The sequence below is a fragment of the Vidua macroura genome, chromosome 3 (genome assembly GCF_024509145.1).
Source record: "Vidua macroura isolate BioBank_ID:100142 chromosome 3, ASM2450914v1, whole genome shotgun sequence".
Taxonomy (NCBI): domain Eukaryota; kingdom Metazoa; phylum Chordata; class Aves; order Passeriformes; family Viduidae; genus Vidua; species Vidua macroura.
This window is the reverse complement of record NC_071573.1, coordinates 90,739,073-90,844,873: the sequence shown is the minus strand read 5'-3', so window position 1 is coordinate 90,844,873 and position 105,801 is coordinate 90,739,073. Positions and strand designations below refer to the sequence as shown.

At 36.8% G+C, this 105,801-nt stretch overlaps 2 protein-coding genes across 2 annotated transcripts; one reads left to right on the top strand and one right to left on the bottom strand.

The window, feature by feature from the left end:
- Nucleotides 1-2,266: 2,266 nt before the first annotated feature.
- On the bottom strand, nucleotides 2,267-79,017 carry HMGCLL1 (3-hydroxymethyl-3-methylglutaryl-CoA lyase like 1). Its single transcript, XM_053973995.1, has 9 exons — nucleotides 78,892-79,017; nucleotides 57,573-57,650; nucleotides 56,502-56,609; nucleotides 53,086-53,181; nucleotides 51,203-51,351; nucleotides 36,257-36,320; nucleotides 31,687-31,875; nucleotides 9,208-9,333; nucleotides 2,267-7,102 (listed from the first exon to the last, which is right to left on the bottom strand). Exons 1-9 carry the CDS (start codon nucleotides 78,994-78,996, stop codon nucleotides 6,989-6,991), a joined length of 1,029 nt encoding a protein of 342 aa, XP_053829970.1. The 5' UTR covers nucleotides 78,997-79,017; the 3' UTR covers nucleotides 2,267-6,988.
- Nucleotides 78,995-81,104, top strand: LOC128804958 (uncharacterized). Its single transcript, XM_053973304.1, has 2 exons — nucleotides 78,995-79,621; nucleotides 80,756-81,104. The coding sequence occupies exons 1-2, from the start codon at nucleotides 78,995-78,997 to the stop codon at nucleotides 80,921-80,923; spliced, it is 795 nt and encodes a 264-aa protein (XP_053829279.1). The 3' UTR covers nucleotides 80,924-81,104.
- Nucleotides 81,105-105,801: the final 24,697 nt, after the last annotated feature.

Below are 105,801 nucleotides of genomic sequence, written 5' to 3'. Positions count from 1 at the left end.
TATAACTAAATGAACTCACCTCCAGTTTTGACCATAAGACCCATGATCTGGGGCCACATCTAGTGCTAGATGATGCTTTGGTAGCTTGCAAAATTATTACTGTAGAGCAAAATCTTAAGTATGCAGTTCTGTTGGGGAGAGGCTTAGAAATCTTAAACAATTATTTCAATGTGGGTTTTCTCTGTCTTTATTATCTGCATAAACCAAAGATAGTCCTTTTTGTTTTGCAATCAAATGTTCTGCCATTACTAAATCAGCATTTGGACAAAAATACAGAAACAGAGAAGTGAAGTTTCTTTGTTAATCAAAAAGATCTCCTTCAACAGTCCAGCAAATTGCAGAATCTGGCTTAACTCTCACCAAAGTGCTATATTCAAATTCTTCATTTTAAAACTGTGAAGTGTTAAAACTGAAAATACTGTTGAGAATGTGTTAGGAAAAAAATTCATTATACAGGAAATGCACTTTTGAAATGAAATCTGTGCTGGTTTTCAGTCTGACTTCGAAAACCAGTGAACCCTCTATGTCACAAAATTTGAGGACATCCATTTAAATTCAGATTTTACTAAACCTCAATCAACAACAACAAAAAAATTACATTCTGTCTTAGAAACGTTTTTTTTCTAATTATCTTATATTTAGATACTAGAAACCCAACTCAAATATGTGCTTAGACACACACACACACACACACTCACAAACAAGTGCTTAAAATGTATTTGAAACTGAGGGTATATTACTGTGAGAGACAGCAAGATATTTAATGGGTGTTGTGTTTGCAATTTTACAGGCTCTCTCTCTTAAGAGATGACTTAGATGCTTAATGGGAAAAGTACATTCTCTCCACTCCATGTGTACAAAGTCTACTGTCTGTCAATCTAGGTGTTAGTTATTAAATAAAGGAATTTCTGCTGGGATGATCTGTATTCCTGTGATCCTGATTATACTCTAGCTGCTTCACATTTTTCTAAACAGAGAATCATAGAATCAGTTAGTTTGGAAAAGACCTTCAATATCTTTGAGTCTGACCATGATGGAACAAAAAACAGTATTTTGTAAAAGCTTCATTATTAAAATATTTTGCCCTGAAGTATGACATCTGCATCCAATTCCCAGATGAGGAAAGTTAAGTCTCATTGATAACAGGATTCCCAGGACACATGTAATTTTGGGTAAGGATGTAGCATTCATCCTCTTTCCACTAGAGCTGGGACATCCCAAAGTGGAGAAATGAAGGCTGATTGGGCTAGAGGAAGAAAGCATGGGTTTTTGCCCTACAGCACTCATCTGAAAGGAAGAATGCTGGGTTCCAGTATTTTCTTTGAAGATTGTTTATGCATTTTATCTAACAATTGTTTCAAATTAAATGTGTGAAGATTTTTTGGGACAAGTACACAGGACTAGCTCTTCCTTATGCAGTGCAAAGCTACAAGGCTATAAAGCCGAAGTTTATACTTCTATCATGCCATAGTGAGTCTTGAATTCTTCAAAAGGAACATTTTTCCCTGGCTGTCTCAGCTGCTTGTGTGGTCAAAAGAATGAGTTACTTGGATAGGCATGGGCTCAGCCTTTTGAGGCTGTTATGGGAGTCACATCCCAGTGCTCTGAGCTAGGGACACAGAAGTTGGATGGAAGCAGCACCAACACCAGAGGATGGTGCCATAAAACAGAGAACACCATTCAGTTCTTTTTAAAAATGACTGTGGCTGTCTTTCCACCAAGGAAAATACTAATCCTTATGTTCAAGCTAGTGAAGATAACTAACTGCAAGTCATGTTGAGACACTTCAAGAGTAGCATGGGGTAGGGAATTTTGCTGTTGACTTTGCAAAGAAAGTTCCCTCATCAGCATTTTGATCTTTCAGACCACATGCTGAAGTCATTCAGTCTCCCATGAAGTGTGTAGGGAATCTTAGACATCACTTAGACAGCACAGATTTCTATCCTGCATTGGAACATCTGAAGTTAGATAATGCTTCATTGAATTTTTTGAACTCCTACCTCCATTCCTGCCTGTAGCTTTTAATGTTTAGTTAATGGAAGAAAGAAATGTTTCTCCAGTAACTTAAAAGAGATTTGTCTGCTATAAAAACACACAGGAACACCCGATTAAAAAGTAATCCTAAGAAAAAGCACTCAAAATGGATTACAAGGTAACAAAGTCAACACAGGCATACACGTCAGTGACAGCTTCTATTTGCTAATGCTGTATGCATGAGCTGGTTAGTCAGAGCTGCTGAATCTGGCATAATACATGAGCATATCAGTTTCAGTAAACAGCGAGACAGATTTTATTTCAGCTTTAACACCACATATTGCAAAATCACAAATGCATTTAACCAGGCAGATACATGACAATTCCTTGACAAACATATCATCCCTTTGACATTGGTTTCAAAGGACTAAGTTGACTTTGGCTGTAGTCCTTCTGCCTGCTGTGTTATTGCAGCAATGAAGATCAACACTGCATTACAGCAGGACTGTAGAGAAAAATAATCTTCAAAAATATAATATAACAAAAGAAAAGCATTGATCAGCAAGTCAAAAACTCAAATCCATTTACTTCTTGCCACTCTTATACCTATTTAGCCACTTTTCTAGATACTTCACAATCAGTGAAGAGAACTGAAGGCAGTGTCAGAAATCATAGAAAAAATTCAGTGGCAGAAAGTACTGATTTTCTGATATCACAGTAACTAAACAATATTTTTACCCCTTAAAACAAACTCAGTGAAAAAAAATGGGCAGATCTTATACATTCACACTCTTTGGATAAGTATTATTTAATTTCAACAACACTGATCCCAAACATAAGAATTTTATCTCACAGACTTGTAGGCTTCATTTTGTGACTCCTTAATACAATAATAAAAGTTTTATGAACTCAAATGACACTATTAAGAGAGGAAAATTAGCCAAAGCCTCTCTGGACTTATTCACAACACTAGAATATTTAGTTCTTATTTCATAAGCTCTGGTTATACACAAAAATGAGCCATTAAAGTGCTGGTCCAGAGCCAAGTTGCCCTAATACATAAAAGTTTAAACTACAAAGCTGCTGCTGGAAGACATTAGAACTGTATGGAATCTATGTCATTGCTGTGTTCTGGAAGGCACTGAAGAATGATTATGCTCATACTACTGGAACTGATCAACTTTTCCTCCAACAAAGCACACCAGTCATGCCTTCAACAATGTAATATCTTGACTTATAATTTTTATAATGACACTGTGATAAGAACATCTACTCATGGAAGACAAACACCTGGATGCAAGCCCTCCACAGCCAGGGGACTACTTCAGGGTGAAGTGACAGCAACGTATTCAGCTGGGGACAGTGATAGGGACTAAAAGAGCAGACATCACTAATGATGGGTCACTCTGAATATAAGCATAAAGGTTTAGGAAGTCAGAAGCACTGGAGAGCCTCATCCCATGTCTTGGCATGTTTTTGAAAGGGTCTCAGCTATTTTATTATGTGCTGAATTCAATGCTGCCTATGTGAGTGATGCACGCTCATGGCATAGCTATTGGATTTAATAGCCTTTGCTATTAAAAGCAATAGATGCTTATTTTGTGAAGCCAGAGATTAGGTGTCAAAATGTTTGCAGAGTCAAAATTATGCCAGCCCAGGAAAGCAGAGCAGCATCATTTTACAAACATAAAAAAATGTCAGTAGACAGAGCACAAGATGTCTCAAGATTCTCAGTCATACAAGGATTTTATAGAGACTGCTCACCTGGACCCACAGACCTGAATTCATCCCAGGTGGCAATTTTGGCACACAAACACTGGGTTGGGGTTTTCTTTTTTTTATTCTGGCTCTATGTTTCTTTGTCTCGTAACAATCCTGACAAACAATCTATTTGTCTGTGACCTCTACCCTGGATTAGGATAACTCACGATGTGGTTGAAGCTGAACATGTGGGTAAAGTACAGGCTCCAGATGTGACTGTTCATCTTTTCCAACGCTCACATCATTACAGAATAACAGACCTGCAATTAAGGCTCTCCACAAGTTTACAAGTAGTTTTTAAAACAGACCCAATGAAGAACTGAGACATTTTAGGTTGTTCATCCACATGATTTAATAGGTACCCTGTTTCACTGCATAGGGAGAATCAAGAGCCTTGAATCAAGAGCCAACTGTCTGCAAACCAGACAGGCCAAATGCTGAGAAGTCTAGGATACACTGTGCACAGAGGCATAAAAATGGACACTATCTGTTCAGTTCCTTACCTGGCTGATAACTGAAGGCCTCCACCACCCCCTTCAAGAAAAAGAACCCTGCCACCTGTTGCAGAGGCACTGACATTCATTTCTTGGGATTTTTCTGGGCTTAGGAATTTTTAATTCCATTCTACCCAGTGGCACAAATTCATCCAGATTTACGAGCAAGTGTATTCTTTTTTCAGTTCATAATCACAGGATAAGCTGAGTTGGAAGGGACCCACAAGGATCATCAGGTCCAACTCCTGGACCCTGTACAGCACCATCCCCAGTAGTCACACCATGTTCCCAAGAGCATTGTCCAAACACTTCTTGAACTCTTTTCAGGCTTGGTGCTGTGACCACTGCCCTGGGGAGCTGTTCCAGTGCACGACCACCCTCTGGGTGAAGAACATTTTTCTAATATCCAACCTAAACCTCCCCAATACAACTCAGGCCATTCCCTCATGGTCCTGTCACGGGTGTGTATTTAATCTCCCCAGGCTGAGCAGCAAGCTCAGTCTCAGCTCAGTTGTTTACTCTCACATTCAGGTTTGCATTACAACAGCTTTTTTTTTTTTCAAGGGTTGACTTCACTTTCAGTCTTTGAGAAGCTCAATATTGTTTATGTTAATTAAACATGCTTGCTCAGAGGGCCCTGGCTGGAAGAAAATTCATCAGGATCTACATGAAAACTGCATACTTCAGCTCCAAATGAGCCAATTCTGTGCCTACAGAGAAAATTAAACAGGAAAAATTATTATTAAATAGGAAAGTATTTCAGTAAGGTTAGTCACCTTCAGGGGTAAATTACACATAAATTAGGGAGTTTTTAAGATGTCAATTCTGGCACCACATTTAGGCTTTACTCTAGTGCTGCTGTTTCCTTACTTCTTCATTGGGTCTAATCCATTGCAGAATTTTTAAGTCTGTGAATGGTTCAAGACCTGGTTTTATTTAAGTTCATGTTTTGATATATGAGCTCTAGCGGCTGCTAAATAGCAAAGCCCCAGCTGAAACATGGGGAAAAAAAGGAAAGAGCTTTTTTGTGGTGATCCAACCATGCATCCAGGGCAGGTCAAGAAAACCAGGGTGTTCACACCTTCAGGAGTACTTGAAAATCTCCTTACTAGACTCTGCAGGAAAGATTTAGTATTTTGGAATGATAGGCAAGGTATTTCTTGCCTCACCTGAGCACAATTTTTTATCCTTTGACTTTTACCATGAGAAGAGTGAAACAAAGTAGCTTATATTAATTTTGACTATCATTATGGCATAAACAGAATAGGGGTATTATATTAAATTTATAGCTTTGTGTTGCCTTGAATGCAAAGACTGACTTTCTTAAACGATGCCAATTTGAAACTACACAACTGGCTAAAAGATCTCAGAAAAATTCACTTTGGTATTTCAAAGGCAAACCATGACTCAGCAGTAACTTGGCAGACTTGAGTTCCAGACAAAAAATTATTCAGCCTTTTCCTTTTTTATGTGTTATCTTCCATTTTCTTTCATAATACCTTTTGACAAGATTTCACATTTTTGAGGAATATTGAGAATATGGATGAAGACCGCAGTCCAGGGTTTTAGATTTTCATGTCAACAGGCCATGTTCAGAAAAAATATAGATCAAAGTACACAGAGAAGTACAGACAGATCCTACACAACCAACCAGTAAGAGTAATGAAGTTTCAGGATGAAAAACATGACAGAATTTTCATGGCACACTTGAACATTTATATCTAGGATAAGGTTCTTTGAATTTGTCCATTTGTTCATTATAGATCTAAAAATGACAGTGCAGTTCATTGGCATCTTGTTGAGCTAAGGCATTTAAAGGAACAGTATCATTATCAGTAGAGCACAAAAAATAAATCTAAGTGGTCTCCTTTGTGTAAGCTAGTCCAGCAAAATACTATTATCCTAAACAACCTGTGATTTCTGAATGAGACTATCAATTCATAGCCTACAGAATGAAAAATCTAATTTTTTGATGAAATCTTGGATGAAAATGTAGCCCTTTCTACACCATTATGAACCTGAATGATGTGGAAACCTTGCCAATTTTTATTTGCTTCATATAATTAGGTTTTAATAAGTTGACCAAAAAATGCAACTACAACAAATTTAACATATGTAACTAATAAGGAAATTTGCTGGAGGATTGGAAGGACCTGGCAGAGTGCCATTCACCACAATGTCTTGGAACAAGATAAAGTCATCCATAATTTAGCAGATGTTATACAAAATTTAAAAGAAGTTCTATTGCTAAAAAATTCTTACCATGAATTCAGATTTGGCTCTGTGTTCATAACACAGTGACTTGACAAATGAAAAGCAAGAATTCAGATAAATAAAATACATAATAGAATGGCCACACACAGTGTGAGATCTCATAAACTACTGAAAATATTTTTACTGTTCTGAAAGACATCTTGATTAAAATTTAACTATGTACTCACTGTTTCTACCCAGTTTTCCTGAAAAGAACTAAAAATTCAATTTAAAACATGGAAAAGTGTCCTGGTGTTTATACATTTTTCTCATCTGTAGAAGTATGAAGTACAGGGTTCTGTACTACAGTCATTTATTTCTTACTTACAAATCAGACAATTCCTGACAAGACAGTACAGTACAATAACTGTTCCCATTTAAAAAATTATATATCGGTTCTATTTTGTTTCTTTGATTCAATGGTTTTCTTGTTTCTTTTCCTAAAGCAAATGTTCTTGGTCAAGGTAAATGGAAAATGTAATCAAGCTGCAAAAAGAAAAATCCATTTAATTGATAGTTCCAGTACTGAAGGAAGCTTGTGCAACCTTTGAGTTTGTTTTCTTGTTCAAAGCTGTGCAGATGAAGTTTCCAGCTTCCATCACGGCACAAAGATTTACTCCCTAAAAAAGAGGTGAAAAATGTTAAGAATAATAAATGCACATGTTAAAAATACTTAGACTCCAAGTTTTTTGCACCAGGGTCTAATTTTTGCAAACAAAGGGCCTGATTCATGATATAGGTCAGTAATGGGAATCAGTAAAGTTACAGTGATTTACTGATAGTTACAGCTTCTAGTTGTTTGAAAAGTTCTCCTACTTTGGGACTGATTTCTTGTCCCATCACCAGTGGACCAAATACTGAAGTAATATCTTTCAACCCCAAAAGAATCTGGAATAAAGAGCTGCAATTAGAACTAGAAGTTAGAAGAAAAATATAGAGTCTAAATATGTACTATACTTATTTATCATCCAACAATACAAAATTTCATGCAAAAAGCATGAAAAAGGATTCAAAAAGCAAAGACTTGTGTTTTGCTACTGCATAAGCTAAAATTTAAAATTAACCAAAACCTAAATAAAACCACCATCAAACCAAACAAAAAAAGAAATAGCATTTGGTGGTGAGATTGTCTCCATGGGATTTGGTATCAACCTTTAGGACAAGCTGTATTCTTGCTTGGCCACCAGATTGTTAACAGATTAATCAATCTTATCAAGAAGCCTGGGACATGGTATATTTCATATAATCTGACTATTTTTGCTCAATTGCTTCCTTTTGCTATGAGTCAATTGGAAATGTCAATGAGTATTTTGCCCAAGGAAAGACTATGCTGAAAGCATAAGTCTAAGGTGCACTGCAATGTAAAGTGAAATGCATGATTTCTGCTCCTTATTTCAAAGAATTGTGTTGTTCCAAAAGAATAAACATCTTCATGAAGAGAAGCTACCCCAAAGTGTGTACAAACAGTTCAAAACAGAGTCCACTTGTACAGTGACACTTGTGATTGAATATTTTCTAAACATGTGTCTGATATCCACCCTGAACTCCACTGTAAGCATTTATCTGCAAATGAGAGCAGATAAATGCTTACAGTGAACTCTAAAGCACTGAATATGCTTTAAGAGTGCCCAAGGAATGTGCAATTCAGAAACAAGTTCTGTAATCCTTTCATGTCAAGGAACTCTACTGGCATGTACACCACATGGAACTGCAGCCTCCAAATAAGTTCCAATGAGCTCCTCAATAATTCAAAACTTCCTATTTCAGGTATCAGGCATTTAGATTTCTTTCTGTGGTAGTTTAAATGCAACACACACTTTGTAGTTTTGGCAGTTTTTATATGATCTCCTTTGAACCTGACTCTCCGTGTCCATGGGTAAATTAAACATAAAGTTACGGCAATACCTGAGTTAGCACAAACTCATTATGCCACGTATCCAGATAAATGGGGACTGACAGGAAGACCAAAGAGCACCTTTTTTGAAGAAGGCAGTAAATGAATCCTAGGAATACAGAATAATTAACATCCCAACCAGACAGGGATACTAAATGGGTGCTCTTGAGGTGTGGATGCTCACTGGTAAGGGTCATTAAAGCGCAGCTCAGGACATATAAGCTGCTCCGCCCTCTCCTCCAGGAACAGGACTGGGAATAAAAATGACTGTGAAGCCTCTTAGCCATAACAGGTTTTGTACAATTTTGAAATATATTAAGTGGCTACCTGAGAAATAACAATTCCTGCGCTTGGGTGCCAAACACCACAATTTTTATCAACTTTGAAGTCAGAAAAATTGACAACAAATTAATAAGCACTATGATCCAAATCCAAAACTGTGACAAAAACTGAGCAGAGCTCAATCTTTCCACTGTTGAGATGATCAGCCTTCTGTAGCAATGTCTACAGTACTGAATTTTTTGTGGTTACTGAGGCAGAGCAATGACACAAAACAGTTGCTACTAAGTTCCTCATAGCTCCAGGTAGGAAGAAGTGGATTATTCAAATTATGTTAAATATGCAAACCATTTCTAGTCTAAATTGATAATGAAGACAACATCATTCCTGTTACATGTCAAGCCATAGTAAAGCACTGAGTTTGCAAAAACTACTATGGGCTCTGAATATTTTATTGTACAGCACAAGTTCTTGTGAGGTGCGTATCGTATGTTTCCTAAAAAAATATTTATTTTTCCTTAAAGTCTTAAGTAGAAAGTAAAAATATCTTACTGTGTTGATCCCCAGACCATTCAGCATGTATATCACATCCTCTGTAGCTACATTTCCAGTAGCACCTTTTGCATAGGGACACCCACCAAGTCCTGCAACAGATGAATCCACTACAGCAACTCCCATCTGGAAAATAACAACACAAAAATGAAGCACCAGCACAGAGTATTATTTATAATTTTTCATAAATGGCAGGCCATATGTATTGGTTACTGTGCAGAAAATATGCATTTCTCCACAAATGGGTGTGTTCCTTGGAGAAAATTCCTTATAATGGTTTTAGTCCTGACATCTTTATAAGGTAAGACTTTTCAAACACAGGATATGGAACAAAGAACTAATGGTCCATTACGTGTGATTTTGGCAGATAAGATGATTGCTGTTTTATAGAAATAGATTTAAGTATTTTCTCTCTTTATCTTTCAACTTAGTGCTTTTAAATAACCTGCATCTACTATGGAAGGTTTTAATGCAAAAAAGCTTTTGCACCCATTTCTTTCTATGATATGATTTTAAAATAAAGCTGAAATTGGAAAGCAATCATTTTCTGATAACAATATGTTAGGTATGTAATCCAGGACACTGGGTCTTCCTTGTCAGAGAAGGCTCTACAGTCTTCCCCTTGCCTCTGGAGGCATTCAGGTTCTACAGATAATCAGAAGCGGGCAAGGGAATTAGGCAGAACAATTATTAGGCCTTCAAAGACACAAGCTCCTCTCTGCCTTAAGCGCACTAGAGGGTTCCCTTCCCCACAGGAATAATTTAGACAGACATACACTAAAACTGTAAGACAGGTCAGGGAGACTGAAATTCAGGACAGGATTTCCTGTGCAGAGATACATTTTCAAACCCTGACTTTGGGTACAGAGAGATTGAAAGTCTAAGCCATGCTTGTTACCCACATACACAAGTCAGGAAGTTTGGCTTAGAGGTCTGACTGCACAGATTGCTGATCTCTCTTCTGAAGAACCTACCTGTCCCTGCAGGCTGGTCTGGGAGCCCAAGCTTCTCCTTCCCAGAAGGATACAGATGCATGCACCTAGCTGCCAAGGTAGGCAAATGATACATCCTGCATGTTGCAGTTGCTAAGTCCCCTTTCCAAATATACCTAGTAGTTGGTTTTTTAGTTCCAAAATAAACAACTGTAATACTTGCTTCTAGTTTTAACAGGGTGCTCCATAGTTTTATCAATGGCCTTACAGACTCTTTGAACTTCCAACATCTCTGGAGAGCAATAATAAAGCGTTGTCTCAGGTCCTGTTCTTGGACAGAGAATATTGATCCATGTTGTGGTGTGGTTTTTGCTTTAAGTTTGTGTTTGCCCACTATTCTCCTCCCTAATCTCCTCCCCTCCTGAGTTACCCATGCCCCAAGCCCTTCCCTAACTTCCTCCTCTTAAGTTGTCAATCCTCCCTATCCCTACCCCTTTTTCCAGAGTGTTCCTTGTCTATCTTGTAGTATTCGATACCCCATTTGTTACTTTGTATTATCCCCCTCCCCTGCTCTCCCTGACAGGTTTATAGAAAGTTAGTCCTGCCCTGGATTCCTCCCCTGCCATGCCCTCACATGCCCTCCCCTATACCACTTCCCCTATAAAAACCTCTGCAGAGTCCCTAAGTTTCGTCTTGGGGTCCCAGGTCTTGGACCTAATAAATCCACCCAGTTTTACCCCAAGTCCCGTGTCACCGTTATCTGTTCCTGTGCTGGACCAAGGGATAACTGGGAATAGCAGAGCTCACGGGGGGAAGGTCGCGCCCCTGCTGTCGCCGCCCAGCACAATACGACAGCGCACTGTGACAGATCTAGGTATCTGCTCAAAGCCTGTAATAAAGACCTCAAAGGAGTCGAGGTGCATAACTGTGACAGGCAGGAGAGTGCTATTTAATATTGCTCACATAATAAGAGTCTCTAAAAAGCGATACTGTACTACTAAAGTACACTAATTTGTGACTTATGGAGTGAATCACCAAAGTGCATGTTTCACATTTCAGTCACTTGTCACACTCTTTCTTTGTGTAAGCCACCAGTCAGAAAATGTGTTATATGACACATCTGTGTCCAGGACTCAGAGAATATTGATTCATGACGGCTGGAAATTGTTATTTATAAAAAATAATTGTTTGTTGAAAGTGTTGGTGACTGTGGGCAGATATGGGATATCACAGTGACTTGAAGGTAACATGAACCTATGTTTTTGTCTAACCACACCCTTGTATTCTCAGGCAGCCTTGTCTGAGTTATTCAAAGTACCCTCACTGGAAGCTGGAGTGAGCTCAGACAATTTATCTTACTGTAGATGCAAGAGCATATAAAACCCTGATGCCTTCCGCTGACTAAGCAGTGGGAGCAGTAATTTCCACATGATGGACAGTGATAATTGCTCTGTCTTTTAAATCATTGACTATTTTGGCTAAATATAAAAAAGAAGAAGGTCTAATAACACCTTTACATTGGTGACATCCTTGGGGGGATGGCTTTAACCTAGTACAGGGCACTTAATCCATTACTTCCCAGAAACAGTGCATAAACACAAAGTCTCTAAAATTGCATCTCTATCAGGATGTATTTGCTATTTGAACATTAAACCACTGGAAGGCAAGGTCTAAACATGGCATATATAATACAGCAACCCTGACTGACCTCCAAATCTGACAGTCTTCAAATCAGGTCTTAATATGCAGTGAGCAGGTGCCTCTCCTTTAAGTTAATGTCTTTTAAATTTCTCTTCAGAATGCTTTTGAAAGGATATCTACCGCAATGTACTACTATTTCATCAACAGGGTCAGCTGCATCTGTCTGCTCTTGCATGTTGCACAGACAGTTATAATGTGTTTGCTGACTCAAGTGCAGAATAACCCCAGTTCATCTTCAGTGTGGCCCAATTCAAAAAAATCCTGAAAAAATCCATACTCTAAGCTCCAATCTAACAGTGCTAAAAACAGATGTTAGAAAACATCCCTCAGCAGTGCTACTAACTAATTTGGAGTTTGATATTACAGCCCAGCCTGTCCAAGCACAGAGTCTGAAATAGCACCTAATAAATAACTCCTCTGCACGTCTGAGCAGCTATGAAGCTGTTTTGGTTTTGCAGCCATTCAAAGCCCAAGGAGCTCTAAAGTAAAACCTAAAAATTGACAAAATATGTAAAACAAGGTGTTTTCCTTTGTGACATCTTCTATATTTGTCTAGACTTTTACAGGAGATAATGAGTTTCAATCCTTTTAGCAATCCAAGCTTGCAAAAAATTCACTGTCAATATGATGTTTAAAAAATCCACAGTCTCGCTGTCACTTCCTGACAGGCACTAAATTGTGCTGACATTCATGAGAAGTTGTACTGCAGCTATTTCATAGCATATGTCCTAAATCAGCACTCGCTGAGCTGCTTCCACATGGACATGTGTGGGGGTGAACAATGGCTTGGCTTCCAGGACAACTACAGTACTTCAATATTTTTTGACACTTTTTGATAATCACAAAATTCCTGACAGTGGTTCCTGAACACCTTCCAAACTTTAGCTTTGGCTAGCATTAGCTTACTCTCTAGAGGAGGCAGAGGACTTTTTACTCCTGTCCCATGCTAACTTCCTAATTCCCCAATGAGAAAGAAAAGAATTAAATTCATCACCTTTGTCAAACAGCCAATTTTAACAGGAAACCATTATTGCCAGTGAATAATAAATGCTTCATGTTTCTCAGTTTGCTTTACTAGCTCCCCATAACTTCTTGTTGGGACAGTCAGTCTCCTTCCTTACTGATCTTTAAACCTGGTTTGTCTGGCAGAAGTTTAACTTTGTTTTTCTCTTAAAAATGGCAAGGTCAGCATCAGTAACTCCAGGAAAGTATGTGGTATAAATCAGAAGCTATAAATCAAGTCTTTCATAAATTAGGCTTCTTCTCAACAATGAGATTTTGAAAGCATAATATCAAGGATACAAGATACGCATTAAAGAGGAAAAGATTTGTGCCACAAAGGGGCCACAGCACTGTGAGGTTCAGTGCCCAATGTCTTAAAGATGGGTGCACGTAGATACTGCAAAGAATGGCTGCATTAGTTCAGCTTCTGTTCAAGGAAAGGTGAAGGCAGGGAGAAGGCAGGGAGGAAGAAGTAAGATATGTCAGGTCAAAGGCTGCCCACACAAAAGGCAGTACAAGACTAATGCTATTTAATGCTGCAGCCTGGTCAGTGCCTAGCTGGCACTCTTGGAATGGTGTGGTTCTGCCATATTACTGTGTCTCTCTGGCATCAGTCTGCTACCCACAGCTACATGGTATGCCACTGGCAGAAACACCCTGTCCTGGAGAGAGACAGAGAATTAACCAGACACAGAAATGACTATGCCAGCAATGCTTTGTAAGGTTCAGTGGCAACAAAGACCCTTCCCTGATTTACCTTGTCAAGTTGTCTAAAATCAAAGCTTGCTATTCTCCTGTATTTCATATAATAAATGTATGCAAATAAATATTATTTTGGTATTAAAGAATTTAGAAGCATAATTTTCTATGTATAAGGCAATAAAATGGGATGAGATCTCTCTGTGGTAACCTGTGAAAGTTATCTGCATTTCCTTCCTGCTTCTTTTTTTCTCTGCTTTTGCTAAAGGTTAACACATCACAAAACTGCTTTTCTGAGTTAACACCATCCATACTGACCACAGGGTGTCACTGTTACATTAAAATAGCAAATTTCCCAGTTCACGTCGTTTGAAAATTAATACATTCATCGGGGGGGAAAAAATCCTTTTCTTCCAAAACATATTGAGATGCAAGCAATTTGTGGGCAGACGTGCCACATAAAATAGGTCAATACTGCATTCCTTTAACTCATTGTACACATCTCTTCATATTGCTACTGACACATTTATTATAAGCAAAGCTGGCAGTGACATCTAGAGTTAAAGTTCCCTAACACTTTCCGTCATAAGGCCCCACTTTCAGTTGTTTATTACTTTGTCAGCCTTTAACTGCTGGAACTTATATTTTCCATACCTTGTCTCTGCCTCAGACTGGATTGTTTTGAAAGTTTCAGTGAAAAATGGACTTGGCCACTTCCGGGAACAAGTTTTGGGGAAGAAAAACACTCTGTTACATTAATATTCAATAAGTTTTACATGAGTTTCTTGGAGATATTTTTGTAGCTTTGCACTCTCAAGTTTGGCACAGAAGGGATACTGATCTTAAGAGATCACAGTCTGGGCTTAGTTACAAGCTTAGGGAAGCTCCACCTTATTTCCACCTTATTTCCACCTTATTTCCACCTTATTGTCAGGAACTAGTCGGTCTGGGAGTTAAAATGTCCAAGGAGAGAAGCAGCTGACTGTGATTTTTTTCTTACCCCAAGAAAGAATTGTAAAGCAATTTCTCTGAGTTGGAAAATCAGTGTCCCTGACTGACAATGCATCACCTGCACAAAAAGCCTGAGCAGTGAGGTCTGTGTTGCAGATCTGGCTCTTCAAAAAAACATTCATGGATGTTTATGGGGAATCAACTCCATTCAACATGAGACTGGTTTTGAGATTTTGGAATGCTAATAAAAATCCTATGCCATAACACAATTAATGAAGCAGATGTTCACAAATCATTATTTTTATTGCCTATGCAGGCTTATTGCGCTCCTTTTATGAATATGTGCACTCTTATATTTAAAAACACCGGGTTTGCTTGTGTGGGGCTGTGCTCAACTTGAGGTCTCCCTTGCTAAGGATCACAAAGCTGCAGGGGGAGCAGGAGGCACGCCAAGGTCTTGTTGGAACCCATGAAGATGCAATGATCATCCAAACAGTAAGTGACTTTCCAGTCTCCTTTCCTTCCCTCCCCAGGCAAGCCAGGGCATTGCCAGATGCTGCTGCTGACTCAAAGTAAGTAGTTACTGCTCCGGATGCTCTTCAGCAGAAGTTGCTGCTCTCAAGCCAACCTGTGATGGTTTAACAATTTATCTGCTTACTGTGTCTTGAAATAACCTGATCTATAAACACAAGGTATTTGTTCTATAGACAAAAGTATGAACACAGTCAGGAGACCAATGAAATAGGTAGGGAAAAGAAGATAATAATCCTGGGGACTGGAGGGAAAGGGAGAACTAGACCAAACAGGCAAAGGGGAGCTTTGGGGTAGGCTGCGATAGAACAGTCTAGTCCAGAGATGCAAAAGCTGTGCTAGGTTGCCTGTGCCCTACATATCATCAGGTAACAACAAGGTCTTTCTCATATGCTACATGCCACTGTAAATGAATAAAAATAAACTGGAAAATAAATAGAGGGCTTTGAATGGACAGGGGAGATAAATGATTACTTAACTCCATGGTAAAGTTACTGAGGGTAGCTTTGGGAGAGGCAAATTAAGCTGGGACTGAACAAAGAATGCTTGGAGCTGCTGACTGTTATGGTCCAATGACAAAAGAAAAATAATCCACTTCCATGGGTGGCTCGCAGAGGATAAGCTGAGTAGACACATACCCACTAAAATTAAATGGCTGAATTATCATAATATGAGGCATCAGCTGAGAATGAGTTGAATGAAGGACAGAACAGGTAAAAATCAATGTCTGAGATGCAGGCTGCAGGCAGTGCACTTCTCTGTGAGCCACAATACTGAAAAGGGCAGAGGACTACTATGAAGAATCAGGGAAAGGCACTGATTTGAAAGGTCTAGTGTTTGAAGTACATGTGGCAAATGTGGAACATGTGAATCTATCAATGAAAATGGCAAATCTGATCCAAGCATGACAGCATTTGAAAAGGCCCCTTTTTTCCTACATTCAGGGAGCATATAATGAAATTAATCTATCTTATGTAGCCCTCTTACTGTATCTGTACCTTAGAAAGAAACTACAAATTCTTTCAATTTTTTTTTTTTTCTTTGTCATTGCTGGCTTCTACCAACTCCCAATCCTTCCAGTTACTGCAAGACCAATTTGTGTTGAGTCACCCTTCAGCTTAAGCTGGGTGGCCAAATTGTTCCTGGAGGCATAATTTCTCTTACTTCTTATAACCAGAATACTTGCAGCATTATGCACTAAGTGGCAGTGGACACTACCTTGTACCAATATGAGCAAATGAAGTAGACTGATGACAAAAAATATCTATTGTTTTAAAATAAATTTGCAGCAATGACAGCATTTATAAAAACAGGGAAAGTAAAGCAGAACAACTTTCATTTCAGAGTACCACCATCATATATAAGCATCAGGGTATCTAAAGGAACAAAATAACAGCATTTAAAATGCCATATGACTTCAATTCAGCCTGAGCCTTCATGCATTGTTACAATTTTTCATATTATTTTAGAATGTACTACAAGGATATGTAGAATTTTGAATCCGAGTTTGGTCTTTACATAATCCATAGAATCTTTTGCATTTTATATTAATGCAAAAGATGCTTTTGCATATTTGTTCTTAATGCATAATAGATGCTTTGTAGTTGGAATACATAATATATTTTTATATCAGTTATTTTCTAATGCATGAGATTCCTTTCTTCATTTCTGGAGATAAATCTCAGAACAGAAAAGAACAATTGTGCATCCTACTCAAGCTGAACAGATATGTATCTCCATCATTCACCATCACTCCATATTAGATTTAGAGTCAAACAAAAATAATTGGTACAGTTAATGCTGTTAAATAAAACCTGCACTTTTTATTCAGACTTAACTACTATTTCAAATCTCTCTTAATTCTATTTTCAACATCCCCTGAGTGAAACAATTCTTTATTCTACTTTAGTATGTAGGATGTACGGACATTCAGAGACTCTGCTCACCAATATTCATTGACAAACCACACTCAGCATAAAGAAAGGTGGATTTCCAAGATGTATGGTAAACTAACCTTAGAAAAAACTCCTGGCATTCGTTACATCTTCTGGATTGCACAGGTGCACATCCATCTTCTCCCATATATGGAAAATAAGAACTGCATCCTCCATTCAAATGCTTTTAACTTATTTACAGCTAGACTGGAGACAATATTTATCATCACAAAGTACAAAGCCAAATGTCCCTTTTCTTCAGGAGCACCAAAGATTAACAGATTAGAATGTTTTCCACATGTCCACTTTACTGTCAAGAGAATATTAAAGAAGTTTTCCAGCTTCCGCAGCTCAGCCAGATGTCAATGGATCCCACAGTGAAGCAAAATTGGCAGAGTAGCCTTCTCATGACCCCAGCATTGTTTTATCAAGGATCAGTTTAAAAGTATAAAGGGCCCATTTCTTGCTGAGATCTGTAATGTTTTTCAGCCCTTTCCCCCTGCAATTACACAAAAGTGCTGACTTTGTTGAACTACTGATATGCAGTAGTATTTCTTATGACTTCTCTCACACTGTGCTGTAATTGCTGTTTATGTTGGCACAAGAAAAGTACCACGTCTTGTTTCCACTGTACATTTCCGGACTCTGGTTTCAGTAACATCAGTGTAGGATATTGTACTGGGCATATGTTTTGTTGTGTAAACATTAACTGGTAATTTACTCTGTCAATCTCCACAGTATGGCTTCTAATTACCAGGGGTTGAGGGGCTTCAGATGGACATTTTACAAAATATTTACAGCAGCTATCCTGCTTCTTTTTTTTCTTCACTGCTATTTGTGTTTTGAAAAGCATTGCAAGAGTAAAAAGCTCTATCAAATGAAGTAAACAACTCCATCAAATGCCATAAAAAAAACCTGAAACCAAATGTATTCATTCTTTTGCACCTCATTCTCTAGAGTAACTAAAGACCACTTTCCCAACTAGTTAAGCAAAAATCTTGGCAATATTACAGTAAACATGATAGTATAGTAAAGTACCAGATATTTCTGTTTGCTTGCAATTTGATTATTCCCTTTATATTTTTTAACAAGAAAAAAAAAAAAAACCTTCTATTGGCTTTTTTTTCTTAAAATTCACTCTTGCTAAATAGCCTGTGAACTTGCAAATGGCTGTGCACATCCTTATTTGATTCAAGACTCAGACAAATGTACTTAACAAATGGGACCACTAAGGTCTTGTTAGAAAATCTACTGCAAAAATTCAGGACCAAGGAACAATCTCCCTTTAAGAGCGATGGAATATATGTTTTAGTCATTCATCTGTATAATTTCAAGGAAGTAGCACTTTATATTTTGTGCAAAAAATACAGTGTCATGAGTCGGATTCCAGGATGGGAATAATTCCAGTAACAATAATTACAGTAACATGGGCAAAGAAGATGCCATCAAATAAGGAATTTTTTGGCCACCCTAGGCAGAGAGAATTTTTATTTCAAATAAAATTTCATCACAATTTTCATTATAATGCAAGAAACTTTTTTTTTTAGTGTGATAGTTTCTCATCATCTACTGTTCCATTACAATTGGATCAACTTTATAATGTACATCACATTACAGTACCTTAGCATGTTACACTACCTCCCCTTCAAATATATTGACTAATTAAGTGTTAGCATTAAGGTGGGGAGCCACAAAATGTAAAACGCCTTGAAAATACTTTTCTCTTATTCTGAGGGAAGTTCCTTTTTATAAAAAGAAAAACAATCTGTAATTGTCTATCCAATGTATCTGCCAGCAGTAAAGACAAAACACTTCTTTTGTTTAAAAAGGCATTAAACTTAGCACCTTGTATTTTGCTACAGATACATACATTTTATTGCTCTGCTAAATCTTTTATTTTGTTTACTTGGTTTATTCTTTAGAGGAAAAAATGCTCCATCATGTTTAAAATTATCTCCTATTGTTGCAGCTCTTAGTGCAAGCAAAATTTAACTTCTACGAACATTGGAGAAAAAAATTTTCTTTCTGTAAGTGTTTACTTTATGCATTTGAATGGACTCCATTTATCAAATCACATCATTTGCCTCTGGCAATCTTACCACATATCATTTGCACTAAGCAACAAAGAAGAAAAAAGTAAACAGGCAAACATGCAAGCTGGAGTGTATAACACTACCATTCCTTTATGTTTAAAAAAAAAAAAAAAAAAAAAAAAAGTTTTCATTTCTGAATGCCTGGCTGTTGCAATTCATAGTGCAATATTTCAAAAGAAAAAAAATAGATAAGTGACAAATTATTTGACTCGGGAGACTGTTTCTGTGTTGCTTCAGCACAGCACAGAATGAAAAAAATGATTGTCATACTTTAGGTACTACATCAGCTTTGGTTTCTGTCTTAGCTGAAGAGTCATCTTCAACTAATTCCACTTATGCAAATCCTCCCTTGTTCTCCCAAGCTACAAAGATCCACCCAGCACTCATTTGGAGTGAGTTCAGAACTCCAGCCTTCTGGTCACAGTTATCTAGAGATTTTCTGCAGTTTAATTTACCTTAGAAAACACACTAAGATCTTGTTTAATGCCACTTGATACATCTCAAAAAAGGAAATAATTCTCCCTCCTTCATTGTTTGCTAGATAATAATAAAATTCCTTCTGAGGAGCTGTAAATATGCAAGAATGGCCAGAGTTTAATTCCACCCCCTCAGCACAGCTGTCTGTAGAGCTGCCCAAAAAGGAAGGAAGCATCATCCTGTAAACACTACACTTCCCTACTGGAGACCCTGGGATTTGTCATTTCCCAAGTCCAGCCATGGCAAACTCCTCTGACCCTTGCTTAGGTCTGAAATTCAGGTTCCATGTGATGTCCTCTTTTTCAGGCAAAAACTAGAATACACACAGTCACAAATAATGAAAAGTCATAAAAGCAATAATTTCCAAGAGGGAAAGCATTGTAGTGATTCTGTCCTTTTTTTTACAGTTACTATTAAACTTTAAGAAAAACTACTTTAGGGTAAAAAGGGAGAGGGAGTAAGTAATTCCCATCAAGTAGAAAAATAAACATGTCTAAAAGCCATTTATCTTCTTCCAGCTGATGTGTACAGATTAAAGTTCCATATGATTATAGGAAGAACTTCTAAAAACAAGTCAAGCAACACTTACAGAAAAAAATTATTTTCCAAAAAGAATGCAAATTAAATAAGGAATTAAATTCTGGGGGAAAAATGGTCTTAAAGGTACTTAATAGTATCTTGACAAAATTTTTGAAAATTTTCTTTCACAATTCTTTTTTAAATTATGTTTAAATATTGTATTTTATTTCTGTTACTGCTCCACATACCTTTTAGTGTCCAGCATATAAACTCAAATCCCCAGAGACAGCAGCAGCACACAGAGCTGACCAGAACCTCTGAAATCTCATCTCCAGAGACAGCCTTGGATGTCATTATGGAATGCCATTTGTGGAATGCCACAAATGCTACCAGGAATGACAGCAAAAACCTCTCTTTTGTGTGGCTAATGCACAGAAGTTGTGCTCTTTTGTGGCAATATATATGACCAAAAACCTAAATGGCATCAGGGCTGGGATTCAACTGTCCACTGTGTGTAACTCTTGCATAGTCCTGGACACAGCTTTGCCCTGGGGCAGACAGAGCTCCACCAAGCAATTTCTGGCACAGTCTGGGAACTTACATCCTTTAGGGACCATCCATAGTTGTCAGTCTGGACTTTTGGAGAGTTTGGTTTTTGGGATGCAAGTTTTACATAGCAATTGGCCACAGTACCAGAGAGGCCAGGATGTGCTGAGCATGGCAACCCTTTGAAGGAGTGATACAGCCACTGTGGGAATGCAAACCCTATTGAGACATTAAAATGACCATGGCAGCTGATGAGACAGCAACTGAGGAAGAAATGCATGTTGTGGCAGGAGTGCTGAGAAGGGAGAATGGGATGGGCCTGCAATGATGGATTCTGAGATGAGCCAGTTGTGTAGGATTGTATTTGTGGAAATCCCATTTCATTTGTTGTGGAAGTTGGAAGGTGTGGGTGAGACAAGCAAAACACTATAAAACTAGAAGGGAGAAGTAACAATTGCAGAGAACGAGCTTGTCTTTCTGTGGATGAGAGAGTGCTTATGTAATGCTGAATAAGGCAAAAGAAACAATCTTCAGACCAATTAAAATTCTTTATTTTCCAGTCATCTAGATAATCAAGACTTTCATTTTTAGGAATTGAATCAAACACTGTTGTAAAATAACAGTTATCAGTTCAATTCCTGATTGCTACAGGCAGTCATATCATTAAACCTACAGCTAGTCACTATCAATCATGCAAAAAACACCCCAAACTAGTACCTTTTAAGCATGCAATCCAATGCACAATAGAAATATGCATGGGGAATTTGACACCAGTGTGCCCCCACCATACATTTTATGTATGCTAAAGATCAGTGATTTCAGGTTTTTAGTGCTGTATTTTCACAGCTTCTAAAAGTACTAAATATTTATTTTAAATGTGGCTTAGCATTTTGAAAACTATTTTATACTAATTTGTTCTATAAACACCTGAACCCTTTTTTTTTTTTTAAGCCTTCTTACATTTCCAGCATTTGGAAGTAATTTGTTTCTAGTCCAAAAAAATGAATGTCTGTCTCTAACAAAAAGAGCTGGATTGCTGCCCAATCCACTTCAGAACTGGATGATGCTGACTTTTACCCATTTAAACAGTCAAGTTAAACAAGACACTGTTGGGATGATAAAAGGGGGTCTGTAAAGAGACTGCTGCTCTGGCTATGTGGACTTAAAATTATCAAACAATGACTAGGAAAACAGTGAAAGAGAGAAAAAAAATTAACATAAGTACCAGGGAAAACATTCAGTTTAGGTGAATGCAGGAGCACAGTATCTGTTCACATCATTCTTTCCTCTTGCCAGTGAACTGCCAGCAGGATATTTACTCTACTTAAGCACTGACAGAGGCCAAGGATGGCCAAAAGGAATTATAAAGGACAAGAAAGTGAAGGGGACAATGACTCTAATAGGCTGTGTGGAGTATTACCCTAAAAAGTAACTGTAATCTGCTAATTTTGCATCTAAATTATATTCTCTGCAATTTTGGGTGAGCCTTGTTTGCAAACTCTACTGTGCAAGATTCTTATAATCTGGAAAAAGGTGAAAAAACAGAATTGTCTTCTCATATCTTATTAATACCAGTTCCTTTCCCTTTTTCAAACTATTCAACAGTTCCAGATATGACAACTAAAGGTGGAGCAGAACAGAATCTGATGAAGACCAGAAAACCACCTAAAGTAAATTCTTTGAATCTGCTTATTTTTGCATAAAGTGCATTCACAAGAGGACAAAAATGCACAGAAATGAAAGCAATATTAGAAATGTATTTTAGGCACCGATCAACCAAGTCAGTATGGCCTTAATGTATCTAGATTTAATGAATCAGAAAATGATCATGAAGCTTAAATTGGAATGTACCACTGACACTGCAGAATGAAATGTGCAAAGGAATGCCACTTACAGGGTGGGGAACTCAGAAATTAAAGCACTTAAGACGTGATAAGGCAAGATACAATAAAGCAGCATTCCAAGAAAAAGAAGTGTGCAAGGAGGACACAAGCAAAGAAAAAGAATATTTGGGGCAAATTAATTTTTTTAAGAAATACACAGCTTCAATACTATTTGTATAGAAATGATCTTTGCTTTTAAGACAAATAACTAAAACCACTTCAGATTTTATTTGTATAGTTGCCGCAATGATTTTCCATTCATATTCCAGTTAGACATAGAGTGGTATGTATGAATTTGCAGAGATCCAAAGAAAGATGCATAGATTTGCATGTACAAATCAAATGTTTAAAAATACTTTAAAGATAGTTGAGGTTTGATTATAAGCCAAAGGAAAGTCATGTCTACTGTTGCAAGTCAGCTCTAGTGAGTAATTTGAAGATGAGAATAATCTATATCTGATGAAGGATCTCTTTTCTTAGTGTCCTGAAACAGACTTAGACTTGAGGTTTGTTGGTTCAGTAACTAGGCCTGAAAGCTTCTGAAATCCAATATTACAGCATATTACAGCCAGCTAAACAATGTACATTTCTATTATTCATTAATCCTTTATAGTAAGCTAAGTTTAATTTCAAATAAAAATCAAAACCCACAAAACCATACATACAGGCTACCTATTGGTATATGCATGTAAACAAATCTGCCTCAGGAACTCTCACTGCTATTTCAATACAAATATAACAACACAATATCAAATATATTCCCCTTCCTATCCTAAAATGTTCAAACAATAAGAACCTTGAAGCAAAGTCTACTATTTAGGTTTTTCCCCAATTATACTGTAACAGTCATAATAATAGTAATGATTAATTTATTTGTAGACTCTCACACTATCAAGGTTTTCTGAAGCATAAGGATAGGGGTCAAAAACTTACAGTTCCTCAAAAATTGCACACTGTGCACATTCTGCAAAAAGCAGCAGAAAGCAATAAAAATACAGTTGCTAATTCTTTTGTACTGATCTAAGAGAAGAGTAAAACTAGGGTTGCTAATTCTTTTGTACTGATTTGGGAAAAGAGCAGGAGTGGTGCTGCCTGTTCATTTGCTTAACTCCTTATTTTGCTGACATTACAGGCAAAACCATAAAATCAGTACCAAAAAAAAAAAATCAAAAAGACAAAATACTGGAAAACATCTGTCAGATTTTGAGCATGAACACCTATGTTTTATTTTCTTCCCATGTGTAGGTCTGATTTATCCATTTGTGCAGTATGTTTTTTCATTTACAATAATAACTAGCTGACTGCTCACAGTAGCAATACTGTTTGATCGAATGCAAGCTTTTTTTCCTACTTTCTCAAAGTAGACACCCTCTTTTTAAGTTTTCTTCAGAGGAAGAAAATGAATATTTAGTAGCCTACTACCTTTGCATAATTCACCTGCCATTTCCCCCCTAACTTATGTGCTTTCAAATAGAGTATTATTCACCTGTCTTGTTAGTTTTCAATCTCAAACAATTCTACCCACATGCTTTCCTACTGTCACATACTTCTTTGTCTCCAACAACTGCTTTTTTAATTGCTAGTTTTAGCTAAGTGCTATGTCATTTCCACAGGGAAGGGGGAATAAAAGGAAACAGAAACAAAAAGGCAAAATGATGTTTTCTAAATAATTTTATTTTACTGACAACATTTTGCCTAGCTTGTTAACAATTCAAAAGTACTGTTTATACTTTCAGACCCAGAAAAAACACAATAAGTGCCCTGGATAATTTAATTCTTATAAAAATCCAAAAGTAGAAATCTGGGAATACCCTTATTTAAAAGAACAGGCATGTTGCAGTAAAGTTTCTTGCTTTACCTAATATTTTGGTTTAAAGTCTCTTGCTTTACCTATAATTTTCTCTTATGTTTGATCTCAAACATTTTCTTTTGCATGCTTTAGAATATAACACAGATTTCCACTTAAAAATTGTGCTAGCTATCCTGTTTCTCACAATTGAAATCTAAAATTTGAAAAAAATTAATTTCTACAAGTTAAAACAATTACCCTTAACATGAGCATTACAGTATTGCAAATCATTCATTTAAGCAGGAAAACCTAGGATCCACGAGCCAATATATCCACAACTCTGCTGATGGATGCTTTCCAGCTTAAAGAAGTTCCATTTCATAATTCCATTTGTTTCCTGCCATTTAGCCAACTTTCCACTTATTAAATGCCTCCACACCTTAATATGAACTTTCAGTGCAGAACACTGTAAATTGTTTTCTAAAAAATCAAAGCATATGATGGCCTTTGTACATCCTTTGTCTTCTTTGGCAATGATTGCCTTGAAGAATTCCAGCAAAATACTGAAGCATGACCAGCCCATCCTGAATTCTGTACAGCTACCCTCAGTCAAGCTGAATTTTTTTGTAATGTTTCCATATCTGAACCTTGAAATTAGTTTCTGGAGATCTCTGTTAAATCTTCTGCAGTTTCCTGGCATATATTTGTAAACAGCAGAGGAAAGCAAACTTGTGAGGTCTGCTGAAGCCTTTCCATTTCTATGCTTTCCCCAAAATAGAAATGCAAGCATATTAAATTTTTTCAGTATCCCCTAATATGTGCATACTTCATATGGCAATTCTCTCCTACGCTCACATTGTGCTTCATAATGTCTTCAGAGTGCCAGGTTGTGCAGGATCAAAGAAATGGAAGGTTACAGGGCTCAGATAATTTATTAGGCACATAAGTAATTTGATCATTTGCTCACTCATATACCGTAGCTTTTTTAATCTAAAAAGTACATTCTACACAAAACTTGAAATCTATTCTGTTTTTAAATTTCAAATTTAAAAATTAAGTTTTAAATCTTCATAAAAAATATCTGTACTTGTCTGATGAACTTCCTCTGTTTTTTTCCTAGCACTTTGCAAAGTAAAAGACAAGCTTTATTTCAGTTTTACAAATTAAAAAAAATAAGAAAAAACCATGGGTACAGTGACATGTCAAATTAGGAAAAGACAAGCCAAGATGTATGTTATGGTTCCTGCCTCCTGTACCTCCTTAATTCCATACAGTACCTCCCTATTAGCTTAGAAAAACAGTCTGTAAGACAGTATTGAAATTTTAACAGAACTGTCATGATTATTTTTCGCTCTGTTAAAATTTAGTTCAGATATCAATAATTAAATTGCCAGGTAGTGAGTGCCCCAGCACACTGCTGAAAAAAACCCAAAATACGAGTATCATTTAATGCATTATTGAAGCAAGAATTTTGGCAGGTCAATACAAATTCAATTTGTCAGTTACCATAGAACTCCCCAAAACCAGTATTTTTTGATGTTTGTAGCAACAGACAAATCTGGCTGGACCAGCTTCCTCAGCTAAAAAGTGCATATTCACTGATAGAGGAGAAATTCTTAGCACAGTGAGTACATGCAAGGCTTCACACTTTTTCATAGTGTGGCTTCACATTTTTTCATAGATAAGCCTTAGTTATCTATCTTTGCCTTAAAACAGAAGTGTCAATTCATTGTACTGCACTATAGCTCTGGATGATTGTGCTTTTCAGGAAAATAAAAAGACAATGTTGCTTACAAATGAAGAATGATAGGGTATTAATTTGTGGGTTTTTTTTTTTTTTCTTTCTTGATCACTACATAAAACCCGTGAAAACGGAAGATATTGTGCTTATAACTTTTTACAACATAGTTTCATAAAACTGTACTGAAGAAAATTATCCTGTTGCTTCTTTTTAAATCAAGAGATTAACTGGTGTAAGTTTTTATGTATAATTCAGTAAAAAGGTAATAAATAATGAAAAGAAACCCTGAAACAATTTATCTGGAAGTAATACACACATGCATTTGCCTTTTTCTCATTCAGCCTTCCACCACTTCTATCCATATTTTCATGCCATTTTACCATTATTTTATTTTATCACTCCTCTATTCTATTCAGCTACCTAACTTGCTTGGTTTCTAGCTGTAACTGCTAGTCATTCACTGGGATAAGCTAGGATGAGCCATCAATCTTGTAGATAGCTACTAAAATATGCCAGACAAATGCAAGGTGATAGAACTGAGTGCAGGATACAAATGTTAAGTGAATCTTCTAGTAGAGAAGTGTTCTTACAAATGATGCATTTATTTGGAAATTCATCACTATGGGCATTACAGATATATTATCTTATGTCAGAAGAGAATGACAGAAATTCAGATCTGAAAACTTAAGAGGAAAATGTCAGTGAACATAATCTGGCACCTGAGAGAGACATTTAAGTTCTGTCAGACACCAAGACCAATTTCTCAGGCTTTCTTGAGGTTTTTATTTTTACCAACAGAGCTGCAAGTGGAGATCTGTTAGGGCTTTGTGTATGCCCAGACACCAGGAAATGCTTTCTGAATATAACAGACTATCTTGCCTCTGCAAGACAAAGGTGCCAGCTGAGCTCCAAGATCAAAGCACATGAGACCTGCCAACTCTCAGCACCCACTCCACTACCTGCCATTAAAAGCCATCCTTAAAGCTCAAGTTATTGGTTGCCAGTCCCTTCTCTAAAGACTCAACTGCCCTAAAAAGCAGCAAGGACAGACTACGCGTAAAAGAAGGCAAGTAAGGAGTCCAGAGTCATAGCCAGGCAGGCAGTGGCAGCAACATGACCAGAAAAACACAGCCAAGAAGTTGAGTCAGAGATTCAAGATTGGAATCAGGTCTGGACACAATAACCAGGATCAGACAAGATCAGCCAGGTCTGAGGGTAAGCCAGTAAGTCAAGCCGGCAGGTGAGGATGAGAATGAGAATCAGGGAGGCACCAGATGGCACAAGTGCAATTGCAATGCTGCTGCAGAGTAGCTCAGGCAAGGGCCAAGCACTAGAGCTTCAGGTTTAAAGCCACTGCCAGGTGAAGGAGAGAGAGCCTGCACTGAGGATCCTTAGCAGCAAGCAGCTCCTGGACAAGAGGTCTCTGCAGCAAGCTGGCCTCTAACTTGCACCTGAAAGGGGCCATGACAGCTTGTGACTTCAAGCAAGCTCAACAGCTATAAAACCAAATCCTGTATTTAAAAATAAGAAAGGGACAAGATGGACAGCTACAACCAGGAGATGGTTTTGGGTGGAAAATTCATCTCACCCAAAGTTCTGTATGGAAGTTCATGTAAATCACGGAGGAGGGAATTTTAAACGCAGGGTTTTTTAGTCGCTTAACTTAGGCTCTACCATTTCATGCTGCTGGCTCATGTTATAAGCTCTATTCCTGTAAAAAATCATTCTTGCAAATTAATAAACCATGAACTTCAGCACCTTTATTCAGATTCCTCTCCTGCTTCTGGCCAGCCAGGCCAATACTGAGTGCCTTTGAGTGAACCTAGATTTTACTACATAAGTAAACTGGATGCACAAAAATACGCAGTTTAGATAGGGTCTCCAGCATAGACCAAGAGACTTGAATCAATTCAGTTAAGTGATGCAGGGAAAAGGTCAGCAGTCAGCCATTCTAATTTGGATTTACTTTTCTCTTAAGTTTATTTCATCTTTAAAATTCAAGGATCTTAAAGAAATTAATAAAATGTTATTAAATATTTCAAGCTCTATAAAAGGGGGTATATTATAATGTTTGTAATAAAAACCTGTACTCTCAAATCTGGATTTTGCAGTCTGAACCTTGAAAGTTTAATTATAGGCTTGATAAATTCTGGTTTTGGTACTAAAGTGGGGATTTTATATAAAAATTCCTGTTTTCTGGAAAAAGAACTCATAAAATGAAGTTTCATTTGGCATGTAATCAATCTCATTCATCTTTCGGTGTCCAACAGAGTGAATATGATCACACAAGGTGGTAAAAATACTTGGTCTTTCTAAGCCATTAGAGTTTTATTATTGTTTTCTTTAAGTTAGAATTTGATCCTCATAGTGTGGGGATCAGTTCATTTTAATGAATTAGGATAGCAATTTGTGTTTGATAAAATTCTATGGGACAATCATGTGGTTGTTTCCTTTATTCAGGTATCACAGCCAGACAAATGTCCTCTTTGCCTCTTAGCATAGTCTTTCTCTTGTTTGAATATATGTTATAAAGACAGACAAATCAATTTCTGGCAACTACACATGCTTTACAGGAAAAGAGTTCTTTGACACTTCCATTAAATACTTTTCTTTCCACACCCATTCTGTACACACAACAGGAATCAATTGTCAATGAAACACAAATCTCCTTAGATCGTAGATAAGGTAAGGCCTACCTTACCGGAGCCTCTCCATAAAGAAATTTCCTGACCTATCTTTTTACCCTTCCTTGGAGGTCTGTAACAATTTCCTATAAATATTTTACTATTTCTGTTAGCTACACTATGTGTTTGTCACATTAGCTAATGCACACATGTAATTTTACTCAAAATACCATAACCTCTAACTAGATCTCCACATCATTTCCCATCTTCTGAATCGTCTTTTCAGTAAATTATATACTCTGGTAGTTTTATATTAAGCCATATAACCAAGAGCCAGTCATGTTTCTACTATAAATGCTTACTGGTATCTTTTGAAGCATCACTTCATGTTCCTCGCATTTTTACACAGATTATTTTAATAAAATGAAGTGCATTTCCTTTCTATCTGTATTATTTGCTTCAGCAATTCAAAAAATTACTTATGCTTTAAAAGTTGGCTAATCTCTCTCCCATCTTTCACTACCTATCTTTATGCTAAAACAACACATACAAAACTGAATACTAAAATTGCAAGACTACTAGCCCTCCTAATTTCTTATACAGATACGGCCTGTCAGTTCTAGATGACTTTGGATCAGTCCCAAATGAAAGAAAATATTCTGGGTAGTATAATCCTGCATGAAACAATGTGATCTGTATAAAAAATCACTTTCTGAATTACCAGCAACTCTTTCTACTCCTAGGAGATTTCCCATCGAAGCAATGCCTGAATTAGTGCAGAGTGATTTGTGGCTTTCCAGCTGTCATTCATTAATTCTTAGGAAATACAATATACAATACAACAGTACTCAGCCTGGGGCTGTTTAGCAATGTCTTAGGAAGAGTGTAATTTGTCTGCTGAATGTTCTTTAAACTTGTTTTCAAACAATAACTGTAGTCTATTATTTCTATGAGCCCCCAAACACATTTCACTCTTGCTGAAATATTGTGTCAGTTACGCAGACCCATAAAGGGGGATGGGAAAGGAATTGTGTCTGAGAAGAGTTTGGTTTAGGAAACAGCAGCTGAGTTGAAGACAAGGGGTTTTATTCCAGTGCTCTGCTATTCCTGTATCTTTGGCAGAAAGGAAAGCACAGGCAAGGCTGACAGCAGGGACTAGAAGTGACCTGGGCACTCTGATCAACTGGCTTTAGCACTTCACCACACAGCCGACCGGCAGCTTAGGAGTCCCTGTTTTAGAAGGAGTATTGCTTTAGAAGGAGTTATAATTCATTGCTAGCTGCCTTGGGTTTTTGACCAGAGACAAGAGAGGACGCTGTGAGGTTCAGGATCTGTTTGAGGATCCAAAAGCCTGGGGACCTTCTTCTACGTGAGCCAAGGAGCTGCTTGCACAAAGCCAGTCAGTGAGACTGTGTAATGCCTGCTTCATCAAGGACTTTTGGCAAACTCTATGACAAGTTCAGCTCAGCCAAAACCACTTCACCTTTAGACATGTACTGTAGGAGACCCTGACAACAGAGGGAAGTTTTCTGGTGGGTCTCAGGCACCCCTGCCTTCCCAGAAATCTGAGAAGGTTGCATAGGAAATTCTTTTTAAGTCTTTTGCTCCCTTGAATTTGCATTTTAATTACCTTAAACTGCACATTAGGTACCTACGAGATTTTTTTGACCTTCAGCTCTTACGCAGTTGGTTTAAGAATGAAATAAAAAGATACAGAGGTAAACATGAGACAAGAATCACTTACAACAAATACTGGAGTTAACCAAGCACAGCCATTGTTCAGTGTTTAGTAGGCACCATGACGGCAATTATTTTAAGGAAGGATTTGAAAAACAATGCTTCAAGTATTTTTATGGCCAACTCCTCCCATGCTCAGGGGTTTACATACTTTTAGCTATTGCATCTGCAACTGAAGCTAACTGTGAAATTAGCAATTTATTTATCCCATGGTACGTTCACACACATTTGTAACAGTAAAAGTGAGTAAGGGTGAATAGTGAATGCTGTGAGTAAAAGTAGAACCTTTCTTACCAGATTTTCTCATTCCCTATTTAATTGAATACCTGTGGGTTCCCATATTGAAGCCTTCCTTGTTCCTCTTGTAGTGTATACCACTAATACTGTTAACACAATTGTATCTAAATAACATCATATGAGCTCTGCCAAAATACAAACAAAAGAAACTTGGACCTTCAAAGTGACTGCCTGAATTGCATGGAAACAGAAGACACCATTAAATATAAAATAAAGGCCTATGCTTTGTAAATAGCTAATGACTCTGTAAGGCTTAGTAAAAGTAGGTCTCCTTAGCAAAGCACATGCATATTAAGATATTTCTCAGGATTATATGTTTACAAAAACTACATAAGAACTTGCAGTCTGTCTTCTGCATTGTGTTCTATTCTGAAAAATATATCAACATAAGGGGAAAAAATCTCTTACAGAAATTAACTCTGATTACTTAGGCATAGATTTGAATGCTGATTAAATAAAATATAAAGCTGTTGCTAATCTTACTTGGAAGGCATAACTGATGAACAAAAAAGAATAATGAAGGCATATGAATAGTGATAAAATTACCTAGACTATTCTGTGTACATAACTACCAATATTTTAGATTTATCCATCTGAAATCAACATGTAATTATGCATTAATCCATTTTATTTTTAGACACATCTTCAAAGTAGAAATTTTAATTTAGTGGAAAACAAACATACGGCTGTTCCTAAGAAAACTGGAATCTGAGATATCAGAAAAAAAGTATTTAATGTCCTTCCTTCATCTAATGTCAATGAAATGTAATAATCATAACTGTTTCTTAATGATTTTGTATGGAATTGAAGGTAATTAATAAATAAATTTTGACATTTCCTGGTAAAAACAACAACAATAATACCAGTAGACGATCTGATGCGTGAGGAATACTTTCCTAAAGTTTAGTGAGTGCCTTTTTGCTCTTGTAATGATTTCTTTAATGGCAGGATTGTTTAAAATTGCACATTGAATTAAAATAAGAATACCATTATTGTATATTATAAAGCAAGAAACCAAGTCACCTGCATGGCTGTGAGGATATTGGCTAACGCCTGGCCATACGTGTCATGACAGTGAACAGCAAGAGCACTCAAAGGAATTTCCTTCATAACAGCTTCCAGCATTTTCTTCATACTTCCAGGCGTCCCCACACCAATTGTATCTCCCAGAGAGATTTCATAACAGCCCATACTGTACAGCCGCTTAGATACCTGATTGGAAACAGAAAAACACCAAGAGGTGAAGATGAAAGAGTATAAAATAGGGGCAAGAACATACACTATAAAGGACATACTTCTGTACAGGTTTTAGGTTTTGACCTACTGAGGTGGATCTATTTATCAGACAACCTATATTCATTCTTGAAAACTGCCATAGGAGAAGAACATCCCATGGATCCTCTTTATTTCAAAATTATAGTTCTGCTACATTCTGTACATGGAATAGCTAACCAAGTCAAATCCATCAGAAACTTGCTTTCTGACTTTCCCACAGAATCCAAATGAGCAAAATTTTAACATTATGAATTAAGTTTCTGTCAAGCCCTTTCCTAACATTTTCTCCTCTCTGGGGACTTCCCAGCTGTTTGGTTTTCTCCATGTACTTTTCAGCTTACAAGATGTGCAGGGTAAAGACCTGTCCTTTTGTTTGCACATTATATGAAGCCAACAAAGATAATAAATAATTAATAAAAAGCCTGATTTTTCTTTCTCTTGGCACTTAAAAAATCAATGAAAACTGAAATTTTAACGTGCTGCAGTCAACACTAATTTTGCAATATTTATTTTTCTTGCTTTTCATGAAATCAAACATTCAAATACTAACAAAGCAAAACTGCAACTTAATTAACATTCTAGTCCTTAAGTTTTAAAAATGTTCTTAATATCAAACAAAACCATATACAAATAGGTCTTACTTATGTAGGCAGAGCCCTAAATATTTCTGGAATTTCGTCTTCAAGGAGTTCTTTGCATGAGTGAAAACTGAGGTCTGGCTCCATAATTTTTGCATGGAGAGAAACACATTCAGAAGCACAAAATCATATTTTCACTGAAAATATTGCTTCAGGAATCGAATGCAGGAGCTTTCCATCTTATTTTTGTTGGAATCATTTGGAAAGATTCCACTTTATTTTCAGCTGCTCAATATGTTTGTCCCCTTTAGGATTCCCCACTGTGTATGAAAGATCCCAAAAGACCACTCCACTGGAACAGAATCCTGGTTTAGAAACTAACTGTTTAGAGATGAAAAAATACAACTCTCTTCCAAAAAGACATCTTAAGTCACACTGCAGTCTGCTGTTAAAACAATTCCAGGGCTTCATCAGTAGGATTGCTGTGAGCATGTCTGAGGAAGCGGACAAAGTGCTGCACCAGCAGTCTCGGAAGCGCTGGATTAATATTGCTGTTCACTTAATTCAAAGAACAGCTGAAAAAAAGAAATCATCTAAATCATCCTGCTTAAGGCTTGGAAGTGCTATGACTATTGCAAATGTGGTAAAACTGTGCTTTAAAGTCAGATTCCTTGGTTCATATACACATAAATTCAACATACATTTTAAGAAAGGGACATTCACCAGAATGCAAAAGGGATTTATCTCACAGCATATTTTTATATCATCAACACATGGCAGGCATTTTAACTAGACTACTGTTGTAAGAAAGAAAAAGGATTATCTGCAGTTAGGGGTGGATTATATTCAGTTAAACCCCAAACCTTAGTGTTTCTTTAAGATCAGGGCAAAGAAACGTACTGCATTTTCCCCCCTCTTCTTTTTAATGCACGATTCGAAGTTTTTCTAGCTGAGTATTTTAGTCATAAATTGGACTATATAAACTGCTAGAAATATTGCATTCACTTCTTTTTCATGCTCAGTCCTTAGGTCTTTCAGCTTCCTAAATGCAGAGTTCTGAAAGATGTAAGAAGAGAGGGTGAAACTTAACATCAATGCATCACTCGTCATGATCTAAACTTAAAGTGATCCTTAAAAAGAGATCTCTATTTAATTTAAAGCTTGGAAGCTGAATGGGAGTTTTTGTACTGAATTTTCTATTCTGCCATAGTTGAAGGCAGTTTGTTAGTTACAGTTTTGTAAGTTTTCAATGTGGATTTTTGGGAGGAGAATGTGGGAGAAGAGAAAGCACTGTTTTTATATGTAATCAGGATGTGATTATGAGCTTTCAGCTTTGTTGATTGAACAGGGTTGTGTTCTGCACCACTGAGCAGTTTTGCTATGCATATGAGTCTTGTGCTTTGGAAACATTGTCATGACACCAAGCATTGATCAAAATGGGAATTGGGGAACCAGTGCTGCAACCTCTTAGGTATGTGAATAGTCCTACTCCTAGAAATAATATCTAAAACTATACTCCTATATGGAATACAAAAACCAGTTATAGATTATTTTAATCAACTAACAATCTAAAAAAACTGCAGTTCTTGTGCTGTAAAGGAAACTTTAATGATCCAATAATATTCAAACAAGAGTAAGTACATTTTCTGTAGATCACAATGTGTCCTGGATAATATTTAATTTAATGAATTCACTGCTTTAGGTTAAAAGGAAGCTAAAGAAATAAATAAGCAGGCAGAAAGTCAAAAACAGCCAAGCATATGATAATGGATTCTACAACTGGCTTCAAGTATATTATACAGTATTTCCGAAAACTTTAAAGCTTTATCTGCCTAAAGTTGAAATATCCAAACCACAAAATGATAAATGGTTAAGCAGTGACTTCCTTTCAAGAATCAGCAGAGTAATAGGATAAGACTAGGCAACTGATTTTAGGATATGAAAACTGTTTGTTTGTTTGTCTGTTTTAAATAAAGAACCATACAAATACACCTGATAGATTCCAGAAGTCTAAAGGCATCTGAATTTTGCACTCACTCGATAACTATGTGTAAAACAGTTACATATCTAGCATGACAGAAATTAATCTAGTCTGCTACAATCTGTAATAATGCATGTAGTCTGAAATAATCCACCTCTTCTAATTGCTTTTGCTTCAGTTAAAAAATATTTTGCTTAAAAAAAACCTAAAATGGTCACTGTTACTGACTGCAGGAGAAACTGCCTAAACCTCTCAATCACAGCTGCTGATTGCAATACACACTCAAGGGAGTCAAAAGGCTCCCATCCCAAAAAGATGATGACCAGAGCAGCAGCTTTCTGAAAGAGCTTAGCAACTCAGCCAGTAATTTTGGTAATGCTGATTCTGTGCATGCATTTATATAAAATCCATCAGATACTTCTATATATACGGCAGTGCTTGCTGAATCAGGGATGGAATTAATAAATTTAATGTGGTAGCTTTTATTCATGAACACATACACAGTGGTAGACAGGTACGCAAGATGACACTTATTAAGATGAAGATAGAGATTAAAATAGCTCTGTGAGCAAAAGTTTGCAGGTCTGGAACATTAAATAGCAATCCCACTGGCAAACTGAGAAGGAGCTCTTCTCAGTAAAAGGAGCTTTTCTCAGTAAAAACAAGCAACACATGAAAAGAAGCCAGTTGGGGAACATGGTAAACAGTATGTGATCACTGCTCTAACTAAAGCTGTGTCATTTCTAACCTTCACTTCATATTAAAACAAATAAATTTAGAAATACTGAGTACCTCCCAAATTAGCTTTTTTTTTTTTTTTTTTTTCCAAAGAGTCTGAGTATGTGTGGATGCTGTGGGAGAAGTATTGTCACAAATTCCATCTGGAGTGTATACTAGAAGAAGATGCAGGAGAACAGGACCTGAAAACCGCACACACAGACAAATGTTGACTAGTTGCTAGTGCTACAAATTAAAATATAATGGTTTGGATATTCTGCCAGATCAACAAAAATAGGTGATTAAGTCTCCTAGAGAAGACAAGGCTGTCCCTAGGTGGAAGGCCAGCATGTTCTGTCTTAAGCCTTTTGGAATTTTTACTCCACTTTCTTTTTTTCCAGTCCACTTAAACTTTGATGCCTGCTTTGCCTTCCTGCAAAATTTTACACTTCTGTTTCACTCATCTCTCTTCTGGAAAAAGGGCTGGACTAATATCTTCTTCCTTATCCTATATTCTAAATGAGAAAAAGGAGCAGGGAGGGAAGGTGCAACTTATTTCGTCATGGCACTAGAGCAATTTAAGAAAACATATTGGGGGTGAGTTTTGGTTCATGTGTCAATCACATGACCCTCACCAGAAGCACAATGACAACACAGTGTGCTTACTCCAGCATAAAATGGATTTAAAAAGCAAAAAGCTGTGCAGAAAACCCTCCTGTACAACATAGTCCACTAACACACATGCGTGAGTCTATTTCCTTAAGTAATTTCTTACCTTCTTGCTAGACAAAGTAGTACATAATATTTTTTTCCATGACTGATAGCAATCAAAATATGCTATTTTTCTCACATTTGACTGTATGGGGTTAAGTGAGGTTATGTACCAAGTTTTAGCATTAGCAAGTTTTTTTTCTTGTTTTCCTTAAATTTTATCCATTAAAGACCTTTTTATGATTAAGTAGAGAGAATTGCTTTCAGACATTTTTAAATGTATTTTTGATTAATTAAAAAGACAAGCCATTAAAAAGAAATTCTCTCTTACTTCAGCCACTTTGTCTGGTACAACGGTTCCTTCATATGGGCATCCCAAGGCACAGGACACATACCTATAACAAAAAGAAAACACAATGTTCTGGTTTATATAATTATTTATTTATTTAATTTTTATATAGATATATATATATATTTGTTTGTTTGTTTGTTTATATATATATGCATTTGTCCATGCTACATTACAAATAGATTAAATATAATTCTGAACACATAAACCAATCAATGTAGAATAAAGATTTGAATGAAAAGTTAAAATTACATCAGATGACAACAGGTTTATCAGTTTTCCTTTCAGATCACAGAACAGCAATGCAAAGCTTTAGTTATGCTCAATATATGTCATGAGTTGTAAAGGACTGGCAATGTGGCCAAGTTTACAATGTTGTAGGAGACTTGGTTTTTCTTGGTATTCCTGTCTGAAGTTGCAAGTCAGCTCAAACTCTGCCTTGCCTTTCCCTCACAGGGTATTCAGAGAAAGATAACACTTTCTTTCTTGTACTACCTAGCCAGATCATAGTGAGCAAACATGGACACAGACTCCTTCTGACAACCCCACCATCTCATCAGAACTACAGTGAATGAGGAAGTTTTCACACTCTCTCTGTACTGGCATTTCTGTCCCAGTGCCCCAGAAGAATTATAGCTCCATTGCAAGCTGCAATTTAGGCATGCCTTGGGACAAGAAGAAACTGAGAAGCCAAACTGTGTCCCTCAGCAGCTATTGGCTCCACAAAGAAGAAAAACTGAAAGCCACAACCAAACTTCAGCCCTTAATGCTCTATTAGCACAGAATCCAGTTTAAATTTCCTCTTTTTAATGATAATTAAGACCCATGAAATTCTAATTAAACTACTAATTGTTTATCTTAAATTGATCAGGAATATGATTAAACTAATCAGAAACATCCAGTCAAAATCAAAAGTGTGACTGTAAAAGGATTTACAACAGATTCAGAGGCCTGGAGAGCCCCAGTCCCAGCGGGAGGTTGCTCAACTGCTTAACAGGAGAACAAGAGCCTTCATCGATCTTCCATCATTCCCTTTCGCTCAACACTGAAGGATATAATGTAAAATTATACACTGCATAATGCAAAAGGGATTGAACAGATGCCAGTTTGTATGTAGTCCAGGTCCATGGGGTAAAGGATGTATTGTTTCTTTGCAGTTGAAGGAGAAACTGATTGATAGAATGTGAAATTAGGATCAGTAACAGGCAAAAACAAATTGTGAAAAAAAAAGTCCCTATTTTAATGCATAGAATATATTCCACCCTTATATGAAGGCATGCTGCTGGCTCACTAGAAGTAACAGTAAGAATTAAGCCAACCTTAAATGTAAAAAGAGTTTGATTAGCTCTGACAAAGAAATGGAAATTAATTTTGTTTCCAGAAAAGTGGTTGGGTCCATTATGTCCTGCTCATAATTTTAATCCAGATGCCTACTAGGCATGATTTCAATTATCTATATGTCATTATGAAAACCAGGTTTTTGAAACCTGGCCACAGAATTCATTAACTATCAGCCTCAATTTAGATGTCACTGTTTAAATTCCAAAATTCTGAATTTTCATATCTACATTAAAGATAATGTAGCTACTGTTAACAGTTAAACACTGTCCTGATTTTCAGTGACATGTAACTGAAAAGCAATTTAGGATAATTTCCTTAATTTTTTTTTATGCATACAGTTTTTCAAATGAAACTAAGTGTGAAGAATTTCAGACCCAAAGGATTGCTTTTTACATAATACTACAGTGCCTAAAGCTAGTGACTGCATAGACCTACTGAAATTATTTTCATTATCAGCCACAGCACTTTTTATGAAGTGATTAAGAACAGCACTAAATACTAAGTAAATGCAAAACATACAGTACATATGTGCACATGTTCCCTTTACTTACATATCTTTACAGGTTCCTAATGCCTGCATATGTCAGATCAAGAAGACATGCATTTGGTAGTGATAATGTGGCATGAACGACATCTGGGATGAAGTAGGGCAAACAAAAGTAAAAGCAGGCCAAAAGGTATCCAGAGAACAACAGAATACTCCCTGTGGTTCACACCAGACAGCAGAAACTTGCCTGAGCTCACATAATTCAGCTGGGCCTGCTGGGGTATGAAAGTATGTGGTGACCTGAGGAATCTGCCTGCTACAATACACAAATCTGTTTGAGATTATGAACTCTCTGCATACTTGCACCATTGCGACTCGACTGACATTTTAAACAAGGAAAATATGGTAGATATAATCTATCTGGGCATCTGATATTCAATATTAAACTGGAGAAAATAGGGATTACTGAAAGAATTTGACAGGAAAATAACTTCCTACCAGAGAGACAACAAAGTCCTGTGAAGAATGAAAAGACAAATTTTCAGTAGAGTTCATCAAGAATGAGCTTGGCAGAATTTTATCTAATATTTTCATTTAATGAGTTGGAAAAAAAAGTAGAGATGTGGTGATAACATTAAATTTGAAAGCGAAGTACTTAAAATGCAGCTGTAAAAGAGCAAAGTGCACTCCAGACATACATCAGGATAAGCATTTTTAATAGAAGACATAAAATATCAGACAGAATCACAAAATAAGCTGAGCTGGAAGGATGTCACAAGGATCACTGAGTCCAGCTCCTGGACCCTGCACAGCACCATCCCCAAGAGTCAAGCCATGTGCCTGAGAGCATTGTTGAAATTCTTCTCAAACTCTGTCAGGTTTGGTGCTGTAACCACTGCTGGGGAGCTGTTCCAGTGTCCAACCATCCTCTGGGTGAAGAATCTATTTCTAATATCCAACCTATCCTCCCCTGGCACATCTTCAGACCATTCCCTCAGGTCCTGCCATGGATCACCACAGAGAAGAGATCAGTGTCTGCCCCTCTTCCACTTACAAGAAGCTGTAACTGCAGTGAGGTCTCCCCTCAGTCTCTTCCAGGCTGAACAGACCAAGTGACCTCAGCTGCTCCCCATACAGCTTCCCCTAAAGGCCCTTCACCATCTTTGTTTCCCTTCTTTGAATATCTATCTTGTATTGTGGCACCCAAAACCGCACCCAATATTCCAACTGAGGCCACCCCAGTGCAGAGCAGAGTGGGACAATCCCCTCCCTTGCCCACTGGCCATGCTGGGCCTGATGCCCCCCAGGACAGGGCTGGCCCTCCTGGCTGCCAGGGCACTGCTAACTCAGACTCAACTTGTCATTGACCATGACCCCCAGGTCCCTTTTGGGGGCACTGCTTTCCAGCATCTCATTCCCCAGATTGTCTGTACATCCAAGCTTGCCCCATCCCAGGTGCAGAATCTGGCCCATTCCCTTCATAGGGTTGGTGATTGCCCAGACCTCTAATTTGTCATTGTCTCTCTGCAGGGCCTCCCTGCTTTCAAGGAAGTTGACAGCTCCTCACAGTTTTGTATCATTTTCAAGCTTGCTTAGTATCCCTTCCAGTCCTGTGTCCAAGTCATTTATGAAAATGGTCAAGAACACAGGGCCTAAGATGAAGCTCTGCAGAATTCTTTTTGAAAAGGTCTTGCTGTATTCTTATAGGAAATGAAATACAATTTGAGTCAGTTGCAGAAAACTACATGCAAGCTGGAACATAGGCAGGCAAGCACTGAATACTGCTAGTGGGGGTACAGAGTCCTAGCATGTGAAAACACACATGTCTGTGTGAAAGAGCGAAGATAATCATGTGTCTGGTCTGAGTATTTGCCAGGAAATTTAGAATTAAGGCAGTGCTGTGTGGGATGCTTTGTAATTGCATTTGTGTGCTTCCAAACTACTAAGTGGATGTGTGAGGAATTATGTTTCAATACAAAGGTAGATCTGTTATCTACAGATAAATTTGGCTGTTACATTTTTCTTTTATTTTTGGGTATGAAAGAACCCAAAGGGCATTAAAATCACAAGAGAATACAACCAAATCAGGGCCCCAAAACCTCCACCCACATGACTCCAACATCGGAAACAACTTTGAAGGATATTCTGCAGAACTGCTGGAAAGAAGAAAATTACCAAAACAGAGCCACAGAGAGCAGAAGAAGACACAATTTAAAGGAATAGTCTGGTCAACTGCAGCAAACACTACTGACAAATCAAGAAGAATGAAGAGACTACTGTTTCCGAGATCTTGTCAACAGGGAGTTTGGTGAGAGTTGTTGCAGTTGCAAGCAAGGAACAGAAGCCAAAGTGTAGGAGTTATAGGAGAGAATCACAGAAGAGGGTCTCTAGACAGTAATTATAAACAGCGCCTTCAATGAGCTTAGGAATGAAGAAGAGATAGGAGATGAGATATGATATGAAGAACCAAGTAGGGTCAAAGGTGCAAGTTTTAAGAGGCAAATGCTTGCTTATATTGCAAGTGGAAAAGAGCCAGAGGACAGTGAGAGGTTAAGAAAGAGAATAAGGGAGGGAAGAAATAAGAGGAAGAACAGAACATGGGGTCACTGGGGCAAGTGGAGGGGGTACAGTTAGAAAGTAGACAAGAAACTTCTGCTGCTCTGACAGTAGAGGAGAAAGGACAGAAAGAAGAGGATATGGTATCTATTTTTCTTAGGAGAAAAAGCAAGATCCTATGTGAAGAAAAGCAGCAGAGGAAAGAGAAGAGTTTGAGCAATAAATTACAGATGTAACTGGGATTTAATTTGTGAATTCAATTAAGTTGGAGAATACAGCTGCTTTCTAAAAAGATAGCAGGACTGAAACTAAAAAATATACCATAATGAAAGAGACTGTTCCGGTCTCAGAATATTCACAAGATACTCCACAGTATGAGAGCAGAAGCAAATATCTGGGAGTTCACAAAGTGGAACCTGCAATGGAAGTGTTTAATTCTAAGTATGTGCTTAAATCTTTGCTGAATCAAGGCCAGATGTAGCTTAACTAAGTCTTCAGCACACAAAAAAAGACAACAGCCCATGAAGCCAGAGATGGAAAGAAGGACTTGCAAGTGAACACATTGATACATGATGCTTTAGCAACACGTAAGTATATGCTGTTTCGCTCACTCAGGTTTTGAGAAATCAGAATCCTTCCCTTTAAGTGATAAAAAGAAGTTTTCTACTAGTTTCACCTGGCAGAGTTTACCCAGTCTCTCGTCTGTCTGCAGATTTCACTGCAGATGAGTATCATTCAGTCTTCTACTAAATTGTTTCCTATGCATATAAAACAAAAACAAAACCTAAAAAAACACACAACAAACCTGACTGTAATATTTTGCACAAAAATGCTGAACAGCCTCTGGGGATGGGGAGGGAGAAGGAAGAGGAAGAGAGTTTTCAATTTCTTCCAGTATGCCAAAACCAAATTTCAGTGTTCCACGAATGGTATAGACAGTACAAGGTCCCCATGATCAAGGTCACTAGGAATGGTGATAATCACATCAGCCCAGTGCCTGTGAAGTGAAGGATATAAAACCACAAACAGGGTAAATGAGCAAACATTTCTTAACCAAAGTGTGTTAAAAGGAAAATGAATCCAAGCAAAAACTGAACTCCATGTTGTAATCAGCCCTTTGTCAACTTGTTTCAGCACGAGTCCCACAGCCAGATCCACAGCTGCTACCACAGCTGGAAGCATGAAGCCTCCTGAGAAGCCAGTTGCAGACTCAGATGCTGCTGTTTCCTGTTTATTATTACAGTGTAAGTTTGCATATAATTTACCATGTTCACTGCAGATGTATTTATTTTTATTGGATGTTTGTGCTCAAATGTACATGCCTATCATTTGATGGATTCATAATATTAAGGTTGATCTATTCTGTCTCTTTCCAAAGAAAACCATTTATTAAAAACAGGGAGTCTTTACTGTAGGGAGAGAGAAAACACAAAGAAGTGAAGAGAGAGAGAAAGGAGATTCTTCCAGAAATAGATTTTCCAAGCCAAGTCCAAAATGTGTAAATAAGGCCAGGATCTTTTTTTCACATTTGATTTTAAAAACAATCAAAAAACCCCCCAAACACCCTCTCTCTCTCACCTAAAAAAAAAAAAAAAAGAAAAAATGAAACAATCTCTCCATGTATTTAGTGCCCAGTTACAAGTAATAGTATCCTTATCCTTTCCACAGTGAATACAACAGAAAAAAATATTTGTTAATATTTTAAATGCAAAAAAATCACCATTAAATTGTGAACTATGACAAGATAAAATACTGAACTATGTTCTACAAAATAGTTACTCCTCTAAAATGTAACCAAACTGTTACAGTAACTCAACCATTTAACTTTCAATAACTCTAGCTACATATGGAGCTATCAGTAACACAGTAGCAAACACATCACATTGTTACCTTATAATTTCATACTAACATTTTACACTGATTTACGCTAAAAAAATAATGGGTAAAAGTTGATATAAATTTATTCCTCAGGAAACCTTCACAAAGTGCAATCATCCAGTATGGTAGAGCCAGTTCCAAGATCCAGTTCTTAACCTGTTGCCAGTACAGAGAAATTCGCTAAGTCCCCACATCCCAGCAATCTCTGGCTTCTCAAACTTCTCCAGGGCACTGATTCCAGCTGCTTTAATACTGCGTAACCCTGTAGATTTGTTTACCATTCACATACAAAACTGTGTTCCTTCCAAGTCTATTAAATGCTCATCTACATTTTGTTGTTTCCATAACCCCAACTATAGGCTCATTTATAGTGACACGAAGATGTTACACTGGTTTTACTATCTAGAAAAGTGATACTAGTATAAATCACAATATTCTCAAAATAATTGTGACTATGTTTAACTACAGAGTGTAGTCTTTAAAATGGGCAGTCTAAAGCAATGTAAAAAACATATTTGAGCCCTAAGTATTCTAGAAAACCAGAAAATATGAGTTCTGAGTTTCTCTCTATATTTGTAAGACATACACAGCTTTGAACTGTATGCATTTGTGTGAAACTGAATTGCTGAGTTTAGCTTATGGAGTTCTAATTACATCTAAAAGTTTTGCTACTGTATGGCCATCCAAATATCTCAACTTAAGTTACTTTGGATGGACTGTAATAAAAGAAGAAAAAAAGAACATTGTTGAACTGAATTATAAAGATCTGATTATCCTGATAATCAGGAGTTTTAGATAATCAGGCTGTGTCTTTATAAACAAAACAGGCTTCACTATTAGTTTCTAAAACTAATTGTTGCAAGTACATTTAAATAAAAATAATTTACTCTTCCACATATTTTTCCAAAAGAAATCTCGATATCATTAGCACAAGACAGAGATAACTAGAATCAATTATTTAAGTCTTTATTGTATTTTGTTTAATATATATTAGCACCAAAGTGAACCAATAATTATTTCCTATAATCAACAAAGAATAAAGTATGTTGCAACCTGTAATCTTTATTATAGCATAATATAAAAGGTGGTAATAATAATAATAATAATAATAATAAAAATAATAATAATAATAATAATAATAATAATACACAACATTGTTATCTATTTTTCAAGGAAAAAATATTGCTATATTTCAAGTATATCAACCAATATTTGAATTCTGTGCAAACACAGATGTAAGCCAAATAGTGATACATTTCAAAACGCTTTTATGTACTGTGAACTGCACCATACAACTCACTCTTAAAAAGCATAGGATATAAACAAAGGAATTACATAGAGCAGTTCAGAATTAATGTGTGATTGCATGTGCTTTAATTTATGAAGCAGCAGCTTTGTAAGGAAATGCCTCTAGAGGTATTCTACAGCAATCACACTTGGATCTGTTTTTTTAACACTGAATCTCTAAGTATTTGCATACACATTCACATTTGAACAAATGGCCTTAAAAGGGTAATTCACATGAACATTCTTCAGGTCTGGGACATAAATACAGCTTGTAATTGCTGACCATGGAGAAGTGTTTTTTTAGTAAAGGAAAAAAATTACAACCTTTCAGGCTTATATCCCTTGTTCATTTTTTGTTAGGAATAAGGAAGTCCTACATAGTATTGAATATTTCTGAGCGAGATAATGAGATAGTCTGATTTTATGCCATGGTCAGAGGACACAAAGCACTATTTTTGGAAAAGAGAGAAGAATACCAGTCCTTACTTCCTTTACTGTTCTATCATACTAATTGCAATTAATTCCTCCATCTTTTTAACTTTTGGAATACATTAACTTAGAAGATTCTAGCTTAATGGAATTCATTAACTTGGAAGAAACCAGCTTATTCAGAATTTACTTAACATTTTCTTCATATGTACATTCATGATACACAAGTTAAAGGACAATGCAAGTGACTACTTCTAATTACCATTTCCCACAATTTTTTATCAATCCTGGCTGTTAAGACTTAATTTTTAATCACTGAAGTTGTGATATTTTTAATAGCACCCAAATCATGCATTGCAAGGTGCAAATTTAAAACCAGCACTATTTTGTGTCACTTTACATGCAAAACACACATAGCAGTAATTAGCTGATCACACAGTTCATAACTGATTTGGCTGAGTGTCTTCACAGAGTGTGTCCCAGATGTTATTGTAAAGTTTTTACGCATGTATTAGAAAAACTCTCAAACTAACCCAAAACCCCAAACAAAAACCAACAGAACCCCGCCCCTTTATGATGCTAATAAATGGTCTAACTTCTAAGACCATATGCAACATTTCAATTCTTCATAAACATTTGAACTGATTTAGTAAACATTTAGAAAACTGTGGACTGTGCTACAGATTTTAAATGTGACAGCTGACAACATAAATTTTTTGGATGATGATGGAGTCAGTGTTAGCGCAGCTGTAGTAACAGTAAGACATGCAAAAGCTAAAAGTTTAGTTTCAACTGTTTGAGTGCATTTTTCATAAGATTCAAGTATTGCCAATGATTTATGGTGACTACATAAATTGTAAATTGCCAGTAAAAATAGGAAATACAATTTGAACCCCTTAAAATTATTTTTGGAAGTATTTTTCAACTGCTCAAATAAGGAGTTAGGGCAAGGCACTAAATTATCCATTTCCTGCAAATAAATAACACTTTAAACAATAATAGTGCTTTAGAAAAGAAACAATCTCTGTATTGAAATGAACACAAATACAGTTTATGCATATTGTTATTTTTATTACTTTGGTAATTGTAGCAAAATATTTAGCCTACAAAATCTATATTATAATTTAAAATATGTAGTCCTGGGAGCTTTCTTGAGGACGGGCTGAAGGTTTTGGCGATGGTTCTTTGAATCAGCCAATGTCTAAAGCAGTGATTAAAAACTAAGTCCACAGAGTAAAAATCTTTCCCTGTTTAGTCAACAGCTTCATTTTGTGATACTTTGCAGCATAAAGCCTATTATTACATTTCTTCTATTTCATGTAATTTACACAAATTACACGGTCCTAATCCTTTGCCTGTGCAGAAGTAGAATGGGATTCATTTGTTCTTATTCCTGATATCAGAGATAGTCATCCACAACCTAGCCTTAGACAGGCCACCTATAGAATGATCAACACTGGATGGACCTAAACTCCTTTGCAGCCAAAAGGATGGATCATCCAGAGAATGTTTCATCTGATCCTATGACAGGTACTTTTTAAAAGCACATACAGTAAACCACAGCAAGAATGTTGCCTAATTCCCTCTAGTAACTACTAGAAAATTTAGAATGACAAGCTCAGGCTTGTTGTGTGGTCATGCTCAGATGTGCCTCATGTTACAACCATAGAGAAAAACAATAATTATTGTCAGTAAATAATATCTACACAACAAAAAACCTGAAACTAATTTTCTTCAATTAAGTAACAACCAGTCAAACCATGAGCACCTATTCAAAATACTGAATACCAAAATAAACTTGCCACAAACCTTTGACTGTTTCAGCATTTTAAAAAAATTGCATGGAAGCAAGATACCAAAATGCTGTTTATTGTATCTGTCACTAAAAGCAGCTTCCTTAGCAACAGCTAAAGATGGGATCAAAAACCACAGACTTTAATAGCTAATTATTTTTGATTGTTTTACTTCCAAGAAAGAGTCACCAGGATTGCACTGAATTATTTCTGTGAAATCTCAATTTAACTTTTACTTTCTGATTATCTTTTAATTTTTTTCATTGAGGAAGAGAAACCCAGAGTTTTATCTCATTAAATACAATTAAAAACTCCAGAAGTCTTCCAAATGTAATTCAATATTTGGGGACTAATTAATTACTTTCTCTCAAGTACTAATGAATTCCTTACAATACTGCAGGCTTTTCTACCAGAGAAAATAATAGTTTAATTTTCTAGAATTAAGTCTGAAATATCATACTGCTTCCATAATTTCCCTCCTCACAAGCATCTGAAATGTTGTAAACAGATTTACTTACTTCCTGGATTTGGTACTCAAAACTGATGCTTCTTCTTTAAGGGCATTTTTTAAATTTTTTTAACTAATTGAAAGTTTTAAGTCCACCTTTTAGACATTTTTTCAACTGCTGGGAGATCTACTATTAAAAAAAGAAATCCTTGTGAATCCTCTATTTCCATATTCAGGTTTCTTCTACTGTTTTCTGGTTTTCAGAATTCTACTCAATAAAATACACTGGAGCTTTAAAGAAAGAAGTGAGTACATGGACACTAAACTATCCCTTCTGATTGTGATTTCTGAGCAATCATTCTGTCTCAATACTTTCCATAGACTCTTGTAACTCTGTAACCCATGAGAACTGCATCTGAATGAGTATGAACAGTCAAAGTATCACAATACTTTGCAATTATTCTCTTTAAAACATATTTGTCTAGAGTCTGATCCACAGTACTATTTTATTTTTCATTAATTTGACTCCTCAAAATCTTCCCAGGATGGATTTTTTTAAAGTGCACTTAAAATCCAAATGTATGGGGTTAACCAGTTCTCTTTTATCTTCTAACATATAGTGTTCAAAACCTTCTTTCCAATATTTTAATATACTGAAATACATGTTTAGTGGATACTGAGGATTATTGCCTCAGAAAAGGCTTTTTGTTATGAAATAAGGCTCCATATTCTGCAATTTAGATTCTTAGCAGGTTTTTAGCAAATTGGCTACTTTACAATTGAGTTATATTAGATGACCCCTGAAAAAATACCAGCAATGCTCTCTTAAACTTTTCAATTTGTCAAAGTATAACATTAGTCCATCATCTTATCTCTTGTGCCTCAACCACAATTTTTACAACCACAATTTTAATTTTCAAACTAATATAATGTGATGAAGATACACGTAACATTCACATAAACGTAGCTTCTCTTCAAAATACATATCCTCTCTATTTGGATCCTTTACTTCATTACTATCTCACTGATGCCAAGATGATTTTTTGCCTTTTCTTTTATATACTTTTTATATAACTTTTATGTATCTTCAGATTCTTAGCATGCATTCTTGTAATTCCTTAAGTCTGATAACTTAGCATAACCCTAGTATTTTGTTAGGCCAAGTGACCAAACATCCTAAAGGCCTCGCAGTTGGAGGCCGGAAAACCCCACGCTATTTTGGGAAACCAAGGTCCAGAACATATCCTGTAAACTAGAGTTTTGGCCCATCCAGGGGCAAATTTCATGGATGGGGGAATGTCACACCATTCATCTAGGACTCCCATTGGGGCATCTTTGTTAGATATGCTAACTTGTAAAGTCTGTAAAACTGTATACACTATTTATAGTGTGTGTGCGTCACGGCGCATTCCACCTTGGCGAAGTGGTGCACCATAAGGATCCTTATTAAATACTAAGGTAAAAACCCCTTATCCCTTAAGTGTGTCTGGCTCTCAGTTTTCTAAGACCAGGAAAAGGCATCACCACAAATTGAATTATTCAGTTAATGGCTACTTAATTCTGAATGATTCACTTTTCCTCTAAGCCTAAGGAAGAAAGCTGGAGTCCACTTATATAATTTTCATTCACAACTTTGAAACTTCTCACTTTGCAGCATATCTGGTATTAAGCATTTCTCTGTTGAAGTGTCCTGTAACATACTGCACCTGGCATGACAGACTCAATATAATTTTCCTGCATGTACTGTATGAAGTCTATATTATGTTTGCATATTGCACTGAAATTAGAGGTATCTCCACTGGATACATAAAGAAAGCCCTTTCAAAATATAATCTAATTGTATTTTCCCTGAGTTCAATTATCTCCTTTCTCTTCATCTCTGTATTGTTCTGTTTGCTTCACCACCTGGTTCTTGATATTCCTCCCTTTTATCTCTTTGCTTTGTTTTCGTTCGTTAAATTATTACTTTTCTTTTTTTTGCTGTGCTGTTCTTCTGTTTTGCCAGTTTTTGCCTTTTTGCCTCCTACTTCTTTCTCGCTCTTCTTTTTTTTTTTTCCTTTTCTTTTCTTTCTTTTTCTGTGTGAAGAAAAATAAAAGCCACATGGTTTGTCAGATAGTAGATAATAAATGCTTGGGAATGTTGTAGAATCCTGTCATGGGAACAGTTACTTCCATCACATCAGAATAAGTGCTTCTGGAATGTTACAAATGCAATAGACATAATCTGGGTGGGGGGGAAGCACCACTCTGCCACTTTTTTAAACATATGAAAACTAGTACCCAGAAGACAAGTTAATATTTTAAGCAGAAAATCAATCTACAGGGGCCTACAATTTACATCACCTACAATTTACATCTTATGGACAAGTTGCTAAGTCCCTTTTTTGACATCCTCCAGAATTATCCAAAAACTTCTATAATAGGCTTGGAGGATTTCCTGGATGGTTGGTTGCCTATATTGTACCATTTAGTTGAATTTTATTAGTTAAATGCAGGAATATTAAACACAAAATATCTCCTGACATGTCTAGACATCTGAAAAAAAACAGAAAACAGAAGTTTAGTGTATAAGTGTTCACAAGTGGATAAGGTTTGTTGCTATACACTGTTGCTGTTGCTGTTTTGTCTGAATTAACTGCCTATTCCCATAACCACACCTGTCTGGGACCTAAAGTTCAAGCATCCCTGAGCTTAATCATCCTGGGGAACTCAAACTGCTTGATATGTTCTCAACTTAGAATTTAGGTTTAGAAAAAATGTGACAAACAGTGGTGGCAGACAGCTTTTAAATAACAGACCTCGTATATGGGAAGTTGTTCAGGGAGGCAAATCATGACTCTACTGGCAGATTAGCAACTGGAGAAAGTATTTAAACTCTGGTACAAGTTACTATTTCTTACTACAGTGAACAGTGAACATCCCTACTTCTATATTTGGTGATTTTCCTCCTGAAATATACCCAGACTAAGGAAAAGGAACCTGAGCATTTATGAGCTATCATTGGTTGGCTCTTGTGTGTGTGTGAAAATCATAGAAACACAATATGGTTTGGGTTGAAAGGGACCTTTAAGATCACCTAGGTCCAAAACCTCTGAAATGGGCAGGGACACCTCCTTCCAATAGATCAGGTTGCTCAGAGCTCCATCCAATCTGGCCTTGAACAACACCTCCAGGGATGCAGCACCCACATCTCTGGGCAACCTGTGCCCATGCCTCACCATACTCATAGTAAAGAATGTCTTCCTAGTATCTAATTGAAACCTGCTCTTTCATCTTGAAGCTTTTCCTCCTTGTCCTGTCATTACAGATCCTGATGAAGAGTCTCTCTCTGGCTTCCCTGCAGCCCCTTTCAGATACTGGAAGGTTGCTATGAGGTCTTCACAAAACCTTCTCTTCTCCAGAGTGAACAGAGTCAACTTTCTCAGCCTGACCTTGTTAGTGAGATGCTCCAGTCCCTCTGCTGGACTTACTCCAACAGTTCCATGTCCTTCGTATGCTGGGGAACCACAAGTCTATGCAGCACTCTAGGTGGCTTCTCATCAGAGCAGAGTAGAGGGGCAGAATCCCCTCCCTTGCCCTGCTGGCCATGCTGCTTTTGATGCAGCCAGGACACAACTGGCTTTCAGGGTGAGCACACAGTGATGGCTCAGGTTGAGTTTTTTGCCAACCAACACCCACAAATCCTTGGGATGGACAAGATGATCTCCAGAGTTCTCTCTCCACCTAAACAATACTGCTGTTCTGTGATCCTCTGGGGCACAGTTATAACTAGAAGTCAGATATCCCTTTCTCCAGGCAAATGCTCAAACAACCACACACTGTTGTGAAAAAACGTGTGCAGTAGCATTACCTCATCACTATTTCTGGAGCAAAGAGAGAAATCAGTATTTATTCCCAGACTGGTTTTCATGTACTTAGTCTCTGAGGTATCTACCTCTACCTATTTTCAGGTCCAGGTATTTTCTGAGCATGATGTAATTTACACTACTAGTAATCCTCAAGGAATCTCACTGCTGAGTTTCTCCTTGAATCTATGAGAGCCCTTCTGCATGCACAAGGACCTTCACAAATAATCTTAGGTAAGTAGTTCTTACCAGTTATGCAAAAGAAAATGGAAATGAAAATCAATACTGTTCAAGAGTGGGTACCATTCAGAATAATTTTAAGTTAAAAAGGAAATGCTGGATAATTCTAGAGTTTCATGCACTGGAGACTCAAATATTTCAATGTCTGGATCATCAGAATAACTTATATACAGAATAAGTTTTTTCTTAGGAATAAATTTGTTTTCTCACTTTTATACCTTAATGCTGCAATGTATGTAGTGATATATTATGAATTCTAAAATAAAATAAAAATTTGTAGGGCATTTTTTTAAGGTGCTAGTGTTACGAATTCTCAACAGCACAAAATAAATTTTATTCTGTTATCTCTGACAGTAAAAACTATTTTTTATAATAAAATCTCATAAATACTCCTTTCTTTTTTCAATTTCCGCAGCAAAAGAGTTACCATCAGTAGTTAAAAATGCAAAAATAACTAAATATATTCAATCCTAAAAGCAAAAATCACAGTAAAGAAAATTATTACAATTCATCTACAATGTAAAAATTTGGTAGTAAACTTCTCTATTTGGTTATTTGTTACCAAATAACCCCTGTAACAATGACTCCAGTATCTCTGTATTACTTTAGAATATGTATATTTACCCACGCACTGGAATATTCATATTCCTTGCAGATTTAGTGACTTCTTCAAACCTTTCTATGCTTTCTTCAATTGAACAATTAATATTCATTTTGCTAAAAGATTCAGATGCCGCGCCAAATACCGAGACTTCTGTAGCTCCTGCTGCAATCTAAAAAACACATTTCAAGAAAACAGAATCATAATACTATATTAAAGTATTATATTGACCATTTAATTCTGTACAGCATTCTAAAATTTTAAAGTACATTAAGTACATCCATATCTAAAATCTAATTTTAATTCCAATTTTTTTTATGCTATAGCATCCAGAGAGATTTAATCAAATTTTGAGATCATTCACTGTGGCATATTTTCTGCCTCTTCTTAGCAATTAAACATGTTTTTAAAGTGATGAATGATAAAGGTAATAAGATGTAGGAATTCACATGAACCAGCTATACAAAATACCATTATTAATACTTGTATATATCTTTTCAGAAAAGGAAAAGATCATACATCAACTGTCACACTGTCTGTTCCTCCTGAATACCAGGAAGTAATTCTCATGCTTAGGAAAGCTCTCTGTGTGCATATGCCTAGAGCAGCAACAATAACCAACAGGGATTTCTTTGTTAGAGCGAACTCTAGGATCAAGGGCTCCACTGGTCTTGGTGTCACAGTTGATAAGGATAATATGGAAAATGTGTACATGAGAGTCTGCTGAGAGAAGTCTTAGCAAACACCAGTCTAGAAAATGTGTAAATGTGGTGACTTCACTGAAGGGGCGACTAGCCTGAGCTTGTATTCAGTACCTCAGTAAATCAACTAAGATGAGGCAAACTAGAAGGCTGAAAGCCAACTGATAGGAGAAGAAAACATTGTAGCTTAATAGTTAGAATAGTTAACTAACTCTCACTCTCCGGTCAGAATAATACTCTTGTTCAGTGAAAAAGTATGAAGCTTTTGCCTTTACTCTCTACCACTGCAGGATAATGTCTAAAATTCAGCAACCCCATCCAGGGACAAATACTCTTTCAAACAGAGGGAAGAAAACATCAGCAAAGAAGAATTCAGGAATCATCTACAACTAATTTTTCATTGTTTTCCCTTCATTATATCACCAAATACAGTATAGAGATAAAACACCATTAATTCAACTCATACAAGCTACCATTGAGACAAAGTTGCAGCACTATAATCTGACTGTTGATAGTTAAGTCAACTGTGCATAGGAGTCTGTTTTAACAGATATTTTAGTATAGGAACTGAATGATAGACTAGACCACAAATGTCCACCAAGCAGTATGCTTTCCAAATACAGCTTGTCCTACATCAGGACAAAAGCAGAAGTACTAAAAATTTTCAAAAAACAAAGGAAGTGTAAAGATTAGACTAACAATGTGTATATTTTAAGAAGACTGAACTGTTCCATTTTCGCTCTTTTACACACTTCAAGTCTATAATTTTGACTATTTTGGAAGAACTGAAATAATTTAAACTTTCAAACCAAACAAAATGAAATCCAGAATTGCTATAAAGCTTTTTCATTTAAATGAATCTTTCCTCATCCTTCTTCAGTGTTTTCCACCAAGACACTCTTCAGAAGAATTTCTGAAGAGTCAAAGAGAAAGAACCAACAAGTCAAAGAGAAAGAACCTTCTTGCCCCTTATATAGAAGCATCATTTAAAGGAACTTACAAAGTTCTTGGTCAATGCCTCCATTAAAATATGAGCTTAACATCACTCTGTGAATTCCCTATTTTTCATGAAGAAAATTGGGACTTTTCAGTGAAAAAAAACTATAGCTTATTTCTGACATTAAATAGCTAGATTCTGATACTGAACTGAAAGTGTCTGAAACATAGAAGAGGTAAATATGGACAACACCTATGAAAGCACTTACAGCAGAATGAAAACCTTGAAGATTAGGTGTGAGAACGGGATACTGGACTCCAGGATGCCGCTCAATGCCCCTCATTACTTCTTTGTGATCTGCCATCTAAAATAGATAAATAATTTGTATGATCAGCAGTTATTTTCTGATTTTATATAGCTAAATAGAAATTGGCTTAGACTGTGTTTTTTCATTAATTTTACAGTTCATACAAAAAGTCTAACAACAAGGGGGTTAAACTGATTTTGTATAAATACTCTTTTTTAATTTCTTAACTTTTGACTATTTGTGTTGTAATCTTTTTAGAGCTATGTGAATATAGAACTGGAGCAAGACTTTGACAGTGTTCCTTTGTGTATATCTGTAAAAATATAATTTGCATCACAAACTGACAGACTTACGATCACGCTATTCATGAAGTGTTACGGCAACTTTAATTTTGCTTCATTGGACTTAATGGGTGGAATTAACAGAATAATTGAGATTTAAGAAACATAGAAATCTTGAAAAACTCCGCATTCTGATAAATGCAAGTTCACAATGTTAAGCATAACTGAACTTGAATTATTTAACACTGTAATCAGAAGATTTCCAAACTAAACACTTCTGTTCTTAAAGAGACAGCAAAATCCAGATACAGAACAGTGCAATGTTTCAATATATTCAGAAGCTTCTTTCTAAAGAAAATACTTCTCTATTATAGCAAAGATCAGAGTACTTGTTTTCCTTAGTCCCCCATCACAAAAGAAAAACTGCCTTTTTAAGATACTCTTGCATTTTTACTCATACATTTAAGATTAAATATACTCCCTGTACTGATGAAGAAGATGAATGAAATACTTATTCACTTAATAAAATGCAGATTCTTTAGAGAAGCACATTTTCTTAAAATAAGTGGGTTGAAAACAAGTGTTTTTTTAATGGTGTGTACACCTGAAAACAATATAAAATAAAACATATCCCTCTTATTTAATGTCTTAAAGATTCTGAGTTCTAAAAAAGAATAGTGCACTTTAAATGCTTTTTAAATGAGTTCTCATAAAAGCAAATCTCTCAAGCAAACACTGCTAAGTTGGATTTCTTTTTCTTTCCACACTGGTGAAAAGTATTTTGAGAAGTACCATGTAAAAAGATATATGAACTACAGAGCTTTCATTACTCCTTACTTTCAGCAGATGCCTTCCTGATAGCTATGCAGTACCACAGTTCTAAATACATGGTATTACATTATACCACACTATTAACTAAGAATACTGCTTGTAGCCTGGAATCTTCCTGTCACCAGCTTCCTTCTATGAAAGTGAATGGATTAAAAATATCAGAAAAAAACTATGTATTCCTCTTCAAATATAAGCCCAATATGTATCTATAAGTAAGTGGATATATGGTACAAAAGGTGTTCTATAGCCAGACACAACTCATTTCTTATCAGGAAATAAGTGATAGAACTTTTCCTATTTGCTTCTATGTGAAGTAAATAGGTCTGATAACCCCACAAAAAACCTCTGTTAACACCTTAGTTATTTAAGAACAATTTTTCATTCCTTAATTTAATATAAGTAGTAGCTACATTTCTCAGGGCAAAAAAGAATGTCTGAAACCAAATGATAAATTAAATGGCAAATGTTGGAACTAAATTCACTCTCCACAATTATAGCCTGTCTTAAAACATACTGGAAAACCAATATGACACTTTTTCAACCAGTATAAACTTGCCAGGTCCAAATATTAAATCTGTCCCATTGCTATTTTTCCTGTATGTAAAATCCCATCTTTGCACATATTGCATGTTATAAGATTTTAAATTGTAATAAAATATTTCTTTTCCCACTTTCTTTAAAAATAAGCTTCCTAATAGTAGATATTTATAATTTTTGGCTGTTTATGTTATAGGTGTGGGATCCTGTTTTATATGGCACCTTGCTACTGTGGAACTTTTTCTTTTAGGTTTTTAGTAAAAAAAATATCTTTGCCAAAAACAACAGTGGATGGGAAACCACAAAAAACTTAAAATACTAAAACAGAAATAAGTGCATGAGTGATCTAAACAACTGTAAATTCTATTCCCATGACCTATGAAAAAAAGAAAGAGCGAGTAAAGGAAAGACAAAGTCAAGACTTCACTCTCTGTCAAAGCAACACAATCTTACATTTAAAATAAAAAAAAACATTTAAACTAGTTAAGCCATTAAAACAATGTATTCTAAACTGACAAACCTGTGCTAAATTTGGTATTCGCAATGGCTCACAGGAAAAGGAAATAATTAAACAAGAAAGGAAGAAATATACCTTTGTTTGAGACATTTTCTTCTAACATTTGAAAAACTACATTATTCTCTGTTGCAGTAATTGACAAAGTGTGATGGCACTTGGACAAACTTAACCTATTCCATTTTAGCAGACAAGAGATCATTGCCCCTGCATTGATGCCAAAGAAATTCTGCATTGTCACTCTTCTCTTCAGCTTTCCTATTACCCTTCTTCTAGGCTTTTCCCTGGTGACCCTGAGAACACTGAAATAAAGCAAAGGAGTTCCACAGAGTGCTGTACAATTTGCTTTGTTAACTCTTGAATAAGCATGGCTGTACTATGTTTTTCTCAGAGAAAAGCCTAGAATACAGTCCAGGCCCAGGATGTATTCTCACTTTAAAATGGACAAACTTCATCTACATTTTGTCAGATATGCAACATGCGCTAGACATTGTTAAAACTAAAGTTTTTTCTCAAATTAATTAACTTCTTGTTTTAATTTGTAAATTACTTGTATGCTCCTTGTCAAATATAAAGTGTTCAAATGCTTCTGTGCAAACAAGTGTGCAATTTCTTGAAAAATAGTTTAAATTACATAAACAAGTACTGACTTATTTCCATATTTGCAGGAACTAATTAATTTGCACAAACAGGTGCTAAATAGTAAACTTCAGGACTAAGCCTGAATTTGCAGTGTTAAATCTCAAATGGCAATGTGGCACTCTAATGCCAATGCAGCTTTGCTGCCAATTCCAGAAAGGCTAGGTTTCTGCTGAATTCTACCAAATGTAAAAATTAATTCTGGAAAAATAATAAGCAAATTTTTATGATTCATCAAAATTTAAGTGAAGTTGTTGATAGAGTGTTAAAACTCCAAAATAAGTAATGTGCCTAACTACTACTACAAATATAGAAGTCCCAAATTTAGATCTTCCAAACACATTTGCAAATGTGGAAAATCACATTTCATTTACAGAAAAAGAAAATAACGTATACTACTTTTCTTTTTTACATCAATGACTACTAGTTTTAGTAGAGTAGAAAAGAAGTAGGAACATTAAATTGTATTAATGATGTGTCACCATCCCAAATCTTTAGTCACAACTGAATGTTACATAAATAAATGGAATGGCATTTAAAATGAAATAGTTGTGAATAGAGCTGATTTTACGTACCTGAGGCACCCATTTGGATGAAACAAAACTGGTCACTTCTATTGCAGGCAGGCCTGTTTTGGAAAGCTGGTTGATTAACTCAATTTTTATATCAGTTGGGACTATCACCTATAGATATGGAGACATACTTTAGCAAAGTATTTCATACATCAGAAACTTTTTAAAGTGAAACGTTCCCTGTATATAAGCAATAATTTTTATAAAATAACGAACTATGCTTACACACTTTACTGTAACTCTGTTTCCTGACAGTAGGAAGCATAAGGAAGGTATAAGGAAGGTACTAGGCAGTATACATGATCTTACTCCATTTTTCTGTCCATCACAAAAGGAAGCACTTCTGTGTAACTGGTTATAGATCTGGCCTCATTATTTGTTATTAACCAAACACCAAACTACCAAGAACTGACAAAGGAAATACTAACAGTGTGACCAGTGAAAAATTGGAGGAAAAAAGCTCCACAGCTGCAGCAGAGTAACTCTATTCTGTTAATACCACTAACATCTCTGGTATCAGTAACAATGATATATGTGAGCTTATCCTCCTGTTTGTGGAAATAGATGACTGTTTCTATACATGTACCCTATAATCTCTTTCGATCTTCCTACATGCTTCCCTACCATCCTTCAGGCAAATAATGCTATCAAAAGAGTAATATTGTTTTCCTGTGTCTCTTTAGCAGGAAGCATAAAAACTATTTTACTATTCCTTCTACATTAACACTTGAAGCAGAAACACAAGTTACAAAGATAGCCAGTGTTTCATAGTGTTTACCAATTATGTTACGACAGAATGTTATTGACTGACAAGACAAATTCCAGTAAAATAAAATGCTGAGTAACAGAAAGGCAAGTTAGCCATGTATAGAAATATGATCTAAAAACTGAGTAAATAGGAATACACTTTCATTCTAATATAAAGGTAAGTTATCAATATGAAAATAGATATATTTAATAGTATAAAATGAAAGAAACATAATTAGCAGGATGTACATGTTCTACACAATGAAAATAACACTAACATCCATATCAAAGCATACACACACAAAAAAAAAAAAAAAGAAAAGTTACCTTCTCATTTTGTAATCCATCTCTTGGCCCAACTTCTACAATCTTTATGTACTCAGGCAGTCCAGATGCTTGAGGTTCCTGAAATAAAAATCAATACTGAAAAATAAAACAATTAAGGCCACCAAGATCAAAAGGTACAGCTTGTACTTGTCCTTTCATATGATTCTGGGTATAAAGTCATATTGTCAACATTGAGTTTGCTCAGCACATTCAAAAATCTGTGAGAACATGTTCCACACCTTGACCTAAGGAATAAAAATGAAAAACAGAAGTTAGTGAATGTTCCACTGCTCCTTTGAGGTCACAAAGGTTTATTAAAAATGTATACAGAATCAATAAATTAACATTGAGTTTTACAGTGAGAAATATTTCCATTTCAAAAATCTTTCCAGTGAACAATCCAGTCCTCCAAACTTATAACTGAATGTTCTCAATTTAACTTAACAGGTACTTCTCTGTAAACGTTTGCAAGACCTGGCTATAAATCTGAAAAGAACATAGCAGTCAAGAAATGTTAAAGAGATTATTAATGAAAAATGAAAATTATTTCTCTGACTGAAGATGAAGGTTTTAAAAAAGGATTTAAAGGCGAACAAGAAAAGCCTCCAGTAGATAAGAAGGAGAATTTTTCAAGTGTAAGAGCAGTTATGGAAAGGCAGGAAGCTGAGAGGAACAGGAGGGAAGGAAGGCAGCAGTAAGGTCAAAGGGCTAAGGAGAGCATGGGGAACTGGAGGGGGAGGAAGGAGAAATGAGAACAGGAAAGCAGGTGAAGGGAAATGAAACTTCCTTTTTTATTATTTAGCTGCTCTGTGATTGAATCAAGTTGACATGTGTGGCAGTTATTATAAACTGGGCCTGTAAGTCCTGAAACTGTTCAGAGCAGTTGGCTGGATTGAACCCCAAAAGCTGTATGTCCTTAAAAACAGACCCATGGCTAATTTGGGGCATGTTGTCCATGCTCAGGAGTGGACAGGAGAGACACAGGCAGCTTTGCCAGGAGCTCTGGAAATACCCTGTGTTCTGTACTGCACTGAGGACAGGAGCCAAACCAGTTGTCCATTCCAGAGCTTAAAGCCTGAGCTGGGATTAGCACGAGCTATCTGCAGGACAGCTGCTCCACTCCCCACCACCTCTCTCGGGATTTTACCACCACTGGAAGGGTGACACTGTCAGCATACAGGGGGACAGCTCCTGCCTGTGAGAGTAACAGCTCCACTAGACTGGAGACGCTCTGTAAATACAGCCACTTATCCCACAGCATCCACAACCAAAGGAAAACCCCATATTTTATTCCTCCCTGACCAGTATTATCAGAGTTGTTTAAACCAAACGGCTGCTAATTTCTGCTCAGTAATGGAAAATGAGCATGCCTATGAGCACCTTTGGCTTCTCCCTGCATTCTTGGTGCCTGTGGGCAGTTCTCTGCAGGACTTGCCAAAATACAATAAATATATTTCAGACCATTTACTGTGTATTTATCTGAGCCCAGTAAAAAGAATAGGAAACAGCTGTATAGCATCTATTTGATCACATGGAACATCTGGTAAGTTGAAACTCTGTCAGGCCCTGCTAAGCCCACACTCACTCACAGTATAAACCTACTTAAATGTGAAGGTAAAACCTTCACATCTGCTGCATATTGTTTCTCTTAAGTTATTTTCACAAATATGGCACTGCTTCAGCACTACAGGCATAAATCTGCGTTATTTCATGATTATCAGATCCTTCTTGTTGCAAGACAAATGCCACAGCTGTGCTATGAGTGAAGCTGTGACTGGAAAATAAAAAGAGAGCTAAAATAGATTATGTGAACTAAAGCGTAATTTAGAGCATGAAAAATGTCCATAAAACTTTGAGAGCAAAAGCATTCATTTTCTAGGCCAAATCTTGTAAATCCTATTTAGTGCCTACTGTGGCAAAATTTTGTGGAAATCAAGAGCTGTACTTGTCTGAATTTTCAGAACAGTTCACACAGCCACATCAGGTAATGTCCACAGCCCTTTCAGTTCATAGGGGTAAAATGTTTGGAGGGGATTTGCAGAAAGGCATTCAAGTATTGTTTTTTATTTTCTGTCTGTGATATTACAGATACACAATCCTTTGAACCATAGGCCAAGCCTCTCAGCCCCTGATTTTCTCTATAGCCTTCCCATTCACTAGTCAGACTCAACTTGAATTCACTGTTCATGGAGTGAGAACAACACTGAGAACCACATAGGGAATGACTCCCACATACTGGAAACTCAAGGCAGTACTATAAACAAATCTGTACACTCTTCAAGATGATGAACTAACAACTTAGAGTAAACTTCTTGGCGCTGAGTCCAGAGGAGTCTTGCTTTGCCTTGTATTTCATCTAATTTTATTTCTGGTACATAGATCGCTCCTATCTTCAATGTCATTCAGTTTCTCCTGTATGGCATCCAATGTTGTACTGAAAATGTCCCCTGTCCTTCTAGCATCAGCAGATATTACCATCTTGATACTTTCTTGTGACAACTTTTGGACTAGTATCATTACCTTGTTTTAGAACAAACATGTATTATCTCAAAAAAAAATTTGATTAGAGCTAAAGAAGAAAGATGTTTTAAAAAAACACGGAGGAACTCCACCAGCAATATCTTTCTAGTCAAATAAATCTGCTCTCAACATTATCTCCTATTTCCTCCTCAGCCAGTTTCTTATTCATCTCACACATTCTGTTCTGATCATCCTTCTCCCCAGCATAACTAATCACTTCTCTTATGCTTCATTGCTGAAGCTCAGAGAACAAGCAAGTCAAAGACAGGCGGAATACTTAGGGTCAGGTCCTTGTATACTATTTATATATTTTACAGTCCATTTCTGCTGGATAGAAGACAGAAACAAATTGGAGACTATAAGAGTATGTGTACCATCTTATGCTAAAGTGACTCTAGCATTTTTCTATGCTGTGGCCCAAGCTGAATCCAAGGAGTAAAGGAATCTCAGCTGTCCTGTGAATGAATACTCAGTAGCTAGCTGTTGGGACATTCTTCCAAGAGAGAAAGAAATATGTACTCAACAAAGCTGCTGGGAAGAAAAAGGAGATTCCACTTTCTAGGAGGTTTTCTGATCACAGCACCACACTTGCAGAATATCTGGACATTAAATAACATCTGAAGAAATCAGCTGAGCCATGAGTCATATTCTGTGCCAGGCTCAATGCCATCTGCACTCACTAGTCAAGCTCCAAGTGCACAGAACACACTGAAGTCTGTAAGAACTTAGGCAGAGTTTAAACACTTCTCTGTTTACTACCTGGATGGCACCAGACCTCAACCAGGACTTGGGCTTCAAGAATTGAAGGCCCCATTTCCCCAAACTCTAACTGGAGCATTTCAAATGTACACCACACCCTTGGGTAAAAGGAATGATTTTCTAAACCAACAAGACCAACATAGAGAATTTCAACATCTTTAAGTTTGGCATTAAATGCCCTACAGATAATAATTAGAAAACAGAAATAAATAGAAAAATGCAAACCAGTTTCCATATTTTAAATGAATGAGAAATGGTAAACTTTGCAGAAATACACAAGTACCAATTTTAGTACCACTAAACATGTCAGGTACACAATTTTGTTTCAGAAAATGCATTTACTAAATTGAACTACATGAACTATTTTTATGTAACAATATACGGAAAGTAGCAATGGCAAATACTTAGGCGTGACTGCTTATTGAATAATACAGGGTCTCTGTTAAAAAGTAATGACCACCAAAGTATCATGTTTTAAATATCAAAAAGGAAATAGCTGACATAAAAGACTAAGAGCCTGGAAAATTTGTTTTTCCATGTATCAAGCCTTGCCAAGGGAGCACAAAAAGCATATAAAACCACAAAAAAAATGCCTCCCTCAAAACAGAATGCAGCCAAAGAGTATTTTTAAAAGAAATAGAAAAAGGAAAACCAAACCATTTAGCTTGAGACATTGAATGCCAAATTTCTGTACAGAAACATTTTCTCTCAACTATAAATTGCTGCAAATTTAGGTTCATTATAGAAAACCCTAGTAACTTTTAATTAAAACAGTAGAATCTCCCTAATGTAACAATAAATGTAAACAAATTAAATAAATGTGCTTTTTAAGCTCTGTCACTACTTCTTCTTAAGGTGCTGAGGTTCTTTCAGCCTTCTAATTTTTATTCCATGAAGGGCATTCATAAGGGCAGAAACAGCAATGGCAAATGTTATCCAGAGCTTCTGAAAGGTAACTGAAAAACACAAAAGTTAGAGAGAAGGAACTGGAGGTTCATGTATTTTCAATCCTTCTAACCAAGCAAGACAAAGCTCTGCTTTCCTTTTCCACAAGGTGGTGTTCTGGCACAGAGGACAACTGACAAAGGTAGGTCCATCTTGCACAAAGAATTACTCAGGAAAGCAGTTTTCAACAAGAATCAGCAGGGAGGTGGCATCATAACTCCATAATGTATGCCTGCAGTGACATGGAAAAATGCCCAAAAACCAGGAGAAGGCTCTAAGATAAATAATATGATTGCTGGAAGGAGAACAAAGAAAACTGATCAATCTTCTGAACACATAGATGTCGCTAAACTTTACAAGACACAGAGGAAATAAATGGGAAGAAATTAAAATCCTTGTTCACCTAGTTCACACTACAAGAAGGCAGATATAAAACAGATTAATTCCCAGCTTAACTAGAGAAAAAATGGAGAAGATTCAAAAAACAGTGGGATGCACCTGAGGAATATCCCTCAGTAAAGATAAACTGAGTATTCATTCTAAAACTTCTGCTGTATGCTGCTGACATGACCACCGGGAGAAGAGTAGCCATGAATGCACCATGACTAGCAAAAACCCTCAACCCCTGAGAATCTTTCATCACATGAAGTTTTCTTATTACATCACTCCATATTCATGACCTGAATGTTAACACAGACATACCACAAATAAATCAGTTACAACAGAGTACAAAATTCCACTGAAATACCAGATGCATTTCAATAAAAGCAATATGTATGATAACATTTAGGACTCTCCATATTGTTTCTGATTGACTAAGAAAATGAAATGGCAAAACTGATCCTGGGCTATAAACTAGGATGTCATAGATAAAACCAGTAGCCTGACACTTAATGAGGAGAAATATTGGGAGTTCCTACTTCAAAAAATAATTCAATCAACTGGAGATTGTCCACTGGAGGGCAAATATAAAATCCAAGCAAATCATTACAGAATAAAATTAGTTAAGTGCAGAGTTAACTTACCTGGAATAAGCCAAATAATTGTCGAGGTCAGAAGGTTTGTCTGAGCTTATGAAAGAGTAGTGATTTACATATAACAGGAGATTGTCTGAACTGGGAGAGAATTCACTGTAGGGATTTCTATGATAAAATAGCCGTAATATTTCTACTGTCATTTGCATTAACTATTAAATTCCAATATAATCTGCTAGTATACTACTTCTTATTGTTGCAGAGTTGTTTACAAAAAAAGTCATTCATATGAAAACATAATAAGTATGATTTTAAACAAAAAGGAATCAAACTGAACTATGCTTTTGTTGCTGGAGTGGCCAGTTGTTTGATCTAATCTTGTCTACAAAGAGGATTTTAATGGTAAAAGCAAAGGTGATAAAGTACAAATAATAGTAACTAATAAATAAAGAAAAACCTATTACTTTCATTTAGAAAATAGAAATTAAGATTTGGAAGAAAATAATTCTGTCAAGTATTCTGATGATCTGGCAAATCAAAAGGTAACAAATGACATTACTAAGGAATGCCCAAAAGATTGAAAAAAAATGTTGCTGTGTTAAGAATACTATTCTTACATGAAAGTAGAACATTCAAATCACACTCAATGACACTACTCATGGACATAGTTACAGACTCCAAAAAGCAAAATACCATCTATATATCACTATTCCTTTTGAAAATCTCTTACAATAGGTCTTTCAAAGCCATAGCAGACAAGGTAATCAGATCAAGAATTAAGAAACCTCAGCTAGTGTCAGTCCAATGAAGAGCAATGAAGTCAATGACAATGAAGTCATTTCAGAACATCTCTTTGGAGCAACTGGCATGATCTCTATTCTTCTGCCCAAACTACAGCTTAGAAGCAAATCAGACCAACTAAATTCTTGCCTCCTTGTTTTCCCATGACTCCTCTGTAAACAGAGTATTCACACAGATGCAGACCTAGACCCATGGACTGACTTTGCAGTTTGACCTTGGATCCCTCTCATCACTTTGGACCTGCCTGATGGGCACAGGGTTGCATGGCAGACTCTTTTTACCACCACTGGACTAAAGCCTGACCATGACTCACTGACCTGTACTCACAGCTCTTACTTGGGACTTCCCCTAACACCAAACTCACCCAATGACCTGGACTTGTGTTTGAACCCCTTCTAGGTCTACCCTGTAAGATACCACTCTAGGCCTACCCTTCTCACCCCACTTGGCTCCTGTGGGTCTGCCTGTGACCTGCCTGTTACTAACCTCACATCCCTCCCTTAGGGAGCTGCTGGCCCTCGCTACTCCCTGACAGAGAAATTTCTTATTCAAGAGTTTATTGTAATAACTGAACCTTGTTCCCTGACATCCAATCCAGAGATATACTCCTTGAGTATGTCTTTAACCCATGTCAAACAGGCTGGGATTAGAAGGCAGCCTATTTCTCCCTTTCTTTGCCCCTTCCTGTCAGTTGCACCTAAAACAAAAGTGTAGTAGTTGTTAATGCTTAGCACCCTAAGGATAAGCTTTGTTGATGGAGGCCAGAAATACCACACTTTTCAGATTAGAGTAGCAGCACTCATAAAATACATCTGAACATCACTGTTTTGTGTGTTAACTCCCTCTGATTTATCTCCTTACCCACTGAAGGCTACAGCTATCAGATGCTATGACAGTAATCCCAAAGAATAATGTTTTTTTATTCAAGCAACAAACAAGGGTTTGACAAGAAAAAATACACCAAAATTCAACTAGTAGTAAAGGAGTTCTGTCTGATACACATACAGAATCATGTTTATAAGAGAGAAAACTTAAGCATAATATACAATTGTGCTAAATCACCTATCACATAGACAATTGCCACAGAGGTACTAAGTTTGCAAACCAATATTTCACAGCACAGTACTTCCCTGGTCTTAGCAAAATGCAATGAGATGTAGCAAAACAAGTAAGGAATTCCTTTCTATAAGAAAGAACATTTCTTTCAAACACCTAATAGCACATTTTCTAGAGCTACGGAGTTCATAAATCAATATAATCTCTGTCTGCAGGAGTCTGAGAGAGGGAACAGGAGGAATTCCTCACTTCCCAGACTATTTTCCTTTATATTAGATCAGAAGAGATCAACTCTCACATACTTTGGGTGAAACACCTGCTGATTACTTTCTATGACTTGTAGTTTACTCTTTTGCTTACAGTGAATGTACTTAATGGATGGGAAACCAGAACCTGCAGCTGCCTCCAGTACACAATTTACCTCATATAACCAATTGAAGTGAACTCAGCTTGAACTATGAACACACATAAACTAAAAGCCTGGAACTGTCTGTTTTGTTTAATTCAGAGTGTAGTCATACATTTGAATATGTTTGGAGGTGTCTACTTTCACTTTTATTTTAAAAGCATAAGAATAAAATGTAATAAAGATACATTTTTAAATGTATGAGAGAGTGAAGGTTGTTTTTTGTTGTAGTTTTCAGACAACATCGTAGACTATACTTATGTTTCTTCTTAGGTTATTACTAATTTTCCCCTTCCATGAGGAAGTGCAGAGCTCAAAAGTAGTAAACAAGCTTAAAGATTCTTCACTGGTTTTTAACTGTGTCGCAGGTTTGGAATGCATTCTGAAACTACTACTTTTAGTCAAACAAATGACATGTGTTACCATACTGATCTCGCAACAATATTATTCTGTATTTCTTTATGGCTTTCTCAGTTTCTTCATAAACTAGGTTTTCTTCTTGATCTCTCCATTACACAAAATTTAACAGTGTTTCTTTCAAAACTGACGAGCTACACTGAACTACTACACCAGGCAAGTGTTTTTCTGAGTAGCAGGATATAAAGCCATGAATTGTTAGCCCATATTCTTTAGTTTTATTCTGGATTAAGTCCTCGCTTTGTAACTTTTCATATACTGCTTTAACTGCCAAAACTGTACAAAGCATAGATATGGTGAAATGATAGCACAGAACCCAACTGGTGGTGTTATCTCAGGGACACAGTAAAGGCTATGATGGACAGAAAATCAATAAAGCAGTATTTCCCACTTTATATAACAGTCATGAGCAAAATCTATTAATATAAACATTTACAAAGAAACACATTCAAGTTTTACATAAAACACAATTACCAGTAGTATTTCAACTAATATAAATAAATATGGGGAAATATAAGCATATAATGATCAACATTTAAGATTTAACATTAATTTAGACATTTCACTGTTATTTTTATAACTCAACAGAAGCAAAGCCAGTAAAAGTATATTGGAAAATATCTATGAAGCAATTTTGATGTGAAGATAGTTACGGACCCCCAGAAGTTTTTCCCTTTAGTAAGCAAAGGGAAGAAATGTGAATTATATACATTGAATTATATATATTACACATTTTAAATTCATCATCAAAATAATGCGAGTCCATGCTACATTCCAACTATGCGGCCAAGGACAACTTACTACATGTCTAAGCATAGAGTCACGCAGACATCTCCTGTGGTCATGGCTTAAAATTTACCTCATGCAAGCTCCAGTGGGTCAGAAAATTCCACAGGTATATGGCAGGCTAACAAAACTGCTGTTCTGACAGCTCTTCAAAGAAGGAAATCTCAGGAACTGGAGATTGAGTGTCTAACAGACATGTCCAATTCTCTGCTATGATGTTGGATGCTCTTAAGAAAAAAAAGCAGCAGCATTACAGGACAAACACAAAGATAAAATCAAGCCTAAAGATTGTTCACTACCTTTGAAAACAAAAAAATACCTTCTCTAATATTCATGTCTATATTTTACAAAAATTCATTCATAACCTGACAACAAAAACAACAGACCACATTTGCCAAATAATGGTTTCCTGGATAAGACTGAACTTTCTGAATTATCACTGACAACTTGACACCTTCTAAAAATCATTTCTTGCTGTATTAAACAAATTTAGAGTACATGGAATAGCAGAGATCTGAATACTGAATACAGCCAACAGTTCATGCAACCTAAAAAGACACATAGATGTGCTGTAGTCACAGACAATTTTTGATAACTTGAAAAACAATGACCAAGGAATCTATTAGTAGTGTCAGGTGGTAGCAGAGGCATAGGCAACCACAGTTATACTTATGTTACAATGAAATCAATAATAAATGGTACTAGAGACCTCTATTATTAACAGGAGGCCAACACAACCAGTCACTTCAGCGAAAATTAAAAATGTATTTTCAGGACATGGTGTATACATTACCTTTTTCTATTTCCCTAAATGCTTCCCTTGGCTAACAAGCAGCATTTCTCCATTAACCAAGCTGATTTACAGCCAACTCACTTTCATCCATATCCCTATCTTGGTCAAAGCCTGGAAAAGCAATTATACTCTGCCATCTGGGCTGGATGAAAAGGATACAGAGAACGGAGATCAACAGCATACTGATGACACTGGAGCCAAAACCTCCCACACTTTCCTTTACTATTATTTATGGTAATAGTATTATGGTGTGTACAGTGTTTTACAGGCAAGACTAAAGACAGAATTCTAGAAGACAGAAAGAGTGGTGTTTTTCCACACACATTGAAAAAGCAGAGGCATGATCATCATTACAAATCCAACATGTGCAAGTAATTTGCTCTTTAAAATACTTTGGGATATCAGTGGGGGGGAAATGAATATACTGCCCATCCACCCTATCAGGTAAGTCTCTCTAAATAATTCATTGTCAATAAAAGTGAGTTATGCATAGATCCTTAAGAATTAAAATTAAAAGCTGAAAGTAAATAAACTATTCTCCATTACTACTGCAGTCAACGTCATCTTCTGTGTCCAAAGGCTGAGCCTAAAAGATGAAGTAAATAATAAATTTAAGTACAGGTGGCCCACCACTATGTTTTCCATAGCTCTCTTTCCAAAAGATACTGATTAAAGTGACAGTATTTTAATGGCTACTTACTTCATTACTGTTGGCAAGTCATCCTTCAGAAGAATTTGAGATTTATAAAGTTCTTTAGGAAAATAACATCTGTAAAGCGTTACCATAATAATTTCCCAATAATGGTAAGGAAATTATAACTTTAACACGACGCCATTAATGATGTTTTAAAAATCTTCCATTTTCACCACGAAATTAGTCAAATGCGAGCATATTTAAAGAGTATAGTTTTCTTCCTATTTAGCTGAAAATAATTAAAGGCATTAAAAATTTTCTTATATGAAATTTAAAAAATATATCATGGAAACCTGAAAACATTGAAGTAGAACAAATAGAAGAAAATATACTGGTACTGGAGGAACTAAGAAAAAGACAAAATCAAATTGGGAATATATCACTTCAGACTGTTTGAGAAGATTAAGGGTTGTCATGGCAAAATGAATAATGACATTTTCCAAATTTTATTGCTTTCACTTCTAGACTTTGCACATTTAGGAAGTTTGTTTGGCTTTTTTTAAACCTCCATATTCTGAATAATAAAGTGCTCAACTGATGAGAAAGAAATTTATGTAGTTGTAAAATTGGTAATAAGACCAGTATTAACTAAGGACAAAAAAAAAAAAAAGGGAAAAAATACCTAATAGTACTAATATTAGCTGTACTTTCATTTTACTGTGACACATAAACTTAACCTAGGGGTTTTTCCAACTACTGACAATAGATAATACTAGTTATGGACTAAATGGCAATGCAGCCAGACCACTCATTAAGCTCAAAATGTCCTGAAATGTTCTTAATGATAGGACTCAACTGGACTTCAAAAATCCTTAAGTATCTACACAGTTATGTCTACAGGTGTCCTAGGTATCCTGGTGCAGTCAATGTATATATTCACATAAAATGTCTTAAGGTTTCCTCAACACAGCATGCAGGACACAGGAGCTGTGGCTTTTTGGAAGTTGGAGATAAAGGAGGATATTATGGCCTCATCAATGAAACATGGCCAACTAGATGAACCACTTCTCAGCACTGTCAGCAATGGCCAAAAGCTTATCCAACAACACAGCAAACAGTAGGGGCACAGGTCAGATGGCTAAGTACAGGCACCCTTGTGCATTTGAGATGCATCTGACTTGACCTCTAGCCATTGAGCCAGAAGGCACGAGTCTCCTGTAAATCCTATTCAATACTTGCCAATCCTATAAGCCATCGCAGCTACCTTAGGGCATCTCATATGGCACCAGACAAGAGTGCTTAGGAAATTGAATCAAGTAATGAATACCAAAAAATGGCAGGGAGACAAGAGAAAATTCTCAATCACCAGTTGATTCCTCTCTGCATAGCAACAGCCAACTGGCTTAGTAGCTTAACTTTCCACCATCTTCATTCATCCCATTCTGGCAAAAGAGACGTGCCAAGGCCAATGAACTGGCCTATACCCTGTCTTCTTTTCCCCAATAAAATATTCATGTACACTGCTTTATTTTCTATGAAGCTAGTATACAGTTCAATTCAAATTATGTTTCCAGGGTTTTAAAAATTCAGCTGTGATCAGCTGTGGATTCTGTTAAATCTTTTCCCTAATCCCAGAGTTCCACATGATATACCTTCATCGCTTACCTTGTTCCTCCATTTCTCACATACTAACACCTATATTTAATCTCATCTTAACTACTTGCATTAAAAGTAAGCCCTAAAGCCACATACAGCTCCTTTCCAGATGCTGCTGTTGAATTATTTCCCTATGGGTTTCACCTAACATTCCGGCAATGTCCTCTGGCGCTTCAGTCCACACATCTCATCCATTCAAAGCCTTTAAACTTCTTTTTCCAAGAAACTCATAAACTAACACCTTTATTCCCATACAAAACAGCTAACATCTGTGGACAAAAAAAAACCCACTCAAACAAAGAAGAAATGTCTACCCAGTACAATTTTTTCAACAGTGCACCTTTTAGCAGTTTCTGCATGTAATAAATCTGTGTTTTTGTTGCAAGAGCTGCTGAGAATGACTCTCATAAGAATATTTAATCCAGATAAATTCAAATGTAATGTCACAATTGGAGTAACTTTCATTCATTTACACCAAACTGTAAAATAAATCTCCATTTAACAAGGGAATTATCTAAAAATAATATCAGCTATAACAACATTCCAATAGTAAATATAATTTCCTTCTTATGACCTGCAGCTTCTTTTCCATCTTTTGCAATATTAGAACTTCATCCCAAATATTAATAAAAATCTTCACCATTGACATGATACCTTGCCTGAGACCCCTACAATACCTAACCCAGTTAACTTCTAAAAGTTAGGTAAAAAAAAGCTATGAGCTGATTACTTCTAACTGTAATAACTTTAGTTTGAAAGGCAACTCTTAAAACTGTCCCTGGAAATATTTTTCTGAAATGTAAACCGTGCATTTAGCAGTTTTCCTCTGAAGTGATTAATTAAAAGACCAGATAATAAAATATGTGTCTGAATAGTAATATCTTATGCAATAAAATTCTTATTATTCATTGTACATTATGTCCCTATTAACATATTACAAAATAGAAAAAATCCTTCATCTCTACTGCACTGCTTAATTTAAAGGCGCGTGCACCATTGTGACATTTCTACCCCAAAAGGGCTATATAAGTGTACATTAACACAGCAGTAATATTTCCCTTTTGCTGAAAAGCAAAAATGCTGAATTTGTTTTATGGGTATTTAGCACAGTATGAAAGTCTGATTTTGATCATGCTCTTATCTCAGAAATTTCTGATCAATCAAGAAAGCAACTTCTCTCAGAATTCCAATATCCTGATAAGTTTTCCCAAGTGACAGAACATAGATGGATTAGATAGACAGAGAGAACCTTTTCCTACAAATTTCTGTGTAATTTTTATTCCCACGCGTAAAATTATTATTTTTTTGTTCTAGCATTTTCTGAGCATCAATTAATTGATGAGCCTTACTGAGTGCATAGTACTTCATAACACTCTATGTCAAAGTCCACATCGGCATTATCATGTGCACCAGCAAACTTTTAAGGTGGCACATTTTGCCCAGCAAGTTCACAATACCACACGACATCATCTCTTTCATACTTCATCTATCTTTTTAAATGTAAATTTGTGGGAAAAGAAGGATGCTACAGAAAATATTATTTAATTTTTTAAATGAATGTTTTGTTAAATGAATGAGAGAGCGAAACAATAGAAGAGAATTCAACACAGCCTGAAGTATTAAATAACTACTTTTCTGAAGCTCTCCATGGTTTCTTTAAACATAACTTCTTTCATACTTGACACATTAAAGATTCTCAATAACTTTCAGTTCCTAAACTTTCAGAGAACCATCACCTTGTTTAAACACCTCAATATCTATGTAGTGAAAGAAGTAAGGATGACAGGAACTCAGCTTTATCTCTGGACTGTACCTACACTGCACTAGTTTCTTACTGCACGCTATTCACCTATACACTGAAATTCAAACACACACTTCCATAGACACGTGAATCTTTCAATACAGGTGCTGCAAGAGTTGAAGCTACCTTTTTCCTCAGAAGCACCAAAAAATAGTCTTATCATTAAAATGTAGAGAAAACAAGTAACTTCATCCTAGGTACCCAGCATGTCACCCTTAAGCATTTTAGGTACTCAGCATCCCTTCTAAGTGGAAAAAATCCAACCTAAAAGCCACTATAGAGACAACAGCTAATACTGTTTATTAGTTACCATATCAGAAAATTAAAAACCAGAAAGTTTGATTAATTAGGAGCAGTAAATGTTGCCCTTTATGAAAACTTCTATGTCTGACCAGCTGGTACAGTAATCTTCTAAGGTGAGATTTCCTTACAAAAACTAAAAGACAGAAGACCCACAAATCATAAATAAGAGTCTTATTAAAATATATTCTCATTTATTTCAGCAGTAATTAAACTGGGATCTGATTGATCTTTGGCAATTCACTTATATTCACTCCCAGCCAAAGCAATGAGAAAAGAATGATCTCAAGATGCATGAATTTTAAAATTATTATTTGACGTGTGGGGTGTCTTAAATCAATCCTCTTTCTTGAGCTGGCATGAGAGGAAATGAACATCATTGTACTCATATTTAGGCTTTGAAGGAGATGGAGGTGGGAAAAGTCATAAATGGGATCTCAGCAAAGAGCCGATATGGGGTCTGAATAAAAACTTCCAGTGCATTTTTTTAGTTCCCAAATTTGGAAAGCAAATCCTTTACAGTATTTCCATTTCCTTCCAGTATTTCTTTTATTATAAAATTTTAAATTCACCTAATAATCCCAGTATAGCATATATCTCTATCAACTAAAAAGCTCCTGTTACCCATCCAGTATTTACAGGCCAATGGTATAAAAAACCTAAAAGTCAGTGACTCCAATTAGGTCAAATCTACACTTTATCAGCTTCTGAACTTCTAACATCCAGTTTGGCACCCCTAACAAACCAACTACTCAGCCTTTTTGGACTTTCTTCAACCTTATTGAGATCCTACTCTGCAGCATATAAAATACCTGACTGAAAAAATTGTCATGAGTCTAGTGACTGCATATTCTGAAGGGGAAACTCAAAGAACATTTTAGAAAGAGCTCAGCATTGCACTCTCCCTACTCCAGTTAAATGCAGTGGGAGGGTGTTTTATTTAGTACCTTCAGTGTCAGCATGTATCATATGTCATTCATCATTTCCAAATTTAATAAGAAAAAACAGCATGCTGATAAAAACTTAATACATTGCTATAATTTAAAATTAAATTATAATATTGTCTACTTTATTCTTCTATTTATTTTATCTATTTAATAATTATATTTATATATAATATATAAATGTATTATTTATATTTAATAACTGTATGCTTTACATCTTATGAACACTAAGAAAATAAATGTTCCTTGGAATCTGCAACAAAGAAAAAAAAAGGTCCCATTCTTGGGATATTCTTGTAATGTATTCACTGAGAAAAAGATCCATTTAATAAGTTCTATATTGACAAGGCCTCTGCATATAGAAGAATACAGAAGGGCTGGAAGAATGTAGGACTAGAAACCAGGAATTTCATAGTCACTTAGTGATCAATTATTTGGTCTTAGGTTATATAAAAGACAACACAAGTTCAGAATGAAAACACAGAATGAGGAAAAAATGTTGGGCAAGGGGAAGAGGGAAGAAAGATCTTTGTCCAGTGAAATTAACATACTTTCTCTATAAACATTTCATTAATTATCTTTAAGTAATGCAAATATTTTAAAGAGTTAAGAAACAAAAACTACAACATAAAGTCCAGGAAAACTACATTGTTTTTTCTCTACTTATATACAATTTTCATCAGGTTAAAAAAAAATCAATAAAAAACGGGTATAAATAATGATGAATGGTAATTGTCATAGTAAATTCATAAATTTGCAATATTGATAGCAATTTTTACAGTACTTTTAACTAGATAAATTAAATTTAAAAATGAAAATAGACTAAATAGTTATTTGATGAGAGCCTGTAAATGTTAATTTATTCCTGGAATATATAATTAAATGGAGATAAAAAGAACATGTATATATACAAAAACAGTATGTCTCAAAGGAGTTGCTCTGAGGTATACCTAAAAGACTCAAATAAAAGAGATCTGCTGTCTCCTCCCAGGCTGCATAATACCATATGCCTCATTTTTTATGCTGTAATTTGAATCAAGAATCAAACATAAGGAACACATACATAATTGTCACATGGACTGTGGGTTTTATTGTTATTCTTGAGTTACTTTAAAAATAAATTTGAGAGGTTTCTAGCATACATTTAAAACATGATAATCTGTTACAAATTTAAACTAGCACATTAAAACTGCAAAAGTAAGACACTTGCATCTCTTGATCCAAGTGTGTCATGCAGTGAGGAGATGAGGGAATCTTAGTCTGTGCATTTTCAGTCTGGATATTTAGGCACGTAGCATATAAATCATTGCAATCAAGGCTCTGAAACAGAAGTTAGCTGTCTAAGTTAGAGGACCCAAGTTTTTGCTCATTATTTTACGTACTTAGCACCTAGCATTTCTGTTCCTCCCCAGTTACAAAACTTTTCAATTGTAATATCCTGAATAACTGTTAATGATTCTGGATATTGCATTCCATATGACAGCCTAAGTCTGTGACAGAAATCCTACAACATAACATAGCACACATTAGCATTATTTAGACAGATTACACTTCCTAGAGTCCCAGCTCCATCTGGCAGAATAAGAGACTAGTCTTATTTTGCTTTTTTTGTTTTAAGTGTAGGCAGCCCTCACCAAACCATATGACTCCTAATATATTCTTATTTTACTATATCCCTTAGTACACCTAGCTAGTAGTACATAAACACATTGGTTCAAGAAAAAGATGCTTACCATTTAGCTATGTTTATCCACTACCCTCTTGCAGAGTAGGATTCCCCAGTTTGAAGCAGCAGATGAATACTCATGCTAAAGTTGACACTCTGACCCTAACAAACTATTGTAAGCCATGCAATGTAACTTAAAAAACTAGAAATGGAATTGTCTCTATTTTAAAATATTTAAATATCTAGTCTTCTATTCCTTATTATATAATCTTTGAAAGTTCTTCAAAAACAAATAATTTTCACTACTACGGAAACCACATCATATAATCCTTTTAGTAACCGTAAGTCATATCCTCACTACTGTGATTACAAAGCTCCTGAAGAATTCCACCAATGGATAATTTGTTTTTAAATTTCTACTTTGTATTTATTATATGGACTGAGTATAAGTGTGTGTTTGTGGATAGCAACATCTTCCTTTATTTTAAGCAGCTAATTCCTCTTCTTCCCACCCTGCCTGCACATCCTCCAGGCCTTAACACTAGGTGTCAAACAAGCCCAAGTCATTTTACATTTCACCTCCCTTTTCCCAGTCAATGTTCCCAAACAATGTTGCAGTTCCAGTGGTGCAAGACCTAACTTGGAATTCAATTCAATTTCTTGAACATGACTAACCAAAATGGAACAGATACAGTTTATTTGCAACGGCATCAACACCTCCCTGTTTGACTGGAGATACTTGATCTACTCTATCTGAAGACCTAACTTGATTTTTTTTAACAGCTATATTGGCAGCTCATAGTCATCCTATGATTTGTGAAGATTCCAAAGTTCTTCCTCAATCTCTTCTAACAATAAGGTCAAAGTTTCTAGTTTGGCTTAAAAGTCTTTTCAAAGCACCTAATCATTCTGTATCCTTGAATTTCATCCCAGTCTTTTGCACTTCTTTAGCCATCCAGATCTTCCCTGCTGTGTCCTTAGCATATTCCTAGTGCATCAAAATTCTGTTCTAGCCTACATGAAAATATAACATTAAGTCTGTAGGATAAGACCAATGACCATTGTTCTCAGACCATCTCTTCTCCAGCAAGAGGGTTCCTGCTAACTAGGGGATACCAGCAGCAGATAAACACTTTCCCTGCTGCTCAGCCCGAGCATTTCACAAAGCAGACCACAAAGTGCATTACATGCTCTGGTCAAATCCTGTGAGTTGCCACTGGAAATGACATTGATCACTGCAGAAATCTCCCCAGTACTGCAGTATCTACAGCCACCTCTTTTCTCCATAGATACCAGCACATTTTACAGTTCTGATATAAATCCACGTCTTTAACAAAATCTTGTGTACTATAGCTCTTATTTAGTAAAAATAAACCAGACCTTTAATATTAAGTTAATCAGACCTGTTAATAAAAACTGTATACACTGGGGTCATGCTAAGAAAATGAAGCTGAACTGTATTCCTTGTATAAAGCATTACGGAAGTGTTCTGAAGCAAACGGTTAAGAAAGTAAGCATATGGAGAAAGATGAACACACTGCAACAGGAATGTGATGTCTCATTGACCAGTCAGGTGTTCAGTAATTTTTTGATGCATTACAGTCTAAATAAGATTGAAATAGGTATTAGTAACTTCTACAAATAGGTAGTAGAAAATTGTATTTACTGTCTGTTTAGCCACCTACCCAAATTACCTATTACTTTTCATCTCTCCTTTTTAATAACTTTACTACTCAAGTAAGTCTATCTTTTAAAGTCAAATATTGTTCTAGAAATACTGTGGGAGACAGCAATGGGGGAGACAGGGCTGGTATGCCTTGGGAAAGCAACATCATTAACATAGGGTGAGAGACTGGTGCAACTTCCCATGATTCCTCGCTTCTTCAGGCAAATGTATGGTTGTCAGTCACCAGTTGTTCACCCCCCCAGTTCTAGAAAATACTGTATCCCCTGTTCCTCCATTGGTCCTCCCTGGAAAACCACTCCCTCCTCACTTCCCCATGGGTACAGTTCAAATCACCCCACTCCAACTCCTCCCCTGACTCCTCTCCCCATTGGATGATTTGTATCCTGATCCTTTTCACCTCCCCTGGGTTATATAAACTAATCCCTCCCCTGTTCCTGAATCTTTGCCACCAGTTCCCTTCAGCAGCGGTTGTGTTCCTGCCCTACCTGCTCCTGCTTCTACCCTGCCTCCTTGGATTTTACCTACTTCTACCCTGCCTGGACCCTCGGATTTGTCCTTAATAAACCCTGCTGGATTTTACCACGTGAAGAGCCCTCTCGTCATTCTGGTGAGGCTTTCATTGCACCATCCAGGCTCAGGCATCTGGTGGGCTGGAGGAGTTGCTGACGCAGGCCGAAGTGGAGACGCTCTCGGTGCCACAGGCACCCCGACAGCACCTGCCTGGGAAAGCTACTTAAAGCCACCCACTAAATACCACAAAAATAGTTGGCTAAATGAAACAGAAAAAAATAAAGGAAAACAAAGACTAAGACATCCCACTATTCACTTTAGAACACTTTATTTCGCCTCCTGTAGAGCTTCAAGTGGTTAAACCTGGATAGGACTACAAATTAGTCAGCACAGTATAAAACCAGATTATTATATAGTTGGGGTCTTTATACAAAATAGAATGTTTTTTTTTTTTACAAGAGACCTGGCAGCAACACTTACATTTTACTTGGTAGTTAAAGAAAAATTCTGAGGAACTCCTGAAAATATTTCAGCAAGTAAATAAACTCTTTATTTTTACCAGCCATGAAAACGTTATTTCTGGGAAACTGTTCTTGTACCTAAACTCCCTTTCCTATTTTATTCCATAGTGTACTCTCATAAATATCGTTATAGTGGTGCTGCCATAACTATCTTGCATACACTGGTCATAAAAAAAAAAAGACCAACAAACCTTTTACAATCATTACTTGAGCCAGTATAGTTTCTAGATCACATAACAAGAAACACTTTTTTTTCTTGAATGGGATTGGTATGGAATGCACTCCTACATAAGGAAAACCTTTGTGGGTTGTTTAAGAATCCACGTGAGAAATATGGACATTTGAACAGATTCATGTAAAATCACAGCAAGGTAATGCAGAAGCAAATGTGAACAATGACCAACTCTGAATTTAATTAGTCTACTATGCAGCTCACACCCACATCAATGTGCGTGGGGGAGATGCTTGCTGTATATTCTCATGTTTGCTGTTTACTGATGAAGACATCCTTTTGTATCTTTGGGCAAAGAAAAATTGTGATGAAAATGAAAGAAGAGCACTGCAAAAATTAAGTAAAATGATCCATTACAATAAAGAAAACCTGTTTTTTAATCTACTATTTTCTGAGAAGATGTTAATGATTGTTTTTGACTGCAGACCCACTCTGTTGCATAAGACTTTTCAAATGCTTCATCTGATAGGGGGAGAGAGGCTGACACAGTCAAGTGGCATATCAAGGTATTTTGAAGGAAATTTTTACCAAAAAAAAAAATCTTTTCAGATCTTTTGAAAGGAAATGATGCACCAAAATGTAGCGAGGGCATGTGAACAGAATTAGAATGCTTTGCTTCAGGCCTGATACATAAAAGTCCATTTTATTTTATTTATTTATTTTATTTTATTTCTTTACCATAAAAAAAATCCACTTTAAAAAAATTGATTTATTTCGCCAAAATTTAATGCTGGATAGACACCATTCCCAGGGAAATATGATAGCTGGAAGCTGTATGGGGCTTACCTATACAAAGCCCTATGCTCACAACAACGTTGCTTTGGGTATTCCATATATGCATCTTTTGAGATACGAGGCTCAGAGCATCTGAAGCAAAATTAAAATGCTATGAGTTCTCATACCCCTCAGAACACTTTTCATCATCTCTCCGCCTCTGAAGTCACATTGCTACATAGTAATTAAATATCACTTCCAAAGAGTGGAGCAAAATGGAAAATGATCCCACCACCTATCTGAAAACAGAAGAAAGATGCAACAAACAAGAGCTGCTCTTAAAAAGAAAATTTAAAATGTATTTAAGTACAGTTTAAACTATTTTGTTCTAGGCTTGGCTTATGTTTTTAAAGGTTTGAAGGACTGACTGATTACTGGAGCTGGAGTTGGACTGAATGACTGTTCAGAGAGGACATGCTGGTAACTTTGCTTCATTTCTTCCCCTAAGCCATGTTCAGGACAGTCATGGCCTACGCCGTTGATCTGGCAGCCTGTCCGGGCGCCTCAACTAACCTGCACTCCCTGCAGCCACTGCACACCTGCTCACAGCTCACACACAGGAGGGTGAGCAGCCACCTTCACTCACCCCTCCGTGACAACCCCCGGCTCTGCCTCCGCACCCCCACGGCTGCAGTGACTCTTCCCTCGACAGCAAACGCGCCCGCCGCACTCGTGGGAGCAACACAAGCTGCAGGGAGCAAGGGCAGTGCCGCGGCCCCGCCCAAATGCGTCTCACCCTGCCATTTTATCATTTTCACACGGGGAATGATCAGGCGTGGTGAGGACCACTGCTGAGTGGGTTTGCCACTGCCTCACCGCTGCCCCAGCACCACCCACCTGTGTTCGTACTGCCTGGAACACGGTGTAACACCGGCTGTGTGCTGAAACATTGACCAGACACACCTCAGCGGTGCGGGGCGGTGGGTAAGGCCCTCCCCCGCTCACCCGCTGCTCGGGGTAGGACGGGAGAGGGGAGAGAGGAGGGAGGGGAGAAACTCGGGAGCTGCCGGCGGGCAGGGGCAGCAGAGGTGCGGTGCCTGAGGGGCGGGGGGCGGCGGTGCCCCGTCCTCCCCCTGGTGGCGGTCGCGCCCTGTAGGGCCAGCCCCGTCCCATCCCTTGACCCGCGCCCGGCGGTACCTGCGCGGGGTGCGCGGCCGCGGGCGGCTCCGCGATCCACAGCTGCTCTTTGAGGAGGTGCTGGTAGCTGAGGCAGTGCTTCAGCGCGGACGGCACCGTGCCCATGGCTCGCCCGGCAGCCGCCGCCGCAGGGGGGGCGCAGCCTCCCGGCCCGCGCGCGAGCGGCCCCGCGATTGGCGGAGCGCGAGCGCCGCCGCGTCCCCTCCCGCGCGGCTGCGGCGGCCGCCGCCTCACGCCCGCCGGACCCGGGGCTCGCCCCGTGCCTCTCCTCGCCCTCTGCCCCCGTCGCCTCCTGCTCCTCCTCGCCTTCTTTCCTCTCGCTCCTCCTGCTCCCCTCGCCTTCACGACTGAGGCGCCGCGACTGTGGGTGGCCGCGCTCGCTGCGGGCTCGGCCGGCGCCGCAGCAGCCTGCAATCGCGGGGCGTGCGTGCGGGAGAAACCGCTGAGGAGAGCCGGGAGGGCCGAGCATGGGGACAGCCAGGCCTCCTGCCCCACATGCCCCTTGCCCTGGGACACCGGGCCCAGCCTGACCTGGCAAGGCTTTAGGCAGCAGGAGGGAAAGAGAGGAGCAAGGGGAAGGGACAGGGCTGCTTCCAGACCAAGCCTACGTGTCCTGTTCGGCATCCCTGGGTTGTGCAAACGATGCAAGATAAAACCAGGTCGTGGTCGCTCGGGCGTCCAGGTGACACGAAGCTTCGTGCACACACTGGCATTTCTGCTTTCCATTCAGGTAGCAAAACCTTAGAGGTTTACAAATGTAATACTGTTGAGGTTTCAACAGCTCCCTCGGCAGCAGCAAGTTATATTTTGTCTGCTCCCTTACATGCATTGTAATGGATCATTTTAGTGTCAACCTACTTTCCAAACTCCTCTCAAGCAAAAATTTTTTCTGGATCATTCGTTTTCTGGGGTATCAGGGATATTTTGTTAAATTTATTAACCTTTCTGTCAATCATTTTCTGCAAAAGATTATCAGGTTTATCACCAAGTTTCTGTTTCAGTTGTTCACAGATAGATATGAAGCTCTCAAAGCCTCATCTTTCTTCTGCAGTTTTGCATTTCATCCTTGTTGTTCTGAGCATCTGAAAATTGTGTTTCCATAGCCATTGTAAACCAAAACTGAATGCTGATTGATTGGTTGGGAAGCTTTTGTTTTTCAAGGATAATCATGGCTTTTCAGAAATAAGATATTTAAAATTCAGTGTAAAAAATTTAAAATATTACTGGTGGTCATCTCTGCAATTTGAAATCTGGCCACTGAAAAGTGCCAGGAAGTTTTTTTACTGACTACTATCTGATGCAGTTAGTATCTTTTCTGCTTTTTTTCCAGTAAAATATTTATGAATCTAACATTCTTGTATTTTCACAGTTCACAATTCCACTGAGCTTTCCTTAAATGCTGGCTCTAGCTATTTGCTTTGGTCTTGTTACCTGTATAGTTAGGGATAAAATATAGAGAAGCTGGCAAAAAAAAATCATGCCTTTCTCTTTTGTCTTGCAGTGAGAGAGGGTTTATCAATGATGTGGTATATGTGAAGGGAAAGGCACTTTATTAATAACTTAATTTTCACTTTTCTGTACATTTCATAGCCAGCTGCTAAAAAGATAACTGCAATCACAAGAAAGTTAGGAGTATGTCTGTGAATAAAGTGTACCTCTCCTACCTACCTTGCCTGTTCTCGAGTTACTCCAGTTCCAAAGTCAAATTTCATATGGCCTTTAATCATCTTTCTTACAAATACCTCTGAAATTAGTTGCATTGTAATGCTCTGCAGGTAGCTTATATATCAACCTGCTATTTTCTCCACATTAAATCCCTTCTAACGGTATTGTTTTTATGTCTGTTACTGTTTTGTTTTTCTAGTGCTTAAAATCTCAGTGGCCTCTTCCAGCCTGCATCCAGTGTGGATGTTTACTGTCACAAACCCACTTCAAGACTCAGAGTGCCACCACATATTCTGAAAAAGAACATCTTTATCTGAATTCCCCGTGGTGTTGGGCAGAGAAGGAAAATATAACAGATACATTCTAAAGTTATCCCAAACTGAGTTCCCATGCAACAGTTTCTCATTGTTTCTTTTCTGTTCTGTCTGCAATCAGAATTTGTTTTTCACCCTTGCCAATTTTGCACTGAATTTTTCAACTGGTCCTTCTAAATGCAAGGAGTTGTTTCAAAACCAAGAGATGTATAAATAAAACACATTCATCTGAAATATGCATGTTTCTTGGGAGAAGGGTGTGATAATCTTTCTATTGAAAAAGGCCCTGTGTGTTAAAACCTCAAGAGCTAAAATGGATTGTTATTGCTAAACACGAGTCACATTGGACAGCACAGAGTGAAAGAAGCTCAAAGAGGATTGTGTTTTAGGCACACACAATCATCTTGCTACACTTCTTTGCTTGCAGAGGCTACAAAACTTATTCCGCCCCACTTTATGAGTTAAAATGAAGGCAGATACCCTTGTCCTGTGATAGTACCAATATATTTAGTAATTGAAGGGTTTGCAGGATCAGGTAAAGAATAATGGACACTCCTGGCAGATCTTTCTGTAACAGCATGTGGGCCTCTTGTGGTCTGGACTTTTATGTGCCCTGTGCTCTTTCTTATTTTGATTCTGCATATCTTTTGTTCAACAACAGCATTTTGGAAGACCTTCAGTTTACTAGAACACATGGAAGGGCTCAGATGTGTTTAGTGCTGTATCAGGATAGTGAGTAGAAATTGTGCACAACTGGCTTTTGGCTTTCCATTTGTCTCTTAAAACTGTTTATCATTCTGATACTCCTCTGAATTTATCATTGTCATTGGCTCACACTGTGTTCTGGTCAAAGGTTTTAAAACATTTATTAAAAGGAATGCTTTTGACTAAAATAAATAATCTCTCATAGAAGTCATGCCACCAAGCCAACCAGATGGGGAAAACAGGCATATTTGTGTAATATGCAGAGTAACTCCAAACACTATCACAAGAGGTGTTTCTGTACTCCTTATTGTTCCCAGGCAGTTACACAGGTAGTTGGCAGTCAGATAATTAGGAGTGGAAATATAAAGCTGTTGGATTTCCTGTAGTGTGACACAAAAGCTTGGCCAAGAAAGGCATGGTAAAAATAGGTTGATCGTTTATAAGCATCTAAAAGAAAATAAGAAAGTTGTTTAAAGAGTGATTTGATGACAGCAAGAAGGACAGAATCAGAAGCAAGGGAGCTATTCATACTGATGATAATCATAAGTGCCAAACTGGCAAGCAGCCAAAGTGCCTACTAGGCAGGGATCAAAGACACATATGGTGAGTCTCAAACAACAAGTAAGCCATAGAATTCTGGCAAGCATTGCAGGAATAATATGCTCCAGCCCTGACAAAGATGAGGGCTAAAAAAAATAACAATGGGGCTACCAATACTGGATCATACCTCAGGGAAAGCAAAGCTTTCATCATTTCAGTTTTATTGGAGAAAAATGTAGATAACTTCTCACATATGGTAGGTCTGGTTGATCTAAATTGATGGGAAGTGTAACATAATGTTAAAAAATATCCCTTACAGTTGTGGCAGTAAATCAGTATTCCATTAGCTGCAGCATCATTCAGAGACGGCATTCTTCAGAGGGTTAGTAATAGATTTACTTTGCCAAAGTAAAACTGTATCCCAGGTGATAGACACCTGGCATTTGAAACAGACACAATCAAGAAGAAAGTCCAAGTTAGTGTCTTGCCATATGTTAGAGCCTGTTCTTTTCTATTCTTTCACTAATTTGGTCAGATGACAGGGTTTATTACAAGTAGATCACAATGTAAAACAAGCAAACACGAAATGGGACATATTTTAACTTTATTCTCACACTACTATGCAGTATCAAAAAGGAGAAGAAGGAAATTCTCTGAGTTTAGACCTGGTTTCATAGTTATACACCCATACACAGAGTCATTAAAAAGGGGATGTGTCATAAGCTGTGTTATTTTACATTTGTAAAGGGTGCTGACTTTTACACTGGCAAAAATGGTACTCAGCAGTCCTTGGGACTTTGGGTGGTCTCCAAAGTACCAGCCCTGCATAGCTACCTAAAATTGTTATGAGGCATATCAAGGACAGCAGAGAATTTAGCAGAAAGAGCTCATTTATGGATAACATTTTCCATTTGAGTTATTTCCATAACTGACAGAAATGTTGCTGAACTAAATGTGCCCCTTGTCTGACTCCATCATTTAGACTGTGATTTCTTTGTCTCAGTGACCTGACCTACCACTTGACAGTATCAGGAGAAACTATGAGCCAATTCCTGAATGGATTTTCAAGGTGCTATTATAATATTGAAGGATATATTTCCTTTTCAGAGCAAGTGATTTGCCTACTGTTATACAGACTGTTTCCATCTCCTTTTTTCACATCAATGTACTTAGTATCTCCATCTCCACCTAGTCGTCTCTGCCAATAAATACTGATGTGATTTCTTATAGGGATTATAAGGTGCAATATGCAGTAATCTCTGATTTCCTTCCTCTCTTTATGTTATTAAGACACAACAAAATAGTACTGATTGTCAGTGAAGCCAGTTTACTTGTTTCTTAAAAAAGTGACTCTTTTACATAAAGAAGGATAAAGAGAAACTATAAATTACTCTTAGGTAATGTTTATTGGATAAAGAAATGCTGGGAACACTTTTATGCTATATCCATTGCTTCTCAAATAGAGAGCTTTTATCAGAGTTTAGTCAAAACAACCTGAAAATTGTACCTGCACTGTATTCTGGGAGTGGTGCTTTCCAAACAGGAAAAAAGAGTTAAAGACCTGAACCTTCTCTGTTCTCTTAGGGAGCAATTATTCCAATTTATTTTAATTACATATTTTAGTATCAAAATGAACCATCTTCTACAAACCATATGCAACTGCTCTATTTCAAACTTGTCCAGCAAGTGAAAATGAATTAGGCATTATCCAATAAAACACAAATGCATGTAGATGATATAAACCCAAAAACTAAATTTGCATGTTCTTTTTTTTTTATTATTCTTCTATTTACTAAGTTAACGTGCAAAACATATTTTGTGGGCATACCAGGAATAAACATTTGAGGGATTTTTTGAGGCATTTGCCATATAGCTGTACTTTTAAAATTACTTGCAGTATGTCCCAAATTGCTATGTCTCATCATTAAATTGTTCCAGAGCAATAGCAACAGTTGAAATTATAGTATAGTGACCAGTCTGACACCAGAATTTTTCTATTTCTTCTGTCACCAACATTACTCAAGTTAGGACAAAAAAAAAAAAACAAAAAATAAACAATGGAGAAGTCTTCTGGTGCAGTATAAACTTGCTAAATTTGGAAAGTAAACAGTAAAAAAGGCAGAGTTACTACTTAAGAGACAAAGAAAAGTTTGTGTTTGCACATAAAGGATGTGCTTGCCAAGGTAGTTTGCTCATGTTTAATATGGCAGTTTTGTGTTTTTCAATTTACTTCATATCATTTTGCCTAAACAATGTGCAATTAAACTGTATATCCACAGTAACTGAAAGCAATTTTTAAATTATCAACACAACAAAAACTTTTAGACAAAATACCACTAAATAATGAAAAATAAATTGGAATAGTGTGTAGCATAGGATAAAAACAAATATCACATGTGCCGTAATGCAAAGTAATCTGAGATCATCAAGTATATGTGTGCATCATTTTTTTTTCTCTATTTCTGTTTGTATTTAACTTCAGAGTCAGATTGAAGTTTTCAATTGAGTCCTATGATCTAAAATCCTCTTTAGTAGTATGCATAAGTAGGACAAAGAAATGTATTTTTTGGCTTCAATAGTAAAGACTAAACCAGGCAAATGAATACTGTAACTCTAGAGGAAAGACTGACATAGGAATTACTGGAATGGTATTGACATTCAGAGATTTCCTTTTTAGCAGAATGGTAGCAACAGCACTATAAAGTAAAAAAAAAACTTGGGAAAAGTCAGGTTTCTTACATCTTATTTTCCTATCTTCATCACTAGTACAAGATTTAGTCACATAAAAATTGATGTGCACTACTTCATGTTTCATTTGCAACAAAAAGCACATTCTTGAATCCACAGCATTCTAACAAAAATTTACCTGCAAACTTCATCCAGGCAGAAAAAACCTACAATACCTTTAAATTAAAATGCTAATGTGATATTGTGAAGCAGAATACATCTTACTTTTGTTATGTTTAGGACTCACAGTGTTGCTTAAGCAATATTCTGTGAAACAGAACAGTATTCTTTTTCATAACCAGAATGCCATTTGCAGTTTCAACCATTCCATGCTAGCCTTAATTATTTCTTTCCCCAGTTTAAAACACAATTCACCTCCAAAGCAGATGTTTGTATACCAGGATGGGAAAAGATTTGTTTCACATACTACATCTGGGAGTTTTAAGGTCTATGTGTCAGCTCATACAATTATCAGAGAATCATAAAATTGCTTAGGTTTGGAAAGAATTTTAGAATCATTGAGTTCAACCATTAACCCAATACTGCCAAGTCTATCAATAAAACATGTCTCTAAGCATCACAATTATTTGACAGCACAAGAATTAGAATTTTCTTAGGGAAATTCATAATTTTCTCATCTTTCTGATTGCAAATAATGACTTTCAGAAGTGTTAGTGTGGTCTTAGTACAACAGGGTGCTAGTTTTGGCTGGGATGGAGTTAATTGTTTTCATCACAGCTTGTACTGTGCTGTGTTTTGGTATTGTGATGTAAACAGTGTTGATAAGACACTCATGTTTTATTATTTTATTCCTGATCCTTGTCAAATCTTTCTCTGTTTCTCTCAGTGGTAGACTGGGGGAAGGCAAGAAGTTGGGACACAGCTGGGACAGCCAACTGCAAAATGGTCAACATACTAATAAAAGCTGAGGAAGGAGGAAACAGGGTGACATTCAGGTTTATGGCATTTGTCTTCCCAAGTAACAGTTATATGTGATGGAGCCTTGCTTTGCTGCAAATGGCAGAACACTTGCCTTCTAATGGGAAGTGCTGAGTCGATTCCTTATTTTGCCTTGCTTGCATGCACAGCTTGGCTTTCCCTATTAAACTGTCTTTATCTCAACTCACAAGGTTTCTCACCTCTGTGCTTTTGTTTCTCTCCTCCATCCCACTATGGGGAAGTCAGTAAGTGTGGGGGTGAACTGCATACCACGATTAACTCATAACAAACAGATCCAATCTGCATGAGACTGCAGAGGAAAAAAAATAGACACGGACAGCATTAGTCAAACTCCTACTTTAGTCACTTAAATTAGGCATTGCCACATTTATAATCTTTTATACAGGTTTAAGCTGCCTGAGCTGCATTTTTTCTGGAGTAAATGGAGGGATCTAGGTGTCCACATCACCCTCAGGGAAGTGTTTGCTCCAGTTTAGGTGCAGACTTGTTTTTCCAGTGTGACAAAGGAAACTTTGGTGTTTTCCAGGCAGGGCAGCACGTGCACATGTTGAAAAGGTAGCCACTGAATTTTGGCCAGTAGGAAACATCAAGCACAGAGGAATAGCTACAAAGTTCCCGGCTGAGTTTGAGAAGCTTTCAGAGTATTGGACCTACACTTCCCATTTACTAGGAGACAATCCTAAATGCCAAACCAAATGTTGACACTGCATCACTGTATAGCCAGGAATTCGAGTGATAAGGAATCAAAAACAATACATAAAGTATTTCACTAGTTCTATAGTAATACAGTAGTATTACGGTAGTTCTGACTTTGACCTTTATGTATTGCAGATCCTAGTGCAGCAAGATTCTTTAAGATCTATAGTTTTCCAGAAGGTCAACAGGTAAACAGACTTTTGGACTTAAAACTATTGTGTTTGGGGTTTTTTGGTTTGGGTTTTGGTTTGTGGGGTTTTGTTTGTTTGTTTGTTTGTTTGTTTGTTTTTTGCTAAAACTTTTTATTCCTTTTCTGCTCATGCAGAACTTCAGTTAAAATTTTTGAGGTGTTTTGCACCATGTTAAGGAACATCATTCGACACAATGCCTCAATTATTGTAAATCAGATTTGTTATTCTGAGCTCAAGGAGAGCACTAACAGAGATTGAAGGTAATATGAGTTTAGTGGGTCTTTTGAGAAGCATAAACAAAGGGAAGCAGGTCACCATGGGGTGCCAGAAGACCCAGCGCAGGCAGGAGAGACAGCATTGCAACCACAGAGGCAGTAGGACAGCTCTAGTGCTTGACAGCCAGGAAGGGGAGCTTTAAGTTTATTTCACAATTGGTCCCAGAGAGACTTTGGTTCTTCAGCCTCATTAGCATCCATTTCCTGCTCCTTCCCATAGTGTTGTCACCACATATGTTCATGAGACAATGACCTTGTGTTCCCATTGTAAACACAGTGGTGTTTACCCACGTTACATCTGGACTTGATGTAGTGACCACTCTATTTAAGTTGCCAAAACTTTTCTGTTACAAAAGTATGTCCAACTGTTTCTAAAAGGACAGAGATCTCCATGTCTTGTAGCAAGAATTTGGAGTTTAGCAGCCGTATAGCCTGGAGTCAGGAACGTGTCTTCCGTTGTCTCAGTGAATATCACTTTAATTTCTAAAATGTTGAGAAATGTGATTTTCTAGCTATGTTTTACTCTTTTATGTTTGCCAGAGACTAACAGCTAAGCAGTTCAATATTCCAGTTACTCTGAGCAGATTTTTCTCTTGCATGTTACTCTAGCATGGGAAACAATACTGAACCTACATCTGGAGTCCACATAACTCAATTCCTGCCACTGCTCCACAACAAACCCTCTCAAAGAGTAAAACTTAGTCAGACACTAAAGAGGAGTTCTGGAATGAAAATAAAACTTCATGCTTTTGGGCTTCAGACAATCTCTTAAGTATCAGGGTTTAGGATGAGACCTCCTTAATAGAGAAATAATCCAACATCTGCCTACTGTAGGGGATTTTGCACCTTCATGTAAAACATCTGGTGCTGGCTACCATCACAGACAGGATTCTCTGCTTCAGAGATTACACATTTGATGCATATGTTTTTTATAGTATGGATAGAAAGTTCATAGGATGCTAATTCAGAAAATGCGAGTTCTAAAGGAATTTGGTTGTACCTGTAGACTATTTTATTTCTACTAAAACAATGATTTCCAGCAAGAGATCATTCAGGTAATGTGTATAAGATGCTAATGATGAACATATGAAAATATAACCACACTTGCATGCTTGCCTTGAGATTGACTGTATCCAGACATCAAATAAAACATGTTTCCTATCCAGTTTATCAAAAGAGAATAGAAATGTGGTTAGAGAAAGGTAGTCAGAAAAAAAAATCAACTTTTAAAAGCCTATTTTTGACAAAAGAATATAAAATATAGCCAGCCCTGTTCCTTTTAGACAGAAAAAGCTAGGAAAATATGGTAGACAGGGTACAGGATCTCTTGCTGTCCTCTGTTTATTTGTGACAAGGAATTAACATTGTGATTATGAAGAAGTGCATGCATTGTTAAAAACATTTTAAGAAAACCAAGGAAAATTTTTCTTTGCCATAGTTAGAGATCTGAACAAATCATTGCTATGGCATTTGAATAGTGATATGGTACAGAGGGAGTTCATTCAGCCATTCTTAGAAGGAAGAGAGGTCAAAGCCAGCTCTAGCAGCAGAGGAGTAGGTGGGGATCTCTGAAGCTGGAGGTAAAATTCTAACCAGGACAAAAATTTCTGCTTCAAGGGATAAATTTGATGAAGGCTTCAGCCAGAAAACAATTATATAGAAAAAGCAAAAATAGCTGAAGTGTCCGTTCTGCTGGAAAATGTGCAGCAATCAGCTATATTAATGAGCACTGCCTGATGAATAATTCGGCACCATTATTCTCATTAATCCTGTAGTCTGTCCAGACAGATTTGGGATCATTCTGTAGAAACATAAACCGCCTGTTAAGGGCAGTAATTGTTGCACTATAATCAAAATGTGGTTTATCTGAAATGTACAGCCATGAATTATTGTGCAGCTGGTACTATATAGAGACATGGAATAAATAATTCATTAAAGAATTAAAGAAATATAAAATTGTTATTGTCAGTGAGCCTTAAAGGTCTTTATGAACAACACCAGTGATTTGGGCTTTCCAAAGTATGAATCAAAGTGAGAGTGAATGAAGTCCACAATCAATGAGATGCACATTCAGGATTAACTGAGCATAAGTGGCCTATTCTACATATTCCCACAAAAATTGGAGACTTTAAAAAAAAGGTGTTTGAAAGAAATCTTTATGAAAAAAATATAATATGTCTTGCTTAAATAGGTTGGGTTGCTAGGCTGAGAGAAAGAGGGGAGGAAATACTGAAAATGTATTTCCTAGGAATAATATCTTAAACAGTGATTCAGTTTTTAAAAACAAACTCACATTTTATTTCCATACCCTTAAGAAAACAAGTGATTCCTTTGATTCCCAATACATCATCACGACAAATCAGAAAATTATGACTTTTTAACCAAGGTTAAAATTGAATCTACCACATTTTGTCTTAAACTTCAAAACAAGGATCTATCGCATGTCAGACAGAACACTTCAAGCTCATTACAGTGTTCTTATTACAGTACATATTTAGGTAATTCTTAACTTGTAGGAATTATTTTCTTTGCATAAGATATCTTGGAAGCTAAGAGCTCAGCAGAATTCTAAGGATTACTGTCTATATGCATGAAAAGATAGCTACAAAAGAAAGTTTATAAATATAATATTTACCCAGCTGACACTAGGTGGAATTAGAGACTTCTACTTAGAAGTATTTTTAAATTACTGCCTGATTTCCTATAGTAACCGATAGATTCCAGATCCTGAGACAGGTTACTTTCTAGCTAGACCTTACAGCTGGTGTTAATTGTATCTTAATATGGACAGAAGAGGTATCTTAATTCATACATCTGATGTGAACACATCATGTGCACCAATATGCAATGTCATGTTTTTTATATGGATACTAATCAGGTCATAATTTTAAAGATTTGATTGCTCCCTTTTATGGTGCCATAAGTAAGCCCTTCCATTTGTAGCACTACAAAACACAAGACTATTTACAGTACCTGAATAGGCAATAACCATGATAACAAGAACGACACTTGTTCAATTGTGATTTCACCTAGCAACACAGTGAGGGATGATGTCAGAAGTCAATAAAGTTTATGGATCTGTGGCTGTGATAAAGTCAACTTGCTCCTGAAAATGCTGCCTAGCAGTAAAGGATATCCAGGCAACAGGGGACACCTGACTTCATACGAGATATGAATCAAGACTTGGATAGTGATTCATCTTTTTGTGCGGGCTGGGGATAAGTAAGCAGAGCATCCTGTTCTTGGTGTCACTCAGTACTCTGCAGAAGGAAGAGATCTCACTAGCAGCTGGTCATTGAGCTGGTTCCCATTAGCCATTACTGGTACACTGCTTTGTACAGAGACATGCCCCAAAGCCTGTGTCCTGCCCTGTGCTGCCAAAATACAAGTGCAATGTAGAAGGAGTTATCTTGGCCTCAGAAGCAGGATTTGCCCCTAGGCAAAGGGAAAAAAGAGAAAAAAAGAGAAAAAGCACTTTTTTTCCCCTTGCAAAATAAAAAATCCTGAAATCCTGTGTAATGACAAGGTAGTTGGCTTTGTACAGGTGTTGCATCTAGGGTCTGGAGGAAGACAAGTTGCCACATGTTCACTTTTGCTCTACTTTTGCACTACCCCAACGAGTATTCAGAGAATCACAGAATCAATTAAGTTGGAAAAAACCTTTGAGATCATCAAGTCCAACCTATGACCAAAACACCACCTTGTCAATTAGACTGTGACACTGAGTGCAACATCCAGTTTTCCTTCAACACCTCCAGGGATGCTGACTGCACACCTCCCTGGGCAGCCCATTACAATGCCCAATCACTCTTTCTGTGAGAAACTTCTTCCTAATGTCCAGCCTAAACCTCCCCCGGTGCAAGCTTAAGACTGTGTTCTTTTGTCCTGTTGCTGGTTGTCTGGGAGAAGAGACCAAACCTCAGCTGGCTGCAGCCTTATTTCAGGCAGTTGTAGAGAGTGATAAGGTCTTCCCTGAGCCTCCTTTTCTGAACAACCCCAGCTCCCTCAGTGGCTTCTCATAGGATTTGTGTTCCAGACCCTTCATCATTTGGGTTGCACTTCTCTGGACATACTTCAGCAGCTTAACATCCTTCCTAAATTGAGGGGTCCAGAACTGGACATAGTATTTGAGTTGTGGATTTACCAGTGCCAAGCAGAATCACTTCCCTAGACCTGCTGGCCATACTATTCTCAATACAGGCCAGTATGTCACTGGCCTTCCTGGCCACCTGGGCACACACTGGTTCATGTTCAGTCTGCCATCAGTCAGTACCCCCAGGTCCCTTTCTACCTGTTGTCCAGCCACTCTGTCTCCAGCCTGTAGCACTATAGGGGGTTGTTGTGGCCAAAATGCAGGACTCAGCACTTGGTCTTGTTAGACCTTATACTATTGGATTTGGCCCATCTATCTAGCCTGTCCAGATCCCTCCCAGAGCCCGCCTACCCTCCAGCAGATTGACATTCCCCCCAGCTTGGTGTCATCTGCATATTTGCTAATTGTATTTGTAACAGATGCAAAGCTCACCTTTTTATGAAGCCCACTATACTGTCACCCCTATTTCCTTACGTATCCCTTCTCAAGAGCAGTCATATAATTTAACACAGAAATTTCCTACATGAAACTTCTGCTACACAAGGCTCAAATATATCTTACGATAATATCTGTGAAACTCTTTGTCCCTGGGATTTTACACTGCTGACTCTTCCTGCAGTATTTGATTGCTTCATATATAGAATCAGCAACAACAATTACTTTGGAAAAAAAAATAAGCTCCCTTTGGACTAGTGTATGTTCTTGAGAGGCAAGATTACAGTTGTTAATTTTTGTTTAAATGGATATATTCTCAAATACTAACACTAGAAGCAGTTCTGTGACTGTGATGGATATGCACATGAAGGTTTTGGTCAGATGCAATATCTTTAGTAGTAGTCATCAATATTTTTAGAAAAAAGCAGATGATCTCTTGGGCACATTAAACCATCCTAGTCCATCAATTTCTAACTACAGGGTTAAGGAAGTTGACTAGTTGACAGATTCAGTCTTTTTATGATTTTTATGAGCAAACAATAAGTCAGGGTTACAAATATCATTTTGCAGCACCAAATTTCTTCACAGAAGGATTATGTTAATGGAATAAGAAGTTTAATGTTATAAAAAAAAGGAAAACTGTTTTGTCTAGTTTTATCAGATTAACGGGTAAAACAAACACATAACTTGGTTCCTCTGGAATACAATCCAGTAGATTTCCATGTGTTGCTCTTAATTTAATGCTTTGTACAGCTGGATTCATGAGCTGAAGCTGTTAAATTCAATTTCTAGCAAGCTAAATAGCTTATAGTCTAGTTTTATTATTATTCATATTTCTGAACCTTAAGCAATAAGACATTGCCTGTAGGGATGTTTTAAACCCACACATGACTAATCCGCCCCACGAGATCATGAGCAAAGGAGTGGCAATATATCCATAGCTGTTCTCCAGTGACTTTTTCTCATTATTCCTACAGTCAAAATAGTATAATTTTAAAATTAGTGTAATAATAGAGAATAAAGCTTGGTGACTAACCTGATGAACTGTTTAAAAAATTTAGTAAAGCAAAACAAGACTGAAAGATAAAGCAGAGTGGAAGTCTTCTTGGTATCATTCTTCACCTTAGACAGACTCACCTGCTGTGAAAGTAGATAAAGGACATTTCCCACTGAGATGTAAACTTTTTAGACCCTGATCTGCAAGTCACAGAATGGGGAAACCAGTCTGAGATGGGCCTTACTCTCCAACTGGAATTGATTTAAAATCATTCTGGAATTCTGCAGACATTAATCTTAGTGATAAAGTATAATCTCTCAAATAAAGCACCAGCCTTCTATTGAAACAACAATTCTCTTTGATATTTAAAGTCTACTTACATATTTTTCTGCAAAACACCAGTTATGCATATTATTTTCATGAAAAATGACAGGCAGACTGCAGTTGTGTTATTCAATGTATGAGTTATGCTCTAAATTGCAACTTTCAATTTGACCCATTTTGTTTAGGGGAAAGCCTCTGTATGGATGATACCTCCCTCATGTCAGACGAATGCTTCAGAGACTTGCCACCCAAATTTGACAGCTCAACAAAAGTGACAGGCTCAGGTCTGTGATAATCCTGGTGTGGCCAATCAGAAGCAAAGTGGAACAGGAAAGCAGTACTAGGGATGTTTGCTTAGCATTTCTGCAATGTATTTGTTTTTACCAAGGTGCAGCAGGTTGTGCCACATTGTAAACCAGCCTTTTACTGTAAAGCAAAAGCAGCAAGCCTGAAAACAGCAAGCCACCAAAACATGTGAACAGTATAAAATTGATACCTTGTCTGAAAAGTGTATATTTAATATTAACATAATGAAATGCAACTTTATGACTGTGCTGCTTAAGGACTCTCTTTTGGGAGGTGCTGAGCACTCTTAACTTAAGACACGTAATATTTTATAATGAGGAGCTGTGCAAGGCAGAAAGAAAGACATTTCAATATGCCATCAGGTTTCATTAACCAAAATGACAATGCTTGAGTGCATATATCCTATATACTAACTTTATATGAAAGCTATTAAAGTCTGTAAGTCCCTCAACACCTCCAGTGTCTGAGCAGATTCATTATTTTGTTCTATATAACAAGGCTATTACACTAGAAAAGCATTAGCTACTGTGTTTAATGTAAAATTTGGAAATCTAAATAAATGTAGCAATTTATACATAGGAAGGATGCCTATTGATCCCAACTGGATTTTATAAGCATGTGAGTTAGAAGATGATACATAATGCATATCAATAATATATGTTAAGTTTAAAGGAATAGCTCCTTCTCAATATGTGTGAAAATGTACTAGATAAGGATTTCCAATAATGTATTTTCTAGGGAGAAAATTTGCACATGTAAATGCATGCACATACACACACACCACACACACACTTGGAAGATGTTGTTAATATTGAGACATGAGCTTGCACATAATTCATATATTTCTACCAACATTCACATATTGATGTATCTACATTTACTATATCTGAATTACACACAGGGTACTTGTTTACCCATGAAAGCAGGACCAGACATAACCAGTGAACCATTCTTTATAAACACTTGTAAGGACCAGTTTCCCTTATGGCTTCTTCACAATTAATTTGGCAGTGACTCAGGTTCATAAGCATGGATGCCTGTTATATTTAAGCACTGTAGTTTACAAGACATTTGTGTGAGGCTAACAGACAAAATTAGAGAGGATACATGCTTTGAATGGGATTGGCAGACATACAGTATTGTGGCCTATGCCTTTCTAGAATGGCTGTGCATCTGCCTTAGTTGTCTAACAACTGGTTTAAGGCTATAAAAAATAAACAGTTCTAGGTACTCTGAATTTTAAGCTGTCTCATGCTCTGTCACAACAACTTCTGGTTTTATTTTCTAATGAACAAAAAAGAAAGGAAAGAAAGGGTATCTGTATATATTGCTCCATCTTACTTATTCAGTTGTGTATTTTGCATAATGAAGCAAGGTTGAACAGCTTTTCTGTTTGATCAGTCCTTTTGATTTCATGTCTCCTATGTGGCAATGGGGAGTGTCAAAATCTGTTATGCAATCTCATAAAGTTTTGTTCTTCTCATTCTGAGAATCATCCCCAGTGTTTTTGTTCAGCCAGAATAAATGATTTGTTCTTTTGCAATTATATATTTTGGGCCTGACAACTTCCATATTGCCACAGTGAGAATTTATTTTGTTGGGTGCCCGCAGTGTCAAAAAACCCCCAAAAACTTAATTTTCCAAATTAAAAAAGATAACCCATAAAAATATTAAACATATATTTTTTAATTTTCCCTTTATTTATATTTTGAAGAGGTATTTTATTTTTATTGTTATTTTCACAACAAAGTACATCTAAAATACTGAATTTATCCATAACTCCAAAAGCCCAGATTTGAATTACAGCATAGCAGTAGGCACTTCAGAAAACTGGCCTCTTTAAACATTTTAGAATGGCTGGAAATATTATCTGCCAAAAGCACATGGAACACCTCTTAAACAGATGCAGATCAGTGTGCTACAAAGGACACTGAATTCAAGTGCCCGTTAAAACAGTTATCCACCCTTCAATACAAGCTGAAATGAAAGCCAAAAGACATTCATGAGACTGAAACACCACAGCTTGGACTTCCTCAAACTGTGTGCTGAAGAAAAAGCTGGACTGTAAAAAGTCATGAGCTGAGTTTCCATTGACCTTTGCTCTGCCTTCTTAACTGTGAAGAGTGCAGTGCTTCAGGACTGTAGATAACTATAATCATGCTTCAAGAAGAGATATTCCAGATTCAGGATACCTGCTAATGTGCATATAAGTACCAGAGAGGGGAAAAAAAATCAAATCCTCAAACGTAACATATTTCTACTGGATAATTAAGCAAAATAAAGTGGTTTAGGAATATCACTTCTTTATGATAACAGAATTTTATTTTTTTTTTCAAACTCCATACTAATTCCTTTTTTGCAGTGGCTGCTCTCCTGTGTTGGTTTTACAGAAATATTACAGGAGGCTGAAGGATGGAAAAACACCCTCATTTTTGTAGTCCAGGTTCTTTTCTGTAGGTTGAAAGCAGTCATTTTTCCAAAACTCATATTGGAAGGAAAAGGAATAGCATGCTCCATTTCTAACCCCTTCTCCTTTTCCTTCCTTCCTTCCTTCTTTGCCCTTTTCCAGACACCAGTTGCAAGAAATTTCTGTATGGCCTCCCCAGGCTGTGGAATTATTGTATTTCCTACCAAGTTTCACCAGCAACAGCAGAAGCAAATCTGTTACCATGATCTCAAGGGAACTACCTAAGTTATGTCTTGGACTTACAACATTACTAAAGATTTACAGAAAATCCAGAAAAAAAGTATCAAACACTACTCCCTCCTAGCTTTATTCTTGATCTTACCAGGTGTAAGATGGAGTCTCATAGATGTATATAAGCTTTTGTTGTGTATGTGAGAAACTTTTACAACTTAAAGTTACCAATTCCCGTGATCACTGCAAATAAAAAGTGGTGGCTTTTTGATTCAAAAATTTTGATTAATAATTTACTTTTTTTTTTTTAAACAACTGTTTCTCATAGCTCAGATGGTTAAGATTTGCACCAAATTCTTCCTATAACTGTTGGTTTCCAGCTATTGAGATTTGCACTCTGCCCACACCTGTGAATATCTGCAAAGCACTTGTAAGCAAGGTGCGGGACCGGGAGGCTTTCCACTCTTTCTATTGAAGAAAGACAGCAGAAAGGATAGTTGGTAAAATGATTAAGTCAAAAGAGAAAAACTTTCTTGCCTTCAACAGGTAAGAAATACAAGTCAGAGAACAAGGGAACCAAATGCTTCTCAGGAGAGTCACAGGAGGGTTCAATTGCTCCCATTGACATGAAATGAAGGTAGGAGAGAATGTCAGAGAGTAGGAAATAGGTGATTAGCATTTCAGAAGAACTAGGAAGCAAGAAGCCCACTGGAAGGGACATGAGCCACAAATATACAAATACATTCATTTTTCAAGGACAAAGAAGAAATGTTGTGAGGTACTTCAGGGAATACGCAAAAGAGAAAATACAAGTAACAAGTTGTAACTGGGAGAGAGAGAGAGATGTTTTCTCTACCAGTGGGCTTTCAGTTTTCACCTAGGTGGATTTAGAGAGTAAGGGAGTGTTGTCAAGGTTTTGTAAGCAGGAAGGTCCTGAAATTTTAAGATTTTGAATTGTGGAATGATAGTAAGTCTTTCTCGAAAAGAATCCATTCATGATACATATCTCATGTCAGAACATCAGTGAAACTGGGTTTGATCCCCTACTAAGTTATCAGGGGGAGATATTTTTTTCCTTTCTATCTGAAGGCAGAGCTTTTAAAACCTACATGGAATCCAGAGGGTTGCCTATACATTTTCTGTAAAAATACTGTGAAGAGAAGATGGAGATATTCTCTTTTCTGTCCTTCCCCAGAGCTACACCTTCCATAAATTATGTTACTATATTTGTGAAAGGCTTTCTTCAAGGTTAGAGGGGGAAGAGCTGAAGCAACTATAGGTGAAGGTAAAGTCAATACTCAAAGGGAGTGATAACAGTGTCTGCTTTTAACATTCCTCAGCATCCTCTCCTTCCTTGAACTGAGGCCCCCAGCACTTATTATAGCAAAGTTGTTCTCTTCCTGTAAGCTACATGTAAGGGTTTGATTGCTTCACCATATTGAAGGCAAAATACATACTTTGAAGAAAGCACAGTTCATATTTTAAGGTATTTCATCACTCAAGACCACAGCTGGCCAATACCAAAAGAACAATCAAGAGACTAAGGACTGTCAGCAAAGAACAGTTCTCTACATCAGAGAATCAGACACATTTGCACTCAATTAACACTTTGCTTAAAAATAGACAAAGATAAGCCCTAAAGAGTGTGGTGCCCAGCAACCCCGTCATTATATATACAATAGCAATGCATAGCACCAGTTATCATCATGCCTTACCACTCCATTTGCTATAACAACAAAAACATCCACTATCAATTCCTTATCATGTTTGGATATATTTGGAGATAATATCATAAAGCTGTCTCTGTGATATGGTCAAAGGGATGATAATCTAGTTTTAAAAGTGAAATTTAAATAATCTTATTATTTTCTACTTAAATTCCTTACTAAGTGCTGATTAAACAGAAGCCTCTGTCATGTATGGGTGGGAAAGATGGTTTTATGTCACTTTCACTGTTTTGAGGTTCAGCAGAAACTATTTTGACTATTGTAGAAATTAGCTCTGCTTCAAAGTTACACAAATCTGTGCATAGAGCCAAAGATACAGGAATCAGTGGAGTGCAGAAATGCCGGGGACTATCACCTCTCCAGGGAGAGCCCACTTCTTTTTTTTATTGCTGGAAGTCAGCTGGTACATAGTTTTTCATTCCTTTTCTATCCCCGTGACATGGGGATTTAGGTACACAAGAGAATTCAAATCTGCATAGATCAGCTAATCCAGCAGCTGTTTTGCAGCACCTGAGTAGTGCAAACCAGAGAGACTTGGGCTGAGAAGAAAACTTATAGCAGGTCACAATTCAGGAGGGCATTCATCCTCACCTCAAATATTTCCATCTGCACAACAGTATCTGGAGAAGGCATACAGCATTTACAGAGCACTCAACAAAAGAGTAAACCCTTTGTCATTTTCCATGTCAGCTTTCTAATGAAGGAAAGCACTTGTAGAACAGCAGTAATAACTTTCCTTTTACAGAAGTACAGTTCACTTGAGATGGTTCCCACATGGAGAAGAAATGCCTCAGATTTTTTTTAGCATTTACTTGGCAGTTGGGACCTATTTATTACATCATATACTTGGATGTAATGGCAGTTAACACACAGTTATGATGGGGAAGTGATGTAGGATTCTAAAAGATACAAATTGCAGTACATATTAAACTTTAATTTGCTGCCAATCTCAAGTCCTTCAGCTTTTTTAGGGCTAGAGGGCCCTTCCAACAGTGTGGTGGACATGAGCTATACTAGCTGTTGGTCAAACCCAGTGCTGCTAGATAGCTCACTGGGGGAATAATATCAATGTGTTCTCTTCTCTTTGCACTTTCCTGATGCTGTGGAGAAGACATGCATAAATAATTGCAGTTTTTGTGGAAGTCCACACGTACAATACCTGGCTTCCATGCCACTGTGATTTTCAACATTTTCTTTTGTAGCAATATGTTCTCTAAATCCTAATAGTTTTACTGATCACAGTGAAAGTAGTGGAAAATATGACAATTAATTGTAAGATTCAGTGCATGATTAAGACACCTGAATTTATATGCAAAATAATACATGAAAAAAAAACTATATCTACATGCAAATATCTCTCCTTATGCTAGGCACATGAACCCTAGTGGCAGCCAGGAAAAACTTAACAAATGCAATCCTTAGAAATGTAAAAGCCATTTCCAGCTCCAGGCACAAAGAGATCACTCTCTAGACTGTGCTGATTAGATAGCTGCTATCACACCAGCTTAAATACCCTTACTGAGATTCAGCTGACTAAATTTAACATGCCTGCTTACAAAATTTGAGATGCCTTAGTCCCCTGGATGCCCATCTAGAGGAGTAGTCTCCTGCAGGCCCTGTGGCATCTGTCAAACATGCCACACATGTCTTGGACATCCCCGAGCACCTGAAATTAAAATGCTATAAATAGGAGATTATCTTCGGCTTAATTCCTTTAAAAGTTTGGGATGCTTAATTAAAGATTAAAGAGATACTTCCCTCTCATGATGTTTCAGTTTGAAAACCGAGAGCAGTTTTTTTTTTCTTTCAAGGAAACCAGAACAATCAAATGCCTTCTATTTAGTCCATAGTCCACTGGTAGTGATTCACATCCTGCCTGAGCAGAGCTGAGCACTTGTATTTAACTGCAGAATCACTATAATTTTTCCAGGAGTAATATGAATCAGCAGGCTGTGGAGTTACTGACTTTTTTAATCACAGCCACCAACTAGAAAACATTTAATCAGGCAGTGGAAAACATTAATTAAGCAGGAGAAACTGACAGCTCCTATTCCCTGAAACCTCTGAAGTCTGGCAGTTTAGAAACACTGTTAGATTCAGACCCTTTCAGCCAAAGGATGGAACTGAAACCACATTTCTCAACAGTGATAAGTGTGTTGTCTACTGTGGAATTCAAAATTAAATCTCTGATCTCTCTCTGCCTTAAGATCGAATTGTCTGTGGATATGCTGAGAAATAAAATTTGTGATACTAGCATAACTTTGAAATCATAAGTTTAAATCCATAGGAATTTTTCTATACTGCAGTTAGTTGGGTAAGGAGTCAGAAAATCTGTGCTTTAGAGTTAAGCGGGTAGAGGCGTTTGGGTATATAAATTCCTCTTTAATCTCCGTTAGCCCAGTTCTTAAGTAACTGAATAATTTGTCAGGAAGGTAATTGTCTGGCTATAGAAAGGAGTTGATTTAAAATGTTTAAAATCTTAAAAATCTTTTAACCTCAAGTTTGAAGTGAATTATCATATTTTGTATATAAATCTGTTGTGAATTAACATTTGGTTTTTCTGTCTTGCACCTCAAATCATTATACTGCCTAAGGAAGAAGAAACATCAAATGCAAAAATAAAAGCAAGCATATTATTATTTTATTATTTAGCACTGAAGTATAAAACTGTAACAAAATGTCACTGAGAGCTTGCTGTAATGAAGTCAGCTAATCATTGCAGAAATAAATATAGATTGGATATACAAGGGAATCTGGAAAATAACTATGGCTATTTTTAAATTATGGCATCCTTCCACTCCTTGAATGATGATACAATAACCTTTGAGTTGGGAACTTACAAGGAACTTGGACTGAGTTCCAGGCAGCACATGTAATCTCAAGAAAGGACAGTTCACAGAAACATGGATCTGAAATTTTTCTTTTGTCTTTTAGTATTACCTGCTGGAAAATGGTATAATGATTTCTTCTCTTTTTAATTACGTTTTTCTTGCCTTCCCCTTTAGAATATTTGTAGTTTTTCTGAAAGAGAACAGCAATTAGGAATTCACTGGCAGTCTAATAGTGATAAAGCACATGAAGTCTAATAGTTGCCTTTGTGTTCATGAATACATTTATGCTACTGAAGGGTTTCTCAGTGTTCAAAAAATACACATATTTAGTGAATTACTTTTACATATTTAAACAAGAAACAGTCTGTGCTCAATGGAAAAAAACAAGGATACAGTCTGAACTGTACTGTACTCAGGTTCAAATGATGAGCATCTTTCAGAAAAAGGAAAAAAAATGGTCTCTTAGGCAAGAATGGATAATTTTTATCTTAATCTAGTTTATAGAAAAGCATTTCCTCCTCTTTGATGTGGTATATGCTAAGTGAAAACATCATGCTCTACCCATCAGAATCATGCAAGTGGTCACTCTTTCTTTTGCACTGATGTTACAAAAGGAGATAGCCTGCATGGCTGGAAGGTATCCATGATATTAAACAGTTCATGGGGCTGTGAAGTGCTGAGAGCAATCATGCAGAGCAACAGGCCACAGGAATGCAAATCATCCACAAAGCCAAAAGTGGAGCTAGCAGGTGGCCTTTCCTATTCATCTGATGTCAACACACTGTTCAGATCAAGCCCTTTTAACATCTGGGTAGGCCCACTATTGATTTTAATTAAATATAATACAGCCATTCAACATTCTCGCATCCATGAAAACCGCACAGTAAAAAGCATATCTTCTGCACACTGAGGGTCACTCTAGTTATGTAAATAAATAGTACCCTTTAACTTAGATTGTGAGGTTGTTTAAATTTCATATACTTTCCATATACTGCTCAGTTAGAAGCTCTTTGACATTTCAGTGACTGACCATATTTCCATGGGAAATGTTCCTGCTCCTTCAGAGGATTTAGAAGGGGAAAAAAAAAAAACTTGTAATTAACTTTTTCTACCTTTGAAACATTTCCACTGTACAAGATTTTGAACAGAAACATTTGTTCTCAAAATTAGTTTACAGAGAGAATTTAACTGTGTTAACATATAAGCCATGGAAACTGTCATAATATCTAATTAAATTATTACTGACGTTCCAATCAGTAGCAAAAAAACATCTGTAACTGTAATTCTACTACAGAGCAAGTATAATTAAATCTATTCAGTAATGGGTAGCAAGCTATTGCAGAAGTATACTGCAATGCTTTAGAAAGCTAGAATGCTTCAAATATCTTTTACAAGTATAATAAACCTTTTTTTTAAGTGGAAACATGAATATTCTTCTGAAGACCCTTTATTAGGATTTAATTTCAATGCATTTATGATTACATTAGTTCTTCTGTTTGAAACAGAATGGAAAAAATAACTGCCATCATTCAGAGCCCAGGACAGAGAAGCCTGTAAGTGTGTTTTTGTTCTATCTCTATGGAGAGCAAACTGTAACAGCATGCTTCATTTTGATTTCAGGAGATAAGCAAAATAAAGCACACAGTGGAGTGTTTTCTTGAACAGAAACATTTTCCAGAACTGGAGCCAGAAATGTGTGACAAAGCTGCAGTGCATTATTGCAAAAAATTAGGCAAATAGATGACTTGGGAGGAAAGTAATGGGATGTGAAGCATTTAATGTAAGGTCTCAAGGTCAACTGTTGGTGATGGACTGGGAGTTTTTATGTGGATGATGGCTGCTGGGTAACTCTGTGTAAAGAGAGATGGATTTCCAGCCCTTAATGGGCAGATGTTCTGGTTACTCCAGAACTCCATCACAGTCACCTTTTTCTCTTTCTCCAGTCAGAAAACGATGCATCCAACTGGAATCTCAGTCTATGGTGCCATTTTTAATCCTAACCCTAACCCTTTCCCATCTGCATTGAGGTAGACTGATGCATGGAAAGCTTTGCCTAAGTTGGTCTACTCTCTAATTATGAGCATAACATGGATATTTGCTCTCCCTCCTCTAAAGCTGAAGTTAGTACTGAAACAGTTCCTCAGGAAGAGACAACAAAATCAGCAACACATCAAAATTCTGTCTCAGCTACTCTTTATGTCAGAGGTTGAATTATAAGCAGCAATTTTTTTCTAAAAAAAATTTTCTAGAAAATGGTACCTCAATAGCACTTTCAGAGCAAACATCAGATTTCAGCTGCCTAATCTCTTGTTTTGCAGATTATATACCTAAAAGCCCCATTAAATACTTTCAGAATTTATGACTATATAACATTTCCCTATGTTAAGTTAGTCTAACTGTAAGCAAAAATATGTGGTACAAATACGTCGCTGTCACTGTGTAAATAAGAAGTTTATTGGGCTGCTTGAATAAAAGAGGTTAGAGAGTGCTGCTCTTACTGAGGTCATTGGCAAAACTTCCATTGACTCCACCTGTCACAGGGTTAAGCATGGGGAGAATGAGATTTTCTTTCTCTTTTATGGACTATGGAATTGAATTGGGTTGGGCGGGGTTGGGTTGCATTGTGTTGAGTTATGTTGGGGATGGTATGTATGATGTTATGTAGGAGAGGAGCAGAGAAACTGCTGTCCAGGGCTTTGACATTTCTGAAAAACTTCAGGGCAGGAGGCATCACACTGAGTAGACGTCTGCCTATTCAGCTGATGGCTCTTGAAGAAGAAATATATAACAATAATGCAAATTACTCCATTCTGATCACCTGGCAACTGATATTAGGCAACAAGAGACAACAGATTTACCAACTACATAGTTAGGGAGCAGCTATATGTGGTTATGCAGTTCAGACACCTAGCATTGCATTAATGTATAAACAGAAAAAGGACTCTATAATTCATTTTGTTAATTGCATAAAATTTCTACATTTTTCCATTCTGAAAACATCTGTTTCATATATTATGAAATACTTCTTTTTGGACATAATGGAATTTAAATATATGCTTAATGAAAGATCTTATCAGATATCTGTCTTTTTAACCATTTTCTTTTACCGAGATACGCTTTCTATAGTTTGCAATCTCTTCAGCAAAGGCAGAAACACCATCTGAAGTAATCAAAAAGAAATAAGTATCTCTTTAAGTATAGCTTTAAGTATAGATTTACAAAATTTTGAAATATTGGAAAGATAGCAGAAAAAAAAGGTTCCAGACTTGCCTTAATTTATAAACCGTTTTGGCAACTATACTTATTCAGAATGTTTGTTATCTCATGTAATGAACTGTAATGGTTTTGAAAACAAATCATTAGAATAATTTTCATAAGCCTTAGGAGTTGATTTTAAAACCCAACTTAAATACTTCTCCTACCAATGTATGTCTTAAAAGTCCTAAAGTCACTTTAAAAACTGGTATTTTTGGAAGCCCTCTTTAGAGTGCAGATATTCTACCTCCAATTTTGAGAAGGTTCAGCACTTTTCATGGAAAGATGGGTCTCTCTTAGGTGCTTCAATAAAATACATAGGCTTTCAGATTCATTGTATTGAAGCCTCTTTTTTGATTCATTTTCTTTTGGAAGTAATTATGCTTTGGAGGTGTTATCTCTGTTAAATACTTTGTGAACTGTTGTACATCTGTCAAATCTATTTTGCAAATATGATACTCTTCAGAGGAATTCAGAGGCATTCATACAGAATTCAGCTGGATTAAGAGCTGTAATGAAAATGCTGCCCAAGTGTATTTTATACTACAGTAAGTACTTATTTCAGAATTCAATTATACCTACAGGAATATATTCTATGTCTCATTATCTGGGAATGCCAAAGATACACAGTGTTTTGGCAGAATGACTACAACTCTGCTAACTAAGTTAATGACTTTGAAAAGGAAATTGAGTGAAAATATTACATACAGCCTGAATTTCTTCCTCTGGTTTACCAAACAATGGCAATTACTTGATAGAAGTGTGAACAAGAAGGTTGGTATCTTTTCTATCTCTATACAAACTTTTCCACTACAGCTATATGATTGGAAATGTAGCTGAAGAAAAATAAGAAAAAAAGAGTATGATAGTCAGGGCTAGTACTCAGTAGGAGCTAGGCTAGGATCCTCCTGCCGTACAAACAAGAAAGAAGTGGAAAGAGAAAGAAAGTGCTAGACAGAAGGATGGATTGCCTCAGTATTTCATTCTGAATATGTTTTGAGAAGTAACAATCTTAAATTTTTACTGTGTTTGATTAGCACTGAATAAGAAAAATAAGTCACATTTCTGTTTGCATTTCTTGCCATTTACATCATTCATTCCTAAGCAGAATTCATTGATAGTCTCGCCTCCTTTTAGCTGCAGTGAGTTCAGTTTTACTGGTTCATTGACTACTTGAAGACTTCATATTCTAACAAATTAAATTTTACCATCAGTTTAAACAAAATTTTGTTGTTTTATTTAGGTGTTGGGTTTATGAACCATTTAGAACAGTTCTATTTTTAATTAGCTTTTTTATTATCTTTATTCTTACATTATAATTTTGCAAAATAGTTTTTTATCAAAATAACACTACTGTTAATATTAAATATATTGCTCCTGTGCACATAAAGAACAAAATATACAAAATCTGACTGAGAATTTAATTCCTGTTAAATAGTATTTATAATTTTTTAAATAATTTTGCACCTCTTAATCTTTAGCAGCTTTACTATTTATAACTTACTGACCTGTCCTTTTGTCTTTATTAAGAGCAAACTAACACATTCCTTTCTTATCTTTCTGGCATCTTGATACAGTGAAACATTTTAAACTTTTAAAAGTTTTACAATGTGTTATATGACAGTTCCCACATAGAATTGCCAATGTCTTATCTTTAAAAGAGTTTAGAAAACTCTGTATGTTTAGCAGATATTCAAAATGGACTTACAGACAAGCTCAGAATAGATCTCCTACAGATTTCTTAATCTGGTTTTCAATAATACAGGGCAAGGATTTTAGGGGGAGTAGGTATTTACTAGATCAATGGCGTTAGAAATAAAGATACACTTAGAATGTGGCTGATCTGAAATGCAGGCAGAAAACTTCAAATTAATTACAGACTGATTTTAACACTTCTGAATTAATTATATTGTTCAGACTATTTGAATAAAGGAGAATGTCAGCAACAGGAAAACTTATGAAGTTCTTAGTCCTTAAAGAGCCAAGAGACACATATTAGGGAAGCCTGTTCTCTGAAGGATTATAGTTCAGAGTTAGGGTTTTTTTGTTTGTCTTTTTTTTTTTTTTTTAAGGTAGTTGAAATGTAGAACATTTTCATCTATATATTACAGTGAACAACTGCTGTCCTAAGATTCCCCCAACACCTTCTTGTTGATAGCAAGCCAGTGGTTATGTCAGTTAAAGAAACCTTTCTAATATATTCAGCATACCAAAATATCAGGTATAAGAAG

Excerpts from the sequence above, each read along its gene's own strand:
- HMGCLL1 (XM_053973995.1), bottom strand. The coding sequence starts at position 78,996 with ATGGGCACGGTGCCGTCCGCGCTGAAGCACTGCCTCAGCTACCAGCAC. Across the intron at positions 56,610-57,572 it reads ATGGATTACAAAATGAGAAG|GTGATAGTCCCAACTGATAT; the intron begins GTAACTTTTCTT and ends CCATATCTATAG. Across the intron at positions 7,103-9,207 it reads ATGGTCTGGGGATCAACACA|GGAGTAAATCTTTGTGCCGT; the intron begins GTAAGATATTTT and ends CCTCTTTTTTAG.
- LOC128804958 (XM_053973304.1), top strand. The coding sequence starts at position 78,995 with ATGGCTCGCCCGGCAGCCGCCGCCGCAGGGGGGGCGCAGCCTCCCGGC. Across the intron at positions 79,622-80,755 it reads CATTTCTGCTTTCCATTCAG|TGCTTAAAATCTCAGTGGCC; the intron begins GTAGCAAAACCT and ends TTGTTTTTCTAG.